Source organism: Hemiscyllium ocellatum, chromosome 4 (assembly GCF_020745735.1).
Source record: "Hemiscyllium ocellatum isolate sHemOce1 chromosome 4, sHemOce1.pat.X.cur, whole genome shotgun sequence".
In the NCBI taxonomy this organism is placed as follows: Eukaryota; Metazoa; Chordata; class Chondrichthyes; order Orectolobiformes; family Hemiscylliidae; genus Hemiscyllium; species Hemiscyllium ocellatum.
Genome location: NC_083404.1, coordinates 107,366,506 through 107,510,684, shown reverse-complemented (window position 1 = coordinate 107,510,684; position 144,179 = coordinate 107,366,506). Strand labels below are relative to the sequence as shown.

General features: G+C 40.5%; 1 protein-coding gene across 1 annotated transcript; it reads left to right on the top strand.

The window, feature by feature from the left end:
• Nucleotides 1-62,190: 62,190 nt before the first annotated feature.
• On the top strand, nucleotides 62,191-133,789 carry wnt3a (wingless-type MMTV integration site family, member 3A). The gene is made up of 4 exons (XM_060824449.1): nucleotides 62,191-62,396; nucleotides 129,074-129,315; nucleotides 131,269-131,534; nucleotides 132,549-133,789. The coding sequence occupies exons 1-4, from the start codon at nucleotides 62,326-62,328 to the stop codon at nucleotides 133,026-133,028; spliced, it is 1,059 nt and encodes a 352-aa protein (XP_060680432.1). The 5' UTR covers nucleotides 62,191-62,325; the 3' UTR covers nucleotides 133,029-133,789.
• The last annotated feature ends 10,390 nt before the right edge of the window (nucleotides 133,790-144,179 follow it).

The window sequence follows — 144,179 nt, the reverse complement described above, 5'->3', positions numbered from 1 at the left end:
CTGGAAATGCTATAACTCTAGAACATCAGATGGATCAGTTTTATCCAATGTGTGCAGGAGGGTTTCCTGATACAGTTTGTCAAAGGGTCAACAAGAGGGAAGGCTACACTGGATCTGGTGCTTGGTAATGAACCAGGCCAGGTGTTTGATTTAGTGGTAGGTGAGCACTTTGGAGAGAGTGACCGTAATTTGGTTACATTTAGTTTAGCGATGAAAAGGGATAGGTACATGCCACACAGCAAGAGTTAAAGATGGGACAAGGGCAATTATAATGCGATTAGGCAAGACTTAGAATGCATAGAATAGGGTAGCAAAATACAGGTGATAAGGGCAATCGAAATGTGGAGCTGGTTTAAGGAACAGATATTGCGTATCCTTGATAGATATGTCCTTGTCAGGCAGGGAGGAAGTGATAAGGTAAGGGAACCGTGGTTTACGATAGAAATTACATTTCTTGTTAAGCAGAAGAAGGAGGCTTATGTGACGATGAGACAAGATGGTTCAGATGAGGCGATGGAGAGTTACAGATTAGCTAGGAAGGATTTAAAGGGAGAGCAAGTAAGAAGAGCAAAGAGACAACGTGAATAGTCTTTAGCAGGTAGAATAAAGGAGAACCCTAAAGGTATATGAGGAATAAAAGGATGATTAGGGTAGGAATAGGGTCAGCTAAAGACAGAAGTGGGAAGCTGTATGTGGACCCTGTGGAGATTGGAGAGGTGCTAAACGAATGTTGTGTGTGTGTGCCGGTGTGAGACACAGTGAAAGGCACAAGATGCATGAACTTTTATTCAGTTTCCACCACCAGAAAGAAAGGAAACATCCACGTGGCCAGTGACAAGCAGTGCCCTTCACATCAAAGGGCAATGCTGTGTGATCAAACAGTGAAGTGGAGGGCAGGGCTTAAATCAAAATAGAGTTGGATGAGGAAATAATGCACTCCACTCCCTGCGGCGCCCACCTCTCCCTGAACAACTCCAGGGTGTTGGTGGACACCACGTGCTCCTTCTCCAGAGACACTTGGGCTCTAACTGCATTTTTTTTCTGCAGTAGTGCTTATTATTTTTATTCCCAGCACCCATGGTGTGTGTGTGCAGGTGTGAGACACAGTGAGAGACACAAAGTGCACAAATCTTTATTTAATTTCCACCACCAGGAAGAAAGGAAACACCCGAGTGGCCTGTGACAAGCAGTGCCCTTCACATCAAAAAAGGGCAATGCTGTGTGATCAAACAGTGAAGGGGAGGGCAGGGACTAAATCAAAATAGAGTTGGAGGGGGAAATAATGCACTCCACTCCCTGCGGCGCCCACCTCTCCCTAAACAACCCCAGGGTGTTGGTGGACACTACGTGCTCCTTCTCCAGAGACACCCGGACATGGACGTATCCCCTATTTATATTTTTTTTAACTGTTTTCTTTTTTTTTCCCCACACTACTGCCTAACTGCGGTAGTGCTTATTATTTTTATCCCCAGCACCCGTGGTGTGTGTGTGTGTGCAGGTGTGAGACCATTCCCTGATTATATTTTTTTTCTTTTTTTTTCTTTTTTTTCTTTTTTTACTCCTGTTTACTTTTTTTTTACCCCACACTACTGCCTAACTGCGGTAGTGCTTATTATTTTTATCCCCAGCACCCATGGTGTGTGTGTGCGCAGGTGTGAGACACAGTGAGAGACAAGGTGTACAAATCTTTATTCAATTTCCACCACCAGGAAAAGTAGGAAAACACCCGAGTGGCCTGTGACAAGCAGTGCCCTTCACGTCAAAGGGTAATGCTGTGTGAACAAACAGTGAAGGGGAGGGCAGGGACTAAATCAAAATAGAGTTGGAGGGGGAAATGATGCACTCCACTCCCTGCGGCGCCCACCTCTCCCTGAACAACTCCAGGGTGTTGGTGGACACCGCGTGCTCCTTCTCCAGAGACACCCGGACATGGACGTATCCCCTATTTATATATTTTTTTATATTAACCCCCACACTACCGCCTAACTGCGGTAGTGCTTATTATTTTTAACCCCAGCACCCATGGTGTGTGTGCACAGCTGTGAGACACAGTGAGAGACAAGGTGTACAAATCTTTATTCAATTTCCACCACCAGGAAAAGTAGGAAAACACCCGAGTGGCCTGTGACAAGCAGTGCCCTTCACGTCAAAGGGCAATGCTGTGTGAACAAACAGTGAAGGGGAGGGCAGGGACTAAATCAAAATAGAGTTGGAGGGGGAAATGATGCACTCCACTCCCTGCGGCGCCCACCTCTCCCTGAACAACTCCAGGGTGTTGGTGCTCCTTCTCCAGAGACACCCGGACATGGACGTATCCCCTATTTATATTTTTCTTTTTTTTTTCTTTTTAACCCCCACACTACCGCCTAACTGCGGTAGTGCTTATTATTTTTAACCCCAGCACCCATGGTGTGTGTGTGCAGGTGTGAGACACAGTGAGAGACAAGGTGTACAAATCTTTATTCAATTTCCACCACCAGGAAAAGTAGGAAAACACCCGAGTGGCCTGTGACAAGCAGTGCCCTTCACATCAAAGGGCAATGCTGTGTGATCAAAACAGTGAAGGGGAGGGCAGGGACTAAATCAAAATAGAGTTGGAGGGGGAAATGATGCACTCCACTCCCTGCGGCGCCCACCTCTCCCTGAACAACTCCAGGGTGTTGGTGCTCCTTCTCCAGAGACACCCGGACATGGACGTATCCCCTATTTATTTTTTTTTTTTCTTTTTTTTCTTTTTTTCTTTTCCCCAGCACCCATAGTGTGTGTGTGCAGGTGTGAGACACAGTGACAGACACAAAGTGTACAAATCTTTATTCAATATCCACCACCAGGAAAAATAGGAAAACACCCGAGTGGCCAGTGACAAAAGCAGTGCCCTTCACATCAAAGGGCAATTCTCCTGTTTATATATATTTTTAAAATCTTTATTTAATTTCCACCACCAAGAAGATAGGAAAACACCAGGGTGGCCTGTGACAGGCAGTGCCCTTCACATCAAAGGGCAATGCTGTGTGATCAAAACAGTGAAGGGGAGGGCAGGGACTAAATCAAAATAGAGTTGGAGGGGGAAATGATGCACTCCACTCCCTGCGGCGCCCACCTCTCCCTGAACAACTCCAGGGTGTTGGTGCTCCTTCTCCAGAGACACCCGGACATGGACGTATCCCCTATTTATATTAGTCATCCAGGGTTTCTTTGATTGGCCCAGGTTAACAACTCCAATAAGGATCTTGTAGTCAATAAGGTCTACCTGATTCCAATCACTACACAACCTTTCCCCAAGTCATCCCACCCATTTCTGGTATTAACCTATTAATCTATGAAAACATTCTCTGAAGTTTACATCCTTACAAGGATGCATTTACATCCTCCTGAAATAAAGTGATCAATATTGTTCACGATACTCTAGATGTGGTCTTACCAGTGACCTGTAGAATTGATGCATAATCTTTTTTTTCCCCCAATTACATCCTGAGCCTATACACTAACCTTTCATGATTGATGCATGAGGACACTTAGATTCCTCTATATCTCAGAAGCCTGCAATCTCACTGAGATCATCTGCTTCTTTTTTAATCCTTCACAGCAAAATGGACATTGTGCTTTTTTCCTACATTATGCTCCATTTGGCACAACTCTGCCCACTCACTATATCTTTTTATAATCTTATGTCCTCCTTAAGTGGACATTAATTCATGATTTTCCAGCTTCAGTTGGCCCATGGTAGGTAGTCTAGCTTCCATCAGTCCATCCCCTCTGGTAAAATATCAGTGGAGGCCTGAAAATGATGGTCATGATACCTTCATGAGTCCACCTGATTTTATGATAAAACCGCCACACCAGCCTGCCAGCCTGCACCCAGTGGATGTAGCAGCTGAGAGGACAAGATAAAAGCTCACCAAAGAAACAAGAACAAGAGGCCATACATTTAAAATGATCAAGCAAAAAGAAGCAAGGGTGATGTGAGAAAAAGCCTTATCACTCTGCAGGTAGGTAGGACATGGAATGCACAGCCTGAAAGTGTGGTGGAGGCAATTTCAGCTGAGGTATTCAAGAAGGCATTGGATGATAATTTGGATGAAAATAATGTGCAAGCATATGGAGAAAAAGCAGGAGATTGACACTCGGTAATAGTGCTTATCTAACATACTGGTTCAAGAGCAATGGGCCAAATGGCCTCCTTCTGCTTCTGTGATTTTAAGATGTACAATTCCAAGCAAACTGATATCCAGCTTTATCCAACTTGTTGACTCCATGGCCTTTATTGTTCTTATTCTGTACTGTCACCACGGATTCCACTCTACTTTTTAGTCGCTGTCGAAAAGCAAACCTGATCGTCCTAAATCTCAATTTTCTGTCGCTCTGATATAGAATGGTGCAAGGGTTTGATAGGAGGAGTGAGGAGTGCCTTAATCACCATCCACTATGATGACATTGTACAGTCTTGATGGCAGAACAGCTTCGGATCTTGAAGAATAATTGACACTAACAATCACCTTTGACGCTGTGGAGCTAGGAAACCTCACAGGCACAGGCAGTGCCCACCTAGTATTAAAGTATTAAAAATAGTACTTTGCTTGTAAAACAATATTCTGGGATTAAGAAAATGTGCCAAGGTTGGACACAGTCACAGAACAGCAAGAAGTCAAAGCCTCTCGAAGTGAATACTGTGAGATAGAACAGGCCCACAATGGAAGAGAAGCCAAAAGCATTCCTGGAGGAATAAATGATCCAGGACTAGCTTTTTGCAAGATGATATTTATGCCAATGGAATTTGGGTAATCCAAGATGTAGGATGGGAAAAATTTGTCACTGTGAGGGCTGCTCCTTTTTTTAATGTATTTTCAGTTTTGGAGCTGGTTTCCTTGAATTCTAAGAGCAGTTATTACTGTTTTATAAACCATTGTGTTATTTTGGAACTTTGGGGGGCAAAAAATCCAAACAATAGCACTTTTAAGAAGGAGGATGACAGACAAAGGCAGTAACCACATGGGAAGTGAATCAAACAGAGAAATAAGCCTGCACTGCTGTATGACCCAGCAGTGAATCTGCACAGCTGACTGCTCTGCTGTTTGATTTCAAGTACCTGCGGACATTGGAGACACCTAAGAAAAATTTAAAAATAGCGAAATTCACAGCTGTAATTAAGAAACCTTTCTGGGAGAGCTTACAGCAGCTAAGTACTTTTTTAAAGTGTAGCCCACTTTTTTTGTAAATCTACAATAGTGAGTAGAGTGGGTTCCTTTTTGCAGAGCGTGGTGCATGTAGGGAATGAGCTGCCAGAGGAAGTGATGGAGGCTGGTACAATTACAACATTTAAAAGTCATCCGGATGGGTTTATGAGTAGAAATGGTTTACAGGGATATGGGCGAGAAGCTGGTAAATGGGATTAGATTAATTTAAGATACCTGGTTGGCATGGGCGAATTGGACTGAAGGATCTGTTTCCATACTGTACACCCTTATGACATTATGACTTCTCACTACTGTTAGACTTGATACTTAGGTTCAAGTGGATGTCCCATGGTTGAAGAATTCCTGTTTAAAGCCAACAGCAGTGCAACTACAGTATCTCTGAGACACAGCACTGAAGATTAAAAATATGTTACGAGGTACCAAATAGTAACAAATTTATACTTACTTCACAATCAAGAATTCTCATTCTTGAGTGTGAATGCATGTCTTGACCTCAATTTCCTTCAGAGGGCAGAAGCAATCAACCTAATTAAAGTCAATAAAGCACTTGTTCAGAAACAGCCAATCATAGAACAACAGGTCATAGAACATAGAGTTCAGGAACAACTAATCTTGGAACAAGGCGAAAGACCTACTGGAAGGTTTCACAGGCCACCTAGAGTCATGATAGAATCCAAACAGAAGGCAGAGCGTATCAAGATTATTTATGCTGGCACAAGAAATTTTTTTCATATATCTGCAAGTTAGAAACCTGTGACTATACCAGATTGGCAGAAATGTTTTCCACTGCTATCAATAATGAGAATAAATCCAATTGCAAGAATCAGCAAGGTTTGTGAGAATTCATAAGCAATTAGGTAAGCAGCAAGCAGTATCTTCCACTTGAGTTAACTGACAAATGTTTAACCGATGTAACTCAGAGTGCAAGAAATCTTGGAGAACAGTGACGACAGATTTAAGCCTGATGTCAGGTACTGAGAAGATATAGATTCGACTGGATCATTCCATTTTCATATCTCGTCTGAAAGAATCCTCAATGACAGAGATTATGTCAAACAAGAAACAATCGTCAACGTCAGAACTGAGGAAATAAATGAAATAACTCCAAAGAGGCTGGTATCCTGTCACCAAGTCACCCTTTATTTACACGTGCATAGTTCAGGTTGTAAGTTTGCTCTCTGAGCTGGAAGGTTTGTTTTCAGATGTTTCATCACTATGCTGGGGAACATCATCAGTGAGTCTCCGGTGAAGGGCTGGTGTTCTATCCCACTTTCTATTTATGTGTCTTGGTCTCTTAAGGTTGGTGGTATCACATGCGAAGTAATTGACACTGGTCCAGCTTCATCAGAGCCAGCTCTGACACTCCTGTTTATATCTATCTGCCAGGACTCCCCGATTGAACCAGATTAACAGCCCCAATCAGGGAACTCATGTTTTACGAGGTCCACCTGGCTGACCTTGTTACAATCACTACAGTAAACACATCAGTTTTGGTGATGCAATCACTGCAGCAAATGAACAAGTTGAAGTACAGAAGCTTTTCAACACAGATTTACCAGCAGATTGATGATGCAGTGCATAAAACTCCGTGGGAACCACCACTGAGAAGGGATGAACAATGTCCATAGATTCAGGATACCATAAGAATGAAATTGCCTGGTTCAGAGATCCAAGCTACTGCCAAAAAGAGAAAATTGCCTGGTACAGTGATCCAGGATATCACAAAGGAGAGAGAGTATTGTTTCAACAGCTATCAGCTATCCTCCGTGAATGAAATTCATGAGCTTGAAGGTTCACTAGATATTATAAAGAAGCAATTACAAATTATTTGGTGATTATCTCATATCTATTTGTGGAACTTCCTTGTTCAAACATTTTGTGGTCCTTATAACAGCAACTACACTTGAAAAATACTTCGTTATTTTATTTGTTCATCACTTTGGGAGGTCCTGTAGTCATGAAAGGTGCTACAAAATTTACTTTTATTTACATTGGATCCAAGTCCTTTAACGTTTCAAGGTTTAAATTTTTATCCTTCTACTTAAATCTACAAAAGGCCTTGGTTTTGGTACTTTCTAAAAATATGTTCTTGGAATGGGTGTGCATAGTTGGCTGCAGGATTTAAGCATTATATTTTCATATTCTGTCATTTTACGTAAGATTTCCCTAACCCTAACCCGAACACTAACCCAGCTAGTTGTCAACAATGACCTGATGTGACCCCAGAGCCCATGTTGTCTCACCAAATGTCCTGGTCATAGTTTGAGTGATGTCACCTGTGATTGTTTTATTTTAAAGCAGGGGAAGAACAGCAGCCACATCGTGTGAGTGAGTCAGTGGGATGATGTCATTTCACCAGAAGGAGCTGGGGTAAGTGATATAATTTCAATCAGGGCTGCACTTGGGGCTTATAAATTGCAGCTGTAGTTGCGTGTGTGAGAGCGTATGTGTTTTTTTAATTCTTTCATGGGATGTGAGTGCCATTAGCAAGGCCAACATTTACTGCCCTATCCTAATTGTCCTTGATACAGTGGAACTAAGCTGCCTATTTGAACTGTTGCAACCTATGGGCTGTAGATGTAGCCAAGTGCTGATAGGAACTATTGTCAAAGGTGATAGTTCTACCAGAGGAAACATTGAAACCACGTTTAGCTCCACCCAATTTAATGAGGTCACACAGCCATTGGATAGAGAAGAGCAGTCTAGCATGAGGTGCCACTGGAGCTGAAAATGTGTTGCTGGAAAAGTGCAACAGGTCAGACAGCATCCAAGGAGCAGGAGAGTCGGCCTTTCGGGCATGAGCCCTTCTTCAGGAATGAGGTGCCACTGGAGGCAGATGTGTCATCTCTGGGCTCTGGTAGCCTTTTTTATAATTATGCCCAATTAGTCAATGTAACTTGTGCTTATCGCTATCATGTAATAAGCTACACCGTGTTAAAGAGCTGTGCCTTTCCTCATTGAGGCTCAATAGTAGTTTTACCTCGAATTTTGCTATTTATATAGGCCCTTAGATGTGACATAGGACATCTGTGGCACAGACTGTTCCCAAGTTCAACTCCCTCCTGCCCCTTTGATGTGTCAGTGCATGAATGAGTCACTTGATTTTAAAATACTTAAAGACTGTTATGATGTAGTGGCAGTGGCCCTGCCCCTGGACTAAAAGATCGAAGTTCAAGTCCCACCTGCCTTGGGGGTGTGTCATATCATGTCCAAATAGACTGATTCAGCATTTTGTTTTTTTTAGAAGGGAGGATTTGTGGCAAGATTCAACTCGAATCACGATGGTGATTGGTATTACAACTGAGTACGGTAAGTGAACTCCAGGCACCCAGTGACAATGATGGAACGGTGATACAAAGTCCAAGGGTGATGTGTGGCTTGGAGGAGAATTTGCAAGTGATGGTTTTGCCAAGCATTTACTGTCCTTGCCCTTCTAGGTAGTAGAGGTTGTGGTTTTAGAAAAGTCTTCTGAAAGAACTTTAGTAAGTTGTTACAGTGCACCTTGTATATGGTACACAATACTGACACTGCGTGTGGGTTAAGTAAGAAAGTGAACCTTAAAGGTGTTGGATTAGGTGAAAATCAAGTGGTTTGAACGATATTGAACTTTTTGAGTATTGTTGAAACTACATTCAGCCATCGCACTTCTGATTTGTGCTTTGTAAATGGTAGAGAGGAAAGTCAGGAGGTGGCATACTCCAACACATACTTGTTACCTTTGCTACTATTATTCATTGTGTGGGACCAGCAATGTCACTGGTGGAGAGGCTAGGCTTGAAGGACAATGCTGTTAGCTGTCTTCCTGAGAGGCAACAGTATGTTCATCCTCCAATAAGCATTTGCCACTCTCCCTGTGATAGTGCCTCAGAAATCCAATTAATCTGTGGAGCAAAGATTGTTGAACTGCTGTGGAACAGTGCAATCACTTTATAGTCTGTGATCCACAACCATGATGGCAGGAGTTTGAACTGGCAATGCTGTAAGCTGGCCTTCCATCAGCATTGTTTGGACCTCTGGTGCTGGATTCAGATATTAGGTGGATTCTACCAGTGCGGTAAAGGAAGCCGCTTCATGGCCAAATTTGCTAAGTGAGTTAGCAACCATTTCCACTTCGGAAAGGGTGGTTCCCAAGCTCTCTGTGAAGTCCTATGCCAGGTTATGCCAGACTCTACTCTGCTCCTGGACATTGCTCACAGGCTTGTGTAAGGTCTGCCAATACATTGGCATTAGTATATATATATACATATATATATAAATATATATATTAATTATCTTCTATCATCTACCTGATGGAAGTCCTCACCTGGACTCTCTGCAGCAGAACCCGTGTGTGATTTCACCTTCAGGTGAGTTGGTGTTACCCTTACTCCCAGCTTTCTCAGAGGGTCATTCTCCCATCTGGTGGCTCAGTCCTTGAAAATTTTGCTTCTAAATTATCCTCTAAATTGTTGCATGGAGTATTAGTATCTGAGCTGGGGGGTGTGAGTATTAAATCGAGTAATGATGCTACTTCATTGCCTTGCTGCTCTTCTACCACCATTTGGGCAAATAACATAAAGAATAAGGACATGAGTAGGGTTGTGGTGAGGGATAAGTGGAGCAAATCTTCATCAGCAACTCTTAAGGAATTGTAAAGGGTTGGGAAAGTGGGTAGCCAGATTTAGTATAAAGATAACTTTTTGACAGCGGTTTCAGCCTCACCACTGATCATAGCCTCATGATGGTGGGACCAACTGCCTTGATTATCCCTTGCCAGGTATATTTTGCTAAATCTATTGGATGACATCATCTCCTGAAAGTGGAAAGGACATGTGTTAAGTGTTATACAATCTGTTTGGATGATGTAGTAAGCTGCAAAATATGGGTATGAGGACTGTAGCTATGCAAAGAGTGCAAAAGTGAGGTAAAAATATGAATATAGTTTAAGTTCCCTACACTGGGGAAACAGGCCATTTCATCCAATAAGTCCATACTGACACTCCGAAGAGGAACCTATCCCCTACATTTACCCCTGACTAATGCACCTAACACTAGACAATTCACCTGATCTGCACATCTTTGGATTGTGGAAGGAAACCCACACAGACACAGGGAGAATGTGCAAACTCCACACAGACAGTGGCCCAAGGTGGGAATTGAATCCAGGTCCCTGGCGCTGTGAGGCAGCAGTGCTAACTCCTGAACCACCATGCCACCCGACATGTTAGGTATAAGTCCTGATTTACTCAGATTGTTGTTAGGTAGCTTTCAACAATGTGATGATTTGAGCAGTGCCTGACGCTACTGGTACAGTTGGTGGGGATATGTCATATGACGATACATTTAATTAATACATTTTCCAGCACATATATCCAGGTCCTTGGAGTTTGGCCCTTGTCTTTGACCACAATGTATCCACTCCGTTGGCCTCTTCAGTGTTTTTCTGGAGGCAACCTGTCCCCCTGTGGATACAATACTTCTCTACTACATTGTATCTTTCCCAACAAGGCCTCAATCCCATTTTTGTGCCCTTTTTCAACCTTTTACCATGTTAGAGTGACTTGACAAGGATTCCTAGAGCCCTATCATGTCGGTCATGGCTCAGTTGGAAGTATGCTCATCTCTGAGACCCAACACTATGGATTTAAGTCTCACTTCAGGAACTGAAAGTAACAATCAAGGCTGATGCTGTAATACTGAGGGGGTGCTGCACGGTTGGAGATACTCTCTTTATTGGTGTGGTGAATGTAAAAGATAGGCAAAAGTGAGGACTGTTGATGCTGGTGATTACAGTCAAGAATGTGGTGCTGGAAAAGCACAGCAGGGCAGGCAGCATCCAAGGAGCAGGAAAATTGATGTTTCAGACATAAATCCTTCATCAGGAATGTAAAAGATCCTACTTGACTATTTTAAAGAAGAGTGGGGGGGGGGCGGCAGTGTTATCCCAAATATCCTGTCAGTATTAATCCTTTCAATTGTCATCACAAAAATGCAGGAATAGATTGATTATCTGATCATTTCGACACTTCTGTTTGTGGGTGTTTGCTGTGTACAAATTTGTTGTTACAGTTCAAGGTTTGTGCGAAGATTTGTAGCTCGGGTGCTCGTTGTTGTGGTTCTGTTCGCCGAGCTGGAAGTTTTTGTTGCAAACGTTTCGTCCCCTGGCTAGGAGACATCATCAGTACTCTGGAGCCTCCTGCGAAGCACTTCTTTGATGTTTCTTCCGGTATTTATAGTGGTCTGTCCTTGCCGCTTCCGGGTGTCAGTTTCAGCTGTCCGCTGTAGTGATTGGTATATTGGGTCCAGGTCGATGTGTTTGTTGATGGAGTTTGTGGATGAATGCCATGCCTCTAGGAATTCCTAGAGGCATGGCATTCATCCACAAACTCCATCAACAAACACATCGACCTGGACCCAATATACCAACCACTACAACGGACAGCTGAAACTGACACCCGGAAGCGGCAAGGACAGACCACTATAAATACCGGAAGAAACATCAAAGAAGCGCTGCGCAGGAGGCTCCAGAGCACTGATGATGTCTCCTAGCCAGGGGACGAAACGTTTGCAACAAAACTTGTTGTTACAGTTCCTACATTCCAGCAGTGATGCACTTCAAAAGCACTATATTGACCGTAGAGTACTTTGCAATGTCCGCCAATCATGTAAAGTGTTATATGAATACAAGTCTTTATTTCTCTTCCACTCCAGCATAATGTATTTCCCCTCATTCTCATGCTGCTAGGGTAAGACTTGAATTTACATAATTACACTATTAGTCCAGGACCATAATTGCCACAACCTTACCTTTCCAGATCTCAGAGATAAAGTGGGCACCTCACTGCATGTGAAGCACTTGGTGATGTTTCTGAGGGATTGGACAATGCAATGCAAAAGCTTTGTTTTGTCTTCCACTGCTAAACAGTTTAAACTATACCTTTATGAGACCTGCCCACCCCTCCTCCACCACCCTCCCCCAACCCTTTCTCTTCTGCTCGGTTATCGTGTTTTCTGGCTGTTTTGCAAATGATTTACATAATGTTGTTGAAGATTTTTCTTTTACATGCTATTTCATCAGGTAAGATGGATTATTGTCTGAAGCTTGGGCTGTGAATTATGTGCCAACTTTTTTTTCCTAGATTCTAAGCCAAAAGCAATAGGATCAAGCGTATCAGAAGACTTGTTTCGTTTAACAGCACGCTTTTGAAGTTTTGAAAAATGCACTTCCTTTGTTCAGATCTCACCAGAGGCCAGCTTAAAACCCAATGATAAGTGTCTCTGCCAAGGCCTCAGCTACACGTGGTATTTCCACAGAACACTTGAGCCACCCCTGGGAGTTTGGTCGCCCTTCCTTGGGGCCATGGGGATGGGGCTGGTTCTTGGAAGAGCTCCGCAGTGTGTGAGGAACAATAGCCGGCCTTCTGGCGGTGCGTGGTGGATTATTGTGCTGACCTCGTTTGACAAGAGGACACATTGTCATGAGTACACTGTGGAAACCCGAGGAGAGGAGAATAGGGCTAAAAGCTCGGGTCAACACTGTTACAGAGCAGGTGGCTGTGTTCCTTCCTCGTAGATTTTTTTTCTCTGTTTCACAATGTAACTTTGCCCTAGTTTCAAGTTGATTCATTTCTTGTTTCTCATTGCTGCCCTATCTCATTCATTCCAAGCTTCCAGAAGTTGGCGTGCTAATGTCATTCAGTTCATAAGGCCTCCTCTTCCACTCTATTAGATCGTAATGATCTTCAGGTTCATCAACTTGTCTTTGCTTCATATTTCCTTTATAACCTTATCTTGTAAAAAGTGTTTATATTCATATTTCAGCTCAACTGACGTTTCAAAACGGAGCAATCTTCCTTAAACGTTAAGACGGATTTATAAGTGTATGTGAGATAAGCTAATATCTTTATGAACACAAACTTGGCCACATGGCAGAAATCAATCTCTCGCTAAATGCCAAGAGCACAATAGGAGAGACAACAGTTATTTGCAATTGTATGCTTTACGTATTCACACTCAATTGTGAAGATGATCCAGGTGATCTAGTGCAGAGTACTGTCAAATGCTGCACATGCTTCTTTAGGCTGACACAAGTGATCCAGCCTTTGAAAACTTGAGGACTTACCTCTCATCTTCTTGGCTAGTGTTCACCCCTCCAATGATTAACAGATTAAACCAGATGATCAAGACACTGTAACATGGGGGATTTGTTGTGTGCAAATTGGCTCTTGCAGTTCCTCCAGTAAAACAGGGATCAATCTTGCAAAATCTTTATTGACTGTGAATTTTAAATGTCCTGAGAATGTGTGAGAGAGGTGCAATATAAATGCAAGGCTTTTCTTCTTTATTCTTGCAATCAGCTTCAGCACAAAGTCAAGATCACTGCAAACAAGGTACTCTTGAAACTGTACAAGAAACAGTCTGAAACAGTCACAGCGATGTAATGTATACACCGCTATGTTTACAGTGGTATAATGTGTACATCGCCTTGTTTACAGTAGGACATTGTGCACATCGTTATGTTTACCATGGTGTAATGTGTACATCTCTATGTTTACAGTGGTATAATGTGTACATTGCCATGTTTACAGCAGGACAATGTGTACACTGCCATGTTTACAGTGGGACAATGTGTACACTGCCATGTTTACGGTGGGACAATGTGTACACCACCATGTTTACAGCAGGACAATGTGTACATCGCCATATTTACAGTGGAACAATGTGTACATCGCCATGTTTACTGTGTACATTGCCATGTTTACTGTGGTATAATGTGTACATCACCATGTTTACAGCGGGACAATATCGACATCGCCATGTTTGCAGCAGTATAATGTGTACATCACCATGCTCACTGAAGGACAATGTGTACATTGCCATGCTTACAGCAGTATACTCTGTACGTCACTATGCTTGCAGTGGGACAATGTGTACATCGCCATGTTTATATCGGTATAATGTGTACATCACCATGTTTACAGCGGTATAATGTGTACATCGCCATGCTTACAGCAGGACAATGTGTACATCGGCATGTTTACAATGGTATACTGTGTACATTGTCATGTTTACAAAGGGACAATGTGTACATCGCCATGTTTACAACAGTATAATGTGTATATTGATGTGTTTACAGCAAGACAATGTGTATATTGCCATGTTTTCAGCATTACAATGTGTACATCGCCAGGTTTACAGCAATATAATGTGTACATCATCATGTTTACAGCAGTACAATGCGTACATCACCATGTTTACAGCAGTATGTGTACATTGCCATGTTTACAGTAGGACAATGTGTACACTGCCATGTTTACTGCGGTATAATGTGTACATCGTCATGTTTACAGTTGGACAATGTGTACATTGCCATGTTTACAGCAGGACAATGTGAACATTGCCATGTTTACAGTGGGATAATGTGTGCATTGCCATGCTTACAGTGGGACAATGTGTAGTTCAGCAGGTGTGCAGTGGTATTCTGTTTACAGCGCGATGTTTATAGCAGTATAATGTGTATATCGCCATATTTACAGTGGTATAATGTGTACATCGCCATGTTTACAGTGGAACAATGTGTACGTCGCCATGTTTACAGCGGTATAATGTGTAAATCGCCATGTTTACAGTGGGACAATGTGTACATCACCATATTTACAGCGTTATACTGTATACTTTGCCATATTTACAACAAAGTAATGTGTGCATCGCCATGTTTTCATTGATATAATGTGTATGTTGCCATGTTTACAGTGGTATAATGTGTACATCACCATGTTTACAGTGGGACAATGTGTGCATCTCCATGCTTACAGCAGGACAATGTGTACATTGGCATGTTTACAGTGATATTCTGTGCACAGCGCCATGTTTACAGTGGTATAATGTGTATATCGTCATATTTACAGTGGTATAATGTGTACATCACCATGTTTACGGTGGGACAATGTGTACATCGTCATGTTTACAGCGGTATACTGCGCACTTCAGCATGTTTGCAGTGGTACCATGTGTACATAGCCATGTGTACAGCAGTACAATGTGTACATCGCGATGTTTACAGAGGTATAATGGGTACATCACAATGCTTACTGTGGTATACTGTGTACATTGCCATGTTTCCCTTGATATGTTGTGTACATTGCCATGGTTACAGTGGTATAATATGTACATTGCCTTGTTTACAGTGAGACAATGTGTACATCGTCTTGTTCATAGTGGGAAAATGTCTACATCGCAGTGATTACAGCGGTATAAGGTGTGCATTGTCATAAGTACAAGGGGAAAATGTGTGCATCGCCATGTGTACTGTGGGAAAATGCGTACGTCACCATGTTTACAGTGGGACAATGTATATACCGCCATGTTTACAGTGGGACAATATATACATCTCCATGTTTACAGCGGTATAATGTGTACATCACCATTTTTGCAGCAGTATAATGAGTGCATCTCCATGATTACAGTGGTATAATGTGTGAATCGCCATTTTTACAAGAGAACAATGTGTACATTGCCATGTTTAAAGTGGGAAAATGTGTACATCGCCATGTTTGTGGCAGTATAATATGTAGATTGTCATGTTTACAGCGGGACAATGTGTATGTCACAATGTTTACAGTGGGATAATGTGTACACCTCCATGTTTACAGCACTACAATGTGTATATTACCATGTTTACAATGGAACAATGTGTACATTGCATGTTTACAGCAGGACAATGTGTATATTGCCATGTTTACAGTGGTATAGTGTGTACATCGCCACGATTACAGTGGGACAATGTGTACATCGCCTTATTTACAGCAGGACAATGTATACATCAGCATGTTTACAGTGGGGCAATGTGTACATCGGCATGTTTACAGCGGTATAATGCGTACATCGCCATTTTTACAGCAGTATAATGTGTACATCGCCATGTTTACAGTGGGCAATGTGTACATCACCATGTTTACAGTGGTATAATGTGTACACCGCCATGTTTACTGCAGTATAATATGTACATCGTCATGTTTACAGTGGGACAATGTGTACATTGCCATGTTTACAGCAGCATAATGTATATATCACCTTTTTACAGTGGGACAATGTGTACAATACCATGTTTATACCAGTATAATGTGTGTATTGTCAGGTTTACAATGGGACAATGTGTTCAGCATCATGTTTATAACAGTATAATGCGTACATCACCATGTTTACAGTGAGACAATGTGTATATTGCCATGTTTACAGTGGGACAATGTATATATCACCATGTTTAAAGCGGTATAATGTGTACATCACCATATTTACAGCAGTATAATGTGTACATCATCATGTTTACCCTGGGACAATGTGTACATTGCCATATTTACAGTGGGACATTGTCCCGCTGTAAACACAGAGATGTACACAATGTCGCACTGTAAATATGGCAATGTACACATTGTCCCGCTGTAAACACGGAGATGTACACAATGTGTATATTGCCATGTTTACAATGGGACAGTGTGTACATTGCACGTTTACAGCAGGACAATGTGTACATCACCATGTTTACAGAGGGACAACGTGTACACCACCATGTTTACAGTGGTATAATGTGTACATCGCCATGTTTGCAGCGATATTCTGTGTACGTCGCCATGTTTACAGCGGGACCATGTCTACTTTGCCATGTTTATCGCGGTATAATGTTTACATCGCTATGTTTACAGCAGTACAATGTATACATCACCATGTTTAGACTGCGATATGTCCATGGTATATCGCCATGTTTACAGTGGGATAACGTGTACACCACCATGTTTACGGTGGGGCAATGTGTACATTGCCATGTTTACAGGGGTATGATGTGCACCGTCATGTTTACAACAGTATAATGTGTCCATCAACATGTTTACAGTGGCAAAATGTGTAAGTTGCCATGATTACAGTGGGACAATATGCACATTGCAATGTTTACAATGTTTTAGTGTGTGCATCACTATGTTTACAGTGGGACAATGTTTACATTGCCATGTTTACAGCAGTATGATGAGTACATCACCATTTTACAGTGGGAAAATATCTACATCGCCATGTTTACAGTGGTATAATATGTACCTCACCCTATTTACAAGGGGACAAGGTGTATATCATCATGTTTACAGCAGAACAATGTATACACCACCATGTTTACAGCGGTATAATATGTACATCGCCATATTATGTGTACATCGCCATGTTTAGAGCGGGACAATGTGAATATCGCCATATTTACAGTGGGAAAATGTCTACATTGCTATGTTTGCAGTGGGACAATGTGTACATCGCCATGTGTACAGCAGGACAATGTGTACATCGCCATGTTTACAGTGGGACAAAGTGTATATCGCATGTTTGTAGTAGGACGATGTGTACATCGCCATGTTTAGACTGGGACAAATTGTACATCGCCATGTTTGCATCGGTATAATGTGTTCATCGCCATGTTTAGAGTGGGACAATGTGTACATTGTCATGTTTACAATGGTATCATGTGTACGTCACCAGTTTACAGTGGTATAATGTGTACATTACAATGTTTACAGCGGGACAATGTGTACACCGCCATGTTTAGATTGGGACAATGTCCCACTGTAAACATGGCGATATACACATTGTCCCAATCTAAACATGGCGGTGTACACATTGTCCCACTGTTTAACATGGCGATATACACTTTGTCCCACTGTAAACATGGCGATGCACACATTGTCCCACTGTAAACATGGCGATATACACAATGTGTGCATCGCCATGTTTACAGTGGGACAAAGTGTATATCGCCATGTTAAACAGCGGGACAATGTGTACATCGCCATGTTTACAGCAGGACAATGTGTACAATACAATGTTCATAGTGGGACAATGTGTACATTGCCATGTTTGCAGCGGCATAATATCTACATTGCCATGTTTCCTGTGGGACAATGTGTACCTTGCTGAGTTTACAACAGTCCAATGTGTACATCACCATATTTACAGCAGTGTAATGTGTACATCGCCAGTTTACAGTGGTATCATGTGTACATCGTGATGTTTACAGCGGTATAATGTGTACGTCGCCAGTTTACAACAATGTAATGTGTTCATTGCCATGTTTACATTGGGAAAATGTGTACGTCACTATGTTTACAGTGGTACAATGTGCACATTGCCATGTTTACAGCGGGACAATGTGTATATCGCCATGTTAAACAGTGGGACAATGTGTACATTGCCATGTTTACAGTGGGACAATGTGTACATCGCAGTGTTTACAGCAGAACAATGTGCACACTGCCATATTTACAATGGGACAATGTATGTATTGCCATGTTTACAGCAGGACAATGTGTAAATTGCCATGTTCACAGTAGAGTAAAAAGTGAGGTCTGCAGATGCTGGAGATCAGAGCTGAAAATGTGTTGCTGGTTAAAGCACAGCAGGTTAGGCAGCATCCAAGGAACAGGAAATTTGATGTTTCGGGCCAGAGCCCTTCATCAGGAATGAGGAGAGGGTGCCAGGCAGGCTAAGATAAAAGGTAGGGAGGAGGGACTTGGGGGAGGGGCGATGGAGATGTGATAGGTGGAAGGAGGTCAAGGTGAGGGTGATAGGCCGGAGTGGGGTGGGGCGGAGAGGTCAGGAAGAGGATTGCAGGTTAGGAGGGCAGTGCTGAGTTCAAGGGAATCGAGTGAGACAAGGTGGGGGGAGGGGAAATGAGGAAACTGGAGAAATCTGAGGTCATCCCTTGTGGTTGGAGGGTTCCCAGGCGGAAGATGAGGCGCTCTTCCTCCAACCGTCGTGTTGTTATGTTCTGCCGGTGGAGGAGTCCAAGGACCTGCATGTCTTCGGTGGAGTGGGAGGGAGAGTTAAAGTGTTGAGCTACGGGGTGGTTGGGTTGGTTGGTCCGGGTGTCCCAGAGGTGTTCCCTGAAGCGTTCTGCAAGTAGGCGGCCCGTCTCCCCAATATAGAGGAGGCCACATCGGGGGCAGCAGATGCAATAGATGATGTGTGTGGAGGTGCAGGTGAATTTGTGGCGGATATGGAAGGATCCCTTGGGGCCTTGGAGAGAAGTAAGAGAGGAGGTGTGGGCGCAAGTTTTGCATTTCCTGCGGTTGCAGGGGAAGGTGCCGGGAGTGGAGGTTGGGTTGGTGGGGGGTGTGGACCTGACGAGGGAGTCATGAAGGGAGTGGTCTTTGTGGAACGCTGATAGGGGAGGGGAGGGAAATATATCCCTGGTAGTGGGGTTGGTTTGGAGTTGGCGGAAATGACGGCGGATGATACGCTGTATACGGAGGTTGGTGGGGTGGTAGGTGAGAACCAGTGGGGTTCTGTCTTGGTGGCAGTTTGAGGGGCGGGGCTCAAGGGCGGAGGAACGGGAAGTGGAGGAGATGCGGTGGAGGGCATCGTCGATCACGTCCGGGGGGAATCTGCGGTCCTTGAAGAAGGAGGCCATCTGGGCTGTATGGTATTGGAACTGGTCCTCCTGGGAGCAGATGCGGCGGAGACGAAGGAATTGGGAATATGGGATGGAGTTTTTACAGGGGGTAGGGTGGGAGGAGGTGTAGTCCAGGTAGCTGTGGGAGTCAGTCGGTTTATAGTAGATGTCTGTGTTGAGTCGGTCGCCCGAGATAGAAATGGAAAGGTCTAGGAAGGGGAGGGAGGAGTCTGAGACAGTCCAGGTGAATATGAGGTCGGGATGGAAGGTGTTAGTAAAGTTGATGAACTGTTCAACCTCCTCGTGGGAGCACAAGGCAGCGCCGATACAGTCATCGATGTAGCGGAGGAAAAGGTGGGGGGTGGTGCCAGTGTAGTTGCGGAAGATGGACTGTTCCACATATCCTACGAAGATACAGGCATAGCTGGGGCCCATGCGGGTGCCCATGGCAACTCCTTTAGTTTGGAGGAAGTGGGAGGATTGAAAAGAGAAGTTATTCAGGGTGAGGACCAGTTCAGTCAGTCGAAGGAGGGTGTCAGTGGAAGGGTACTGGTTGGTGCGGCGGGAACGGAAGAAGCGGAGGGCTTTGAGTCCTTCGTGATGGGGGATGGAGGTGTACAGGGACTGGATGTCCATCGTGAAGATAAGGCGTTGGGGACCGGGGAAGCGAAAATCATGGAGGAGGTGGAGGGCGTGGGTGGTGTCCCGAACGTAGGTGGGGAGTTCTTGGACTAAAGGGGACAGAACCGTGTCGAGGTACGCGGAGATGAGTTCGGTGGGGCAGGAGCAGGCTGAGACAATGGGTCGGCCGGGGCAGTCAGGTTTGTGGATTTTGGGCAGGAGGTAGAAACGGGCAGTGTGGGGTTGTGGGACTATGAGGTTGGAGGCGGTGGATGGGAGATCCCCTGAGGTGATGAGGTTGTGGATGGTCTCGGAGATGATGGTTTGGTGGTGGGAGGTGGGGTCATGGTCAAAGGGGCAATAGGAGGAGGCGTCCGCGAGCTGGCGTTTGGCCTCAGCGGTATAAAGGTCGGTGCGCCAAACTACTACCATGCCTCCCTTGTCTGCCGGTTTGATGGTGAGGTTGGGGTTGGAGCGGAGGGAGTGGAGGGCTGCACGTTCCAAGGGTGAGAGGTTGGAGTGGGTGAGAGGGGTGGACAGGTCAAGTTGGTTAATGTTGCGGCGGCAGTTGGCTATAAATAGATCGAGGGCGGGTAAGAGGCCATTACGAGGTGTCCAGGTGGATGGGGTGTGTTGGAGGCGGGAGAAGGGGTCGTCAGAGGGTGAGCAGGAGTCTTGGCTGGAAAAGTAGGCACGGAGGCGAAGGCGGCGGAAGAATTGTTCAATATCTCGCCGTGTGTTGAACTCATTAATCCGAGGGCGTAGGGCAATGAAAGTGAGGCCTCTGCTGAGGACTGATCTTTCATCCTCGGAGAGGGGGAGATCTGGAGGGATGGTGAAAATCCGGCAAGGCTGGGAGCTAGGACCTGGTGTGGGGCTGGTGCTGGGAGTAGGGGCGGGGTTAGGGGCGGGGGCAGAGATCGGCGTAGGGGCGGGGTTAGACGTGGTGACGAAGTTTGGTGTGGGGGCGGGGTTAAGCGTGGGGTCAGGGTTACACATGGTGACGACATTCGGCGTGGGGACGGGGTTACCTGTGGTGACGGAAGAGAGCGTAGGGGTGGGGTTACGCGTGGTGACAAAATTCGGCGTGGGGGCGGGGTTATGCGTGGTGGCGCAAGTCGGCGTGAGAGCGGGGTTACGCGTGATGACGAAAGTCGGCGTGGGGGCGGAGACACCTGAGGCTTTGCGGTCGTGCAGGTTAGTGATGTCAGTGGGGGCGGAAGTGGCTGCGGCGACAGCAACCGAAGGGGCGGAAATGGTTGTGGCGATGAAAAAGCCGTTGTCATTCCCGGTAGCCGCGGGGGTCGCGAGTCCGTCGGCGATCTTCCTGGCGATCGTGGAAGCGGTAGTCTGTGCGCTGGTCGTCGGGGCGGTTGTTTGGGCAGCGATCGCGGAGGCTGCGAGGTCGGTGGGGGCGGAAGTGACGTCACGGTCGTCGACCGTTGGTGTAGCGGGCGCTGTAGCGGCCGCGTATGTAATGGCGTCCGACAGGCTGATAGAAGATTCTGGAACAGTTGAGGAACCACGAGTGTGGGGGTAAGTACATGCATGTTTTTGGTACTTACTGTCTTTAATTTTTGATATGGCTAGGAAGAACTGTTTGTTTAGTGTGTAGATTCTTCTGTAGATGAAGAACAGTAGAGGTCCTTTGCAGGTCTGTGAGAGTGTGGTCCTGAGCTGGGGTAGGGCTGATTGCAGGGAATGTAGGTAGCGACGCATGGCTGCAAGTGTGGAGCGGAGGATCCGGAGGGAGGTCTGTTGCTGGAGGCTTCGGATTTGTTGTAGGTACAGGTTGTCCTGGTTGGGTCCAAATTTTGTTGGTTGAAATGTAGTTCGGAGTCCGTGCGGGATCAGTCGGTTCCGTAGGCAGGTGCTGAGGAAGGAGATGTGGCTGTGGTAACGAGTCTGTTTGAGAATGTGGCTGAAGAGCTTCTGTGCAGAGGAGATGACCTGGGGGGTGCAGTGAGAGAGAGACTCACTGAAATCCTTGTAGAGAGAGGAAGAGAGCTTCTTCAAGGAAAGGATCCTTGTAAGAGGATTCGTCTTCAAGGAAGGCATCCTTGTAATAGTAGGACAATAGTAGAACTAGGCATCCTTGTTCACAGTAGGACAATGTGTACATTGTCATGTTGACAATGGTATCATGTCTACATCACCAGTTTACAGTGGTATAATGTGTACATTACAATGTTTACAGCGGGACAATGTGTACACCGCCATGTTTACATTGGGACAATGTGTGTATTGCCACGTTTACATTTTGACAATGTGTATTTCGCCATGTTTACAGTGGGACAAAGTGTATATCGCCATGTTAAACAGCAGGTCAATGTGTACATCGCCATGTTTACAGCAGGACAATGTGTACAATACAATGTTCATAGTGGGACAATGTGTACATTGCCATGTTTGCAGCGGCATACCATCTACATTGCCATGTTTCCTGTGGGACAATGTGTACCTTGCCGTGTTTACAACAGTCCAATGTGTACATCACCATATTTACAGCAGTGTAATGTGTACGTCGCCAGTTTACAGTGGCATCATGTGTACATTGTGATGTTTTACAGCGGTATAATGTGTACGTCGCCAGTTTACAATAATGTAATGTGTTCATTGCCATGTTTACATTGGGAAAATGTGTGCATCGCCATGTTTACAGTAGGACAATGTGTACATTGCCATGTTTACGGTGGGACAAAGTGTATATCGCCATGTTAAACAGCGGGACAATGTGTACATCGGCATGTTTACAGCAGGACAATGTGTACAATACAATGTTCATAGTGGGACAATGTGTACATTGCCATGTTTACAGCGGGACAAAGTGTATATCGCCATGTTTACAGCAGGACAATGTGTACAATACAATGTTCGTAGTGGGACAATGTGTACATTGCCATGTTTACAGCAGCATAATGTCTACATTGCCATGTTTTCTGTGGGACAATGTGTACCTTGCCGTGTTTACAACAGTCCAATGTGTACATCACCATATTTACAGCAGTGTAATGTGTACGTCACCAGTTTACAGTGGTATCATGTGTACATCGTGATGTTTACAGCGGTATAATGTGTACGTCGCCAGTTTACATCAATGCCATGTGAACATTGGGAAAATATGTACATCGCCATGTTTACATCAGGACAATGTGTATGTCACTATGTTTACATTGAGACAATGTGTACGTCACTATGTTTACAGTGGTACAATGTGCACATTGCCATGTTTACAGCGGGACAATGTGTATATCGCCATGTTAAACAGTGGGACAATGTGTACATTGCCATGTTTACAGTAGGACAATGTGTTCATCGCAGTGTTTACAGCAGGACAATGTGTACATTGCCATGTTTACAATGGGACAATGTGTAAATTGCCACGTTTACAGTAAGACAATGTGTTCATCGCAGTGTTTACAGCAGGACAATTTGTACATTGCCATGTTTACAGTGGGACAATGTGTACGTCACTATGTTTACAGTGGTACAATGTGTACATTGCCATCTTTACAGCGGGACAATGTGTATATAGCCATGTTAAACAGTGGAACAATGTGTACATTGCCATGTTTACAGTGGGACAATGTGTACATCGGCATGTTTACAGTAGGCCAATGGGTACATCGCCATGTTTACGGTGGGACAATGTGTACATCGTCATGTTTACAGCAGGAGAATTGTCCATCGCCATGTTTACAGCAGGACAATGCGTACATCGGCACGTTTACAGTGGGACAAAGTGTATATTGCCATGTTTACAGCGGTATAATGCGTACATCGCCATGTTTACAACAATGTAATGTGTTCATTGCCATGTTTATCGTGGGATAATGTGTGCATCGCCATGTTTTCAACAGTATAATGTGTACGTCACCAGTTTACAGCAGTATCATGTGTACATTGCAATGTTTACAGTGGTATAATGTGTATACCGCCATGTTTACAGCGGTATAATGTGTACATCGCCACGTTCACAGCGGTATAACGTGCACATTGCCATGTTTGCAGTGGGACAATATGTATATCGCCATGTTTACAGCGGGACAATGTGTACATTGCCATGTTTACAGCAGGACAATGTGAACATTGCCATGTTTACAGCAGGACAATGTGTACATCGCCATGTTTACAGTGGGACAATGTGTACATCGCCATGTTTACAGTGGGACAAAGTGTATATCGCATGTTTGTAGTAGGACGATGTGTACATCGCCATGTTTAGACTGGGACAAATTGTACATCGCCATGTTTGCATCGGTATAATGTGTTCATCGCCATGTTTACAGTGGGACAATGTGTGCATTGTCATGTTTACAATGGTATCATGTGTACGTCACCAGTTTACAGTGGTATAATGTATACATTACAATGTTTACAGTGGGACAATGTGTACACCGCCATGTTTACATTGGGACAATGTGTATATCATCATGTTTACAGTGGGACAAAGTGTATATCGCCATGTTAAACAGCAGGACAATGTGTACAATACAATGTTCATAGTGGGACAATGCGTACATTGCCATGTTTGCAGCGGCATAATGTCTACATTGCCATGTTTCCTGTGGGAAAATGTGTACATCGCCCTGTTTACATCAGGACAATGTGTACGTCACTATGTTTACAGCGGTACAATGTGCACATTGCCATGTTTACAGCGGGACAATGTGTATAGCGCAGTGTTTACAGCAGAACAATGTGCACACTGCCATATTTACAATGGGACAATGTATGTATTGCCATGTTTACAGCAGGACAATGTGTAAATTACCATGTTTACAGTAGGACAATGTGTACATTGTCATGTTGACAATGGTATCATGTGTACGTCACCAGTTTACAGTGGTATAATGTGTACATTACAATGTTTACAGCGGGACAATGTGTACACCGCCATGTTTACATTGGGACAATGTGTGTATCGCCACATTTACATTTTGACAATGTGTATTTCGCCATGTTTACAGTGGGACAAAGTGTATATAGCCATGTTAAACAGCGGGACAATGTGTACATCGCCATGTTTAGAGCACGACAATGTGTACAATACAATGTTCATAGTGGGACAATGTGTATATTGCCATGTTTACAGCGGCATAATGTCTACATTGCCGTGTTTCCTGTGGGACAATGTGTACCTTGCCATGTTTACAACAGTCCAATGTGTACATCACCATATTTACAGCAGTGTAATGTGTACGTAGCCAGTTTACAGTGGTATCATGTGTACATCGTAATGTTTACAGCGGTATAATGTGTACGTCGCCAGTTTACATCAATGCCATGTTTACATTGGGAAAATATGTACATCGCCATGTTTACATCAGGACAATGTGTACGTCACTATGTTTACATTGAGACAATGTGTACGTCACTATGTTTACAGCGGTACAATGTGCACATTGCCATGTTTACAGCGGGACAATGTGTATATCGCCCTGTTAAACAGTGGGACAATGTGTACATTGCCATGTTTACAGTGGGACAACGTGTACACTGCTATGTTTACAGTGGGACAAAGCTATATCGCCATGTTTAGAGTGGCACAATGGGTACATCGTCATGTTTACAGCAGGAGAATTGTCCATCGCCATGTTTACAGCAGGACAATGTGTACATCGGTACGTTTACAGTGGGACAAAGTGTATATTGCCATGTTTAGAGTGGGACAATGTGAATATCGCCATGTTTACAGTGGTATAATGTGTGCATCGCCACATTTACAACAATGTAATGTGTTCATTGCCATGTTTACAGTGGGACTATATGTACATCTCCATGTTTACAGAGGTATAATGTGTACATCACCATGTTTACAACAATGTAATGTGTTCATTGTCATGTTTATCGTGGGACAATGTGTGCATCGCCATGTTTTCAACAGTATAATGTGTACGTCACCAATTTACAGAAGTATCATGTGTACATTGCAATGTTTACAGTGGTATAATGTGTACATCGCCACGTTCACAGTGGTATAATGTGCACATTGCCATGTTTTCAGTGGGAAAATATGTATATCGCCATGTTTACAGCGGAACAATGTGTACATTGCCATGTTTACACCAGGACAATGTGTACATCGCCATGTTTACAGTGGGACAATGTGTTCATCGCTATGTTTGTAGTGGGACAATGTGTACATCGCCATGTGTACAGCGGGACAATGTGTACATCACCATGTTCACAGCGGTATAATGTGCACATTGCCATGTTTGCAGTGGGACAATGTGTATATCGCCATGTTTACATTGGGACAATGCATGCATCACCATGTTTACAGCGGGACAATGTGTACTTTGCCATGTTTACAGCAGGAGAATGTGTACAATGCCATGTATACATTTGGACAATAAGTACATCGCCATGTTTACAATGGGACAATGTGTACATTGCCATGTTTAGAGCGGGACAATGTGTATATTGCCATGTTTATAGCGGTATAATGTGTACATCGCCATGTTTAAAGTGGGACAATGTGTACATCACCATGTTTACAGTGGGACAATGTGTACATCGCCATGTTTGCAGTGCTTTAATGTGTTCATCACCATGTTTACAGTGGGGCAATGTGTACATTGCTATGTTTACAACAGTGTAATGTGTACGTCAACAGTTTACAGCAGCATCATGTGTACATTGCAATGTTTACAGTGCGACAATATGTACACCGTCATGTTTAAAGCGCTATAATGTGAACATCATCATGTTTACATTGGGAAAATGTGTACATTGCCATGTTCACAGCGGTATAATGTGTACATCGTCATATTTACATATGGACAATGTGTACATCACTATGTTTACATTGGGACAATGTGTACATCACTATGTTTACAACGGTACAATGTGCACATTGCCATATTTGCAGTGGGACAATGTGTATGTATCGTCATGGTTACATACGGACAATGAGTGCATCGCCATGTTTACAGTAGGACAATGTGTACATCGCATTGTTTGCAGCGGTATAATGTGTCCATCGCCATGTTTACAGTCGACAATATGTACATTATCATGTTTACAACATTATAATGTGTACGTCACCAGTTTACAGCGGTATCATGTGTACCTTGCAATGTTTAAAGTGGGACAATGTGTACACCGCCATGTTTACAGCAGGTCAATTTGTGGAACGCCACGTTTACAGTGGGACAAGGTGTACACCGCCATGTTTATAGCAGCATGATGTGTACATTGCCATGTTTACATGGGGACAATATATACATCGCCATATTTACAGCATGACAATGTCCACATTGTCATCTGTACAGCGGTATAATGTATACATCACCATGTTTAAGTGGCATATCACGTATATCACTTTATTTACAGCTGTAGAATGTGTACATCTCCAAGTTTACAGCGGTATAATGTGTGCATCGCCATGTTTACAGCGGTATACTATGTACATTGCCATGTTTACAACAATATAATGTGTACATCGACATGTTTACACTGGGACAACGTCAACATTGCTATGTTTACAGCAGTATAATGTGTACATTTCCATGTTTACCGCGGTATAATGTGCACACCACCATGTGTACAGCAGGACAATGTCAACATTGCTGAGTTTACAGTGGTATAATGTATACATCACCATGTTTAAGTGGCATAACGTGTATATTGCCATATTTACAGCTATAGAATGTGTACATCACCATGTTTATAGTGGTATAGTGTGTGCACCGCCATGTTTACAGCAGTATACGATGTACATTGCCATGTTTACAGCGGGACAATGTGTACATCGTCAGTTTACTGCAGGGTAATGTGTACATTGCCGGTTTACAGTGGTATCATGAGTACATCACGGTGTTTACAGTGGGATAATGTGTAGATTGCCATGTTTACAGCGGTATAATATGTACACCGCCATGTTTAAAGTGGTATTATGTGTACAGCGTCATGTTTACAGTGGAACAATGTGTGCATTGCCATGGTTACATATTTGCAACAGGACAATGTGTACGTCGCCATGTTTACAGTGGGGCAATGAGTACATTGCCATGTTTACATCGGTGGAATGTGTACATTGTCATGTTTACAGTGGGACAGTGGGTATATCGCCATGTTTACATTGGGACAATGTGTACATCGCCATATTTGCAGTGGGACAATGTGTACATCGCTATGTTTACATCAGTATAATGTGTACATTGTCATGTATACAGCATTATAATGTGTGCATTGCCATGTTTACAGTGGGACTATGTGTATTTCGCCACTTTCACGGCGGTATAACATGCACATTGCCATGTTTGCAGTGGGACAATGTGTACATCGCCATATTTACAGTGGGAAAATGTCTACATCACATTGTTTGCAGCAGTATAATGTGTCCATCGCCATGTTTACAATCAACAATGTGTACATCGTCATGTTTACAACAGTATAGTGTGTACGTCACCAGTTTACAGTGGTATCATGTGTACCTTGCAATGTTTAAAGTGGGACAATGTGTACACCGCCATGTTTACAGCAGGTCAATTTGTGGAACGCCATGTTTACAGTGGGACAAGGTGTACATAGTCATGTTTATAGCAGCATGATGTGTACATCGCCATGTTTACATGGGGACAATATATACATCGCCATATTTACAGCATGACAATGTCTAGATTGCCATCTGTACAGCGGTATAATGTGTACATCACCATGTTTAAGTGGCATATCGTGTATATCGCTATATTTACAGCTGTAGAATGTGTACATCTCCAAGTTTACAGCAGTATAATGGGTGCACCACCATGTTTACAGCGGTATACTATGTACATTGCCATGTTTACAACAATATAATGTGTACATCAATATGTTTACAGTGGGACAACGTCAACATTGCTATGTTTACAGCAGTGTAATGTGTACATTTCCATGTTTACCACAGTATAATGTGTACACCACCATGTGTACAGCAGGACAATGTCAACATCGCTGAGTTTACAGTGGTATAATGTATACATCACCATGTTTAAGTGGCATAAAGTGTATATTACCATATTTACAGCTATAGAATGTATACATCACCATGTTTACAGCGGGACAATGTGTACATCGCCATGTTTACTGCAGGGTAATGTGTGCATTGTCGGTTTACAGTGGTATCATGTTTACATCACGGTGTTTACAGTGGGATAATGTGTAGATTGCCATGTTTACAGCGGTATAATATGTACACCGCCATGTTTACAGTGGAACAATGTGTGCATTGCCATGGTTACATATTTGCAACAGGACAATGTGTACGTCGCCATGTTTACAGTGGGGCAATGTGTACATTGCCATGTTTACATCGGTATAATGTGTACATTGTCATGTCTACAGTGGGACAATGCGTACATTGCCATATTTGCAGCGGGACAATGTGTATGTCGCTATGTTTACATCAGTATAATGTGTACATTGTCATGTATACAGCGGTATAATGTGTGCATTGCCATGTTTACAGTGGGCCAATGTGTATTTCGCCAATGTTTACAATGGTATAATGTGTACATCAGCATGTTTACCGTGGGACAAAACGTGCATCACCATATTTACAGCAGTGTAATGTGTACGTTGCCATGTTTACAGCGGAACAATGTGTACATTGCCATGATTACATCACTATAATGTGTACATTGCCATTTTTACAGCGGTATAATGTGTACATCGCCATGTTTACAGTGGGACAATGTGTATTTTGCCATGTTTACAGCGGTATAATGTGCACATCTCCATGTCTACCATGGGACAATGTGTACATCACCACACTTACAGCAGTGTAATGTGTATGTCGCCAGTTTACAGTGGTACCATGTGTACATCGTGATGTTTACAGTGGGGCAATGTATACATTGCCATGTTTACAGTGGGACAATGTGTACATCGCCATGTTTACAGCAGTATAATGTGTATGTCGCCATGTTTACAGTGGGAGAATGTGTACATCACCATGTTTACAGCGGTATAATGTGTACATCGCCATGTTAACAATGGGACAATGTGTACATTGCCATGTTTACAACAGTATAATGTGCACGTCACCAGTTTACAGTGGGACCATGTGTACATCGTGATGTTTACAGTGGGGCAATGTGTACATTGCCATGTTTACAGTGGTATAATGTGTACATCGTCATGTTTACAGTGGGACAATGTGTACATCGCCATGTTTACAGCAGTATAATGTGTAGGTTGCCATGTTTACAGTGGGACAATGTGTACATCACCATGTTTACAGCGGTATAAAGTGTACATCGCCATGTTAACAGTGGGACAGTGTGTACATTGCCATGTTTGCAACAGTATAATGTGCACGTCACCAGTTTACAGCGGTATAATGTGTACATCACAGTGTTTACAACAATGTAAAGTGTGCATCGCCATGTTTTCATTGGTATAATGTGTATATCGTCATGTTTTCAATGGGACAATGTGTACTTTGCCATGTTTACAACAGTATAATGTGTACATCACCATGTTTACAGCGGTATAATGTGTACATCGCCATGTTTATAGCGGTATAATGTGTACATTGCCATGTTTATAACAATGTAATGTGTGCATCGCCATGTTTACTGTGGGACAATATGCACATTGCAATGTTTACAGCATTATAGTGTGTACATCACTATGTTTACAGTGAGACAATGTGTATATTGCTGTGTTTACAGTGGGACAATGTTTACACCGCCATGTTTACAGCAGTATAATGTTTACATTGTCATGTTTACAGTGGTATCATGTGTACATTGCCATGTTTACAGTGGGACAATGTTTACACCGCCATGTTTACAACAGTATAATGCGTACATCGCCATGTTTACAGCAGGACAATGTGAACATCGCCATGTTTACAGCAGTATAATGTGTACATCAACATGTTTACAGTGGGACAATGTGTAAATCATCATGTTTACAGCGGGACAATGTGTACATTGCCATATTGACATTGGTGTAATGTGTACATCCTCATGTTTACAGCAGGACAATGTGTACATCACCTTGTTTTCAGTGGACAATGTGTACATCAGCACATGGCCCTTCAAAGTGATTTCTGCTATAGATTTCCATGGTAATGTTGAATATTTTATAGAAATTGATTGTCACTTTTCTGTTGCTGAGGAGTCATTACTAATGTCCTGAAATAACTTTATTGCAGATCATAAAAAAATGAGAGAACTGCAGATGTTGTAAATCAGAAAGAAACATAGAAATTGAACTGAACAGAACTGAGGAAGGGTCACCGGACCCGAAATGTTAACTTTGATTTCTCTTCGCAGATGCTGCCAGATTTGCTGAACTTTTCCAGCAATTTCAATGCAGCCACTTTGATATAATCCTTCTCAAGTGGCTAGTCTTACGTCACATCTATGTTTGTTCCTTGCAGATAAAAACATGATTAGCTCATTTTTCAGGTGCAAACAATCATGTTTTTTAGGTACTTGTCATGTAAGCAAACTCTCTATCCCCTACTCCTCACCTTTTTCAGTCTCTGTGTAACTAATCAACCTCAATTTTACACCCAACAAATTGATGTTTGAAATTCCTGATCCTGATAACTAAGCAGAAGGGACTGGGAAAGTGAATCAGGCTGAATGGGTGAAGATTAGATTCCCTACAGTATGGAAACAGGCCCTTCGGCCCAACAAAATTCACACCAACCCTCCGAAAAATAACCCACCCAGACCCATTCCCCTACCCTATGTTTACCACCAGCTAATGCACCTAACACTAGGCCAATTCACCTGACCTGCACATTTTTTGGATTGTGGGAGGAAAGTGGAGCACCCAGAGGCAACCCACACAGACATGGGGAGAAAGTGTAAACTCCACACAGACAGTGGCCCAAGGTAGGAATTGAACCCAGGTCTTTGGCGCTATGAGGCACCACTTATCCACCGTACCACCGTGAAGATGCATAGGAGTTTAGGATTCACATAGAGCATATCACAACTGGTGAGAGATGAAAACAAATGAGTTTTACAGCTAAACAAATGAAGTAAGAAGCTGGTTTGAAGCTAAAAATTGTAACATTTATTAACTCATTAAATAACCACTGCAGTAGTAGTAGTTGTTGTTTGTGAAAAATCGGTGCAGGATTGGAAGAGGGAATACAATCTAAAGAAGCTGCCCAAAATCAAATGTGGCATAAGATCAGCCACTTGAGAAGGATTATTTGAAAATGGCTCCGCAAAACTTATTAGCATGGTTACATCATCTCCAAAATTGCAATGCCATTTAGGTCGGCCAAATCCAACCCTGAATCCAACAAAGGTTTCAATCCAACGGTTAGTTGGTGTAACCAGTTTATGGAGAACCAAAGACCAAGATTGTTCATAAATTACTAAAGTACCTCAATGCCAACATTTTCAGCTTCCAGCAATTCATCATCAGTGGCAAAAAGGCAAGAACGCTCATGTCCGAAGATGAAAGGGTCATTAATTTTTATATCCCCTCCATTCCCCAATCCCTATCAAAGTAGCCGAACTGGGCCTGCTCTGAATTTAATTAGTTCAGAGTTGAAAGGTACGTCAACTCCAAATCCCTGCCTTTGATCAATTTGATTTCACTCATAGACCTAAGACAATCAATTATAGAATCATAGACTCACATAGCAAGGAAACAGACCCTTCAGTCCAACACACCCATGCCAATCATTTCCTAAACTAGTCCCAAATGCCTGCGTTTGGCCCATAATCCATTAAACCTTTTGTATTCATGTACATGTCCAAATATCTTTTGGATGTTGCAACTCTACCTGCATTTACCGCTTCATTTGGCAGTTCATTCCACATACGAACCACCCTCTGTATAAAACAGTAACCCCCCCAGGTCTCTTTTAAAACTTTTCCCTCTCACCTTAAAAATATGCCTCGTAATTTTGAACTCCCTACCCTGGGGAAATGATCTTGGCTATACACCTTATCTATGCCCCTCATGATTTTATGAACCTCTACAAGGTCACCCCTAATCCTCCAACACTTCAGTGAAGAAAGTCTCAGCTTGTCCAGCCTCTCCTTTTAGCTCAAAACATTAATCTTGTAACTTGCAATAGTCTCAGCATTCACAGCCTTTCAGAGAAAACTCCAAATTGTGTAATATAAGCTTGTTTTTCATGATCACACAGAAACACTTGACATCAAGTGAAGTACTTTTGAAATGTGGTCTCTGTTGCATTACAGAAAACCCAGAGGCTAAGTTGCACACAGCAAGGCCTCACAATGCAGTGTGACAGTAACCAGAGAAACTGATTGTTTTTTTAATTTACCTTGGTTGAAGGGCAAGGTATTAGTCAAGAAACAAGGGAAAATTCCCCTGCTCACCTTCAAATAGTGTCATTAGATATTTTTTACAACCACTTGTGAGAGAAGTCCAGTCCTCAATTAATGTGTCAATCAGAGATAACATATCTGACATTGCAACATAGGCTAAATTTTATATTCTGGAACAAAGATATAAGAAAATTAGAAATAGTAGCATGAATAAGCCATTCAGCCCTTCAAGCCTGCCCTGCCATTCAACAAGACCATGGCTAATCTGCCCAGACCTCAACTCAGCTTTCAGGCTATCTCACCATACTGCTCAACTCACCGATATTTCAAAAGTATGTCTATGACCTCTTTTAAAATGTTCAATGATCTAGCCTCCATAACATTTCATAGAATCCCTACAGTGTGGAAACAGGATCTTCGGCCCAACAACTCCACACTGACCCTCCAAAGGGTACCCACCTAGACCAATTCCCCTACATTTATCGCTGACTAATGCAGCTAACCTACACATCCCCGAACACTTTGGGAAATTTAGCATGGCCAATTCACCTAACTTGCACATCTTTGGACTGTGGGAGGAAACTGGAGCACCTGGAGAGAACCCACATAGACTCGGGGAGAATGTGCAAACTCCACACAGACAGTCGCCCGAGGCTGGAATGGAACCCAAGTCCCTAGCTCTGTGAGGCAGCAGTGTTAACCACCGAGCCACTGTGCCACCCCAATAACATGGAGAACTTCAGACATTCACTACCCTCTGGGAAAAGGAATTGCTTTGTGTCTTTAATTCCTTTAAATGAGTGTCACCTTATTGTATAACTATGTCCCTTAGTTTGAGACTTCCCCACTAGCGGAAACATCTTCCTAATATCTACCCTGTCAAGCCCTCTTAGATTCTTTGTACGTTTCAATGAGATCACCCTTCATTCTTCTAAACCTTAGTGAATAAAAGCCGAAGCTATCCTTGACAAGTCAATGCCTGCATCTCAGATTCAGTTCAATGAATCTCTTTTGAACTGCCTCTAATGCCAGTCCATCCTTTTTTGAATATGAGGACCCAAACTGAACACAGTAATCCTGATATGGCCTCACCAATAACCTGTGCAGTTGTGATGAGATTTCCCTATTTTCAAACTCCAAACTATCCTTTCATGCCTCCACCACAATAATGAAGATCAAAATTCTCATTTTCTTTTTAATTACTTATTGCACCTGCATGTTAACTTTTTATTTTTCATACACATTCCTCTGTTTTTGGGTCTCTCTGTTTTGGCACTTTGCTGGAGTCTCTCTCTATAATACAGGTAGTTCTCCGACTGTAGTTGCGTTCCCGTGCGACACTGTGATTTTAGAAAATCGGACAATAGAAATAATGGGGTTTATGGGAAAATTAGGGTTGGGGCAAACCACCAAAAATACCAGCAAAAATCGAAACAAAAATATTAATTAGCCTATCACAGACGCAAGCACAGTCTAAGTAAATTTTGACCTGTTATAACTGACCTGTTGTATGGTACTGTATAGCGCAATTCAGCAGGATCTTCAATTGATTACTCTCGGTTGGCTCTATATCTGCTGACTACACTACATTCTAGCCAGTCTCCTGATCCCACTCAATGGTAGTGAAGCACAAGTTAGATCCCAATGAAACCTGCCTTGATCGATCGAAGGCTGAATCTTAATTTCTTTCACTAAGTGTCAGTTTGTTAAGTTTTTCGGAGGGTTTCACATCATGATGCTTGGGGATGTCTATCACCTTACTTTACAAAGTCCGCCTTTATTTATTACCTACCTCACCCTTTGGTGCCCCTCTCACATAATCTAACACCATCATGCCATGTGCCATTTCCAAAACAGCTCACCACTTCCTGGATTTCCCAGAATTGACCAACATCCATGATGCAGCACCATCTTTAAAAAGATATCGTGAACCCAGACAGCACCCAGACTGTGCTGTCAGTCCGGAGCTCCACTGTATGGTTCCTGACAATAGCCCTGGGCATGGCAGACAATGGAAAATTGGTGCCTCTCTTTGTGGGCAGGGATGTAGAGATGCTGCCGCTGGGGATGGAGTGATGCAGAGGCAGGATGTCCTTTTCTCCCAGGTCAACAGAGGATACCATTTGACTGGAACCACACCATCCTGGACCAGGGTTACCATCCAGGGCAATGCATTCTCAACCATCTAAAGGAATGTACAGAATGTAGGAAGAAGATCAATCGCCTTCGCCATTCTGCCAATGCCACCATCTTCTCATTGATACCTCACACTCTCTCTATCTCTGCTACTGTACCCACTAATTCCTGCAACATCTTCCCCATTCGCCCTCATCATCGATTAACCCTGAATCTGTTCTGCACAGTTGAGAGTGAAGTGCTGATAAAGCACAGAAGATCAGGCAGCATCCGAGGTGCAGGAGAATCAATATTTCAGGCATAAGCTCTTCATCAGGAAGGGCTTATGCCCAAAACGTCGATTCTTCTGCTCCTCAGATGTTGCCTGACCTGCTGTGCTTTTCCAGCAGCATACTCCAGACTGATTTCCAGCATCTGCAGCCTTCACTTTCTCGTCTGTTTGCACAGCCTATTCACCCCCTCAGGACATCTCCAGTCATGCACTAAACATAACAGTGTACCACCCACCTTTCTCTCCCTCGCCAACTATGTTCAGAGTTTCCTGACTCTGACCACCCCGAGCAGCTGACCGACCATGCTCAAGCCCCTAGTATTGGTATTTTCTTGCAGTCAATTACCATAGTGATTAGCCACTGAAACCGATTCATATGAGTCTGCAGATATTCCTTAACATCTAAACATATTTTTTAAACAAAAAAAGAGAAAAGAGGCTCTCAATACAAACAACAAAGCCAAGTTTCAAACTTCTCCTCAACACTGTCCTTTTACAGTTAGTCAATTCCAATGAAATTTCACTCTTATCTCAACTCTATGAGTTTTTATATTAACAAATTGCTCCCAGCTTCAGGATGTAGAGACATTTTCACAATGTTTTTCCAAATCCACTGGCACAAACAATTCACTATAACTTTCACTAAATTCTTCATTAGAAAACACACAATTCACAATAACTTTCACTAAATTCTTCATTAGAAGATGCACAAGCCGACTAATCAAGTAATGCCAACACAGAGCGCAGTCCTCCGTGTACCATGACACCTGGTGCCAGGGATGAGAATTGCATAACAGTGAACAAGAGTTCGCTTTATTAAAAAAGGTCAGAAATTCACAAATTGCATTACAAACAAATCACATTTAATAGACACATGTTATAGTACAACTACCTGTAAATAATAGTTTACTTTTTGATTCTTCCTATAAAGAGACTTCACAGTTTCCTATATTAAAGTCCATCTGTCAAGATTTTGCCCACTTGCTCAAACTATCTATGGCCCCTTGCAAATTCACAATGGCCTCACCACAAAATACCTTCCAATCAGTTTTGGTACCATCAGCAGATTTGGGCAGAATACTCTCTGTTTTGTAATGTTTTTTTCTGGTGGGGGGGGGGCAGGAATATCAAAAGAGCTGTTGAAATAATTGCATATTATCATCAGATCACCTCAACAGGTGGTGTTTTCGCCTCCAAGTCAGGGGAAATGGGATCAAGCCTCAATCTAGCTTCTACTACAATGCTGAACTCAGGACTTACCTACCTGATGGGATGTTCAACTAGATGTTATGAATCAAAAGAACAGCAGAAAATTCCATCAGTGATCCTTCTTAAATCAATGTCAGAACATAATCAGTATAACTGACAGCATATTCCAAGGGTTGATTCTGTGTATAAAATGGATGGCACATTTTAGCTCTGAATCCAGAATGGAAATCACACCAGATGCGACTCTTTGCAGATGACGCTCCAGTTGCAGAAACATTGCTGAAGCATTAGATAAGGCTCGTCTCCAGGAAAATCTAAATAATATCAATAATGGGCTAATACTTGAGAATGAAATTCTACAATTGAGAAATCTAATATCATGCAAATCATTAATACTGTGCCTATCAGTACCCAAGTATACATGCATGTTACCCAACCCCCATCACTTGAAATAATTTAAAATGAAATGTACAAAGTGAACAAACAGCTTCCAAGGGAGCCAAGGCGCTTGGATTCAAAGAACAGAACTACCTTCACTCTTCAAATACAGTTTGAATATACCTTGTGATATAGCTCACAATCAGTGTGCCTCTATACCTTTGAGAATCATGTTAAGACCATAAGACATAGGAGTGGAAGTAAGGCCATTCGGCCCATCGAATCCACTCCGCCATTTAATCTTGGCTGATGGGCATTTCAACTCCACTTACCCACATTCTCCCCGTAGCCCTTAATTCCTTGTGACATCAAGAATTTAGCAGTCTCTGCCTTGAATGTATTTAGTGTCCTGGTCTCCACTGCACTCCGCGGCAATGAATTCCACAGGCCCACCACTCTCTGGCTGAAGAAATGTCTCCGCATTTCTGTTCTGAATTGACCCCCTCTAATTCTAAGGCTGTATCCACGGGTCTTAGTCTCCTCGCCTAACGGAAACAATTTCCTAGCGTCCATTCTTTCCAAGCCATGTATTATCTTGTAAATTTCTATTAGATCTCCCCTTAATCTTCTAAACTCCAATAAATACAATCCCAGGATCCTCAGCCGTTCCTCATATGTTAGACCTACTATTCCAGGGATCATCCGTGTGAATCTCCGCTGGACACGCTCCAGTGCCAGTATGTCCTTCCTGAGGTGTGGGGACCAAACTGGACACAGTACTCCAAATGGTGCCTAACCAGAGCTTTATAAAGTCTCAGTAGAACAACGGTGCTTTTATATTCCAACCCTCTTGAGATAAATGACAACATTGCATTCGCAATGTAGATAGTACACACTGCTGCTACTGAGTGTCGGTAGAGGAGCGATTGGATGTTTGTGAATGTGGGCTGCTTTGTCCTGGATGGTGTCAACTCTCTTGAGTGTTGTTGGAGCTTACTCATCCATACATTTGGGGAGTATCCCATCACATTCTTGACTTGTGTCTTGTAGATAGAAGGCAGGCTTTGGGGTGGATCCAGGAGGTGAGTTACCCACCACAGCATTCATTGCCTCGGACCTGCTCTTGTAGCCAGTGCTTATGTGGTCAACGGTAACCCCGAGGATGTTGATATCACAAAGCAAGATATTTGAATTTCATTGTCGCTTTTTCTACAACACCAATGGAGAAGGGATTGCTGTTCCAAGCACAGCTTATGGCTGAAAGGCAAGTGTGAACAACCTTGTTCAGAACCAAATAGTCTAACCATTCTTTTTCAAAGTTAGAGGGGAATCCAACAGATACAAAACAAGCAGGCGGATAGAGATCTACCAATACTCTGAACTGGACAGAGAATGTTATAAATCCAAATACCAATACTTGGGTACCTGCAAAGGTTTCTAGAGTCTGCAACCAGCCCAGATCGTAGATAATCATTGCTGATCATGCTGCTATATTGCTGGACCACAAGCCAGTTCAGAACCAATGTACAACAGCCAATCGTGCATGATCAGAAAACATTCGGAAGGTGATGGTTGTGCTGTGCCGTTGAGTGACAGCAACTGGCAGGAGAACAACATGGTGTCAAATAAGAAGCAAAAAAATGAGTGCATGATTATCAAATCTTCAAGGCATTACATTGAAGTTCCAAATGTTTGTATTGTAAACTGTTTTAGATTTTTTTTTAGATTACTCACAGTGTGGAAACGGGCCCTTCGGCTCAACAAGTCCACACCACCCGCCGAAACGCAACCCACCCAGACCCATTCCCCTACATTTACACCTTCACCTAACACTGCGGGCAATTCAGCATGGCCAATTCACCTGACCTTGCACATTTTTGGACTGTGGGAGGAAACCGGAGCACCCAGAGGAAACCCACGCTGACACGAGGAGAATGTGCAAACTTCACACAGAGAGTCACCTGAGGTGGGAATTGAACCAGGGTCTCTGGTGCTGTGAGGCAGCAGTGCTAACCACTGTGCTACCGTGCCGCCCACTACTTGTTTATATAATCATTGAATTGACAACATATGTCTATGTATCACCATGTATATTTGTTTGATGCATTTTCATCTTTTCAAAAATGGAGATATTGTGTTATAGCTCACAATCAGTATGTCAGTATAACTTTAGAGACATGCTCATTATATCATCTCAGCAGGAATAGGAAGGAACTCAATTGTATAAGGATCTCATTTTCCATCTTACCCCTGGATCATCTGAAGCATAATACCCTAAAAGAAACATATTCCTGCGTAATAAATAAATAGCTGAATATTTGCTAACGCACTCATATACCTGTGAATGTAATGTTTTTTTCAGAACAGTTAGCTGCAATATATGATTGTCAGTTTCTTTAATACCACAACACCTCCGTTCTGTTATGAGGGATAAAATGAACATTGCCAACTAGGTGGAAAACTTTGCTGGTGGAAAACTCACATCACATTTTACCCACTTGACACTCATATGCTGCTAAAAAAAAACCCTCTTTGAGAAAGCTCATTGCCATGTAGATCCCAAGGCAATTTCCTTTCTCTGGAGACCAATGTATGACCACCTGTGGTATTTCTGCATAGGTGGTGTCAAGTGCATACCCAGGATGGTACCTGGAACATTGTCCGTAAGATTTTATTCTCAAGATTGCTTAGTTTTTCAGCTTTCTGTAGGTAGCTCACCATTCTTTTTTATAGCCTCAGAGATATTGGTAAGGAGGACTTTGCAGGGTTCACAGGATTATGTTTGTAGTTGTTGTTTCTGATGTCCATCTGCTTTTATTCCTTTGTTCAGACTTCATCGTGGTCTGATTTTGAATGGCTTGGTGAGCCATGACAGAGAGGAGTAAAAAGACAAGTACATTGCTGTGGGTTTACAGTCTTTCATCCATCCATAGACCTCCCTTCATTTTAGCATTCAATTATTACTTAAATGAATCTAAGATTTTGCCACACTATTCTATCCAGAAACCCATTGCACACACTGATCCCTCTCTTGCAGGTGACGAAGAATTTGTGAGGTTAATACAAATTATTTTTTACTAGCTTGAAATTATGTCTTTGCTCCAACTCTACATGCTAACTAAATGTAAATTTCCAATTTTTAATACTTTCTATACTTTTAACAAAATTACAAATCTCTAAAAGTTCACCTGTCAGATGCCTTCAGCTTTTAAAAGTCCAAATCTCACCCACCTTTCCTCAGAACTCAGGCCCTTGACACAAGGGATCATTCTGCAACGTCCCTCTGCAATGTCTCTTGTACCTCAATATCTCCTTTACTTCTAAGTGACGAGGACTGGATTAAGAGTTCAAAGTGTGGTATTACCAGAGCCCACACAGTTTAATTATTGCCTTCTCCATGTTGTCTTCTGATATAATATGCAGGTCAATAGTCTGTTTACTTCATTGATCATCCACCTGGACCAGTTTGGAGTTGAGCTGACTCAGATTCCTATGTCTCTCAGCATCACTTCCAACTATTTCAGAGAATTTGGAAAAAAAGGATTGAATAGAACAGAAAAGGGGGAGTTAATATGCTGTTGTCCATTTTGCAGTACTGCTGAAGTGACATTTCTCCTCCTTTCATGTATGATATCTTCAGTTCCCTTCCTTTACATCTCTAAGGTTTGAAATTTATTTCCTGTTTCGAAGTCCACTTACTAACTTGTCCAACTCACTCTGTAGTGTTGAAGCTTCCTCTACAAATTGTTATGTCCCTTCTCATCGTGTTGACCACTTTACATTGGGGCCTAATGAGTTGGTTAGTTTGTTAGATAGGTAGCGTGTCGTTCAGAATAATACTAAACATTTGGGTTCCTTTCTGAGCTGGGTGAGGTAGACTTGGGTACTGTCTTCTTGCCCTCTCCCCAAGTGTGGAAGGCAATGGCAAGCTGCCAGTGACACAAGCTGCCAGAGAAAATGGTTTAGGCTGAAATAACCATGGGCAGTAAGCTAAAAACCTGCCTTTGGTAGAAAACTCATGATGTGGAATCTACACCCATCTATGTCAATGTGGTATATGCAGACTATTGTTTGCATGCCGTTATTCCTTGTGCAAAATTTAACATGAAATGCCTGTTAATTTTCAATACACAAAAGTCCATGATCTCAGCCTTGCCATCAGTGAGAGAAGCCTTCAGTTCCTTATTGCTACCTATAATCCAGAGTCATATTGTTAGGTGATATGCAGCAACAACAATTTGCATTGACATAGTGTCTTTACTGTTGAAACTTTACTATAGGAGCAGGATGTATTGCAACAAATCTCTGGGGTGTCAATGAGACCACACCTGCAGTACTGTGCACAGTTTTGCTCTCCTTACCTGATGAACGATGTTGTAGTTGTGGAGGGAGCGCAATGAAGGTTTACCAGACTGATTCCTGCGATGGCATGACTAATATATGAAGGGAGACAGGATAGATCAGGACTATACACACTGATATTTAGAAGAATGAGGGAGAGGTTGAATTAACTTTCTCATAGGAAAAGACAGGGTTAATGCAAGAATGGTATTGCCAATGACCAGGAAGTCCAGAACCAGAGGTTATAGTACAGGTATATGGAGTAGGCCATTTAAAACTGAGGTGCGGAGAAATGTCTTCACCCATACAGTGGTAAGCATTTGGAATTCTCTGCCACAGAAAGTGTTTGAGACCAAAACATTGACTGTTTTCAAGAAGAAATTGGATATAATTCTTAGGACTAACGGGATCAGGGATTCAGGGAGAAAGCAGGAGTTGGATACTGAGTTGGATCAGCCATGGTCGTGTTAAATGGTAGAGCAGGTTTGAACGGCTGAATAACGTGTTCCTACTTTCTAATCTATCTATGTTAAAAGTGCACTTTTAAACATATATTCATTTAATGTGTCAAGGTGTCTAAATGATAGCCTTCAAACTTTAATTTGTATAATATCATATTAATGGTTAAAGAGGGTCTGAAAGGAAGATAGCATGTATTAAAAACAAACATGCATTGATATAGCACCTTTCACAAAGCCATAGAATAGTATAACAATGAATGAAGCCATTCAACTTATAAACCCTATGACTTCTCTTTTGAAGAGCAATCAGTTAGTCCCCCCCCTCACTCTTTTCCATTGCCCGATAATTTTTTTCTGTTTCAAATATTTAAATCCCTTCTGAAAACTACTGTTGAGTCTGTATCTACTGGTACTCTACTCCAAACCCTCGTTACTACTGTAAGAAGGTGTTATGTCTTCAAGGTCTCACAAAGCACTTTACAATTATTAGGTATTACTGAAATGTAGTCACAAGTGATATTTGACAGCCAAACATTGGCTAGAACATAAGCATCAGGAGAACTTTGTTCCACATCTTCAAATAGTACTATGTGATCTTTGGCATACAGCTGAGAAGGTTGGGACAGCATTGATTTAATGTCTCATCTTCCAACAAAACAGCACTCCCTCAGTACTGCACTGAAGTAGCAGTGTGGATTATGTATTCAACTTTCTGCAGGGGGTGACAAATTTCTGACTCAGAGGCAGAATTGCTATCTATAGAGTCACAGTTAGCCTCAGGCAATTTTTTTTTAAAAACAACAATTGCCATAACGCAAATTTTCATTCGATCTATGCTGGCATTTGACGATGCAATTCCCAAAACACTTGGGTGTAAATTACTGTTCGCAAGATTGGAATAAAAACTAATGCAACTTTTGGCATCATTTGTGCATGAGTCAGATTCAGGAAATTATCTTTTAATTATGGTAAAGGGGGTTCTGGGCAAGATAGAATTTTTTATAATGAAATAACAATTTAGCGTAAAACTTTAAGCTAAGGTGATTCATGAAATATAGAAGCTTAGTGACCACTATCCGCACCCTCAGCCCCAACTGGTGTGTAATTTAACATAAATCTCAGATTTCAGATGTTTTCTATTGCTGATTCCCAGTCATTTGCATTTTCCTGAAACTAAATAATATCAAGTTGTATTTAGTCTGTTCATCTTAAAATGCTTCACGCAATTAATTACTTTGAAGTTATGACGGTATGGCATTCACCTCTGAAAGGATGATAGAAGCAGATTCAATAATAACTTTCAGAACAAAATTAGTTATGTGCTTGTGTAAGGAAACATTACTTGGCATGTGGGGAAATGACACTAAATGATTAGCTCTTTCAAAGAACTGGAATGGAACAATGGCCTGAATCTGGGCTGTAAGATTTTGTGTCTCTGAGCAAAGATGCTTGATAATCAATAAAATCTTGGTCTGCATATTTTTAATAGTGAATTTTCACAGAAGAGCACAATGAGTGCAGTGAATAGTTACATTCATTAAAGGTTCAGCAGATTTCCTTTTAAATGAGTCCCTGTAGGGCGTGGAAATTAAGGTTTGAAAATAGTTGTTCTAGTTTTTAATTGTTCTTGGTACAAGGAGTTTAACAAAGAAATCAAGTTTGGGTGTGTAAAAATTGATTATGAATTCTCCCAGTTTGATTACCATTGGGCTCGAAGTTCTGTTGCCAAATATTGAATTCAAAATTTTATAGAGGCATGCCATTTGTGAGTTTTTCTTTGGTTCTGGACTGTGCCAGTCTAGCATTATGACCAACTGGGAGATATTGGGACCTCACAAATATTTGGAATAAAGTCCATCACAAACAGTAACTCAGCAGCACTATGACTGGCTAAGCTGGCTAATTTCTATAGAACATAGCTCGAGACTGGGACTGTTAAAAGTGGCGAGGGTACCAACAAGAAGGTAAGTTTACTTGACCTCATACTCATTAATCCATCTGTCACAGGTCTATGACAGTATAGGGAGGAGTGAGCAACATATAGTCATTATGGAAATGACGTCCCATGTTTACATTGAGATGCTCTGTAATGTGATGTGCGGCATTATCACCACACAAAATGGGACAGATTTCAAACAGATCTAGCAAGTCAAACTTTGAATTTGTGAGTTGCTGTGAAATATTAACATCACTGAAACCTCTTCATTGCTTCCACCAAGGGACTTAGCATTGACCAGAAACTGAACGGGATCAGCCATGTTAAATACTGCGACTACAAGAATAGCAAGAAACCAGGAATGCTATAGCAAGTAAATACTTTCTTTCTCCCAATGCATGTTCACTATTTACAAGGCACCAAGTCAGGAGAGTAATGAAATATTCTCCACTTTCCAGGATGGGAGCAGCTTTGACAACACTCAAGAAACTCTGCACCATCCAGTACACAGCAGTCCACTTGATTGGCACCCCGTCCAACACTTTCAACATGGACTCGCTGCACCACTGACACAACTGTCTACAAAATCCACTGCAGCAATGCACCAAAAATCCTTAGAGAGCAAATTCTAAACCTGAGACTTTTACCACATAGAATGATAAGAGCAGCAGTTGCACAGAAACAATACAGCAGCAGGTTGCCATGCAACCTACATCCTGACTTCAATGTATTTTGCTGTTCCTTCATTGTCACAGGGTCAAAATCCTGGAATTCCCTTCCTAACATTAATGAGATTTCTCTAATCCACAGGACTGCAGCAGCTCAAAAAGGTACCTCACCAACACCTTCTCCAGGATATTTAGGGATGCTGGCCTAGCCAGCAATGCCCATACCCCATGTACAAATAAAACATGTTTTAAATCAATCAGAATACTGGCACGGCTAGCAAACCCACATCCCATGAATGAATGAAAAGAATCTCCGTCGGCCTGTCTGAAAGAATATTTTATTTTGCCCATGAGGGGGCATAGCAATTCCACTGAATCCATTCAGTCCAGAGGCTTAGAAAGAGTTTTCATGGGAGCAGAGATTAAAGATGGAGGGTGAAATTATTCTATGCTGATTCTGGGAGGAGGGAAGAGAGCTGATACTATTTAAATGAAGGTTTTATTTTGTTTTGGATATGATATTGATTGAGTGTCGAGTTAAAATTTTGCAACCACACCTTAATTACATATAAGGCTCAAAGTAATGAGTGTACAACTGTCTAACAGGCCTGTGTCAAGCTCTTCTCTTTATTAGTGCCAAATCAGTTTATTTAAATTTTAAATATGATGTAATATAATGACCACATTACTGACAGTAAATTCAGACTTACAATTTTCCAGGAAATGACAGCACTAAATGCAACCACCAACTAAAGCCAAGGACAACAATACGTGAGAAACTAATCTCTTTTATGCAAGTTTAATGTTTCATCCTCACCTGTTTATAACCAACTCTAACCTTATAACTTATCTCATTTCCCTACTTCTGCACCATTCTCTTACCTATACCTCAGTGCTTTCTCCAAGCACACCATTCTGAAACATCAAGACATATTGCCATATAAAAGACGCTCTCTCTCTTTTCAGGTATCATGCTTTAAAAGAACCTTAACCTTCGATTTTCGCATTGGTCCAAACATACTGGCAATATATTACATTAACTTCATTGCCATTTGCAAATGTAACAGAAGTAACTCCCATTGTTACTTGCCTACTATTAGCATTTGTTTGTAGAGTTCACAAGTTGATAGTCAAGCTGCTTGGCCTCCTCATTTGGCATGTGACAGGGTGGCTCAGTGGTTAGCACTGCTGCCTCATAGCACCAGGGGCTTGGGTTTGATTCCAGCCTTGGCCAACTATCTGTGTGGAGTTTGCACATTCTCCCTGTGTCTGTATGGGTTTCCTCTGGGTGCTCTGGATTCCTTCCATAATCCAACAATGTGCAGTTTAGGTGTATTGGCCATGCTAAAATGTCCGTAGTGTTTGGTGCTTTAGTCAGAGAAAATAGGGCACTGGTGGGTTACTCTTCAGAGGGTCGGTGTGGACTTGTTGGGCCGAAGGATCTGTTTCCACAATGTAGGGATTCTTAGTCCCTTGACCATCAAATCCTGGAGTTGGACTTAAACCTAGGGTTTCTAGCGTAGAGACCGGGACACTACCCAAAAACGACCCTTTTTATGTTAAAAGTGCAACAATTATTACTGTTTTATTACATTTATTTTATTACAATTATTACATTTATCACTGTTGCGAAATTGTTTATTCAATTAATTAAATAATTAATCTTTCATTCATTGTTCAATTAATTAAATAATTACTTCCTCAGTTTTCATTTAAATTCTATATGTATGTTGTAAGCTGTAAAAATAAGAATCTTTTGAAAATATTGATGAATTTCATCATCCCTGTAGCTACCCCAAAAAGCCTGTCTGATTATGAATCCTGTTTTAATTGTCTGAAATCATAATTTAGCAATAAGACAACAAATCCTAATCACGAGCAGAAAGAAATATAAAATTCAAAACACAAAACAGAGGCCTCAAAATTTGACAACACAATGTCTCTTTTTGTTACACGATTGACACTTCAGCTTGATATGGTGGAATGAGGATGAAGGTCAATATGTAGAGAAAATGTTCTTGGCATCATATTGGAACAGACTGCGCAGTAATTGTCCAGGGAAAGCACTAAGGCATTGAATGTAATATTTTATTTACACTTGGTGTAGGAAACCTTCATGAAACCAGTCTGGCCAGGACCTGATTGTACACTTTGATAAACTCACCCAGAAACTCACATTAATGAATAGTAAGACTGTTTCTTTTGTAGCAACTCTCTGGAACACAATGTTCTAGATTTCTATACTGCTCAAACCTTTGAATATAGGAGTTGGGCATCATTTGATAATGCACAGGACATTGGTGAGGCCTCTTCTGGAATACAGTGAGCAGTTCTGGTTGCTCATTGGAAGGATTGTATTATGTTGGACAGGGTTCAAAAATATTTACCAGGATATTGCTGGGAATGGCGGGCTTGAGTTATAAAGGTTGGTTGGATAGGTTGGGACTTTTTTCACTGGAGCATAGGAGGTTGAGTTGTAAGCTTTTAGAGCTTATTGAATCACAAGGGACATAGATAAAGCAAAGAGCAACGGTTTTTTTTCCTGTAGGGTGGGGGAATTCAAACCTGGGGGATGTATTTTTAAGGTGGGAGATGTTTTTAGAAAGAACATGAGAAGCAACCTTTTTACACAGAGAGTGGTTCATGTGTGAAATGAACTGCCAGAGGAAGTGGTTGTAGAGGTACAGTTACAACGATTAAATGACATTTGGATCAGTACATGAATAGGAAAGGTTTAGAAGGATATGAACCAAAGGAAGGCAAGTGGGACTAGTTTTGTTTGGGAACATGGTCAGCATGGACAAAGGGTTTGTTTCCATGCTATATGACTCTATGACAGTATACATTGCAGTGTCTTTGTTTATTGTCTTTTCTCCTCCTATACACTGGCTTTGTGACCCAGCTCAAGAGTTCACTGAAGCCTCCTGATTTATTTTTAAGTAAAGTTTAAAAAATCCTTTTAGCTTAAAAAAAATTGTATTTTGATCAAAAGGACATTAGATTTGTTTTCTTGGTGTTCAATGCCCTATCCAGAAATCCGTATATCTGTCTTTACTTACATAAATGGATGAAACTCTCACTGTGTCCAAAGCTGTTGCCTGGTTCATCTTTTCCAAATATTTTCCACCCAAGATACTGCAGTCTTTTATACATGGTCACCACTGTAACCATGTGTGAATGTGCCTCCAATAGGTTGTTTTAACAGATGTGCAATGCTCACCTTATTTCATATAACTCAAGAAACTTGGTTTTGAAGAATCCAACAGTTATTTATTACAGCAAACTCTTACATTCAAATATTACATTCTTCAGACACAGAAGTATCTCCACAAGCATTAAACTAGTACTTCACAGCATAGCAGAACAGAATGCTTCCAATAAAATGACATTCTTCAAGGATCTGAGGTTATACAGCATTTAAGATCTTTATACTTTCAAGTCACATGCTATGATAAAGTGATAATGTCATGGATATGTCTCGTAAAGATATTCTGACATGCTGACTATGAGATCTCACATACAATGCATGACCAAATTTGTGGATACAGGACAAGAAAAGAAACAAAGAAAGTAGAAGTGTGAACTGCAGAATCATGGAACAGCTTCCATTTAAACGATGAGAGACAAATAAGAGAGAAAAAGCAAAACCAGCAAAGAAATAAGCAACGCGATGGGGTTGGGGATTATGATCTGAAATTGTTGAACAGTGAAAAAGAATGAAGTAAAATTGCAAGTGTTAGATCTTTTTCAATTATATGGAATGTTGCCAAGGGAAGGGAAAGTGGTTTCAAAGTTGAACAGAGTATTGCAAAAGAGCCATCTGTTTTACAAGGTAATGGATTTGAAAGGGTTAATATGTGATCTAAGATAAATCTCTGCTCTGGTTATATATCACAGGCATTGGGTGGACCATCAAGCAGTTCAGGACAGTTAGAGTAAGTCGCTGTTGCATTCTGGCACAGTCTTAAGAAAATCTATTTTGCAATAGTTAATATGCCTAAGAGTTAATGTAATGTAATGGATATAGTTACTGAGATGTAATAAATTACATCCTGTTATCTAAGACAGGATCCTCTTATGCTCAGACTTATTAATGGTGTATCCTCCATTGCATTCTGTTGAACAGCTGTTCGGATTTGTATAGGAAGGAGGAATGGAGAATCACCAGTGCTTGGCATCACATCATATTATAATGCTAATAATATTGACTTGTGCATCACTATTATAATATGTTTGCATTCGGTTGGATCTGAGAAGGAGAAGAAACCCAGATGGACCTGAAGAGAAAGAGGAACATTTCATTTAAGAAAGACTCAGCTAGTTAGCCAGCAGCTGAGAGCATGTAAAGGGACATCAATTGACAAAGACTAGTGGAAATAGTAACATCTTACAGATGCACTGTGGGGTGAAAAGTCATCTAGACCTGGGGGAAAAGAAAGTGCAGAGAGAGCCAGTGTGCATGACAGATAATCATCTTTGGTAACAAGGGAGCAGATGTGAGCCAGGAATCTGCCAAAGTACAATCAAACATAGAAGCTTCAGCAGTAAATTAGACTTCTAAGGGGAAAATAAACTTACCTGAACAGGAAAAAAAAATTATTCAGGTGCATAATTCATTGAAGTTTGCGTACATACAGACAGGGTGGTTAAAAAGGCATTTAGCACCTTGCCTTCATTTCTCAGTCCTTGGAGTATAATTGGGAAGTCATGTTGAGGTTATACAGGACATTGTGAGGTCTCTTCTGGAATACTGTGTCCAGTTCTGGTCGCCAGTTATATAAAGGATATTATCAAGCTGGAGAGGGTGCAGAAGAGACTTTTCAGGACGTTGCCGGGTATAGGTTTGAGTTATAAAGAGAGGCTGTTTCGGCTGGGATTTTATTCACTGGAGCTTAGGAGAATGACAGGTGGCCTTACAGAAATTTATAAAATCAGGAGCGGTATAGATAGTGTTGATGGTAAGTCCTTTTCTCCTGGGTTGGGAGATTTCAAGACTAGAGAGCACATTTTTAAGATGAGAGGAGAGAGATTTTAAAAAGACACGAGGAGCAAATATTTTACACAGAATGTGGTTCACATGTGGAATGAACTTCCTGAGTAAGTAGTGGATGTAGGCAGAATTACGACATTTAAAAGACATTTGGATAAGGACATGAATGGGAAAGGTTGGAAGGATATGGGCCAGGAGCAGGTAGGTACAACTAGTTTTGGGAACATGTCAGTATGGACTAATTGGACTGAAGGGTCTGTTTCTGTGCTGTATGACTCTTTGACTCTATGCTGGGAGGAGGCACAGTGGCAAAATTTAAAATGGGGTAATTATTTTCAAAATTCTAATATAATTTAAGATTAGAATATTCAAAATATAATTTAAACATTGCAAGTCCTCAGCAGAAGTTTAAGACCACTAAAGCATTTCAGAGGCGAAGTTATTTATGACAAAATCAGAATATTTCCTTGCAGAAATGGTGCAAATGCAAATGCGCCATTTTGTTAGAGAAGAAAGGAATGAATCATCGCACAAAAAGGGAAGAGGGAATCTGTGATTTTGTTCAACAAAGGAGAGAATTTTCCAAGAAGAATCAGATAGAGGCTTGAATCCTCCATTTTGATTCCTAAAACAAAAAAGGTTATATTAACGCTGCAGTAAAGTATTTAACATAATTTATAAGGTTTGAACATAAGAACAGGAATAGGCCATTCAGCTCCTCGAGTCTGCCGGAATGTTTCAAAGAATTTTAAAAGTTTAATTAGTTGAATATTGCTGCATTAAAGAATTTCAATTTCTCCAAACAGTGGCTCATTGCAGAACCATCAGTAAATACAACTTAATTTTTTTTGGTGCAGTTCAGTGATACATAATTACCAGAGACTGTTAAATAAATAACTGAGAAGACACTAGCAAACTTTACACCACATAGTTTAAAATAAATTGTATACCTGAACATAAGAAGACAAACTTGCGGAACATCAGATTTAAAACAACATCACAAGTACACAGATTTAAAATACTTCCATATATTAGGTTTAAGGAAAATCAAAGAGAAATGGTAAAAAAAAAACTTCTGAGCAAATTCAATGATCTTAACAGGACACATCATGGAGAACATTGTTCCTAAGATACGGAAAGGCTTCATAATCAGAAGCAAAACAAATTAATACATCAATATGCTCAATAGATCCTACAGCTTATGATGTTACAAATCACCAGAAATTAAAATAATATGCAGACAGCTTTGTTAATGCTCTAAAAGCTCTCAACAATTACTTTAATGTAAAATTAAATGCTTCAATGATAGATAGTTTAACAGAAAGGTTCAAAGCCAGGAGAATCCATAAATGACTTCATTACTGATCAATACAAATTAGTTGAAACTTGTGACTATGGAGACTTGTAACCATAATTCAGAAGAATCAGAATTGATTAGATTAGATTACCTACAGTATAGAAACAGGCCCTTCGGCCCAAGTCCACACCGACCCTCCGAAGAGTAACCCACCAAGACCCATTCCCCATATTCATCCCTGACTATGGGCAATTTAGCATGACCAATTCACCTAACCTGCACATCTTTGGATTGTGGGAGGAAGCCGGAGCACCCAGAGGAAACCCGCACAGACACAGGGAGAACATCAAACTCCACACAGGCAGTCATCCAAGGCTGGAAATGAACCTGGAATCCTGGTGCTGGGAGGCAGCAGTGCTCACCACTGTACCACCCTGCCACCCCCAGTTGTTCTCTGAATTTTTGGTTTGTCTTTATCAGATCGTTTACAGTCTATGGATGGTTTGACTTTTAAAAAATCTATCCTAATTGTCTTAGAAGCACAGACAAGTAAAAATTACAGACAACCTCTGAGAGGGGAAAAACAACATTACAATAGAGAGTCTATTGACCTCATAAGGTATAAACACTCTGGACTTATGATAAGCCAACTCAAAAATATCAGATACTCCAGAGGCATTGTCAGCACTGAGAATCTAAAAAAGCCTCACAGGCAGATGGTGTCCAGCTATACCAAAAGTATGTTAATTCTGTGACAAAATGGGTCATCCCCAAAGGATACACATAAGTCAGAAACAGTAGAATCGCTAGTGGGTATGCACATCAAAGCACAGCACTGTAGGTCACGCACCTTCCATTGAAAAGTACTTTTGAAAATATATCTCCATTGGAAGAGCTGTGGAATTGTGAATCACACAACCTTGTGCTAATTAGCTAATCTTTATATCCTTAACTCTTGGATCTTGTGGTGGTATTGTTCCTATCTCTGAGTCAGGAGGTGTGGATTCAAGTCCCACCTGCTCCAGATCTGTGCAATAATCTCTCTGATTAAGTTGGTTAGAAAATGCTTAGATTCTCAATTCTAGTCTACCTGCAATTAAGTAGGCAGTTTAAAACATAGCTATTGATAAATCTTGTCATTTCTAACACTGTTAGACATTAAGGTGAGCAGGGAGAAAGTGAGGACTGCAGATGCTGGAAATCAGAGTCAAAGAGTGTGGTGCTGGAAAAGCACAGCAGGTCAGGCAGCATCTGAGGAGCAGGAGAATTGACATTTCAAGCAAAGGTCTTCATCAGGAATGAGTTTTGTGGTGAGCTGTCTATCAACAGTCAGCTGTTGACATTGTCCAAATGTGAGGACACCTTGCACTTTCTCAACATGTTTCTTTGATTGGAGCCTTCTGGTGCAATTGAATCACAGCAATTGAACCACTCAGGCTTGTTGTCAGGCAGAATTCACAGCAGGTCACTGATGGCGGTGGCAAAACTCCAGGTTTGGCCAGAAGTCAATTAAAATTAGTGTCTATCATTTAATGGCTATTAAAAGTAACCTGAGAGCTTTTGAAATGATATTCTAGCAAATGAATCAATAATATGAACCTAATTTGTACAGAAGTTGACCATTCATTGAAAATTGTAATCTGATTGCATGCTTTCTTTTCTCATGTTCCCTTAAAATCTGCTATGCTACATTGCCACTTTTGCATGACATCGCTTCTGCTGACTTTTCACAACATTACTTCTGCCAAAATCTCCTGGAATATATCCAGTCAGAGATGGCAATCTGAGATGACCCATTTCATTCCTCCATTTTACTGTAAAGACAGAGCCCCAAAACATGACAACCTTATTAGCTTTATATTTGTAAAAACCAGTATGGAAGAAGCGCTAAAGAAACATTTGGAACTAAAATTCAACAAATTCCCTGGATTTGATGGCCTACATCTCAGGGTTCTAAGACAGACAACTGCAGAGATAGTGAATACCTATTTATGTAACAGTACTAACAGATTGAAAGTTAGCAAATGTCAGAACACTATTCAAGAAAGGAAGATGAGAAAAATCCCAGAACAACAGTCAAGCCATTTGACATCAGTTGCTGAGATTTATTGTTAAGTCTTAACAATGTGCATAGAAAATCATAGAACAATCAGATACAGTCAACATGTTTAGACCAAAGGAACATCATGTTTTATAAATTTATGAGACTACTTTGAGAAAGTAACTAGTAGATTTTAGAAAGGGAATTGGTAGATGTCATGGTACTTGGATTTCCAAGAGGCTTTGATAAATTGCCACATGAATGATTAATATTTTATTCACTCATGGGACATGGATATCACTGGCTGGCCAGTATTAATTGCCTGTCTCCTTGTTAACTCTAAGAAAATGGTGGTGAGCTGCCTACCTGAAACGGTACAGTTCACATGCTCGAGGTTGACCCCAATGCCCTAATGGGAATTCCAGGATTTTGACCTAGCAACAGTGAAAGAGTGGTGATAAATTTCTAAGTCAGGATGATGAGTGCCTTGGAGGGGAGCTTATAGGTAGTGGTGTTCCCATGTATCTGCTGCCCTTATTTGTCCACATGGAAGTGGTCTTGGGTTTGGCAGGAGTTTTCTAAGGATCTTTTGTGAATTTCTGCAGTGCATCACATGGATGTTACACACTGCTGCTATTGAGCATCAGTGGTGGTGGAGGACAGTGTGGATGTTTGTTGACATGGTGCCAATCAAGCGGGCTGCTTTACCCTGGATAGTGTCAAGCTTCTTGAATGTCATTGAAGCTGCACCCATTCGGCAAGTGGGGAATATTCCATCACTCTTCTGATTTGTGCCTTGTAGATAATGGACAGGCTGTAGGGGGTTGGGAGGTGAGTTACTTGTCACAACGTTCCTAACCTCTAACCATCTCTTGTAGCCACCGTATTTATGTGGTAAGTCCAGTTGAGTTTCTGGTCAATGCTAACCCCAAGTTGTTGATAGTGGGGAATTCAGTAAGGTAACAAGGGATGATGGTTATATCATCTCTTATTGGAGGTGGTCACTGCCTGGCAATTGTGTGGCACAAATACGACTTGCTACTTTTCATCCAAAATCTGGATATTGTTCAGATATTGTTGCATTTGGACATGAACTGCTTCAATATCTGAGGAGTCACGAATGGTACTGAACGTTGTGCAATCATCGGCAAACATCCCCACTTCTGACCTTTGGATGGAGGGAAGGTCATTGATGAAGCAGCTGAAGATAGTTGAGCCAATGGCATTTACATTGAGGAACTCCTGCAGAGATGTCCTGGAGCTGAGATGATTGACATCCAACAATTGCAAGCATCTTCCTATGTTTCAGTATGCACCCTGCCAGTGGAAATACCCATCGATTCCAGTTTTGCTAGGGCTCCTTGATGCCATATTCAATCAAATGCAGCCTTGATGTTAAGGGCTGTCACTCTCACCTCACCTCTGGAATTCAGCTCTTTTGTCCATGTTTGAACCAAGGCTGTAATGAAATCAAGAGTGGAATGACCCTCGTGGCAGAGATTGAAGTTCCCCAATTAGAGTACATTTTGTGCGCTTGACACTTTCAAAGCTTCTTCCAAGTGTTGATCAACATGGAGGAGTACTGATTCATCAGCCAAGGGAGGACTGTATGCAATAATCAGCAGGAGTGTTTCTTGCCCATGTTTAACTTGAATCCATGAGATTTCATAGAGTCCAGACTCAATGTTGTGGACTTGCAGTGCGACTCTCTCCCAACTATACATCACTGTACCACCAGCTCTGCCAGTGGGACAGAACATATTCAGGAATATTGATAGTGGTCTGGGACATTGACTGTATGATATGATTGCTGTTGCTTAACTAGTCCATGAGACAGCTCTCCCAATTTTGGGACTAGTCCCAAATATTAGTAAGGAGGACTTTTCAGGGTTGACCGTACAGTTTCTGCCGTTGACTTTTCCAGTGCCTAGGTTGATGCCAGGTGGTCCATGAAGTTTTGTTTCTTTGTTGAGACTTCATAGTGATTGATACAATTGAGTGGCTTCCTAGATATTTCCAGAGGGCAGTTGAAAGCCAACCATATGTAGGCCAGAGAATGGGAGATTTCATTCTCTAAAGGACATTAGTGACCCAGATATTTTTTTTTCCCAATAATTGACATTGGCTTAATGCCAACAGTAGATTCTTAATTCCAGATTTTTTTGAATGAACTTAAATTTCACCATTATCATTGGTGGCATTTGACCCCAGGTCCCCAGAACATTAGCTGAGTTTCTGGATTAATAGTCTAGTGAAAATACCACTAGGTCTTCACCTCTACCCTACACAAAAGGAAGGTCCCTGGAACTGGGCATGATACATTAACAGGGACAGAGAATTGATTAGCAGACAGGAAGCAAATGGTAAGGCTAAATGAGGGATTCTCGAGTTGACAGTCTGTGACCACTGGAGTAGCACAAAGGTCAGTGCTGGAGATTCAATTAGCTATAATCTATATTAATAGACAAAATAGACATGAGGGAATAAAAAAGCCTCTTTCTGTGATTCTGTGAACTAAACTGAAATGGCGGAATAAAGTATTTAGTTCTGAAGGGTCATAGGACCCAAAATATAAATTCTGCTTTGGATCCACAGATGTTTCCAGAACTGCTGATCTTTTCCAGCAACTTCTGTTTTTGTTTCTGATTTCAGACATCTGTAGTTCTTTGTTTATTTTTAATAAAGTATCTAAGCTTTCTGACAATAACAATCTAAGTGGAAATGTAAAGAGAGTACAGACAGGCTGCAAAGTGGCATAGACAGGCTGACTGAGTGGGCAACAGGATTAGTCACAAGAATACAAAAATATGATACTTTTTAAGAGGTGTAAGATTTGTGAATGCTGGTGTTTGAAGACTTGAGTGTGCTTTGACAAGGTATACAGAAAGTTAGCACACAGAGGAATATTAGTGTTTGAAATTCTCTTTCACGAATGCAGTAAAGGGTGAGTCATTGATTGTATTTAAGACTGAGTTAGACGCATGTTTGATTGACAATTTAGCCAAGGGTTATGGTGGGCAGACAGGAAAATGGACTTGAGGCCACAATCAGACAACTATATCTTTGATTGGTGGAGTAGTATCAATGGAAAGAATAGACTATTCTAGGTCTTATTTCTTATGAATGATCCCATCAACTGTGCCTCACCACTCTTCCATTTTGAAGCAGAATGCAAAGTAATATGACACTCTGAAAGCCCTTGGCATGCCCCCAAAGCTATGGTGGCAGCTGCCTAAGCTTTGGTAGCAGGTACCTTGGCAGTTTTCAGCAGGGGTACAATCCTATTGGATACTACTGCCATCTTCATAAACTGGAGAATTGTGGAGAGAATGGTCTGCATGTTCCATGTTGGATGTAGACTTCTCCATACTTTGCCATGCTTTGGACAAGATTTCTGGCAGGTTGCCTAATATACTCCTTCAATTCCCATTACTGATTTTTTTCTAATCTGACAGCTCAATGTCAGTATCTGTGTCCTCTATAGCCAAACTATTATGCAATCTCAGTCTCTGGCAAAGTGGCAGGTATAACATCCAAGCATGATGCCTTAGTTCCTAGACTCAATCCATCCAATGAGTCACTGCGTAAAGACCTTTCCTCTAGTCTCTAGTTGAAAGTATGTGTGGCAATAGTCTCTCATCTGGTGCTGACTGGGGTTGGAATGCTTGCTACTGCATCTTCAGGAAGGCTGGTCTCTTCTACCTGAAGTTGTATGGGACTTCACTTTTATTAAGTTGAAATGAAACAGTAGAACAAGTACTCTAATTTAATATGAAGGGAGCAAAGAGAGAAGTGGATGGTCAAAACAGTTTCAGTTTATCGTACTAAGTATGTAGGGTGAAATAGAATTACGAAAGAGAAATAAAGATACATAGAGTCATAGAGTCACAGAGGTCTGCAGCACAGAAAGAGGCCCTGTGGCCCATCAATTCTGCACCAGGGAAAAATAACCACCTGACCATTCTTGTATCATTTTCCAGCCTTTGGCTCATAAACTTATATGCCTTGGCATTGCGAGTGTACATCTAAATGTTCCTTAAAAATTATGAGGGTTTCTGTTTCCATCATCCTTGCATGCAGTGAATTCCAAATTCCCACCACCCTCTAGGTGAAAACTTATTCCTCACATCTCCTCTAAACTTTGTGTCCCTTACCTTATATCCTATCCCCTTGTTCATTTGAACCTTCCACCGAGAGGAAAGGTTTCATCCTGTCAACCCTATTTATGCATTTTGTAACATGTGAGCTATGGTGAAGGGAGGGTAGTAATAGTGGTGAGTGGATGACTCTGAGGAGGAGGCAGTATAGTGAACCTTGTATAATGATTGTAGAAATGTGAAACAAAGTGGTGGAAGAGAATCGTAAGGTCATTGGTGTAGAATTGTGAGCAAAGTTTAAAGGAGAAAGATTCTTACCTTGAATGTTCTGGTGACATTAATGAATTCTTTCCAGGATTGTATCCATAAAGGGTCTTGTGACATAGTAATGGTATCCCTACCTCACCTGAAAAGTCAAGACACATCTGCTGCAGTTGTGTGCAGTAACATGTCTCACCAAAATCATCCCGGGAGAAATCTTATGCAATTGGCTCCCATTGGTAGGAAGATGTTGCCTAGAGGACTATCTAGGACAGAACAGATTTACTGACACCTTGTAGACCAATGCCTCCAACATGACACTGGACAGCATTTCCTTGATTCAGACCTTTCTAGTCATCTTTTTAAATATGAGCAGATTTTTGACCATTCAGAATGCACTTTGTACTTAAGAGTTCCTGCCTGCCTTCATGCTAGAAATGTAGTGTTAGAGATTCCTGATGTTCAACAGACAGCCTCTCCCCCATCTCAAAGATGTGATACTTGCAGCATTTGGATGTCATTCAGTTGAGGTTCCAGCACGATTTTTATGTAATGCCTGTGATTGTATTAAGATGTATGCAGCATGTGGCTTTCCCTCCCTTTGCACAAGCAGACTTCTAGGCCTGGAACTTGTAGTATTCCAGAATAAGAGGCAAGTCCAATGTGGACACTCTATTAGCACCTAAAGCCATCCAGTCTTTCTCTCAGAATCTTGTTAGTTATCAACTTTTTATGCATTTGTTGGATGTGGCCATTGCTAGCTGGCCAATATTTATTAGGAGAAAGTGAGGACTGCAGATGCTGGAGATCAGAGCTGAAAAATGTGTTGCTGGAAAAGCGCAGCAGGTCAGGCAGCATCCAAGGAGCAGGAGAATCGACATTTTGGGCATAAGCCCTTCTTCAGGATTCCTGAAGAGGGGCTTATGCCCGAAAAGTCAATTCTCCTGCTCCTTGGATGCTGCCTGACCTGCTGCGCTTTTCCAGTAACACATTTTTCGGCCAATATTTATTGTCTATTCCTAGTTGCCCTTGGGAAGGTGGTGCTGATTGAATGAAGTGGCTTGCTGGATCCATTCAAGATAATTAAGAACCGGCCTTATGGAACGGACCCATGGTCTAGTTCAAACCAATGAAGGGCAACCTTGCTGGTCTCATAAAGGTCAATAGAATAAAAAGACCAAAGTTGTCTAACCTTCTACAAAGTTGGTCATCACATGATATAATAGTATTGGAGTTGTTGACTAATTAGCACAGTCTCTAGCAGCTAATGTGAGCAACATAATGTGAGGAAAACCACAGTGGTGAAAGATTTTGAGCACCTTAGAAACAAAGTCATTTGGTCCTTCAAACATGTTACATTAATCACATGTCATGGCTCAGAGTACCTATATTGTACATCCCAAGATATTATTTCCTGAAAGTAATCTATCTAATTTACACTTCAATCTACCAACACTAACTGCTTCCAAGTCATGGTCAGGGTTTTTGTTGCTTTGCTGTCAACTTCCCAATTTTATCGAATTCACCGTCACAACGAGACCTGGTGGGATTTGAACTCCCTACCCTGAGGCTTTGACAGTGTCATGTTTTACAAACCATGATTAAGATGACAAAGGATGGAAACATTGGGCTGGGTCGTGCTTTGGAGTTGATAATCCTGATTGCAATCTCCAATTTTCTGATGACAATCTTGGTTCAGGGGCCTCATAACATGATGTCATGTCAAGGGTGTGGATCAGGCAGAAAATGAGAGAATCAGTTGAAAGGAAAAAGGAGACGATGTTATTCCTGAGTCAGCATCTGGATGGCACTCCAGCACAATACTGAGGCAGTGATGCACTGGTGGGGTTGCTGTCTTTTGGAGAGGTTGGGAAACTGATGTCCCGATTCCTGTGTCAGGTGGGTGTAAAAGATGCTATGATACTACTTAAAGTGAAGCAACATTATCTCCAGTGTCACAGCCAATACATATTCTCAATTACACCAAGAAAAATGATCATTTATGTTATTTCTGGATTCTTATCATACAGAGATTTGCTGTCATGTTTCTTGATTACTTAATTATGAAACACTTTGGGATGTCCTGAAGACAACAAAGTTGCTACATATATGTAAGCTATTTCATTCATTTAAAAATAGAGGGATCGAAGGATCTTTCATTGGTCAAAGGCTATTGGTATTAAGCAGATAATATCAGAGTTAAAGTTTGCAAAGCTGTGAATATGTTGTGTTTTAATCATAAGTCAAAGTTGATATTCTCAACAGTATTCTCACTTTGAGACAGTGGAGGCTGCTGTCTGCCCTATCAATAATCTGTGATGGGTCAAACCTTTAGAACTAGTCAATTCTCACTAATTGGGAGCAACCACTGCTAATTAGGCATCTCCCATAATATTTGGCCCAAGGACCCATTGCTACAAAGAATGGGCCGGAACCTGGAATTAGCCCTAGTGTTCAAAAATGTTCTGAAGTGAAGGAAGTTCTAGCCTGACATTTTCTCCATTGCCCTGCAAGCTTAATATGGTCAAGTATTTAGATCAAAAGACCATAAGGTATTGCAGCATAATTAGGCCATTCAGCCCTTCAAGTCTGCTACACCATTCGATTATGGCCGATATGTTTCTCAATCCCATATTCCTGCCTTCTCACTGTAACCCTTGACTTCCTTACTAATTGAGAACCTATCTAACTCGGTCTTAAATTCAACAACTTGGCCTCCACAGCCTTTTGCAGCAATGAGTCCCACAGATTCACCATTCTGTGGCTGAAGAAATTCCTCCTCATTTCAATCCCCTCATTCTAAGGCTGTCTCATCTGGTCCTAGTCTCTCCTGCGGGTGGAAACATCTTCTCTACCTCTGCTGTATCCAGCCTCTTACTATTTGTAATTTTCAGTTGGATACCCCTTCATCCTTCTAAACTCCATCAAGTACAGACACAATGTCCTCAACCACTCTTCCTATGACAAACCCTTCACCCCTGAAATCATTCTATGTAAACCTCCTCTGGATCCCCTCTAAGACCAGCACATCCTTCTTTAAATATGGGCCCAAAACTGCACACAATATTCCAAATGCAATCTGACCAGAGCCTTACACAGCCTCTGCAATAGATCACTGCTGTTGTACTCTGGCTCTCTTGAAATATTTGCTAACATTGCATTTGCCTTCCTAACTGCCAACTGAACCTGCATGTTAACCTTAAGAGAATCCTGAACTAGGACTCCTAAGCCCCTTTGTGCTTCAGATTTCTGAAGCCTTTCCTCATTTAGAAAATAGTCAACATCTCTATTCTTCTTACCAAAGTGCATGACTTCACACTTGCTGACATTCTATTCCATCTGCCTATTCTGTTAGCCTATCCAAGTGCTTTTGCAAATTCCCCACTGCCTCAACACTACCTGTCCCTCCACTTATCCAATTCTCTTTTGAAAAGTCACAATTGTGTTGAAACTGCCTCTATGAATCTTTGAGGCATTCTACTGAAGATCATAATTTGCTGAGTAAAATCATTTTTCAGATCTCACCCCAGTTCTTTTTCTGATTATCTCAAAATAAGAACTTTTTAGACCTTTTTTTAGCACATTTGCTGTACGTTTGCTGTAGATATAATGGATGAGGGGGAGGTTCCTTCACAAGATCCATAGTCAAACATTGCAATTAAATATTTGATGAGAACTTTAAGAATTCCTACATCCACATTTCTCGTGGTAACTGCCTTTGTAAACCTGTGACACTATGTGCTTCATTGTGCCGTTGGAAGCAGAGCAGTGCCTTCACTCACAAATAGGGCAATAGAAGAGGCTTCCTAGGCACTACCTATTATTGTGCACAAAATAAAATAAAAGTATATATTTGATGCCACAACATCAAAAAGACTTTAAAATATGTAGCTTTTTTAAAATCAACGGCTCAGTCATGTTATTACACACCATTGGAACAGATGGGACTTAAACCCTGGCTTCCTGGCCCAAAGTTATGGGTATACCATCACACCACAATGCCCTCATTTGGTGACCCTACTACTTTGACACCATTTAATATGAAGACTACACTTTGATCAGGCTCACTCACTGCGTGTTTTGCCTGCATGGAGATCAACAAATATTAAATGGATATATTTGATTGTTCAAGGTACTTGATATTATGACGTTATGAGAGATCAATTTTCCCACAATCTACAATTTAAGAGGCATATAGACACGTAGACACATATAAGAGTGTGTGTCTACATGAAATGCAGAAAAGTGAAATGTGTAGGATACAAATAAGTACAAAAGGATATAAAGCACAGGAGACCTCTCCTTTACCCGAAACCAAAGATACACTTCTCTGCTCACTCCCCTTTCCCACTCGGGTAAAGCTCGCCAATTTCACCACTGCAGGTCAAGCCGGTGGTGGCCCAGGACGGGCTGGAATGAATTTGAAGATATTTCTTTCTGGTTAGTCGGTCTAGTGACGAGCATTCTTCTGATTGACAGTTGCTCACTGTATAATCATCCTGCTCCCTGTGGCAATGGATCCTGATTGGACACCTTTCGTCAACTCTCCTTTTTTTGGGTTACAATTTTGCTCTGGTATAATTTAGTTTCTATTGTTGTATTCTGGGCTTTGCGAATCACTGGCCACCGAGAGTGTTTTATTTCAACTTTGAATGGGATTTACTACACGCTCACGAAAAGAAACAAGATTAGCTCCGGTTCAAAGAGTTTCTTTTTATCTAAAAGAAGATTCAAATCGCTGACTAGTTCTGGAAATGCTTCTGTTTGGGTATTACCTGGTTCTACTGAACGTGAAACAAGTCATGGCAGGTTACCCAGTTTGGTGGTAAGTTGGGAAAAGTTTCTCAACGTCTTTCTTTAAGCTGCTTTTACTTGGGGTTAATCATTCACTATGTTTTTCCTTGTAGATTTTCTGCTCAGCAATGTGCTGTGTACTTAGAGAGAGGGCTTGTTCTTTAATTCTCAGCATCTTCCAGTTGTATTGGTTACAGGAACAGTATCAGGTGTTTAAACTGCACTCGGCACTTTTTATTGGGAACTAGAGAAGAAAGAGCGGAGGAGGCGACAGACACTGACACTCGGTGCTTCCGAGTCGTTTTGTCTAACGTGTGTATCCGTATGTGTGTATGTATCTGCATATGTATATATCTGTATTTCTGTGTGTGTACGTATATGTATATGTGTCTGTATCTGTACGTCTATGTATATGTGTGCATCTATGTGTGTATGTATCCATAAGCATGTATCTGTATGTAAGCGTGTGTATGTCTAAATGTAGGTATGAATGTGTATGTAGATGTATATGTCACTATGTTTGTCAGTTCTTCGAATTATTTGCTTGGAGCGAGAAAAAATGTATAGGTAAGCTCAGATTTGACGCCCAAGCAAGCTGTGAGCAAGTAAAAGGGAGGAGGAAGAGAACTGCGATTGGCCAGTAAACTCAGCAATGGGGTCTGTGAAACCGACTTGACTCTCTCCAAAATTATCGATTAATAATTAGACTATATCATTGCATTCGTCCAGAAGTACAATGTGGAATGATCCTGGGATCTTTCTGTATCGAGAGGTCGCTGTGAAACATAGCAAAACGCGCCTGTTGGAAAAGAGGGGGCTTCGGGGTTGATTTTGGGTTTCAGGGGGATAGAGTAGGAGCGGGTGGTGTGAGCGGACGCTGTGTGTGTGTGTGTCTACCTTTTAGTCTCATACAAAGGCACTCAGGTTTCTTTCATTCCTTTTCGTTCTACATTTTTTTACACTAGATTTTTTTTCTCTCGCTCTTCCTGTCCGGTTGGGGAGAGTGTGTATATGGGACTGTGTGTGGGGAGTGTGTATAGGGTGTGTGTGTGAGGGAGAGTGTGTATGTGGGACTGTGTGTGGGGAGTGTGTATGGGGTGTGTGTGTGAGGGAGAGTGTGTATGGGATTTGTGAGGGAGAGTGTGTATGTGTGTGTGAGGGAGAGTGTGTATGGGGAGTTTTGTGTGAGGGGGCGTGTGTGTGGGACTGTGTGTGGGGAGTATGTGTGTGTGAGGGAGAGTGTGTATGTGGGACTGTATATGGGGAGTGTGTGTGTGTGAGGGGGAGTGTGTATGTGGGGCTATGTGGGGAGTGTGTTTGGGGAGTGTGTGTTTGGGGAGTGTGTGTGTGTGGGACTGTGTGTGGGGAATGTGTATGTGAGGGGGAGTGTGTGTGTGAGGGAGAGTGTGCTGGGTGAGTGTATGTTGGGGGATTGTGTGTGGGGAAGGAGTGGGAATGTGGGACAGGGTGTGGGGAAAGCTGTGTGTGTGAGGGGTTGGGAGTGTGGGAGGGGATATGAGGGAGTTGTGAGTGGGAGTGTGGGGAAGTTCTGTGTGTGAGAGGTTGGGAGTGTGGGAGGGAATATGAGGGAGTTGTGAGTGGGAGTGTGGGGAAGTTCTGTGTGTGAGGGGGTGGGAGTGTGGGAGGGGATATGAGGGAGTTGTGAGTGGGAGTGTGGGGAAGTTCTGTGTGTGAGGGGTTGGGAGTGTTGGAGGGGTTATGGGGAAGTTCGGTGTGTCAGGAGGTGGGAGTGTGGGAGGGAGTATGAGGGAGTCGTAAGTGGGAGTGTGGGGAAAGCTCTGTGTGTGAGAGGTTGGGTGTGTGGGAGGGGGTATGAGGGAGTTGTGAATGGGGGTGTGGGGAAGCTCTGTGTGTGAGGATGTGGGAGTGTGGGAGGGGGTATGAGGGAGTTGTGAGTGGGAGTGTGGGGAAGTTCTGTGTGTGAGGGGGTGGGAGTGTGGGAGGGAGTATGAGGGAGTTGTAAGTGGGGGTGTGGGGAAAGCTCTGTGTGTGAGAGGTTGGGTGTGTGGGAGGGGGTATGAGGGAGTTGTGAATGGGGGTGTGGGGAAAGCTGTGTGTGAGAGGGTGTGGGAGTGTGGGAAGGCATGTGAGGGAGTTGTGAGTGGAGGTGTGGGGGAAGCTCTGTTTTTGGGGGAGCTGTGTGTGTTGGTGTTGGGTGTGGTAGGGGTGTGTGGGAGTTAGATGTGTGTATGTGGGAAGTGGTTTTTGTGTGCGAGTGGGTGTGTTGTGCTGTAAGAAGGGGTTTCTTTGTGTGGGAGGGTGTGCAGTATGCTTGTGGTGAGGGGAGGTCTATCCATTGCCTCTACCTCCACTCCATCCCCCTTCTTGTTTTCCATTTGGCTTCTTTTTAGGTAATTTTTTATTACTTTTCTTTGGTGACTTTCTTTTCAATTATCTATTACTGTATTGATTTCACTGACAGTAATGTTGTGCTCACTGCTGTCCTGGATCTATGTCCATCCCTCATTTCACTTTTTTCCATCTGGTCGTGTCTGAACATTTTGTTTCTATAATCTGGCTTGGACTGAGGTTTTGATTTTCAATGTAAGGGACAGTGTAAGTTTGAAGGAGGAGCTGATCTCAGCAAATTGGAAATGAGTTTGTCCTTCCTGAGGGAGTAAAGAGGGATGGCAGTGAACGATGAAGAAAAAGGCTAGATGAAACGGAGACAAGGAGAGAGGGTAAGAGACAGACAGTGACAGAGAGAGGGAGAGAGAGAGAGAGAGAGAGAGAGAGATGCACACAGGAATACAGGGAGAAAGGGAGAAATACCCAGATATCAAGAGACAGAAGGCGAGAGAGAGGCTGAAAGGTAGAGAGAGTAATAGACTGAGAGAGTGGGTGAGGTTAAGATAAAGAGATGCATGCAGATGTGGAGAGTCACAGGGCTGAAAATGTGTTGCTGGTTAAAGCGCAGCAGGTCAGGCAGCATCCAAGGAACAGGAAATTCGACATTTCGGGCATAAGCCCTCCCTGTATTCCTGTGTGCATCTCCTGATGAAGGGCTTATGCCCGAAATGTCGAATTTCCTGTTCCTTGGATGCTGCCTGACCTGCTGCGCTTTAACCAGCAACACATTTTCAGCTCTGATCTCCAGCATCTGCAGACCTCACTTTTTACTCGGAGAGTCACAGGGAGAAAGGCAGAAATACACAGATGTGGAGAGACAGTAGGAGAGAGAGAGGTACCAAAGATGGCAAGAAAGAGATACATGGAGTTATTGAGGAGCACAGGGAGAAAGGATGACACATTTACTGAAATCAGGTCACACAGATACAAAAATGTATTGAGACAGATATTCATTCAGAGGCATGTTTCATACCCCTGACTAAACTCCATATCTTTGCAGATAGTTTTATTTCTGTGCAGACATAAAATGCTACATATTATATAAGAGTAAAGTCATCATAATCCTATCTCTTACTAGAGGAAAATGGCTGGTAGTAGTTTAACTCGAGGGTCACCACACATTCGAGAAGGGAAGAGGTTGAGAAGGATAGACCTCCCACTGCTGTTGTGGGAATTGAGCCCATGCTATTGGAATCACTTTATATCAGAAACCAGTAACTCGGCCAACTGAGTTAACCAATCCCAACAGTACATATCTACGTATACATAGACATGAATGACTCTGCACTCGGGCCAATGTGCAAAAACACATGCTGTCCATAATTTCACCGGAGCGTATGTATAATACTTCTATTTTACAGCTGGGAACAGATGCCCATGTGGAGTACTGCTTTCATTATTTTTATTAAATCATGGGATGTGGGTTTCATTTCCTCACAAACTGATTGATTTATTGGGCCATTTCAGAGGGTGGTTAAGAGTCAACCAAATTGCTGAGTCACATGGAGTCTTAAGGATTTCCTTCTTCAAGGACAGCATGAACCAGATGGGGGTTTATAGAATAATCAACAGTGGTTACAAGATCAGTATTAGATCAGATTTTAATTCCATTTTTTTTTCCTGCAGCATACAAATTTAACCATCTATGATGGTAGGACGCAAATCCATTTTGGTATAGTTTTAGTCCAGACTCTGGATCTCTAGTCTAGTGACATTATCACTACTATCCTAGGTACTAGACCCCAGAAATGGTATCAGGCTTTACTGCTACAGTGCAGTGAGCAGAGTTTGCGTTTCGAAACACACAGAGTGCGGGAGAATCCGAGTTCTGGAGAAGTTATACCAGACACAAAATATTATCTTTGTTTCTCTCTCCATGCATGCTATCAGACCTGCTGAGTTTTCTCAACATTTTGTGTGTTTATTTCAGATTTCCAGCATCAGCAATATTTTGCTTTTATTTACATGCATACATTCTTTAAATCCCAGAGTATTCTTTTGAATTTAGATGACAGAGATGTGACGTAATTGAGTTGCTTGAAACAATACCAGGTTCAGTAAACTAGATACAGGGAAGCTCTTCTGAGGGGAATCCAGGACAAAGTGAACAGAACTTCAACATTATAAGTAGGCTATTTAGCACAGATGGGTCAGAGGAAAACAGTTGGATATCTGAGAACAATAAACTATTGCTGGGAATGAGTACCGAGGTATATGGAGCAAAAATAAATGTGTTGAGTTCAAGCACAGATCAACCATAGTCAGACTGGATTAAAGTGGTGCTGGAAAAGCACAGCAGGTCAGGCAACATCCCAGGAGCAGGAAAATTGATGTCTCAGGCAGGAGCCCTTCATCAGTAATCCCCGAAACGTTGATTTTCCTGCTCCTCGGATGCTGCCAGACCTGGTGTGCTTTTCCAGCACCTGTCTCATCCTGACTGTGATCTTCAGAATCTGCAGTCCCCACTTTCATATGGTCAGACTGGTCCAGGCACAAGAAGCTGAATGGCCTAGTCTTGCCTTTATGCAACACATAATAATCAAAATGCAATATGTATTTGAGAAAATTGTAGATGACCTCCTATTGTGCTGCTCACGCGCGTACAACAGTATGCTGCCTTACAACTGCAGGATTGTTGAAATATAATGACTGTATAAATCACCTATCACTCACATCACAACATAACTTTGCAATGTAAATAACATCATTTAAAAAATCTGTTCTTCATTGGTGATACCATTCTGAAGAGGTTTACAGGGCACACAGCAAGTAATCATGGGTTCACAGGGAGGCAAATTATAAATTGTACACATTCTAGCTTTCACAATCTGTATTTCTGGAAAAGTTCTCTTTAATTATTTTGGAACTTGAGAAGGAGCCTTCAGACATAAGAGAGAAGTATGAAAAGGTCTGTAAAAGGTTAATATTGCAACAGTACTTGTTGGTTTCCTATGGTATATTTTCCAGGCCATTTGTGTAAAACGAACTCTAGGATTATTCAAAATAATTGAGAATGTACAATTGCTAATCAGTTTAGTTCAAGTACTGACTTGAACTTAAAATCAAGAAAGAGGAGTAAATTGTATAGATAAATCAAAATTAATTAAGTGTAATTGAAAATTCAGATGAAATTGTACATTAGATTTTCTCTCAATTCAAAGGAAATGGAATAGGACACAATAAAAGCATGTGAAATCCATACCATTGCACATTCCAATACATTTATGCATATATACTGAAAGATCTTAATGACTTATGTTGAGTCAGAGGATACACTACTTTACAATAGGATGAATTATCACAGTGACTGAATGTCAAATCAAATTTTTACTGGCTTATGATATGGAGATACTTCCTGGAACTTTAGTCATCAATTTCCATGACTCAGGTCAATATGGAAACCATAAATGAGTAACTTTTTTTCACATATATTCCTTTATGTATGTATAATGTTTGTTCTAATTCGAAAGCGAAGGGCGTGTAACAAGGTTATAGGAAAAACATGTCAGATTGGAGATAACTACCGTAGAGTAGTTGTACAAAGGCACGGTGGGGCTAGCAACTTTGAAATTTGGTATAACAGATGGAGAGATCTTGGAGTTTGAACTTATAGAGGTAGAGTCCTTGACTTTGATATTACTGATGATAAAGTGGTCTGGCTCGGCAAAATGGAGAGTAATCCTTGAAGTTCACATAATAGTGTAGGGTTTGGCAGGACCAGGACAGGAGTTTAGGTTTGATTGACTGCTGGATCTTGGCTTTTCCCAACAGTTGAGAGGAGCAGTGTATGGATCTGACATTATGACTTTGCAAAATTCAATCATATTTCTGTCACCAGCGACTGAAATGTTTTGGTTTATGGAAAATAAGTAATTACTGTTTTCCTGCAAAAACAAAGTTTCTGACTGTGTAAGTGAATAAGAATCTGTGTTTGTGACCCTGAAATAGTAAATAATCGCAGGACCATAGCATCATCAATTCCTAGAACTTTTCAACATAGAAAACCCATTTGGTCTACCACCCTTTTGCTAGTTCGCTGATGAGCTGCACATTTAGCTTTGTTCCTCTCCTCATTATTCACACTTTTTTATGCATTTATTTTACAAATAACTGTTCACGTCTCTTTTGAAAGCAACTTGTCAATCATGCATCATTTTGCACATGATCATATTGAATGGTGGAACAGGCCCAAAGGACCTACTCTTAGTTTCTATGATTGCTTAGCAGTATTATCTCCTTGCACTGCTTCCCATTTTCGCTCTTAGAATCATAGAATGCCTAGAGTGTGGAAGCAGGCCATTTGGCCCATGGAGTTCACACCGATCCTCTGAAGAGCATCCCACTCCTTTTGCCCTATCCCTGAAACCCTGCATTTACATAGCTAATCCGTATCGCCTGCGCATTCCTGGACACTATGGACAATATAGCGTGGCCAATCCATTTAACCTGCACATCTTTGGACCGTGGGAAGAAACCGGAACACCCAAGAGAAATCCACGCAGGCACAGGGAGAATGTGCAAACTCGACACAGACACTCATCTGAGGCTGGAGTTGAACCAGGATCCCTGGTGCAGTGAGGCAGCAATGCTAACTACTGAGCCACCATGCCACCCACTTCTCACATTTATGTCTCACTCTTCTGCAATTCTTGCTTCCACTTTTCTGTTTCCACCTTGGTGACTTTCTCTGCAGATGTAATCTGGCAGGAAAAGGAGCTACCAAATGGTTGCTGGTGCTGCATTTTTGGGAATAGTTATAAGGAGAATTCCTTTTCAATTGCCCAATCACTCTTTCGTCACCAGCTCTCACTTCTTTGAAGAGTACCGTATTTTTTTCATTTTCTGTTGCTATTTACTCGGTGTAGCACTGCCATTACTCTTATTACTATCCCATTTCTATGTGGAAGGTGTAGTGATCGTGATACTGGACAAAATTCAAAGAAAGCAAGCTCAAATTTCTCCAAACAGTTTCAAAATTTGAATCATTAGGCTGGTTTCTGTAAAAGTGAACATGACATTATTAGATTCTCATGAAAACTTAAATCATTTAGAGAAACTGTCGCCCCTACACTGATTTTGACTTATACTGGACTCCAGTTCCATATCAACCTATTTGATTCTTGCCTGCCTTCTTGCTGTGTAGTATTCTCCGCAATTGCCAAGATGTGGTCCTGCACTGGGCTGGTTGGGATGCTTTGTAGCCACTAATTCTTCCTTATCTATACCATATGCAGGGTCTGTCTAGTTATTACTAATAGACCATTTGTGATCATCAACAGAAGAGGCACGAGTTTTAGTTAACAAGATGGTTTCTTGCAAGTTTGTAATAATACAACTTCCATTATTAAATACTGTCAGAAATTGTAATAAATGTACTGCTCCCAACAAAGGCTATTGTCAAACACACTCTGTCCATTCAAAGACTGCGTGACAGTGCAAGTAATCTAATGACATGATTGTCAGATTCAAGATGGCACTGACACAGGGCGACTCTTTCAAGCAGATCTTATTCTCACATTTATTACAATTTTTCTGCACTTTTTCACCTCCTTTGCAGCCGTAACTTCATATTCCTCTCTCTGGTCTATCACCATGTGATCTTTGTATAGTATGCTCTGCCTATTCTGCATGTGAAAAAAAAACTTTGCACTGTACCTAAGTACATGTGACAATAATAACTCAAATCAAAATATGGATTCGGTGAAGTCCTTGTATCATGAACATGAACTCCTTCAGATGAACCATAACATTATATGACACACACATTTGCATGCACTAATTGAAGATCATCATCATCTCAAGGCAACTAGATAATAAATGCCAAGCTTGCCATTGAGACACAATTCTTCACAATAAATTTAGAATAAAGCCATCAGAGTAAACATCCAGTTAGAAAACAGTTTAACTTCCTCTCAATTTATCTTTGCCTCTCCCTCCATCACCACAGGCAGAGAACATGAGTAATGATGATCCCCTCACTCAGCATGAAAGATCTCTTTAAAAATAAGCAAATATTCAGGTGGAAGTTGCGATTTAGGCTGCAGATATTGATGAAGAATCCTGAGTGGTACAGGCCCAGAGCTTATTCCCTTCATCAGAATCTAACTTATTAGATTGGGGAAAAATAATTGTCAGAATTTTCCTCAACAAACATGAGAAGCCTACCATTTGTTTCAGTATGTTACTTCCTCATGGTGTCAATGAACTGCACATCACTGAATATAAACAGCAGTGTGGACAGAGTTAGATCATTCCAAACAAGCTCGGCAAGACACTAGTCTCAATGATAAGTGCAAATGAACATATGTACATGAAGACATAAAGAAGGTAGGTTATTCCTTCTCTAATATACCAATAAGATTGGAATCTGGTATACCTCGGATTACCAGATGTAAAATTATTGAGTAATAATGTATAATAAAATGTGTGAACAAAGGTCTTGACTTTTCCTTCTCTTCAATCAGTCTGCCTTCTACCCAAATATATAATGTAGCATTAACCTGCGTGATGAAAGAACCCCCCCACCCCAAAAGAAGCAAATGAGAACAATCTCATTTTTCGATACTCTGAAGAATAGGCCACGACCTTTAGGACATAGACAGGGAGGAAATAGAGGAATACAGACCATGCACAGGCAGAGGGATTAATTTCGAATGGCAGCATGGTCAGCGCAGACATGGTGGGCAGAAGGGCCTGTTCATGTGCTGTTCAATGTTCTATCTTCTGTGTAATATACCACTAGTTTCCTCATAACTCTTCAGTTATGAGAATAGATTTAAGATGTGGGGATGGTTCTCCTTGGAGAGAAGAATGCTGAGAGGAGATTGAGGTTTTCAAACTAATGATCAGGCTGAACAGAGTAAATAGGACAAATCTATTTGTGTTTATAATAGAAAAAAGAACAAGAAGGTATAGATATAAAGTGATGTGTAAATGAAGCAAGGGGAATGTGAGAATCTTTTTTTCACACAGCGAGTAGTTAGGGGATGAAGTGCACTGCATGGGAAATGTGTTGGAGACAGTTCAATTGAGGCATTCAAGAAAGGGAGACAGGACGGCAACTCGTGGAACGTTTCAGGGAACATCTCTGAGACACACATACCAAACAACCCCACCACTTTGTGGCCGACCACTTCAACTCCCCCTCCCACTCTGCCAAGGACATGCAAGTCCTGGTCCTCCTCCACTACCAAATCCAAGCAACCCAATTCCTGGAGGAAGAATGCCTCATATTCTGCCTTGGGACCCTTCAACCACACACCATTAATGTTAACCTCACCAGTTTCCTCATCTCCCCTCCCTCCACCTTATCCCAGATCCAACCATCTACCTCGGCACTGCCCTCTTGACCTGTCCTACCTGTCCATTTGCCTTCCCACCTATCCGTTCCACCCTCCCCACCAAGCTATCTCCATCACCCCCCACTGCACTTACCTATTGCTTTCCCAGCTACCTTCCCCCCACCTCCACCTCCTATTTATCTCTCTGCCCCCTTCCCCCCACATCCCCCCCAATATTCCTGACGAAGTATGCCCGAAACACCGACTCTCTTGCTCCTCGAATGCCGCCTGACCTGCTGTGCTCTTCCAGCACCACAATGTTTGACTCTGACCTCTAGCATTTGCAGTCCTCACTTTCTGGCATTCAAGAAGGCACTGGATGATTATTTAAAGTGAAGTTGTGTGCAGGGATATAGGAAAAGGAAGAAAATTAGTCTAAGATAATAAAACTGATGCAAGGATAGAGTCATAGAGCTGTACAGCACGGAAACAGACCCTTGGTCCAACTCGTCCATGCCGACCAGATATCCCAACCCAACCTAGTCCCACCTGCCAGTACCCAGCCCATATGCCTCCAAATCCTTCCTATTCATATACCCATCCAGATGTCTTTTAAACATTGCAATCGTACTAGCCTCCACCACTTTCCCTGGCAGCCCATTCCATGCACGAACCACTCTATGTGTGAAAAAGTTGCCCCTTAGGTCTCTTTTATATCTTTCTCCTCTCACCCTAAACCTATGTCCTCTAGTTCTGGACCCCCCCACTCCAGGGAAAAGACATTGTCTATTTATCCTATCCATGCCCCTCATGATTTTATAAACCTCTATAAGGTCACCCCTCAGCCTCCGACACTCAGTGGAAAAAGCCCCAGCCTGTTCAAACTCTTTCTATAGCTCAAATCCTTCAACCCTGGCACCATCCTTGTAAATATTTTCAAGTTTCACAACATCTTTCCGATAGAAAGGAGACCAGAATTGCACTCAATATTCCAAAAGTGGCCTAACCAATGTCCTATACAGCCACAAAATGACCTCACAGCTTCTGTACTCAATACTCTGACCAACAAAGGAAAGCATACCAAACGCCTTCTTCACTATCCTATCTACCTGTGACTCCACTTTCAAGCAGCTTTGAATATGCACTCCAAGGTCTCTTTGTTCAGCAACACTCCCTAGGACCTTACCATTAAGTGTATAAGTCCTGCTTTCCCAAAATGCAGCACCTCGCATTTAGCTAAATTAAACTCCATCTGCCACTTCTCAGCCCATTGGCCCAGCTAATCAAGATCTCATTATAGTGTGAGGTAGCCTCCTTCACTGTCCACAACACCTCCATTTTGGTGTCATCTGCAAACTTACTAACTACACCTCTTATGCTCACATCCGAATCAATTACATAAATGACGAAAAGTCAGACCCAGCACCGATCCTTGTGCACTCCACTGGTCACAGGCCTCCAGGCTGAAAAACAACCCTCCAGCACCACCCTCTGTCTTCTACCTTTCAGCCAGTTCTGTATCCAAATGCCAGTTTTCCATGAAATCTAACCTTGCTAACCAGTATTCCATGGGGAACCTTGTTGAACGCCTTACTGAAGTCCATATACATCACATTAAGCACTCTGTCCTCATCAATGCTCTTTATTACTTCTTCAAAAAGCTCAATCAAGTTTGTGAGACATGATTTCCCCCACACAAAGTCATGTTAACTTATAGCTAATCAGTCCTTGCCTTTCCAAATACATGTACATTCTGTCCCTCGGGATTCCATCCAACAACTTGCCCACCACCGATATCAGGCTCACTGGTCTATAGTTCCCTGACTTGTCCTTACCACCTTTTTTAAATAGTGGCACCACGTTAGCCAACTTCCAGTCTTCTGGCACCTCACCTGTGACTATCGATGATACGAATATCTCATCAAGGGGCCCAGCAATCACTTCTCTAGCTTCCCACAGAGTTCTAGGGTACACCTGATCAGGTCCTCGGGTTTATTCACTTTTATGCGTTTCAAGACATCCAGCACTTCCTCCTCTGTAATATGGACATTTTTCAAGATGTCACCATATATTTCCCTACAATCTATGTCCTTTTCCACAGTAAACACTAATGCAAAATACTTGTTTAGTATCTCCCCATCTCCTGTGGCTCCACACAAAGGCCGCCTTTCTGATCTTTGGGGGGCCCTATTCTCTCACTTGTTTCCCTTTTGTCCTTAATGTATTTCTAAAACCCTTTGGATTCTCTTTAACTCTATTTGCCAAAGCTATCTCATGTCCCCTTTTTGCCCTCCTGATTTCCCTCTTAAGTATACTCCTACTGCCTTTGTACTCTTCTAAGGATTCATTTGATCTATCTTATCTATACCAGACAAGTGCTTCCTTCTTTTCTTAATCAAACTCTCAATTTCTTTAGTCATCCAGCATTCCCTACACCTACCAGCCTTCCCTTTCACCCTGACAGGAATATACTGTCTCTGGACTCTTGGTATCTCATTTCTGAAGGCTTCCCATTTTCCAGCCTTCCCTTTACCTGCGATCATCTGCCTCCAATCAGCTTTTGAAAGTTCTTGTCTAATACCATCAAAATTGTTCTTTCTCCAGTTGAGAACTTCAACTTTTAGATCTGGTCGATCCTTTTCCATCACTATTTTAAAACTAATAGAATCATGGTCGCTGACCCCAAAGTGCCCCCCCTCCCCACTGACACCTCAGTCACCTACCCGGCCATACTTCCCAAGAGGAGGACAGGTTTTGCATCTTCTCTAGTAGGTACATCCACATACTGAATCAGAAAATTTTCCTGTGCGCATTAACAAATTCCTCTCCATCTAAACCCTTAACACTATGGCAGTCCCAGTCTATGTTTGGAAAGTTAAAATCCCCTACCATAAACACCCTATTATTCTTACAGATAACTGAGATTTCCTTACAAATCTGTTTCTCAATTTCCCTCTGACTATTAGGGGGTCTATAATACAATCCCAATAAGGTGATCATCCCTTTCATATTTCTCAGTTCCACCCAAATAACTTCCCTGGATGATGAGCCAAATGGCACTCCACTGCAGAACAATTCTATAAATCTGTGACTGTTTCCATAAGATAAACTCATCATCTCAGAGATTAATCTGGTGAACCTCCATTGCATTCCCTTTATGGCAAGGATATCCTTCCTTACATTAGGGGATCAAATCTCAATACTGCAGATGAGGCTTCACCAAGACCCTATATAATTGCTGCATGACACTGTTACCCTCTGAACTTAAACCTCTTGAAATTAATGGCAACATTAAGGCTTCTAGATGGTGGAAGAAAGGACGATTGGGGGAAATTAGCAGTTACTTGGTGCTGAGGTCCCAGGAAAAAATGTTTTCACCTAAGATTGTGTTTCTTGAAATTCAGCTGTTTGAAGCCTTAATTTGCTTGCAGGTAACTGTATTGACAACATTTAGAGTCATAGCATCATAGAGATACACAGTATGAAAACACCTTCGGGCCAACTCATCCCTGCCGACCAGAATCCTAAATAAATCTACTTCCATTTGCCAGCATTTGGCTCATATCCCTCTAAACCATTCCTATTCATATACCCATCCAGATGCCTTTTAAATGTTGGAACTTAACCAGCCTCCACCACTTCTCTGGCAGCTCATTCCATATGCACACCACTCTCTGCGTGAAAAAGTTGCCCCTTAGGTCCATATTAAATCTTTTCCTTCACACCTGAAACAGATGCCCTCAAGTTTTGGACTCAAGTGTCTATTTACTCTATCCATGCCCCTCATGATTTTATATACTTCTATAAGGTCACCCCTCAGCCTCCTACGCTCCAGAGAAAGTAATCTCAGCCTATTCAGACTCTCCCTTGAGCTGAAATCCTCCAACCCTGGCAATATCCTTGTAAATCTTTTCTGAACCCTTTGAAGTTTCATAACACCCTGTATACGGCAGGGAGACCAAAACTGCACAGTATTCTATTACTGTCCTAAACAATATCCGGTACAGCTGCAACATGACCTCCCAACTCATAAACTCAATACACTGACCAATAAAGACAAGCATACTAAATGCCTTCTTCACTATCCTATCCACCTGTGACTCCACTTGCACAGAACTATGAACCTGCACTCCAAGGTCACTTTGTTCAGCAACACTCCCCACGACCTTACCATTAAGTGTGTGAGTGCTGCCCTGATTTGCCTTTCCAAAATGCAACATCTCATATTTATCTAAATTAAACTCTACCTGCCACTCCTCAGCCCATTGGCCCAATTGATTAAGATCCTGCTGTACTCTGAGGTAACCTTTTTTACTGCCCTCTACACCTCCAATTTTGGTGTCATCAGCAAACTTACTAACCATACCACCTTGTTCACATCCAAATCACTTTACAGAAATGACAAAAAGCAGTGGATCCAGCACCGATCGTTGTGGTACTTCACTGGTCGCACACTTCCAGTCTAAAAAACAACCCTTTATCACCACACTCTGTCTTCTATGTTTGAGCCAATTCTGTATCCAAATGGCTAGTTTTCCTCCCATTCTGTATGATCTAACCTTGCTAACCAGTCTACCATGAGGAACCTTGTCGAATGCCTTACTGAAATCCATGTAGATCATGTCTACCCTAATCTGCCCTCATCAATCCTCTTTGATACTTCTTCAAAAAGCCCAATCAAGTTTGTGGGACACAATTTTCCATGCACAAGGCCATGTTGAGTATTCCTAATCAGCCCTTACCCTTTCAAGTACATGCAAATACTGTCCCTCAGGATTCCCTTCAACAACTTGCCCACCACCAATGTCAGGCTCACCAGTCTAAAGTTCTCTGGCTTTTCCTTACCACCCTTCATAAATAATGGTACTATAATTAGCCAAGCTCGTCTTCTGGCACATCACCTATGGCTATAGATGATACAAATATCTTAGCAACACGCCCAGCAATCTATTCCCTACCTTCCCACAGAGGTCTAGGCAATAGATCAAAATGTACTTGAGTGATTATAGTTGTGTTTCACTGGAGTAGAAACATTGTAACATAATAAGGTAATTGCATATTGTGTAACAGAGAGTAAGAACAAGTAAGGAAAACTTGCAAGCATCTTTCATTACCTCAGGACATCTGAAGCATGCTATAGCCAATGATGTATTCCTGAAGTGAAACCACTTTTGCAATGTAGAAGATTGAGTGGCCAAATTGCACATAACAATGTCCCACAACAGCAATAGAATAAATGGCTAGGTATTCCTACTTTTACTGACGTTAGTTGCAAGATTGATGTTCACCAGGTCATTCAGGTAAACTCCCTTCGTCTTCTTCGAATAGTACTGTTGAATATTTTCTATCCATCTGAGAGAGAAGGCCTGAACTTTGTTTAACAGTTCTCAGAGAAACAACACCTCTGAAGATCAGCTCTCCCTCAGTTTGACATTGTTTTGGTTTGGTTTGCCTTCAGTTGGACTTGAATTTAAAATCACCTGTTTCAGAGGCACAAAACCTATCCTTGAGCTGAGGCTGACATGGTTAACTTTGACAAAATTAATCTATCAGGTTTATTTCTTAAAACTGACTGCAAAATTAATATTAAGCAGAAGTGTGAAATTTAGTGAATTGGCCAATTTTGTTCTCCATCAAAGTCAATGACTATGCTGTAAATTGAGTCGATGATTTGCTATTGTCCATTACATGTTTTCATCAAAGGTCAATACCACACTCTGCTTTAACATATGATTGACAGTTTTCAGTTTATGGAACTTTAGGCTGGGGAAAAGAACATTTCCTATGCCAAATATCCAGCATCAGCACCAAACACAGGAGCAAACACCACATTCAAGTTAGACACAGCGTTATCTGTTTTATCAAGTCTTTCTACTCCAGGTAAATAGTGTGAAGTGCACAGTACATTTCTGCTATACAATGAACGGTTTACACCAGGGCAAATCGATAAAGAGAGCCTGCTACCGCACTAGTATGACACTTCTATCTTCAATGCTAGCCACATTCTCTCTCTCTATCTCTATCTCTCTCCTCCCTCCCTTTGTCTCAATGAAATTATCAAATGCCAGTTTTATCAATGAAGATTTAGGATGCATTGAGCCAAAAATGCCCAAACTCATTTCACATTGGATCGTCACAGCAAAGACAAACTTTCATCTATTACCCTGAGCTGGATGTAAGTCCAAATCCCTGTTTGGAAAGTTAGTGCTTAAAGCACTTTACTGTCCAATCATTTCTACAGACTGCAGTTATATCCAGTTTACCCTCCAAACTCTTTGAAAGATTCTCATTTAATCATATTTCTACATATACAACATTTAAGACTTTTGCTTGAATTTCAGCTTCTAATTTTTTACTTTCTATTGTTTTGTAAACGTTTAATAACAGTTAACTCGTGGTGCTCTGTTACAGTGTTGCTATAATCTGTATTTTCTAAACTGAGTCACTGGATTGAGTTTACATTCCTGTAAATGGGGTGCGTACAGGTTAGAGAGAATTGATTAGTTAACTGTTTGGACATCTGCCCTAAATAAAGTACTGTCAAGTCTTAGGTGTTGTCTGTAAATTTGAAGGAAACATCTTAAAAATAATTCTGCATGCACCTGCATATTTGTGATCACTCGCACATGCATAGAAAATATGCAGAGTATATCTGCATTATTACCATCCGTATACTTATTAGTAATGGAGGAACTTGAAGAGAGGCCAAGATGTATAAATTTGATTTGCTGGGAGATGGAACCAGTCGACTAAAAATGAACCTAGAATTCTCCTCATCAGCCCATCTTGCAGTTTCACTTTTAATGATCCCATGGTTCTTGTCTGCTCTATCATAACATACTTTGACATATAGCTGCTTGACACAAGTCCTCCATTAACTTTAAATTTGGCCTGAGCATGCCTTCCCTCATGTTCAGTTTGAGGTACCTGAGCACTGTACAGTTTAAGGATGTTTACTCCGAGGTGGTTGTGATGAATTATAAAGCTTTAATTTCATTCAAATCTGAGTAACATAAAAGTGGTGGATGTGGTCATCCAAGGTCACAGCATTGACCCAGAAGCAGGTAAGAAGCACTTAAGTGAAAACCTTGGAAATCTTAGATTATGGTGGAGATAGTTTTTAATGACAGAGTGAAAAAATGGAGATAAAAATACAAAGAAAAATTACACTTGTCGAGACTGAACTATGTAGCTTCCCCTTCGTAGCTTAATGATATGATAATGGAAAGGCTGGATTAATCAGGACTAAACATCATACACAATTGTGAATGTCTATTAAAAGAGATTAAGTGTAAAAGGAAATGGTTCATAGTCAATTACTGTTATAATTCAGAGAGATGGCCAATTTATATGTAGTAAGGGCCCAGAAAGACCAATGAAATAAATGGTAATATCATCTGTTTATTATTCGTAGTGTTATCTGGGGAATAAACTCTGAACAGGAGCGCAAGATTCATATACTTCAAATTCTGCAGTGGGTTTTTTTTATATTCACTGGATAAGGCAGAAAAGGTCGAATTGTAATATCTCATCTAAAAGACTGCAAATTGCAATATTCTTTCAGTATTGCCCAAAACGTCAGAAACTCAGAAACTCTGAGTTGAAATGAAGTGGATAATGTGTATTAAAGATGATTAAAATACAGCCTCACTGCACTGATGTTCAAAGTGGAATGTCTGATTACATGTGCAAATAGAAGTTCCCCCACATCATCAGTAACGCTTTAGTGGCATGGTGGGAGAAGGTATGATGAAATCTAGGAATACAGTTTGTAGAATTGATTAAAATAATCTCCATTAATAGATATTCCTACTTAGTGTTACACACTTTGTTCCATTCCCTTAGAACCCTTCCACATCATTAAATGCCCATTCTCCCTTTCTTTCAAAAGTTCACTAAAATGTCTTGGGGAATAAAGCCAGAAGTGGCCATTGCTGCTTATTGATTGCCATTGGATGTATTTTATCTAATGATAAATAGAGAATAGCAATTAAATTATCTTTTTGGCAGAAATTAACCAAGAATCTCAGAATTCTGGGCAAGAGTGCTACCCCCTGAACACTGTTCAACCAGTCTGTTGATTATATTCAAACTTTACAACAGTTTAATTATGTAGGTGGGGCAAAATCACGCAAAACCAAAGGTGATGCTTCAAGCAATGATACAACACAACACAGTGCAATGTAATCCCTGGGATTTTTTTTTCTGCACTGTAAGTGATCTTCTCAATCTTTGGGGATTGATTTTGCAAAATATTGGACTCTTGCCAAACCATTAAGAGGCTTGTCTGACTCAGAAAAGTTTAAATACAGCTGCAAGATGAGAAAGAGTTTTCTTCAATCAAGTTACTTCAAAATTTGTTGAGAGTGCATTGTTCAGCTGATTAAAACAAACAGTAGCTGAGTCTTAGAATCCAAGAAGATTCCAATTTTGACCGCAGATATGTGGTGAGTTTCTTGAATTTTGCAACAATTGACCTAAGCAGCAACAAATAAAAATGAGGAAAAACATTAACATTCCCACTGATGATCACAACAGGAAAAGCTTGTATTTATAATCACACTTTTAATATAATAACTTATCACATGACACTTTACAGGAGTGTAATCAGGCCAAAATTGACACTGAGTCAAAGAGGCAATATTAGGTCTGGTGGCCAACATGTCGGTCAATGGATTAAATTTTGAAAAGCATCTTTAAAAAGAGGGAGAACAGTTTAAAGGTTTAATGAGAGAGGTTTAAAGAGATATTTCCAGACTTCACTGCCCAAGGCCTCTAATTGTGAGGCAAAGGAAAAGGGGGATGAACAAGTAATTGATAAATACTTCACAGCATTAGGTTACAATGTTCCTCGAACCAAAAACCTTACTGGGAATATCAACGGAACGTCTTTTTACTGATCAATGGAAGATGAAATATAATTGGAGACACTCATTGAGAGTCAGAGTGTTTAAACAACAATCTGCTAGGGTGAGGCTATCAGAACACAAAAGTGTAGAATGCAGAATATATTTCAGTTACATTCTCTCAGTAATACGAAGATGACATGAACAAATATGGCTCATTCAATGGTTTATATTATTATCAAAGGGAAGGTACATTGACTGACTAAATGAGTTCATTCTACACTGTGATTCTATATGTCCACTTGTTTTTAAGTTAAACAAATTATTTGTATATATCTGACCTAATTTTACTGAGTATTATCTCAGCCTACCCTCGAAAATGCAAACAGTAGTGATAGTTAAATAGATGCAGAAAGTGATGGAGAAACTCAGTAGGTCTGACAACATCTGTGGAGAGAGAAACAGAGTTAACATTTTGAGTCTGATATAATTCATTCCAAGGAGAGTCATACTGGACTTGAATTGCTAATTCTATTTCTCTCTCTACAGATGATGTTATGCCTCCAGCACTTCGTGTTTTATTTCAGATTTCAAGCATCTGCAATATTTTGCTTTTAGTGGGGGTATCAAATTGGAACATGTGCAAAATTTACAAATATTTAGGTCAGAGCACTTTAATCTTCTCACCTCCTTGCCCCCACCAATCCCTAGGAACTCCCCTCCAATACCTGGTTATGCAACATATGTTAGATATTAAGCATTTAGGCAGCAGAGAGACACAGCCTTGAAACTAAAATACTCAGACTTATGAGAGTGATGGGTAACTGGCACTGTTCATACTCCTGAAAAGACTGTATAGAAGATTTACCAGAAAGATACCATAGACAAAGAGATTTCAATTATGTGCTGAGACTAGAATTCCTGTGATTGTCCTTCTTGGAACAGAATTGAAAATTAAGGGAAAGTTTAATAGAGATATTTAGAATTGTGAATGATTTTGAAGAATTAAGGTCATCCGTTCCAACTATTTGGTAAATAGAGGACACAGATAAAGTAGCCAGAATGGAAAAGAAGAGTTCTTAATCTAGTCAGAAAGTTATTATGATCCAGAATGCACTGCCTGAAAAGGGGTGGAAGCAGATTCAACAGCAATATGGGTATTTGGTGTAAACATTTCTAGGAAAAGATTTCTAGACTAAAGGATAGACTGGGTTGTGGAATAACATGGATAGCTCCAACATGATGTACCAAGTGGACTCCTTCTTTCCCATAAGTTTCAGCATGTGTGATGGTGATATGTTACAGTTCATTCAGGGAATATGAGTTGCTGTGGCAATTTGCACTTAGTCACACATTTATAGTCTGGAAATGTGTCTAGTGATGGTAAAGACTCCATATTCCATTCCACCACACTGGCTGACCGAATATCTCTCTTATCCTTCCAATCACCATTGATGTTTAGTAAAAGTAATTAAGTTCTGCCGCATTGTGAATGTTCCTCCTTTAATGTTAAGTCCTGGGGTGGAATTTGAACTCCAGGTTTCTAACTCAGAGGCAGGGATGCTATCCACAGCCCGACAAGATCTCCCTCCCATATGATGTATTACAAGAATATCTAAGGCAAGATTAAGGCATATATTACAGATAAATATTATGCTTGCTGATGTATGTTGACAGTAAATGTTATTGTTTAACTTGTGAAGCTGAGGTCTACAATACTTAATGACTTAATTGTATGTGAGTGCCACCTATGGACTTAATACCAAAGCAATGTAACTGATACTCAGTATCCTTGATATATAACTGATAGATTGCATTTAAGATGAATCATGAGCAGCAGGAAGAACGGGAATTCAAAACAAATGTTGCATGCAGAATAATGGTAAGATGTTGATTCATTAAAAGTAGAAAGAGAGATGGAAAAGGAAATTAATCATGATCAGGAATAAGACCCCAAATGAAATTTGAGAATGGCAAAATGAAAATTAAGACAGGTTAAACCTCATATAGACTTCATATCTGCCTTTCTATCATTTATCTATCTAGCTATCTATCAACATCTCTCTCTCTCTCTATCTATCTACAGGAAAAGTTTACACAAAGAAAATAAATCTTTATAATTGAAACATGTATGAATTTGAAATTCTCAATAGGCTGCAAAGATGTCAGAATTAGCAGGTATACTGAGATAAACCTGAAAGGTTGTATTATAGTCATTGTTCCATCAATAGACAAAAATATTTTGCTCTCGTTAACTGTAACAAGTTAGAGTAAGGTATTGAAGCAGTAGTTAACCAATGTTACAGAGATGTTGTTATAAGTTACAAATACATTGCTGTTACACATACAAATGCAAAGTTGGTGCAATTAAATGCCTCTCGGATAGTCTATTTATTACCCACGTATTGCTGTTATATTTTGTCAAGGTGTTCCTAATGTAGTTTCATGCTGGTTTATTATATTATGACATATTGTCATATGTTTATCATTATCTTAGAGATAGTGTATTTTTGTATATTTGTGCTGTTGCTCAGTGTATTGCTATTTGATCTTAATATTGGTATCTTGCTGCAATATGCAAGCATTGGTATGTCACTGACATAATAGAATTCGAGCATTATTTCAGAAATGCTTTAATATTCAATATTTGTACATGATATTAATAATGCCATTTCAATGTAGAAGAAGCTTGGGCCTCGAACTTACAGCTTCATCGTCACGACTAAGGCATGCTTGCCACCTGCAATAAATTCAAAAGCAACTCCAAAGAATCCAGATTTACATTCAAGTGTGATGGGGTCAGAGGTATTTGGACCATGTTGTGCTGCAAGTTAAACCCATGCAGCCCAGACCTACTACCATATTTCCATCATAAATTCTTAAGTAAACCTGCTGCTTTGTAGCAGACCACTTCACCAGCTCTTGTGATTTGAAATATTGAGAGGCAAAGAACATAAATGTAAAATTTGTAATGTATTCTAGATACATTTGCTGATATATCTTAATGCTATCATGTTTTTGGTGTATTACATTATTGATATGTAACTAGTGTAATTTAGAATTCTGGTGTTGCAAGTTTCAGATTTACATTTTGGATGTGGTAGTTGCCACTGCTAAATGTAATCGTCAAATTTATGTTGAGGAATACTGCTGAATATCTGATTGTACAGTGGTGTAATCAAGAAGTAAAGGCTTTACCTATCCTGTCTCCCACCCTGTGATACAGGATGCATGTCAGTTCTGTCTTATGTATCTCTTTCATGTAACTCATCAATTTTTCCAAAGGTAAGAAGAAACACTTAGTAAGATACAATTATGAATTGTTAAAGTGTTTTATGTCATGGCATGATCACATCCAGAGTAATAAATCTGATTGTGAGTCAAGGAACCTTAGAAACTTTCTTGAGAAGAAGAAACATCACAATGAAGTATGTAAGACAATTCCTATGAGTGACTGCATTGATATTAACATTTCTGTTTTGGGATAGGCTTGTTTCTGCATTTAGTCGGTTGACTGAGTGCCTGTGTATACTAGTCCTTTTGATTCATTTCATCATCAGTAATTCAATTGTTGGTGTGTATCAATTCAGCCGAAGAGGGAACTTAGCCTTGAGTTGCAATTGAATAAGTTTATTTCCCTAATTAATTTTAGTATGATGTAAATAAACAGAGTTAGATTCTTATAAACATTTGAAGCTATTGAGCATTCAGGTGAAACTATTTGACTTGCACAGAAAATAACAATATGCTTGGAAAATGAGTATGGTAATGGATCCTTAATGAATCAAGAGAAGTAAATACACTTGAATCCCAATCTATGCTGACACCTCAGTGCGACAATGTGAGCGTTTTGTAGTATCAGAAGTGCCAATTTACAGATATGATGTAAACTGAAGGTAGACTGACGTAAACTGATGTAAACTGACGGGTTGACTGGTAGTTCCGTTCATCAGTAAATCTATCATGTGTTCAGCCGGTTGTCCATCCATCAATTCATCCTTTATAGTTCCATCCTTTTTTCCACTCTTTGGAGCACTGTAGAGAGGAATGGATAAACTTCCACAAAGGCAACAGAGGGAATCAGGACACATAGAAGCAGAGCATCTCAAAGCTGCTGGATCTGTACATCATATAGATAAATGTATGATGAGGAGAGACATCGGGCAGAATTTTCTCCTCCCTGGTGTGACATGAGTAATGGTGAGAGAGGTGAGAATATATGGAGATAATGAAAAATATTACAGTCTCAATGTCAAGAAAACATTTTCTGAATTTCCCCTCAAGCATGAAGTGGTAACTCCAGAATCTCTCCATCGAACAGCATGAATTTGCATCTCATTAAAATGCAAGTTCTCTATTTATCTGGCATTTACAATTCTCTCCTACTCCTTTAGAGAAGCTAAATAATGCAACATGTTCCCAACATGAAAATCAGCGCAGGTAACTCTGGCTACAGATGACTGAATACTTGTCCCATTTACAACCATTATGTAACTGCTTATTCATAACAACATCCCTGCATGCTCCCTGGCACCATCTTTCTTAAGCCTTCATCTAGGCAAGTTGGTATTGGCAAACCTTTAGTATCATTGTATTCTGCTCGCGACCAAACTCTCATTCTACTTCAGCACTTCAAAAGTTTTTTTCTGGAGCTCAGGACACCAATGACTTGCATGTTTCTGTCAGGTTACTTCATGCAGAGGGTCACATGTACATCCCATACATCTACACAGGATGAAGCTTATGGTTCTCAGGTTGCTTTCTTTGTTTTTACTCAGTTTCCACTTACTTGGAGACTACCAGATACATGAAAGTTCACTTGTTTTCTTAGCATATGTGAACCAACTTTATCACTGATTTATGGGCTAGCAGCCTCTATGTGCCACTGGGTCTTTAGTGTATTTCAAATTGTCCATATACTTCCAGACGTTTCTGCGACCAGCAGCAAAAAATCAGAATGGTGTGTGCCTCCTTGATGCCAGGATCAAGGATGTCTCAGAGAGGGTGCAGAATATTCTCAAGGGGGAGAGGAACCAGCAGGAGGTCATTGTACACATTGGAACCAACAAAATAGGAAGGGAAAAGGATAAGATTCTGAAGGGACAATATAGAGAGTTTGGCAGGAACTTAAAAATTGGGTCCTCAAGAGTAGTAATATCTGGATTACACCCGGTGCTACGAGCCAGTGAAGGCAGGAATAGGAGGATAGAGCAGATGAATGCATGGCTGAGGAGCTGGTGTATGGGAGAAGGATTCACATTTTTGGATCATTGGAATCTCTTCTGGGGAAGAAGTGACCCAGACAAGAAGGATGGATTGCACCTGAATTGGAAGGGGGCTAATATATAGACAGAGAGATTTGCTAGAGCTGCTCAGGAGGACTTAAACTAGTAAGGAGTGGGTGTGAAACCCAGGGAGATAGTGAGGAAAGAGATCAATCTGAGACTGGTACAGTTAAGTAAAGAAGCAAGTTGAACAGCCAGGGCAAGCAGGAATAAAAAAGAGAACAAGGTAGGACTGATAAATAAAACTGCATTTATTTCAATGCAAGGGGCCTAACAGGGAAGGCAGATGAACTCAGGGCATGGTTAGGAACATGGGACTGCGATATCATCGCAATTACAGAAACGTGGCTCAGGGATGGACAGGACTGGCAGCTTAATGTTCCAGGATACAAATGTTACAGGAAGGATAGAAAGGGAGGTAAGAAACGAGGAGGTGTGGCATGTTTGATAAGGGATAGCATTACAGCTATGCTGAGGGAGGATATTCCCGGAAATACATCCAGGGAAGTTATTTGGGTTGAACTGAGAAATAAGAAAGAGATGATCACCTTATTGGGATTGTATTATAGACCCTCTAACAGTCAGAGGGAAAATGAGAAACAGATTTGTAAGGAGATCACAGCTACGTGTAAGAATAATAGGATGGTTATGGTAGTTTCTGATTCAATATGTGGATGTACCATTAGAGAAGATGCAAAACCTATCCTCCTCTTGGGAAGTAATGCAGGGTAGGTGACTGAGGTGTCAATGGGCGAGCACTTTGGGGCCAGCGACCGTGATTCTATTAGTTTCAAAATAGTGATGGAAAAGGATAGACTGGATCTAAAAGTTGAAGTTCTCAATTGGAGGAAGGCTATTTTTGACGATATTAGCCAAGAACTTTCAAAAGCTGATTGGAGGCAGATGTTTGCAGGTAAAGAGATGGCTGGAAAATGGGAAGCCTTCAGAAATAAGAAAACAAGAGTCCAGAGACAGTATATTCCTGTTTGGGTGAAAGGAAAGGCTCGTAGGTGCACGGAATGCTGGATGACAAAAGAAATTGAGAGTTTGATTAAGAAAAGAAGGAAGCATATGTCCGGTATAGACAAGATAGATCAAATGAATCCTTAGAAGAGTATAAAGGCAGTAGGAGTATACTTAAGAGGGAAATCAGGAGGGCAAAAAAGGGAACATGAGATAGCTTTGGCAAATAGAGTTAAAGAGAATCCAAAGGGTTTTTACAAATACATTAAGGACAAAAGGGAAACGAGGGAGAGAATAGGGGTCCCCAAAGATCAGAAAGGCAGCCTTTGTGTGGAGCCACAGGAAATGGGGGAGATACTAAATGAGTGTTTTGATCAATGTTTACTGTGTAAAAGGACATGGAAGATATAGATTGTAGGGAAATATATGGTGACACCTTGAAAACTGCCCATTTTGTAGAGAAGGAAGTGTTGAATGTTTTGAAACACATAAAAATGGATAAATCCCCAGGACCTGATCAGGTGTACCCCAGATCTCTGTGGGAAGCCAGGGAAGTGATTGCTGGGCCCCTTGCTGAGGTATTTGTATCAACGATAGTCACAGGCGAGCTGCCGGAAGACTGGAGGTTGGCTAACGTGGTGCCACTATTTAAAAAGGGTGATAAAGACAAGCCAGGGAACTATAGACCAGTGACCCTGACATTGGTAGTGGGCAAGTTGTTGGAGGGCATCCTGAGGGACAGGATGTACATGGATTTGGAAAAGCAAGGACTAATTAGGGATAGTCAACATGGCTTTGTGCGTGGGAAATCATGTCTCACAAACTTGATTGAGCTTTTTGAAGAAGTAACAAAGAGGATTGATGAGGACAGAGTGGTGGATGTGATCTATATGGACTTCAGTAAGACATTCAACAAGGTTCCCCATGGGATACTGGTTAGCAAGGTTAGATCTCATGAAATACAGGGAGAACTAGCCATTTGGATACAGAACTGGCTCAAAGGTAGAGGACAGAGGGTGATGGTGGAGGGTTGTTTTTCAGACTGGAGGCCTGTGACCAGTGGAGTGCCACAAGGTCCACTACTTTTTATCATTTATATAAATTATTTGGATGGTGAGCATAAGAGGTATAGTTAGTAAGTTTGCAGATGACACCAAAATTGGAGGTGTAGTGGACAGCGAAGGAGGTTACTTCAGATTATGATGAGATCTTGATCAGGTGGCCAATGGACTGAGAAGTGACAAATGGAGTTTACAGGGAAACCTCGATTATCTGAACATGATGGGCAGGCACTATTTCATTCGGATAATCGATTATTCGGTTAATCGATTAAATAACTTGCCTCTGGTGCTCGGAATTTTTAAGGAGACTGCGTTCAGGAGACTGCAGCAGCACACAGCATGCAAGGCCCCGCCCCCCAACACCACCCCCTACCCGGACGCCTTCTGACACCTCTCCCCACCCCCCAAAACCCGTGCAACACCTTCCTCCGCCCCATGACCTCCACCCATCCCAACTCCATGCAACATCTCCCCCAACCCTATGCAACACCTCACCCGCCTCATCACCTCCCCCAACCCAAATTCCATCATAAAGAGAGAGAAATCAGACAACGTGACCTGAAGCAAAAAATAGGCAAAGAAATAAGAAGCAGTAGCTGAGAGGATGTTTCTGATTTCAGTGAGGGATTTGATCTCACTAGAAATCCATATTTAGTGGATAAATGAGGGTGGGGTTGAAAGACATTTCCACTAATTTGAAAAGGTAGCTGGGCCAGGGAGATTGACAAAAGATGTTTACACTATCATGTTGGAGTGTTTTCACAAGTACAGCTGTAACTTTGCCAGTTTGTCAGAAGAACAATCTGCAAACATGAAATTGCTAAAACAAAAATACCCAACAATGTTTATGAGCTTGGCCTAAAGCTTGTTAACTAAAATTTAAGACGTTAAGAAATAAACAATATATTTAGAATGTGCAAGGGAACAAGAAATGGCATGGGATCAGTGGCTTTAATCACTTAAAGCAAGATTTCGAGAACGAGAGCAATAATGATTATGGAAGAATTCTGAAGTAGTATTACAGTAAACCTTAATTTCGGTAAATGTTCAGTATCAAAGATCCAAGAAGTAGCAGTTCTGGGCAAATACCTGTGATAACACACACAGAGACAATTCCATGTCAGCAGACAGTCCAATGGGAATCCACAGAGAAATTAGAGGAATAGAAAATCTGGGGATGGAGAAGATATTCATATAATGGAATGAACAGTAGTATACAACTTGATCCAAGATCACGGCAGAGTAGAGCGTATGAGCCAGAGCTCATCCACTTCAACTGCTTTTCTTTTATTTGTATTCTCTTTTCCTGTTTTGTCTTTCCCTATTTTCCTTTACATACCTGAGCTCGGATGGCTTTGGTGGTAGTGAGAGTCCAGCGTGGACCTTGAATCGTTCCAGCACAGACCTTGGGCGAGCCCAGGGAAGACCTCTAGTGAACCCAGCATGGAGGAAACTGGGCCTTTACTTACTTTCCAGGGTGAGCACAGGGCCTGGTATTGCAGTTGGTGGCTGCTATATTGATGGGGGTAACGTCAGCAAGGTAGGCTCAGTGATGAAAGATGGCACCTGAGAATCGGTGGTTGGGTCTGGTGTAGACAAAGATGAGGCAGTGAGGGAGGGTTGGCAGCACAGGCATCATTGATGATGATGAGCTGGCTCAGGACTGAAGGACTCTCCTTGAGCTTTACTTTTCTGTTCTTTTCCGTTATTCTTAGATTATTCAAAATAGTGCCAGATTGTGTTGAAGTGTGGTCAGTGCAGTATCCACAATCCAGAAAAATGCTGATAGTATCGGAAGAAGGGCAACGACTCCTCAGCTCCACGAGATTAAGTGTCACCATCTTCTCACACTCACTCTGTCTCTGTTATTGTACTCATCCCCCCACTGAGGCCCATCCTCTGTATTGCTCCTTCCTATCCACCCAACACCACTACACCCTGCATTGACCTCTGCAATGCTTGCTCACTGACTTCGGAAACTTCAACAGTCTTCTCCCACCCACACTAGTCCTAACAGTTGTGTCACCCACTTTCACCTCACTCAATTCCCCCCTTTCTCTCATTACAGGAGAGAACATAACAGGGCAGAGAGGGCCAGGATGGGTGATGGGATCCCTTATAAAGAGAGGGTCTTGGCCTTCACTGCAGGAGATCAGGAGTACTGCTGGGACACTCATGTCTTAGCAAACAAATGGGAAGCATTGTCCCATTTCAGTGCTACTTTCCCTTTATTACTTAATTTTAACGTTCCATAATTTCTACCCTTGGTTACCACATCCTCTCTCTTGTTTCTTGCAGGTACAAACAGGGTGTCTGCATTGGCCATAGTCAAGAGGGCTGTCCTGCAAGACATGACCTCCCCTGCTCTGAGGAAGACAGCATGGCTCCCTCAGAGGAACACTGACATGGCTGCCTCCTGCACCACTCCTCCTTCCCCCCCCACCCCCCACCCACCCACAACCACCTACCCTCCCACCACCCTCCAGCTCAGAAAATGACACCTTCATGGGAAGGTTAGCTAGGTTGGAGTTGGGAACCCCTCCTAGCCAGCAGATCATTATCGATAGAGGGAGAAATGCTCCAGGTCCCTGACACTTTGAGGACAGCTCAATACCAGGTATTTGCTCAGCCCCAGACAAGGAGGAGAGGACTCCAGGGTGTCGGCGTTTAACAATGTGATTAAAATGCAGCAACAGACATGGGAGGAATAGACAGATTTCTTAGGGCAATGGGCAAGCTGACACAAAGGCTGCAGGACCACATCATCACTGTTTGACCCTGCTGCCTCAGTCACGCGAGTGTCTGGTTTCATCCACTCCGAGTACGGTCACTGCCATTTTCATTTACAGTCCACACTTTTGATTGACAGAATAATAGAGGGTAACAGCAGGCAGTCCTTGGACAGTGATTTCCAGTCTCTGCCTGTCTGTGTAAGTAAACCCCAGAACATAAGCATCCTCTTCCACATAGTCCTCACCATTGACCCTAAAGACCTCACACATCCCCAACTCCTCATTCAACCATCTATATCAATCAGCATCTATCCATTTTACACCTCTATCTCTGGCTTTATCAGGTAGACACACAAGGTCTGGTAGTGCACTGTCTCTCCCTAAAAGCTAAGGTGCTTCTTAATGCTGACAACCCACCTACTGCCTCCTGCATGGCCCCTTTTCCTTCCATGATCTACCATATTCCCCCATCATGACCTATTAAGTTGCCCCCTTCAAAGCTCTAATCTCTTTTGCATGCCACCATTCTGACTCCAATTCCCATAGTTAAGTTCCCCAGCCTTTGTTGTGCAACACTGGCCCTAATCACCACCAACCCCCCCCCCCCCCCAAACTTTTAATGGATAGACCCCAGGATTAGCTGTGTACCCAACCCTCCTTTGAGTGAATTAGCCAGACAGTCCTGAACAATAAGTGATCAAACCTCCAACCGAATCTGACTGTGTTCACTGAAACTAAATGGTGTCCTCGGCCCACTCACCAGACTACAAAGATCCGGACCCCTTAGCCGTGACCACCCTCACTAGGTGCCTGAATATCCTGAACCCCTGAGATAATAACAGAAGCTGACTTTCACTTACTGTGCCAGGATCTCCTGACCAAAGATTGTCTCCTGGTTTTCAGTGTGGCTACTTCCCTTATGCCTTGAAACAATGTTATTTGCTTGTGAAATATGCAATGTGTTTGCAGTGTGTGCTGATGGCCTATCATGCGGGTGTGAGATTGAATATGGCAAGAAGCCATATAGCAACATGTCCACCCTTTTGACTGAGGTCTGCTGACCAGCACTATCAACTGCCTGACTTTATATCTGAGCTAAGAGACCAGGTAAGGCAGGGTTGCTATGAGTATCCAGGTATCACTAAATTAATGAGTGGTCAGAATGCAAATGTGCAAGCAGCCCAGAGATACAGATGGTTAAATCTGTGAGCTAAGTGCCTATCTCTGCAGCATTGCAATGAAAGTAGCTAGTGCAGCATTATAGTGCAGATGTATGCTCGTAAGTGGATAGGAGATGCTGAAGAGAGGCTGGCATATGCTGTGCCAGCAACCATGGAAATGGGGTATATGCAGCCACTGCCCGTTGAGTGTTCCCTGAGATATTCTGCTAGTCCAAGATGATATTTTAGGCCAGCAAGTGGCAAGCTTGGGTTAACAAGTATCCGTCGTAACTTCTCAGCATTTAATTTCTGTCCAGCATACGGGAGAATGGAGGCTACTTATTAATGAGGCAATATTTGGTGCTGATGAGGGTTGCTAATGAACAATAATATTATAATAGCCATTTCATCATTCCCTAGCAAGAATCTTGACTTGACATCTGGAATGTGTTGGAAAATGTGACAATTTTCTCTGACATCAAGAAAGCCTCACTAGACTTCTCACATGATTCTTCCAAATTTCTTGTATCCCAAAACATTTGGATCTCTAAAAGATTCTGCCCTGAGGCTTGTTTGCCTTTACAAAAAATAGAATTGACATTGGAGGAGGTATTGGATAAACTTAGAGAATCTAGAATTGCCAAAGTACCAGTACCAGATGAAATATATCCAAGGATATTGAAGGAGGTGCTAATGGAAATTACAGAAGCTCTGGCCATAACTTTTCAGTTTTCCATGATCTCAGGGATGATGCCAGAGGACTGGACAATTTGAAACAATATGCTCCTGTTCAAAAAAATGTTTAAGGATGTGCCCAGGAATCACAGAGTAATCAGTTTAACTTCGGGAGTAGGAAAACATATAGAAACAATGATTTGGGTTAGTCACACAGACAAATGTGGATTCTTTGGTGACACAGGAATATTCCAACTGGACAATATAATGTTCAAAAAAGGATACCGGAATTAGGGTTACAATACAAAAACTCAATAGTTGGAATTGATGCAGACTGAGGCCATAATCTTCTGAAAATGGGAACAGTATTCAGATTGAAGAAGATTGAATGTGAAATACACAGGGAATAACAGAGTTTATAGGAGCTAAAATGGATAAATGAAGAATCTATAAATGAAGCAAACAAATTACCAGCTGGAAAATATATGGATACCATTAACGTGAAAGAACAATGAGAGCAGCTAACAGAATTTGTCAAGGAAGAAGGGACAAGCAGCATAAGGTTTTTTAAAGAGGAGAATAAATCAAGAAACTGTGGATAACAACAATAAGGTTCATACATTCGGAAAAACAGAGAAAAGGAAAGAATATAAATTCTGAAGAAAGCAAGGTGAAGTATTGACACTTGAACAATGAGACAAACAGATAAGGCACAGAACAATGATTAAAAGGTATAATTGAAATTGGATAGGCTGGAAAGCTTAGACCTTATGTGTCCAAAAGAAATGGAGATTAATGACACTCAGGATAAAAGACTGAAAATAACAATAGAGATTAAGGATGGCATTTTATAAGCAAACCCTGATAATAAAAAATATCAAAGGATTTAAAGAAATGTTTGAGCGATGTTGACATTGATTTCATTAGAAACGCCGCAGAGTACAATAACAGCAACAATCAAAGATATAAGAACTGGAAAAAAATGGTTGGAATAGAAAGTAATGCAGAGTTGATTAAAAACATAGGAAAAAATAACATCAAAAGTGTGCAAAATTATTCAGTTATCAGAAGAATGGCCAGAGGACTTCATGCAAACAAAAATGATGACCCTAAGGAAGAAGCCAAATCCATGCTGATATTCTGAACTTTGTACAATTGCCCAATTGTTCATGAATTGAAGACTTTTGTTAAGAATTATTGCAAAAATACGAATGTGCAGAACTCCATTGGAGATGACCAGGTTGGATTCCAGGGTGGAAGATGGACAAAATAAGCATGTAGCATTGCAAGATTGATGCATCAATGGAGTTTAGGTTTTGACAGGAAATATATATTAGTTGTATAGATTTGAAAAAAAGGAAGAGATTGGCTAACAAGATTAAGCTCTTGACCCTTCTGAAAGAGACAACGTATAAGAAATCTGTATATGGAACAACAGCATAAGTGAGAGCAGGCAACAGGGAGTTGAAATCACGTGTAGTTGAAGGAGGCGTTTGAAAGGGTGGTCGTTATGACTGGCCCTGTTCAATGTCTATGAAGAATCAGTGAAAAAGGAAGCGGTCACTGAGCTGTATAGAACTAGAGCATTGCTGAAAAGAAAGACATATTGCCATAACTTTTCATATTGCACTCATTTGAACAAACCAAGACTGCCAAATTTCAAATCACAGTGACTTATATCTTGGTCAAAAAATAAAGTGCTGATTGGTTTGCAACTTTACTGACTGATTGGCTCAGGAATTGCCACAGAGAAAGTATTATGGAGTTATTGACTCCCAAACACCCAAGTAAATCGACAAAGTTGCAAGGGGTTTGTAGATAATCTATTTGTTTGCAAAGAACTCGTCCTTGTATTTCTTGTTTCCAACTAGTGTAAATGAGCCATGTCACAAGTTTGACTGCTCATTTTAATTCTGTTGTTAAAGTAGCCATTAATACAATCAAGATTGTTCAGCAAATGCTGCCCTATTACATCTAACAGTAAACATTTTGGGTTTTTCAAGTGCTGGCCAATTGAACATGGCCCATACTGTAGCTATTATGAAAAACCAAAGGAACATGTTACATGACTCAAATTGCCAATCACTAGGATTTTACAGTCTACGTACCTGGCATTGAACTGGTTCTAAAATTCATACTTGATGCTGCTTAATTGTGTGGGAGGATGAATGCCTTTTTTTGATTGATGAAAGAACCCTATTAGTGAGAAATAAACTTTTGTAGCCACTGCCTGACAGGAGCATGAAATGGTTTGCTGTCATTCATATTTTGAGACACTTTGCCCATCCATGGGAATTTAGGGTAGAACAGGCACTTTTTAGATCCAGATATGATGATGTTTCTCCCATTTGCAAGTTTGCATAGTACATAGTAAATAATGATCTGTTATGTAGACCTTCTGTTTGCAATCTTTAAATCTACAGCCTATTTTACTACCTTACATGTGCTTATTTTAGTATGTATTTCCCTGGTTTATTCTCGCATGTTTTTATTTTTAATTTTTTTCACAAAATTTTGTTATCTTATGTCAATGTATTGCTGACAAATTTTGTTACTAATATGCTTGTTTATGCATTTTGACATCTCAATGGTGCTGTACATTTGATATCAGTGGCATTTCGATCTGCTTGTTATATTTTAAGATTTGAATGGCACGTTTTAGTACTCAATGTTGAATTAATATTGAAGCATTCACTATGAAATTTAGATAATGGTATTTAATAATAATTTTAGGAATGTATCATCTATTTTAATATGGAAGGAGAATGCACAACATTTTTTAAAGTCAGCCGATATTCTTTGTGCTTGTTATGGTTAATATGTATTAATATTTATATTAGCAGGATATTTTAATAGTATTTGACTAATATATTTTCAGCATTATGAGTTTGAAAATATAAAGCATCATTTACACCACTAAAAGAGGCTGTTTGGCCCATTGCATATTTTAATATTGCCATGCTTTTTTCTTTACTCTTGCATGGGATGTGGGCATCATTGGAAAGGTTGCTGAAAATGTGTTGCTGGAAAAGCGCAGCAGGTCAGGCAGCATCCAAGGAACAGGAGATTCGACGTTTCGGGCATAAGCCCTCTTCAGGAATGAGGAAAGTGTGTCCAGCAGGCTAAGATAAAAGGTAGCCTGCTGGACTCACTTTCCTCATTCCTGAAGAAGGGCTTATGCCCGAAACGTCGAATCTCCTGTTCCTTGGATGCTGCCTGACCTGCTGCGCTTTTCCAGCAATACATTTTCAGCTCTGATCTCCAGCATCTGCAGACCTCACTTTCTCATCATTGGAAAGGTTCCCATTCTTTCTCCATCCCTAATTATCCTTGAACCGATTGGCTTGATAAACCATTTCAAAATTCACCACATTATTACGTGGGGGTCTGGAATCCAATGTAGTTACACCAGATACAGATGACATGGAGACCAGATTCCTAAAAGACATTCATAAACCAGAAGGGTTTTTACAACAATGGTCAACGGTTACATGGTTGCCAAGTTACCAGCTTTATTTTTAAGTCTAGATTTTGTTTACTGAATTCAAATGTTAATACCTACCATGGAGAGATTTCAACCCACATCTCCAGAAGGTTAGTCTGAGACTCTGTGATATTGCCTCAATGCCTCCACTATGTTATGGTCAGTTTTAGCATTGCTATGTTGCAAATATGTTTAAAGTGTTACATAGTATATGCGAGGATTGCCGTGCTGCTAATTTATGTTATCATTGGTATCTTGGTGGTAGTTTCCTTCATTCATTCATGAGATATGAGCATTGCTGGCAAGACCACCATTTGTTGCCCATTTCTAATTGTATTGGAGAAGCTGGCAGTGAGTCATCATGTTGAAATCATCTTGAAACACTACAATCTATCCAGTGTAGCCACACTAAATTGCAATCAAGGAGAGTTCCAGGTTTTTGATCCAGTGACAATGAAGGAATGACAGTATAATTCCACTTGGGATAGTAGGTGATAGTATTTACATTCATCTGTTGCCACCAATCAGCTATGTGTTAGAGGCAATGTGTTTGGAAGTGGCAGTCAAAGGAAGATTGGTGAGTTGTTACACTACAAGTTATAGATGGTGCATAATGATGCCATTTTGTGCTGATGATGGAGGCAGTGACTGTTTAAAATGGTGGGTGGAGTAATCAATACAAAATTGGACCAAGCTTAGTACTCAAAAATATTGCTGAATTTACAGAATGGTCATGTAATTAGCAAATGAGCATATATAGTCACATACTTTGGTAGCAAGCATAAGGATACCACACAGTCCTTGGAAAATATGTACTTAAATGGTGTAGAGACACAGATCTGGGTTACAGATACATTAAATGTAGCAATGCAGGTCAGTACAGATTTAAAAACAAAGTCCTGGGAATAATTTCCAGCAGGATGATATTTAAGAATAGAGAAATTATAGTATATGTAATAACCTTGCTTACACCAAACTGGAAGTTTGCAGTCCCTGTTGATGAGTGTGAAGGCAAGACGTCTCATAAAGTCACAGAATCAGACCAGAAGGAGGTCATTCAGTCAATCATGTCTGCACCAACTCTCCAGACAAACAACATGACTTAATACCAATCTTCTGCCTTTTAAACCTTGCATTTCTTTTCTGTTTAAATAATGATGCCTTAATGGAACAATCTTATATCATACTCCCAGACAATGCATTCCAAACTCAAGTTACGCATTCTGTGAATCACTTTAAATCTGAGCCCTTTCGTTCCTGATCCTTTTATGAGCAGGAAGCATTTGTCCCTGTCTATTCTATCCAGAACTCTCATTGTTTTTAAAATGTCTATCCGATCACCTCTTAGCCTTCTTCTCTCCAAGCAGAACAGTCCCAACTTCTTCAATTGGGTTCTTAATGGATGTTCCTCAATCCTGGAACTATTCTTTGAAATATCTTCTGCACTCTTTCCAATGCATTCACAACCTTCCAGTGTTGCACCCAAAATTGTACACCATACTCCATCTGAAGCCCAACAAGTATCTGGCATAACTTCTTTGCTATTGTACCATATGCCACTGTTGGTCAAGCGCAGGATACAGTGTGCATTATTAATTGCTCTCTCCACCTGTTTTGCCACTTCTTATGATCTGCGTACATATACCTTCAGGACCCTTTGATCCTGTAGAATTGTACTCCAATGTTATATTGTTTTTCAATATTCTTTCTACCAATGTGTATTGAAACCCACATCTCTGCATTGAAACCCATCTGCCATCTATCTGCAAACTCCACCAACTTGTCTATGTCCTTTTGGAGTTCTGCACTGTTCTTACAGTTTACAAAGTTTCCAAGTTTGGCAGACTTTGAAATTGCCTCCCGAACATCACAATTTAGATGATTAACATATTTCAGAAAAAAGAGGGTGCTTCAAAATCAATCCTTGGGCAGGTCTGTCAGAAAATGTATACCAGTCTCAAAACAATTCATTGACCATTACACTTTGTTTCTTACTACTCACCTAATTTTGCATCCATGCTGCTATTGTCTTTTATTCCATAAGCTATAACTTTGTCCACAAGTCTGTTATGTGGCACTGTAGCAAATTTCTTTTGAAAGTTCATGTACACCACATGAACAGTATTGCTCTCATCTACTTTTTCTGTTACCTTTTCAATAAACTCCAACAAGCTAGTTAAAAATGATTTTCTATTTAGAAATCTATGGTGACTCCTCATAATCAACCCAACCTTTCAAGGCCATCACTAATTATAGTCTGAATATTTGTTTCTAGAAGCTACCCAGGCTCTGAAGATTTGGAACAAGGGCTTGATGTTTGTAATTCTCCAATCTGACAAAATATACAAAGACACAAAAAATTATAGGCAGTGCCCTTGATATTGCCACACTCTCTTTTTTTCAATGTCTTTGGATGCATCTTATCCAGTCCTGGTACCTTGTCAATGTTAAATTCTGGCAGACTGTCCAACACTCATCGAGTGTTGTTAGTATAGTTAGTACTCTGTTGTTGTGTTTTATTGATCTGTTGAAGGCATTTTAATGGAAAAATGACTGGCTGATGTATTTTCCTATTACCATTATATTGCTATATGTGAGAATTGATATATTGCTCGTATATATTTTGTCCATGTGGACTTTTATAATTGATATTCTTCTCATTGAGTTTGAACCCTTCTAGAGGCAGAGTTACCTCCTCTTTCACCATGGCTTGGGTAGCACCAATCTCCTTGTTGAACATTTGATTGGCTGGCAGCTATGCAAGGTGGGACTTCCCCTTCCAATGAGGAAAGAGACTCACCCTTGACCAATGAATGACTCACTCAATATTAAATGGATGTGGGGAAGCCAATATTGAGGGTCCATGCTTTTTTTGGTTGGTGAGGCATAGTAAACACCTACCCTAGGTGTCCTATGAGCAATTCTACTCTTCAGATTACAAAAAGGATACAATACCACTGAAGAAGATAGATTTACTGGATTAATATAAGAACTGAAAGACTATATCTATTTTGAACAGCCTAGGTTTCTTTTCTTGAAAGCAGAAGGCTGAGATTCTGAAAGGATTTAGTAAAATGGCCATGAGAAAATATTACATATATGTAACAAAATTACTCTAAATTCAAGAGGAACTTCAGGAGAAACTTGTTTACTGAAGGAATGCATACAAATGTGGAACTCACTATCACAAGGAAATGACAGTAGGAAGCAGCTCAGAGGAACAAAAGGATTTTGGCGTACTTGTTCATAGACAGCAGGACATGTTAATAGGGTAGTTAATAAAGCATATGGGCCTTTATCAGTCATGGCAATAGATTATAAGAGCAGGGAGGTCATGCTGAAGCTGTAGTAAGGATTATAGGAAGGATTTGATGGAACTAGAAGAGGTACAAAACAGATTCACCAGGATATTGCCTACAATGGAGCATGAAGAGAGGCAGGATAAGCTCAGGTTATTTTCTGTAGCATAGAGAAGGCTGATAGGGGACTTTAATAAAGATGTATAAGATTATGAGGAACACGCACAAGGTAAAAATCAGTAGGAACGGTCAATAACAAAGATTTTAAAGTGGAAGGCAGGATGCTTAGAAGAGATTTTAGGAAACAAATTCTCCCAGAGTGTGGTGGGAATGTGGAATGCACTGCTTGGGAGGGAGGTTGAGGCAGGAAACTTCACAACCTTTAAAAAGTATTTGGATGAGCACTTGAAGTGTCGCAACTTTCAAAGCTATGGACTTGTGTGAGAAAGTGGGACCAGTGTAGGTAGCAGTATGTTTTTGATGGTAAAGACTCGATAGGCCAAAAAGCTTCTTCTATATGTAAGATTCTGTGATTGAGGTAAATATTATAGCTGGATTAGGAGAAACTAGATAAATACATGTGTGAGAAAAGAAGGATATGTTGGTAGGATTCAATGAAGAAAGAGTAGGAAGAACAATGGGCATTTTGGCTTGAATGACTTGCTTCTTGGATATAACGATGATATATTGCAGTGTATATTTCAGTGCTGGCATATTTCTGACATGTTTAGTGCTGAGATATCTTTGAGATATTACTGGTATATTTCATAATGGAGTGTTCCACTTAATATATGAGTACTGGGTTGCAATGTTGTTATATTCTGATGAAGTGTGATTTGTATAATTACACTTTGTTATGTTTTATTGATCTGCTGATGGCATTTTAATGGAAAAATGATTGATTGATGGATTTTCCTATTACTATTATATTCCTATATGTGAGAATTGATATATTGCTGATATGTATTTTGTTCACATGGACTTTTATCATTGATATTTTGCTGGATATCTCTTTGATGGTGTGGATATAACATTGGTACATCGTTAGAGTTCTTCATATTGTTTGTTACAAGAGTCACAAGGGAGAAAAGATATTTTAGCTTGCCCCCTCTGATTTGTGTGAGGATATTCTGCGTTATACTTTTGTGGTGCTTTAACCTCCCTATCTTCTTTCTCTCATTTAGCTACAGAATTCAATCCAGTATAATTTGAAACAGGTTTTATGTACCATCAATGTGATTTCCTTGAGTGGATGTAATGTTAAAAATTGTCAATTTGTAAAATTTCAAGAAAATAAAATAGTGGCCAAAGGAAAAATTAATGCATTAAAAATAATCAGATAGCTGTTTCAAATAGATGGGGACAACTAGTGAATGATGTTCCCCCCCATATTTATTACTATTAGGAATGTCTCAGCAAATGCATTCCCCAAACTATGTTTCCATGATTCTCAAGTTATCGATCTACAAATACAAAGTTCTAAAAAAGTACAAGATCTGAAGCCTTTGAGAGACAGAATTTAATTCAGGACTTATCTATAATGTTCAAAAAACCATACTACTTGCTCAATTGAAGAAGGTAGATGTTTTAGCACAGCTTCCACACTATTTTTGCAAATATCTGAGTCCTTAAATGTACTGTAGCACTCTCATCTCTGAGATAAATAGGTTCAAGTCCAGCTCCAGAACGTGAGCACAATGTTAATGCCAACGTTTTATACAACACTGAAGGGATGCTATGTTGTTAATTTTCAGCTGAGACTTTCAACTCCATCTGTTCTTTCAACATGACAAAAAAATTCCCTTGATTCTGATTGAAGAGGAGCAATGATGTCCTGGCCAATATTTATCCCTCAAACAATATCACTGAGCAGATTATTTGATCAATACTGCATTCCTATATGTGGAACCTTGCAACTATTGCAAATGTCTATAATACAACAGTGACTGCATTTTTTAAAAAAAATGCCTTCATTTCCATTACATATAAAATGTTCTAGGAAATCCTGACATCAGGAAAGAATGCAATTTATTTATTTGTTTATTTATTTCCATAATGTTTGCCCTTATACTTGATACTTAAGCTCAGATTTCCCCTACTTGTACAAAGAATAGTTCAGTCCTTCCATGATTTTTCTCCTGTGAAATAATGCATTCTATGCTATTATTGTTATTTACATTCTCACTCAGAACCTGTTAAAAAATAAATTGTCCTAAACCTTGAAGAATACACTTCAAAATAACCAGTAGAAAACTTCAAATGCATATTTTACTTTCTCATATTGATACATCACAGTCCTGCTGGTATATTTTATATTAGAGACATTAGGATGTTTAAATTACAGTGTGTTGCTTTTATAACATTGACTTGGCGCTGCTTTATTGTTATATTGGTGTTTTGATAATATATTGTGTTATTAACTGGTAGATCTCTTGAAGTATTGCTTGCAGCTAAGCCTGAAGCTGGTTTGATTTTCCTTCTGTTTAGCACAGCTCCGTAACAGGTTGATCACAGACTTGCTGTACCATAAATAAACATTATTCATACACTTGACATACTAAAATATGTTTTAACAGCTAAGAGGTACAAGTCTAATTGATATAATATTTATGCACAATTTACAGAACCCTTTACAAAACTTTATTCTATTTTCTCCAAAATCTGTCTCAATTATATTTACTGTATTTGTATTCCTGTTTTACCTATTAGTTTATAGAACTTACTACAGTTACAGCTATTTTATTCATTTTATTTATCCATTTCCCTCTCTCCAATATTTTCTCTCTTAAAGATTGTATTTCACTGTTCTTTGATCAATAGTTATTGCTAAAACTGTCCTTGTCATATTATTTAAAAAGGAAGAATGGGAGTCCTCTTGCCGTGCAGTGGTAGTGTCCCTACTCTTGGACTGAGGGATCCAAGTTCATGCCCCACCTGCTCCATAAGTGTGTAACAACATCTCTGAACAGGTTGATAGGAAAATAGGATAAAAATGGAAGATATTTGTCTGTGCAAAAGCCAGATTCTTGAACTTTGTGATGAAAACGTAGGTAATTAAGTCAAATGAACCACAGAGACATAAGTCAACATTAAGCTAACTCATAAACATGCTTTTCAGATTCTATACTGCATTGGTGAGACTGTACATGCAGAACTGTGTACAATTTAGGGTCTTTAATTAAGCTGTGGTATACTTACATGAACAGCAGTTCAGAGAAGGTTTACTTCATTGATCCTGAGAGTAAAGGGGAATGATTGAGCAGCACTCAATGAAATTAGAAGAATGAAAGGTGAACTTACAAAAAGATGAAGGATTCTAAGGAGGCTTGCTAGGGCAAATGCTGAGAAGATCTTTCCTGTCGAACCTGGGTGGACAGCTTCAAAATAATGCATATCACTCTTCAGGCAGCAATGCGGAGGATTTTCTTTTCTCTCAGAGACAATCATATTCTTTAGAATTCTCTTCCCTAGACAACTGTTGAATATATTCAAGTCTAAGTTACACAGATTTTTGAACTTCAAGGGATTCAAAGGTTATTGGGGACGGGTAGGAAAGCGGAGCAAAGGACCCAATCAAATCAATCACAAACTTATTAAATGGCTGAGTAAGCTCAAATGCCTATTAATGATAATTATAACTAATGATTCTATTTCTCATGACCTATTCTTATTAAACCATCGTCTTTCTCAACAACATCAATCAACACTTTAGTTAAGAATTGTTATTTTAAACTCTAGAAAGCAGTTTTTAAAAAAACATGGCCAATACTTTCACATTTGGCCATTATTTGTGAACTTTCTCTTGTGACACCATTTTCTGGTGTACTCTGGGTATTGTCGTTCCACATGAGCAGGGTAAAAAACAACTCCCATGATGCATCTCTCTCTCACATACAGAATTTATCCACAGAAGCTTGAATTCCCCAGCACCCAAGGATCGGGTGAAATTTCCGACTCTGGGACTGAAGCAGAACTCAAGCCCTAGGCCACAGAAAAAGGGGCAGGCCTCTGTGGAGGGATTTCTAACATTAAGTGATTAATTTTATTGGTAAGTTTAATTATTTTAGTGTGAATTATTCAATCTTATCTTTAACTAAATATTATGCTACAGATGTTAAATTATAGAACAAAATACTCAGCTGGGTTAGCGATCCTAAGTAACAGTGAAATCATTCTGCCAGAACAAATTGAATAATGTGGTTTCTATTGTTTAACGTTTTTTAAACGTGTAGGCTTGATGTGAGACTTTTATTTCAAAGAATTGTTCTGTTCAAGTTTTCCATTTTATCAGAAAGGTATATCCCTCAATTTTTAATCTTTAACATTATTTCAATGCACAAACCCTAATTATGCCTAATTCAAACTTGAGTTCCAAGTGTACTTCAAGGTTGGCAAACTACTGATATAATTTAATATTAGCGTGATGCTGGTAAATTTTAATCAAGGTTGAAGTGTCCCTAGAATGTTTCAGTGTTGACTTAGATCTACTTAAAGCTGGAATGAAATTGAAGTGAATTAAGGAAAAATGTAAGACTGATGTGTTGTAGATATACTTTACTGCTGATGCATTGAAAGAATGGTTAGGTTTGGTGCATCACTATAGTTCAGTGTTCGTACAAGAGTGGTATATTTGATTATTGGTACATTTTTATTTTGCTTTGTTTTCTGCACATTTTATCTTTGGTCCTTATTGGCATATTATAATGTTGACAATTTTGAAAATATATATCAGCATTATAAGTGGCTGGGAAAGTTCTTAGCCATTTTTCAATGGTGATTTTAGCCAACATGCTTGCAAGTATTTAATCTTGTCTTTTGCACTTATAACAGCATAACTTGCAGTGCATGCGTGGAGTTTAACTCCAGCATACTTGCAAACAACTTTAGTGAAAAATATGATGCTCATTATCTTACTTTACCATAGTTAAAAATCACTCAACAACCAGGTTATAGTCCAACAGGTTTATTTGGAAGCACTAGCTTTCAGACCGCAACTCCTTTACCAGGTGGTTGCTCATATCTTGAGTACCCCTTAATTTTGGATGACTAATTAATATTATGACCAAGTACGGAGAGGCGAATAAATTCCACTTTTTACTACTGAGGTCTGTTATGATATTGTCTGAATTTTAAAATATGTGATTTTTCAATTCAGTACTTAGTTGACTATGTGAAGAAATAACCATCCGGATATTTTCAGTTAACAAAACTAATGGCAGAATCTTCACAGTTTCTGAATAACATGGGCTATAGTGAGAAATTTGGGAAAATCAAGTGAGATGTCGAGTGAGTTAATGTTAGATGTGAAGATTAAAATGTTACATTTTCTAACCAAGTGTAGGTTATGAGATGAGATTCTCTCTAGTAAACGAATCATTGACAGTAAGCCACATCCTGGCTATGATATAGGGGTGTGCAAGGGGATACTTGAATGGGCAAGTTTACTCAATATCCTGGAGTTAAGGTTGTAAAGTGGACAGACACAGATTTAGATAAATGGGATGCATGGGGACTTGATCGTTCACAACATATGCATTTGATGGGGAGGGCTACCAAGAAGGGAATGTTACATTTGGAATTTCTCAATACTAAGACGTTGAGCCTGAAATTTTCTGTTTGAGAAGTAACTGGTGGTGTCCCCCATCATGGTGGAAATAACAAATCCAAATAAAGAGGAAACTGGCTGCAACTACACATTCTGTGAGAGAGGGGACATCAATTTCAAGTGGTGTGAGGTCCTTCAAAAAACAGCAACATTGCACAGACGTGCGTACACTAAAGCTGACACTTACTTATGAACAGCACATGCTGTCTGTAAATGTCAGATATTAACCTCCTGTCAGCAGTCCATATACTGGCCCCAAGTCCTCCCTACCACATCATGCAACATAACAAGTCAATCTCACCAATAGCTATGATGCAACAGCAATAGTCAGTTACTTGGAAAGATTGACCCAAGTCACTGAAATAGCAGATGCCTTGGTTTTCCCATAGTCTGCACATGGTACAGGAGCTGCTCAATTCACACCTTCTATCAATCATCTTGTAGTGCTAAACATGGCTGGGCTCTGTACTGCTGTAACTTTGGTTAAACAGACATTCACATACACAGATGAAGAAGAAAAGTGAACATATATTTATGTTACAAATCAAATCAGACTCCCTATCCCTGTATTTACAACACAGTAAAACTAAAATATTCAATGACACAAAATTGACCCCAATTATTCCTAACCAGACATTTTGAATAATCATTACCAGACTTTGCGAAAACCAAAATCACACATCAGGTTTAGAGCTTAATCAAAATAATTAACATCCTCTTGATCATAATGTAGCATAAGCACAGAAAAATTAAAACACAAAGTGACCGACTTAACATCTATGATTCAAACCAAATCTTCATCGATTTTAGCCTCCCCACTCTCTCAAAGTTGAACAGACAAACAGACATACTTAAGAGATAAATCAAAAGAGAAACTAAAAGAGGTGTAACAGGCCAGTTCACTTAAGCAGAATCCAAAATCTGTAATATTAGAGGCAGATGGGATTGTGTATTGCTTGGATTTTGAAGGCAGCGATGCGTGTAAGTAGTTTGCAGTGGACTCTGAAGGATATTCACTTAATTCTTCAGAAATTCTATTCTCTGCACTTATAATAAGGATAGTGGGAGGACATCTTGAAAAATGTCCATATTACAGAGGAGTAAGTGCTGGATGCCTTGAAACACATAAAATTGGATAAATCCCCAAGACCTGTTCAGGTGTACCCTAGAACTCTGTGGGAAGCTAGGGAAGTGAGCCCCTTGCTGAGATAGTTGTATCATCAATAGTCACAGGCGAGGTGCCGGAAGACTGGAGGTTGACTAACGTAGTGCCAGTATTTAAGGAAGGTAGTAAGGACAAGCCAGGGAACTATAGACCAGTGAGCCTGATGTCATTGGTGGGCAAATTGTTGGAGGGAATCATGAGGGAGAGAATGTACATGTATTTGGAAAGGCAAGGACTGATTAGAGATAGTCAACATGGTTTTGTGCTTGGGAAATCATGTCTCATAAACTTGATTGCATTTTTTGAAGAAGTGACAAAGAGGATTGATTAGGGCAGAGTGGTGGACGTAATCTATGTGGACTTCAGTGAGGCGTTCAACAAGGTTCCCCATGGGAGACTGGTTAGCAAGGTTAGATCTCATGGTATACAGGGAGAACTAGCCATTTGGATAGAGAACTCGCTCAAAGGTAGAAGACAGAGGATGGTGGTGGTGGGTTGTTTTTCAGACTGGAGGCTTGTGACCAGTGGAGTGCACAAGGATTGGTGCTGGGTCCACTACTTTTCATATTTACATAAATGATTTGGATGTGAGCATAAGAGGTATAGTCAGTAAGTTTGCAGATGACACCAAAATTGGAGTAGACAGTGAAGAAGATTGCCTTGGATTACAATGGGATCTTGAACAGATGGGTCATTGGGCTGAGAAGTGGCAGATGGAGTTTAATTTAGATAAATGTGAGGTGCTGCATTTTGGAAAAGTAAATCTTAGCAGGACTTATACACCTAATGGTAAGGTCCGAGGTAATGTTGCAGCTGTACAGGACATTGGTTAAACCACGTTTGGAAGGATTGCATGCAATTCTGGTCTCCCTCCTATCAGAAGGATGTTGTGAAATTTTAAAGGGTTCAGAAAAAATTTACACGGATGTTGCCAGGGTTGGAGGATTTGAGCTATAGGGAGAGGTTGAATAGGCTGGCGCAATTTCCCTTGGAGTGTCGGAGGCTGAGGGGTGACCTTATAGAGGTTTATAAAATCATGAGAAACGTGGATAGGGTAAATAGACAAAGTCTTTTCCCTGGAGTGGGGGAGTCCAGAACTAGAGCATAGAGAGCATAGGATGAGAGGGGCAAGATATAAAAGAGACCTTAAAATCACGTTTTCACGCAGAGGGTGGTACGTGTATGAAATGAGTTGTCAGAGGAAGTGGTGGAGGCTAGTACAATTTGTAACATTTAAAAGACTTCTGGATGGGTATATGAATAGTAAATGAATAGGAAGGGTTCGGAGAGGAATGGGCCGGGTGCTGGCTAGATTGAGTTCGGATATCTGATCGTCATGGACAAGTTGGACCGAAGGTTCTGTTTCCGTGTTGTATATCTCTCTGACTCTAGGACAACCCGGAAGCAATCAAATCTCTGTCCACTAGCTTTTGCAGGCACCACTCTCCTGACTTAAAAACAGTTCAAACTTTGGTTTCTCTTTGAATGGCTTGTTATTTCCCTGTGAGGGCCCAGTTAACAGTTATTTGCTATCTGTTTGAGCACAATGCATCTCCAAAACTGAAACATCCATTATATTCTTTGAACAAGGATCAGCCTACAATTAAATTACAAGTCTGGCTTCATAAGTAAATATTTGTTTCTTTGCTACTCACAGTCTAAAAGGTAACTTTCAGCTCTCAGCTCACAGTTCACAGCTCCAAAAGCAAAATGATAAAACATTTGATTCAAATAACGAAGGTCTCAACATTTCAAAATAATTAAGAATGTGCAATTTTATGTTGTAATGGATAGCTTGCAAACAAAAATCCATTCTTATAATTAATCCAAAAAACATTTATTCCTTTCTTTTCAAATTTGATGGTAATTAGTTGTCCTCCAGAAATAAATATTTTAATTATGGCATCCACTTGAAACTTGATGTGCAGGTTCAATCCAATCAGCATATCTCGGTTTAACATGGACGTACACTACTCCTATTGCAAATAATTTGTGGATTTGGAGCAAATATAAATTTGCTTTGCTTAAGATTTGTGTGTTCCATATTATCACCTTGCGTAGAAAGCAACAAATTAGATGTGGCATCTTTATGCTTCTGGTGCACTCTCCTAACCAACAGCAGTATCAGATAGGTTAGAGTGTCTGATGCTCCAAAATTGAAGCTCCTTGCATCGTCCAGAATTGGTGACTTGTCCTCACAAAAAGCATTGCTAAGCTTAGTCTTCCATGCTAAGAAACATTTGCTGAAGCCCAGCATTCTAATAGGTTGGTGGTAAATGTCTGAGAAGTTCCCTGATGGACTTGTCTAGCATGCTATCCTCAGCCATATGAAGTGACCATCTGTGGACAAATGTGCTGCCTAAAATTCATGTAGATTACATTTTTTTAAAATATAAAATCCCTACAATGTGGAAACAGCCATTTACAGTGACGTGGCACCCAGGCTACCTATGTGACCTCATGAGGTCTGCTTATTTCTTTCCATTCCAGTATATCGCAGTACAGTCTCACGTTCCACAGCTAGGGTGGAGGAGGTTTGGTCAGGTGACCCTGGTGTCATTTTTGTCCCGAGGCTGAGTGTGTTCTTCCCAGAGGCAGATGCACCATCCTTGGCTTGGACTGCCACTGGTTTGAGGGTGGCAGCCAGAGTGGAGATGGAGGAGCCAGCCACCTCTATAATACTCTGAGCAAAGCTTGTATGTGGTTCCTCCTCCAGCTTGGTACTTACTAGCACTATTCTGTTTCATTGTAATGAAGGGAAACTTGGGGTAAGCTGAAGTTCCCTCATTACCTTGTAGCTGAAGTATTGGAGTACAGGACCATGGATAACTCAAGCAGACCTCTGAGACAGCTAGATCTGGTGCTCCTGGAGGCAGCCAGACACATGCATACCAGAGACAGCAGGGTTCAAACAACACTGCTGCAGTCCTGCAGCCTTTGTCAGGTTGTGCAGTGCACCCAACAGACCTGCCTACTGCTCCTGTGTCTGTTCATGCAGGTCAATGCATTGCTGACACCATGGGGGTTCGTTTGTGCCTTGAGCTGAGTTAGTGCCTGGTCTAGGACAGACCTCTGAGTGCCAGCTGCCTGGGGCATTTCTCCCTTGACCAGCTGCGGAGACATGGCAGTGAAGTGCTCACTAACAGGTTCTCCTGACTCTAATCTAGCCAACGTTCCTACCAAGCTGTCAGTTTCTGTATTGGTTGAGGGTGCAGGAGGCAGCCTTACTGGCATCTCCTCTGATGGAGCCATTCTGTCTTCCTCAGAGGTGAAAAGTGTATATATTGCAGGACAAGACTCTTAACAGCAGTCATGCTGAACATCCCATTTGGGTCTGCAAGAGACAAAAGAGAGAATGCATTGTGACAAAGGGTAGAAGTTGTGGCATGTTAACAATACATTCCAGGTGAGGTTAATCAGAATGAACAATGTATCATACTTGGTGTCAGAGGCCTGGATATTTCAGAATCTGCAACAGGACCCATTCCAGGCATTGCTGAGATCTAAAATCTCAAGAGGGGGTGAGGATCTGAACACAATGCACTCACTAGTCAAGCTGGCTCTCAATCCTATTATGGTTGTTTTCTTCTTGAATGCGAAAAAAGGAGAGATTGAGTGGGATGGAAGTGGGAGCTGTTAGTGCTGATGCAGGTGAGGGAAATGTGGTGACATGTCCCAAGAGAGTAGGTAGGTTGCACTGTCATGAGTACCAATGACACTTAGCTGATTTCTGGTAAAAAAAAATCCAGCATGATGAATTAGTTTTATTGTGAAACCTTCTCAGCTACCATGTAAAACTAATTTAAAAATTAAAATCCATTTTTAATTCAATGCTGTATACATACTAGCATGCAAAATAAAACAGAACAAATTGTGGGTGAAGGATGGTGAAGGTGAAAAAAGTTAATGTTCATAAGAGAAAAAGAAATGTACACTCTTTAGGTAGTCTTGAAACTCTTATCGTGCTGTGGTTGATGCCAGCCGTCTGTTTTTCTGGGGAATATCATTTAAACTGTGATGAAGATTTCCTGATAAAGGATTTTTGCCCAAAACATCGATTTTCCTGCTGCCTGACCTGCTGTGCTTTTCCAACACCACTCTAATCTTAACTGTAATTCATCATTTGCAGAGTGAGTTTTGTGGCATTCAAAATTCCTTTCGGTTCTAGTTATAATATAATCATTTGCAGTCACAAAGCTAGTGTGTGAACTTGGGAATTAGCGAGTGACAACTGATGCTATATTTAGCAAGGAGATTGGATATTATTTTTACATTGTGTACATTCTTCCCAATGATGCAAGCGGATAAGCTTTTAATGTTAGGTCCTCTGATATGAGGTTTCAATTGTGGAAAAACTGGGTATTGGCAGGCAATGAAGACAATTTTTTTTAAGAGGCTTTGATTGCTCAATGTCAAAACTATCGGGATTCTATTGAAAGGGAGTCCTCCTTGCATAATGAGTTTCAGTAGACCTTCTTTGTTCCTGGCAGTTAAGATGGTTCATAGCTTACTGTCCTTAGATTTTTATTAAAGTGTTCAATAAATGACAGGTGTGAAGTTCTGCAGGGAAGCTATCCAGGCATGTCACCTGGTAATTCAATTTCAGAGGGTTTGAGAAACTTGCCAACCCATTGCACAAGTGATTTCAGCCATTTTAAGTGTCTTTGCAGCTCAAGTTACTTCTTTCCCTTCTTAACTCAAAGCCATTAAATCAACAGATGGAATTAAAGATTAGTATTCCATATTACATTTGCGATTAATCAAATTAGTTTATTCTTTGTGATGAGAAACAACTGATTACATTGGGTATGGTATAGAGAAATTCTAGGCTACAGTATTGAACATCTTCATGTCAGAGCTAATCATTAATTTAGTCAAACTCTTCTAATGCAACTGTCACACAAGGATGTGCATCTCACAATTTGTTCATGGGATGTTGTTAGCTAGAAGCCAGGAAAAAACAGCGAAAGGATCGTGCTGCTACACCAATACCCCACCCACCCCCTCCTGTGACTACCTTCTGCCCCAAATGTAACAGCACCTGCGATATCTGCATCAGTCAGTACAGCCATCTGGACTCACCCTGAGGGTAGAAGAGACTCACCTTGTCTGCAAGGTGCTGCCGTGATGATGATGTATTGCCCGTCTCTAAATATTCAGGCCAGCTATGAATCAAACACATTGGTTTGAGTCTGGAGTCAAATGCAGACCAGACAATGTGAGGATGGCAGAAACAGAAAATATGCCAATGGTCATCTTCCAGTATTCTATATCCTGGTCTGGTTCCTATGGATTGGAGGGTAGGTAATGTAGCGCCGCTATTTAAGAAGGAAAGCAGAAAGAAAGCCACAAATTATGGTTAACTTGACATCAGTGGTGGAAAAATACTAGAGTTCCTTGTAAAAGATGTAATAGTAGGGTATTTGGAACATACTGGCAGGATCGAACAAAGTCAGCATGGATTTACAAAGGGGAAGTCATGCTTTATAAACCTGTTGGAATTTTCTGAGAATATAACTAGTTACATGGTTAAGGGGAAGCCAGTAGATGTGCATTACTTGGATTTTTAGAAAGCTGTCAATAAGGTTCCACATAAGAGATTAGCATGCAAAACTAAAGCACATGGGAGTGGTGTGCGTTGGAAAGAATTTAGAACTGGTGGGCAGATCGGAGACAAAGAGTAGGAAAAAATGGGACATTTTCCAAGTGGCAGGCAATGACTATTTGGGCAGCCCAGGAATCCGTGTTTGGACCTCAACTCTTCACAATGTATATTAATCATTTAGATGAGGAAAACATGTATCACATCTCACAGTTTGCAGATGACATAAAGTTGGGTGAGATGGTGAATTGTGAGGGGAATGTAGAGATGCTTCAATGTGATTTGGACAAGTTAATACTGAATGGTGATAAATCGGAGAAGGAGATGGCGCAGTGAGATCAGGGTTCACTGAAGGTAAGCAGGTGCAGCAGAAGAAGGCAAATAGCATTTTGGCCATCAAAGTGAGAAGATTTGAGTACAGAAGCAGAGATGTCTTGCTGAAATTGTGCAGGTTCTCAGTGAGACCACGCCTGGAGTATTGCATGAAGTTTTGGTATCCTTATCTGAAGAAGGATATTCTTGTTATTAGAGCTGAAAATGTGTTGCTGGAAAAGGATTCCTGAAGAAGGGCTCATGCCCGAAATGTTGATTCTCCTCCTCCTTGGATGCTGCCTGACCTGCTGCATTTTTCCAGCAACACATTTTCAGCTCTGATCTCCAGCATCTGCAGTCCTCACTTTCTCCTATTCTTGTTAGTAAGGGAATATTAAGAAGGTTTATCAGACTAATTACTGGGGTGGCAGGACTGATGTAGAGTGAAGGCATTGGATCAAAATTCATTAGAGTTTAGAGGAATGAGAGGCATTCTCATATAAACTAATAAAATTCTAACAGGATTAACAAGGTAGATATAGGAAAGATGTTCCCAGTGTCCAGACAGTCCAGAACTAGGGATCACAGTCTCAGGATAAGGGGGTAGGCTTTTAGGACAGGGATGACTGGACTTCTCTTCACATAGACAGTAATGAGCCAGTGGAATTCTCTGTCACACGAAATTAAGGCCAAAACATTGAAGACTTTCAAGAAAGATGTACATATAGTTCTTAGGACTAAAGGGATCAAAAGATATGGGAAGGAAACGGGAACATGATATTGAGTTCAGCCATAGCAGAACAGGCTTAAAGGCTTGCTCTTATATTCTATGTATTTATGTTCTGCGAGCTTTGGCCTAAGGTTCTAAACCCAGTGGCATTACCACTAAATCACCAGCTATTCACAGAATTAAATAACTTGGGCAATTATTTATATAATTTTGATCCCAGTGTTTTCACCATGGCATAATGGAATGTGCCACATTCTCTGGAACTACCAGAGATGCTTTGTGTACACTCACTGACACCATTCCTTCTTCGTAATATCTGTCTAGTTTACTCATACCAAATAGAGAAGAATGCCTATGGTAAATGTTTGTACACATACATTAACAGCTAGTTACATTATGTCTGCAGTACATTTTGTTCATCAGGCTCAACTTAAAAGTAAGTACACATTACTTGTGCTGAAACATTGTGGTGTTCACAGCGAGGCTACTCTGGGCACTGGTACAGCACAATGGTCAGCTCTTCGCAGAACTAGCCCTTTATATCCTGATGGACAGAGCTAATGACATAATGTCAGTTTTAGTCCTGACTGTCTTTTATAACCCCAGCCAGCACTTTCCCACCCTTTGCAATTGCCAGCCCATTGCCTTTTTCTGTATATTAAATGCTGGACTCAATTATTTCAAATAAGTAAAGCAGGTTTATTGCTACTCCATCTCCTTCTAAGATTCTGACGAGACAAATGGCTGACAAGTGGATCAGGTTGAAAGTCTACTGCTCAAAGACAAGACAATCAGGGCAGTTTATTGCTATCCTGGAAAGGTGGTAGAGATTTGATTTCCATTTTGCAGAAGATGTTCGTGAGCATCCATGACACTGCTGAACATTTGCTTCTCTTGGAGGATCCTTAGTTTTCTCAAATCATGTCAGAGAACATAGTTATGTTTCAGAGAGAAGCAATCTTTTCCTTTTGGTTTTTTTACTCAGGTAGACTCTATCCTTCCACTTCAATGCAAGTGCAATTGGACAGTAGTGTCATTTTTCATGTTCAATCATTAGTACATCAGAATTAGGAACGGAAATAGGCCATTCAATTCTACTCTGCCATTCAGCAGGATTATGGTTGATCTAGTCCAGGCCTCAGTGCTTGTTTTGTACTGGTTCATGCTAGTCTTCAATTCCCAGATATTTCAAAAATCTGTCTTCCTTCTTTTTGAATACTTTATTATTTAGCTTCCACAACTCTCTCGGGTAGAAAATTCCACATCTTCATTTCTTCACATTTCAGTTTTAAATGAGTGTTCCCCTTATTCTACACTATCATAAATAGTCAAGCTGACTGAGCTGTTTTGGTACTGCCTGGAACATCTGAATTGGCTGTATCAAGCTTCTAGTATTAACTCCTGATGGTTGTGGTGTCAAGAAAGTCTGATGATCAGATTCCAAAATTTACTTTAGATAGGAAGACATTTGGATAATTCCTCCAAACCTGTGAATTTAGTCGTATCTTCTGATCTTCAGATGAATAATTGTTGGATACCAATATAATTAATCTTCAGTGGTGTATGTTTTTCTCTTATGACCAGTAAACATTCTTTTGAAACCTATGAAGTCTTCATCCTGTTAAGTGAAGTTATATTGATCAACCGCATTTGGCTTCTAAGGTGGTTGAGGTATTTCCAAATACTGTGGAATTTTAAAAGCAAAGCATGCTTTTCTGCTGAGAAGTGAGAAGTGTTAGTTTCTGATGAGATGCACTTATTCTAAATTGTATTGATTTCTGTATTTTAAGAATGTTTTCTTTTGATTTTGAGCCCTGTCCTACTTGTGCCATGGCATTCTCTGTCAGGGTTGCTATAGCCTCTCTCTCTTTAACCAAGTGATTTGTTCAGGTAAAATAGGAACACTTGCCACACAAAGTTTACATTTATTTGGATGACTGTTAACCTGTACAATCTTTGACATATCTAGTTCGCATGAGTCACCTGTTACCCAAAGCAATAGTTGATTCACATCTTCCAAAGGTGGCATTTCATCATGTTCCGATGAAGCTATGTTTTGGTAGTCTGGGTTTTCTTCCAAAGACACTTGCTGTAAGGTGTTAACCTCTCTGTGTAAGTAATCACTATAAATTCAGAGGTGCTATGATTGTTTTGGATGTTTGGTGTTTTATCCTTTTTTTTAATTGAGATAAAGCTGGACTTTGTTTCTGGTTATGAGTTTATTTTAATTCCAAACCTAGAACAGTAACTTCTAACATTAAAAGGCTTTAAAAAGACTAACCTACAGTGTTTTGATGTATTTGTGCCTTAGAGAGTTGACGGTATCTGATGAGCTTCTAAAGGAAGGATGGCTTTCGGTTTCCATCATTCTTCTATGCTAGTTTTGAAGTTCAGCTTCTCCCACTATCTGAATAGATCGTTCCAATATGTGATAATCTGTGATGGTCATATATCTAAAATAAATGAACAAACATTCCGACAGTAATTCTGACTTGAATTAGTTCGGCTTGTGAATCACCAAAGTCACAAAATTCTAATAATGCATAACGGTAATTAATAAAGTTTTCAACAGGTTCTTCAGGAAGCCATATTCTTCTATTAAATCTTGCTCTTCTGATTTATAACATTGGTACAGATGAAGAGTAATTGTCAAAAGCTCTTATAATAATATACATTAAAAGGAATCTGGATGGATACATGAATAGGAAGGACTTAGAGGGATATTGGCCAAATGCTGGCAAATGGGACTAGATTAATTTAGGATATCTGGTTGGCATGGATGAGTTAGATGGAAGAGTCTGTTTCCGTGCTGTACAACTCTGACTCTGACTCTAACATTAACAAAGGTTTCTGTCTCTCCTTTTGTATTCTGAAATTTTAACACATGATCTGCTAGGGATAAAGAATAAAAAAAATGTTCACTTGCTCTATCTGGACTGCTTCAATCCTGAAGCAATTCTATATTGTATGAATGGTCTCTTCATCCAGTTCAGTTTAATTCTGTCCAAAGGACATGAGATTTTATATTTGCTTAGAAGTGTCTGTCTACACAAACTTTTCAATATTTTTCACTGTTTCTAGTTGTTTATGTGTCCAGAGATGTCTTATTATTGCTGTTCTTTTTTAACTGCTGCCTGTTGCAATCAGAGATTGACTGGCTCTGTGTTCTTTCAACTGCTGAATATTTAAAAACACGCAGCTTTCTGAATGGATTTTTTTTCTTCTTTCTTATTCTTAGACAGCTAGAACTTTTTTGTAAATCTGAATATTTCTTCAGAAGATGAGCAGTGTTAACATATTACATGAGACTGTAATGGTCACCTGTGCTCCTGTGGTATAATTTCAGATGCCTACACTGCATGTAGAGTGTAATGCTGTGCAGTCATGTTCTCTGGAATCACCTAAGATGTTTCTTAGCCTTGTATAAATTCACTGCCACCAAATCTTTTTCTTGGTATTAGTTAATAGCAAATGGGGAATGATGCTCACAAATGGGGAATGATGCTTCTTTTGCAGAAGCAAGGTCCAATCATGATGAAAAGTGTAGAGGTATTACATATTACTTAATGCTTCACTGTGTGACACCCCATGGTATATGATTTCTCTCCTGAGATATCAGGCTTAAGTTAAAAGTAAGCACATGTTACTGCTAATGAAACATTTGGTATTGACACACTGCAATGAAAGAAGCACTACACAACTGTTGGCTCCTCTCAAAAACAGTCCTAATACATATGATTATCACACAATGTCAAGTGCTTCAAGGTACTAACTGCCTTGTATAACAATTACCACCTTTGAATAATCTACAATGATAAATGCTCTAGACCAATGAACAGAACACAAATTGTGGCTCAATGTTTAGCATCCATATTACAGGATGAAATTAATTTTCACTGTGAAGGTATGAACCTATTAGGACAGTGAACATAAACAATTAAAAGGCAAATTATGCCTGGCATATTAACAGAGTTCTTTGAAATAATACCTGTATGAATAAAAGGAATTCAGTAGATGTCTGCTTACATTTTTTAAGGTCTTTGGATGTCATTTGGGAGGCTTAATCATGTAATCATCTAATATTTTAAAAGGGACCATTGAAGCAGTGGGTAGTATTTAAAAGAGGTGATAGGAGTCTTATCCTGCAGCTGGCAAGTAACCGCACATTACCCCTTTTCAGATGGTCTGTCAAATCAAATACCAGTCAGCACTTGACTGGGCAGTGGTGTGCATTCCTCAAGATCAAGGACCTGAGGCAAAGATTCCATCTCTAATAACTGCAGGCAAATCAAACAGCTCTTCACTGTTTGGCAGTGCTACTGCTGGGTTGATGTTTGCTGCCAGTACTCTACCCAGCCACCCTTTGGTCACCATGGACTCAGGCCACAGGTGTGTGATGGCATGATGTGGCCTTGGGTTAGGATGGGAGTAGAGTTATTGGTGGGGTTGTCAGCACACCATACCTTCCCACTGCAGGGTCATTTGACTAGGTACTGACTGTCTTTGAGTGAAGGACTTCACATATTGTTCACACCCTGAAGTTCACAAGGAACCACAAGAAGGTTTTCCAACATAGCACATCCATTCCCTGATGCTGAGTGAATACCAACACTAGTACAATTAGGCCTCAAGTGGGATTGAAGTTGCCAACTTGATTGTAATTGTTCGGTGAGAAGGCCACCCATTAACATTGGCACCATGAATCTAATCAGGATAGAGATGAGAAGGCAACCATACCCTCCTCCCCATCTGTCACTCTCCCACCCAACTAAATGTCCTAACACCACCAAACTTGCCATGTGGGAGGGTATGAAATTCCACCCATTAAATTATTATGAATACACTGCCTAAAAGGGTAATGGAAGCCAATTCAATAACTTGCAAAGGGAATTAGATAATTACTTAAACATAACAAAATTGCAGAGCAAAGAGAAAAGGCCAGGAAATGGCTTTACTAATTGGATGACATACAGAACCAGTAAGGCATAATGGGGCAAATGGCCTCCTTATGGGATATATCGTCCTATGAATCCATGTACAAGAAAATTTAAACCCCAGAGGCAATTGTTTGTATTGTTATTCTCCTTCAAATATATCATTCGACAGTAGATTATTTATGATATCAATATTTGTAAATTACATAAAAATTATGAACAATGAAAACCATGAAGAGTTCAGGAAACAGTTTCAGTATAACACAGATAAGTAGATGAGGCAGATAAGGTAAATTGTGAAATTTATTGCAGGAAAATGCAAGGGAGTAAAGCTATTGAGAAAAAAGTCAGAAGGCTTAGGTGTTCAGAAACATCGATCTTTAAAAGAGTATGTAAGGACAAAGTAAGTAATAAAGTTTTATGAGTTATACACTTCACATTTGGTGTACTGAGTATAAGAGAAAATATGCTAAATTTATAGTGATCTTACGTCAGACAGTAGTTAGTATTGTTCTGATTTCAGACACCATTTAGAAAGAATGGCAAAAGATCAACAGATGGCACATTGCTACACTGACAGGAGAGTTTAAAATTGATGTGTCACTGGTACATTTTAGTATTTATTTTGCTTATGCATATAATGTAAATTATTGAGAGGTTGGTTATGTAGTTTTGTAGACTCATGTTTGAAGTAAAGATTATGGTTCAGATTAGCATTTAAACTAACATTATGGTACTGGTATAATATTGCTATCTTTTCTTGAATGTTGAACAAGATTTGACTACTCTTGTTTACTTTCAGAATATGGGCAAAACAAAAAAAAGATATCTAACTGCCTCAAGATCTTCACCTTGAACCCGTTATTTCATTGGTGGTGTTGTGCAGGAAAATTCATTAATAAAAATTGTTGATAGAATATTAACCCTTATTTCAAGTAAATTGGATTGCAATGCAACCTTGTTAGAAGCAATTCAGAGAATGATCACTTGACTCATTCCTGGGATGAAGGTATTATCCTATAAGAAAATGTTTAGGCTGTATCTACATACATTGGTGTTTAGAAGAATAAGCAATGATTTTATTAATGGCAGATGGAGTTTAATTTGGATAAATGTGAGGTATTGCATTTTAATAAAGTGAACAAGGGCAGGACTGAAAACAACAAATGTGAGAGATCACAGCGGGTCAGGTAACATCCATGGAGAGACAGCAGGACTTCTACAATTAGTGGTAGTGCCCTGGGTAATGTTGTAGATCAGAGAAACCTAAGGGTTCAGGTACATAGTTCTTTAAAAGTTGCAGCACAGGTAGAAAGGGTGCTTAAGAAGGTCTTTAACATGCTTGCCTTCATTGCTTAGTATAAGAGTTGAGACATCATGATGAGGTTGTACAGGACATTGGTGAGGCCACTTTTGGACTACTGTGTGCAATTCTGGTGGTCCTGCTATAGGAAGGATATTGTTAAATTGGAGAAGGTTCAGAAAAGATTTACAAGGACTGAAGGGCTATGCTCCAGTGGAAAAAAAAGTCTCAGCTTATCCAGCTTATCTTTATGACTCAAGCCTTCCATTCCTGGCAATATCCTGGTAAACGTTTTCTGAACTCTTTCCAATTTAATAATATCTTCCTGTAATAGGATGAGCAGAACTGCCCAGAACCGGTCTCACCAACATCCTGTACAACCTCAACATGATGTCCCAACTTCTATACTTAAAAATCTAGGTAATAAAGGCAAGCATGTTAAATGCCTTCTCAACCACCTTGTCTACATGTGACACAAATTTCAATGAATTATGCAGCTGAACCCCTAGGTCTCTCTGTTGAACAACACTACACAGGTCCCTACCATTAACTTTATACATCCTGTCCTTGTGAGTTTTACGAAAATGCAATATCTCACATATCAAAATTAAACTCTATTTTGCAACTCCTCAGTGCATTGACCCAATTGGTGAAGATCTCTATGTAATCTTAGATAATTTTTTTTATTGACTACTATACCATCAATTTTGATGTCATCTGCAAACTTACTAACCACGTCTCCTAAATTCTCATACAAATAATTCATATAAATGACAATTAATAAAGTGCTAACTCATTTAATTCACCACTGATTAAATTGTACACAGTGAACAATATGTGCTGTTATCACAGTTTGGTCAAACTTTTTATGCTGTCCTAAGATGGAGGGGATGATGAGGGTGAGTTTAGGGCATGTTAGTACTGTTGGTGTGTGTATGTGTGTAAGCTTTTTCAAACAAACAAGGAGGGATTGATAATAAATAGAAGAGTTAATCTGGATAGGGTAAATAGGCAAAGTCTTTTCCCTGGCGTCGGGGAGTCCAGGACTAGAGGACATAGGTTTAGAGTGAGAGGGGAAAGATATAAAAGAGACCTAAGGGGCAACTTTTTCACGCAGAGGGTGGTACGTGTATGGAATGAGCTGCCAGAGGAAGTGGTGGAGGCTGGTATAATTGCAACATTTAAGAGGCATTTGGATGGGTGTATGAATAGGAAGGGTTTGGGGGGACATGGGCCGGGTGCTGGCAGGTGGGACTAGATTGGGTTGGGATATCTGGTCGGCATGGACGGGTTGGACCGAAGGGTCTGTTTCCATGCTGTACATCTCTACGACTCTATAAGTCATTAAGAATGAAGGTAATGTGTGAATACAGTGCCAATAATTATACATGAGATTTGCAGAGTGATTGAAAGTGAAGACAGAGACTTAGAAATTGAGTAACTCCTAAACAGAAAAAGGACAGATATTTCTTCATGACGTATTCTTCTCCTCTAAGTCTGAAACCACTAGTAACATTTTTATCCACCTCTCAGCCAATCCACAGATCATTAAATGATGGTGTGCCATTATCCTAACCACAAATGAGTACTAAGAACCTGATGTAGCAGGTGTCCGTATGTAATGTGGGTTGGATGTGTGTAACCTGACCCTTTGTGGAATCCGTCACCTTCACAGGAACCTGGATCAAAGAAATCAGAAAAAATAATATGCAGCAGAAAGAAACAAGTGAAGCTGTCTGGTTGTGTGATGTCTGAAAGATTTCTGATTTCTGTATTTTATATAAACAATGGAGTGAAACGGAAGGCACGGACATTGAAGACAGGCAAATCAGTTACAGGTCAGAAGAGAAATTGTCTTTCAAATACCAACAATTCAAATACAGCACAGTTTAAATCCAGAGTAAACCTCATTTTAGGTTGTTCTATAAAACCTACTAACAGATACAGCACAGATTAAATACAATGAACTGTCTACCCTGAATTGACTTTAACTCATAGCAGAGACTGTTGAGAATACCAAACACACTCGGTGAAAATGTGTGAAGTCCAGGATATCTTGCCTCTTCAGCCTCATAGTATGAATCATGCTAGAAGAGTAGGGACAGAAACAACCTTTTAACAGGAGGATCAAAGAAGGAAAGGATAGGGAGAAGGTGAGAATATTTGGCTGAATTAATGAAAGAGAGCTGCCAGGATACTTAACATATGGCAAATCTATGTGTGTTGCCTGCCCTTCGGTTGCAAAAGGTACATAATACATAAGTGTTTAGAAAAATCTCAAACAATTATGCAAAACAAAGTTTTCAATCTATTTTTCAATGCCATCAATGCCTGAGAAATTACTTCTTCCCCCCCCCCCCCAATATAAAGTGTTTAAATGCAACTTAACTGACTTTCCCCAGTTGCTGTCCTGTCGAGTCAACTTATATAAATACTGTCAAAACTGAGAACTTTTAACCATTCAATCCTGGTTTAGATGTCATACAAACATTAACTTTTCTACTGAGGTGACTGCTTCTCCTGATCTCTTTTGGAGAGAACTAAAATTGTTTCTGATCGTAGTCAGATCTCCTCTGAAATGCCATAAAAGCTTTCAGTCTTTGGGTTTTCTGAACGAAAATCAGTCTTTGATTATTATAAGTGAAGACAAGCTAATGGTTTTCACTGTTTAGCCACCTTGTCATAAACCTTCATAAGTTAGTTAATTTTCCATTAACACACAAAATCGTCTACAGTCACTTCCTTTCTAAGCAATGCTTAGGACACTGTTCTGGAAGGACTTTCTGATCTTTAGTTTTGTTTAAAAGAAAACCTTAAAAAAAATTCATGTCAATTTGTCATTATTTGGAAACCAGATGCTGAAAGTGATTTTAATATATTTAAATTGTGGCATTGTGAATCTACCTGCATCAAATGGACTACAGCAGTTCAGGAGGGTAATTAGGGATGAGTAATAAATTCTGGGCCAGCCAGCAGCATCCACATCCTATGAATAAACAAAAGAAAAATTATGCACATTTTATCACGACTTCCTTGACTATCAAGCCCTGTTGTTAGATTTGAACTCTATAGAAAGGACCCGTTCCTATACTACTTGTTTCAGGAGTTTCCTCTGGATATTGAAATGGCACAACCGATAAATACTCTCTTTATACTATTACTTGGTGATTTTTAATATATGCTTACAATGTCCCAGGTTGCTTGGGATTCCTATGGGTGAGGGTCAGACTCAGTTAGTCAGCCTTTGACAACACTCCTAATGTGTCTTTGGAGTCATGACGTGGAGGTGCTGATGTTGGACTGGGGTGGACAAGGTCAGAAATCACACAACACCAGATTCTTGTCCAGCAGGTTTATTTGAAATCACAAGCTTTCAGAGTGCTGCTTCTTCATCAGATGCAGTGAAGAGAAGCACACAGGCACAGAATTTATAGGCAGAGAGATCAAAAGATCATACAAATGTTGTGAATAAAGTGTTTACAAGCTGAATAAAAAGTTTCTGCAGGTGATCAAAAGTGTCACATGGTGTGAATAGTAGTTGACCAAACTTTGTCCCCTCTGTAGAGGAAACCTGACTAGCAAAACTGACCTGTTTGACATCTTTCTTTATTCTGCCTCCTGACCCTGGCTCTTAGCATATAAGAGTAAAAAGTGAGGTCTGCAGATGCTGGAGATCAGAGCTGAAAATGTGTTGCTGGTTAAAGCACAGCAGGTTAGGCAGCATCCAAGGATGTTTTACCAAGTTTATCCCTTTGATTTTTCGATTTCCATTTTAATCCCCTTAGTTTTTGTGTTTTCCTCTAATTCAAATGCATAAATGTCATGCATATTTGTCTTGGTCTTTCTTCAGCTTCCAATTTGTTTAAAGTACTGTCAGTATGTGATAGTTTTCTCGGTTGATATGTAAAGGTGTTGAATAACAGGCTACAGTAATGTTAAATTAAGGATAGCAGAGACCTTCCTGTGCATTATTTATTGCAGATGTTGGTATGTATTACAGTGCTGGTCAGCCAGCAGCCTATAGTCAATTCCTGATGAAGGGCTCTGGCCCGAAACGTCGAATTTCCTGTTCCTTGGATGCTGCCTAACCTGCTGTGCTTTAACCAGCAACACATTTTCAGCTCTTAGCATATAAGGCAATATCTTCAACTGGATTATATGTTTAAGTTATTAACCTCACCCTGGCCATCCAGGACCACCCTCACATTGTCACATCCTGCTCTCAGCAGGGATTCTCTACAGAATTCTTGCAGTGCGAATTAGCTTTCATGTTTTCAGAAGTATGACTGTGCATGTCAAGTCAACTTTTCTGGCTGTAAGCACTTTAGGACATCTTGAGTTTGTTATCTAAGTTCTTTCCCTTCCTTGTCTTTGAAAATTGTCCAGAGTAACATACCCCTAAAATGTTTTACCAAGTTTATCCCTTTGATTTTTTGATTTCCATTTTAATCCCCTTAGTTTTTGTGTTTTCCTCTAATTCAAATGCATAAATGTCATGCATATTTGTCTTGGTCGTTCTTCAGCTTCCAATTGTTTAAAGTACTGTCAGTTTGTGATAGTTTTCTCGGTTGATATGTAAAGGTGTTGAATAACAGGCTACAGTAATGTTAAATTAAGGATAGCAGAGACCTTCCTGTGCATTATTTATTGCAGATGTTGGTATGTATTACAGTGCTGGTCAGCCAGCAGCCTATAGTCAATCCATTTGCTTTTGCAAATATGTGCATAAATATTAACTTCTTGTATAAAATGTACAAAAGTTTAGAAAAGAGGAAGCTACATTTAGTACTACCCTCAGATCTCCGAAACATCCGAAAAGCCTATTTACAATGAATTAGTCAAAGTGTATTTACAGTGTTTTAGGCAATGTGGCAGCCTTCAGTTTTACGGAATATGATTACAAAGAAACAACACTAATGAATTTTCAAAGAACGTGGTTTGTTTTTGGTGGTGATGATTGACGATTGAGCATTGGTCAGAACATAGGCCCTACAACTAGTGCTACTGTTGGAGAAACAGTGCAAGAAAATAGGAATTAGGAAAGGAGAATAGATGAAAATAGGAAAGACAGAAGAGAATAAATATCAATAGGTTACTTATGTTACCTACCAATAATAACAGATGTTTTTGCCTCATCACTTACGATTAAATGTACCTTTACAGCCTCCGTAACACAGACCAAAACGTTGCTGACATTTTGAAAAAGTGCTATTGTTATATGAAGCTCCACCTATCTCAGACAGTAGGCCTTTATTTTTCAGTTGAAAAATTGGGCTCCTGGAACCCAAATTGCCATTGCTGTTCAGAGTGGTACAGAATATGCCCTGGGGACATTGGACCAGCTCATAAATGCTGACAGCATCCCTACCTTGTGTTGTCTGTCTTGCCATTTTGTGCTTTGCCCTCTCAGCCAGACTTGCCAGGTGCATATTACCTCAAAGTCAGAAGTCATACAACACCAGGTTATAGTCCAACAGGTTTATTTGAAATCTCAAGCTTTTGGAGTGCCACTCCTTTGTCGGGTATTTGTTTTAAGAAGCCCTCACTGTCCATTTTTTGTATTTCTTGCTAGTTTATTTTCTCTCTCATAATTATGTTTGGCTCATCTTTTGTTGGCTTTCACAAAATTCCCATTTCTCTGGCTTACCTCTAATATTTGCCTCATTTTTGTTTTTAATTATCATTTCATGCTATCCTCAACTTTCTTGGTTAACCATAGTTGGTTTATTCTGGATCAGTGGTGCTGGAAGAGCACAGCAGTTCAGGCTGCCTGAACTGCTGTGCTCTTCCAGCACCACTGATCCAGAATCTGGTTTCCAGAATGTGCAGTCATTGTTTTTACCTCATAGTTGGTTTATTCCCTACCTACAATCCTTCTTCCTCAATGGAAAACATTTTTGTTGTGAGTCGTAAACTATTTCTTAAACCTCTGCTTTGTTCATCGGCTTTCTTTTCTGCTAAACCCATTTCCTAGTCCACTCCACCCAACTCCTTCCTCACTCCTTTTTAATTACCCTTATTTGCGTTTAGACAATTCTGACCCAAGCTTCTTACTCTCACTCTCGATGTTTAGTTCTACCATGTTATAGTCAGTATTTCTTGGGAGCCTTTTTACTCTGAGACCATCTATTAAACGCACCTCACACATTACTAAATCAAAATAACCTGATCTTTGTTTGGACTCACAACACATTACTCTAGGAAACTGTCCACAATATGCTCTAATCTTCATTGTAGATTGGGAAAATCAATTTGGTAGGGACAACAAGGTCAGAATTCATAAAGTAAGCCGTTATTAATGTATTGCCTTTTTATATGCTCTGATTAGTCTCTGTCCTACAATACAGCTACTGTTAGAGGGAGTAGTCAAAAAACTACTCCCACAGTATAGTTTTCATCTTGCTATTTCTGCCCATGTAGATTCTACATCCTCCAATCTAAGATCATTTCTTGCTACCTTACTTATCCCATCTTGTAGGAGCCACCATCATTTACTTCCTGCCTGCCCTTTCAAAAGTCACATCCATTTGAATATATAGTTCCCTGATTGCTTTGATTTTTTTGTAGGCATGTCTCCATAATGGCCAAAAGATTATACCCATTACCCACATCCATCTGTGCCTTAACCTAATTTGTCAGTTCACTTCCTGCTTTCATGCCCTCATAATTTCCCTTATTTAAGTTCAAAATGCTAGTTTGGATTCATTTCTCTCTCCCTCAAACTGAATATAACATTCAATCATATTATGAATGGAGCTATCTAGGGATACCTTCACAAAGTGACCAATAATTAACTCTCTTATTGTTCAGTACTATATCATGTATAGCATGGTTAAAAATCACACAACACCAGGTTATAGTCCAACAGGTTTAATTGGAAGCACTAGCTTTCAGAGTGCCGCTCCGAAACCACCTGATGATGTGTGATTTTTAACTTTGTATACCTCAGTCCAACACCAGCATCTCCAAACTATTCTAAGAAGCTAGCCTAAAAACATTCAATGAATTCCTCTTAAAGGCTACTTTTGCTCATCAGATTTTTTAGTCTATACATAAATTAAAAGTCCTCATGACTATTGCCATATGTTTCTGACAAGCTCCCATTATTTATTCCTCTAAAACCCACCCTACTGTGTAGTTACTGTTCGGGGGCCTGTATACTACTCCCACTGTGACTTTTTGCCTTCATCATTTCTCATCCAAACTCAATCTGTTTCTGTTTCCTGGTTTTCTAAACATGGGTATTCTCTCCCTATCCTGCTAAAAATTGATTAATGGAGCTACTCTTCTATTTTTTCCTAGCTGCCTTGTACTCCTCAATATTTGGGTCCCAATCTATATCATCCTGTAGTCTTACTTCTGCGATAACTATTAGATCATATTTATTCATTTCTAGTGGAGCTATCAATCTGTTTGTTTTGTTCTGAATATTACATAGATTCAATCACAGAATGTTTAGTTTTGTACTTTTATTATTTTTGTAACTGCTATTCTTATCAGTGATTTACTGTTAGGTATGTACTCTTCTATTCTTACTGCCCGGGCCTGTTTACTATTTCCTATAATAAGACCTATCTCTCTTGCCTTCTGTTCACTCTTTGAGTTACCACATCTTCCCAAATTTGATCCATTGCCCCTATAATTTAGTTTCAAGCCCTCTCTATCTCCCTAGTTATGTGGCTCATGAGGACATCAGCTCTAGCACAGTCACATGTAGATTTCCCCAATGGTACAGATTCCATTTTCCCCAGGTCTGCTGCCAGTGTCCCATGAGCTAGAACCCATTTCTGTTGTACCAATGTTTGAGCCATTCATTGCTTCCTTGAATTCTATTTGTCCAATTCCAGTTTGCTCCATGGTTATTTATTACTCCAGAGGTTATAATCTTTTAAATTGTATCTTGCTCCTCATACTATATATGTAGAACGTCTTTCCTTGTCCTGCCTCTGTTTTTGCATCGACATTGATCATGATGTTTGGATTCTCCCCTCTCCCAATGCAAAGTCCTCTGCAGTTCTGAAACTATGTTGTCTAAGTGTTCCACCTCCCATATATGTTGAAGGAGAGATTTCAGAATATATTGCAATTTGCAATTTGCAGCCACCTCTCTCAAGAAAGGCTACTATTGACATATAGCTTCAACACCAGACCAGCTGATCCAGCTTAGCCTTTGACAAACTACAGCAGTGCGTGCTTGACAAAAAAAAAATTCCTTAAGCCAACAAAGTTCCAGTATACAGTTGACATCACTGCACACCTGTCCTACAGTGGGGTCTGAACTATGTATCGATGACTCAGAGGAGAGCGGGATAAAATCCATCAACAATAAGTCTACTGCATTCCACAATATATGATGAATTTTTGATATCCTTAGGGCATCTAGTGAAGGGCAATGAATGTTGCCTTGTTTGTGTAGCCCACATCGCAGAAGCCCAGCCTTGAATGATTGCAAGCTGCTCAATTAAATCAAGTTACCACAGCAAGCCTAATTCTATAGCCCTCAACATACTGGTGCATTCACATTTTATGGCATAGGAGCAGTAGAAAGTGACTGAAGTTTGCCTCTTTTTTTTCTTAAACCAGCTAGAGTAACAGGTTCTGAGACTAGATTTTGAACTGACCTTAGATCAGCTTTACAAGATGAGAAATTAAGTGGCAAAAATCGAAGGAAGGTGGAAAAAGAGTTAAATGATTATTCATTGTCATTCATTTTTGTTACATTTTTAAGTTCTTGGAGTCAGTCCCAAATACATTGAATTAAACGCGAACAAAGGATTGGAGCAGAGAATGAGATACTTGCATGGTAACAATGGGCAGTATTCAGTTCAGGTGACTAGGCAAAGATGATACAACTGTCAGTGTCACAGGTAAAGAATAGAGGTATGTAAAGCAATGCTAAAGAATCCTACTTAAGCATCAAAGAGCATGGGTGTGTAAGGCAAGATGTCAAGTGCAGTGTAATTTGGAGAGCCAGTATAAAGTGTTGATGGGGAAAGTACAGAATGATGCTGATTCTGTTTTATACACCTGTCAGCACCTGTGTGTAAATGTTCAGGCAGCAGAACATTATGGACAATTTATGGACCAAAGGGAGTCTGGATTTTTAATGTGACTTAAAAATGGCAGACTGAGTAAATTTTCCATGATATTTTGTTTTGTTGTGTGTACAAGGTGACTAATGGAATATGAGATTGAAAGAAACTTTACTTCACACTGTGACCTAGTGGTTAGATTCCATACCTATTTTGTGACAATTGGCATAGCAAACGTTCAAATGGTTAGTGTTAACCTTTTGCCATTGGAAACTGATCAGAAAGATATGTATAAGTGAAAAGGTTGGCAATAGAGAGTATAAGTTCATGTTCAGGAGAGTATGCACAAGCTCATGTGACCTTTTCCCTGCTCATTCTGTATGGGGAGTAGATTCAGAGCTGGGGTAAAAGCAACCTTTATTGGACCAATGCCACCATAATCTTGGTACTACATTGTTTAACAGATGAGGCATTATACATACTATCCTGGCCAACACTGATTCACAACTATGGTCACTTCCTTAAAAGAAAATTATAAGTTATCATGTTGCTGCTTGTGGAAGCTTGCTGTGTACATTTTGGGTGCTATGAGTTCTGTATTATAATAATGACTTAACATTAAAATTTCTTTGACCATAACTTACTTCGGGATATCCCAAAAGTCATGAAAGATACTCTACAAATGCATGTTCTTTGATTTAGTTTATCGGTGCCAAAATTAACGCTGCTGATTTTCCCCCTTAAGATGTCAACCTGTGCTCACCCATTCTCACCATTACATTAAACCTCAAAAGAATCCATGGAAATAAATGATAGTTACTTCCTCTGACCTCTGACTTCTGATTAAAAGTGCCTTCTCTTTTCTTGCAGGTCATTGGCAGTTGGTCATCAGTACTCAACGTTGGCAACTCAGCCAATCCTGTGCGGAAGTATTCCTGGGCTTGTCCCAAAGCAGTTGCGGTTTTGCCGGAATTACATGGAAATTATGCCAAGTGTGGCAGAAGGAGTGAAAATTGGGATTCAGGAATGCCAGCATCAGTTTCGAGGGAGGAGATGGAATTGCACAACAGTTGAGGATAATTTGGCAATTTTTGGACCTGTTTTGGATAAAGGTAATTAAGTTATGTCACTATTCGAGGAAAGTATACCTCCTCTGTGACAAAGAGACAGTGGATACCAATTTGACCAATCTATCTTATTGCTGAAAGTAATAAGAGGTCACTCTCTGACTGTGCATGCTGGGAGCCTCATCTACTGGGAGCCCAGATCAGAAATTTAAGGGCACGCTGCAAATGATTTTCAAAAGTATGGTCCACAAAAATGAGGCTTCCTTGAATGAGCACAAATTGAAATCTTGTCTGTATTGCCAAACTGTATTTTGACTGTTGTTTCTCACACTACACAACACATCTGCATTTTGGGTTTGCAGTTACTTTGATTAGGGACCATGCGCGGTTTTCATTGGGGATCTGGTCTTCAACCTCAACATTCACCATATTTATCAAATACTTGTATGAAGATATGGAGAATTATATATCCAGATTTCCAGATTACCCAAGGAGGAACAATAAGAAATGAAGGTGCACAGGTTTTTAGATAGAATCAGGAAGCAGTCAACATTGGGAAGGGCAATTTTTAAAACAGGCATTAGCAAGTTTTTTTTTACACAGTGCAATCAATTGTTAGAATGGATTGGAAGAATTTAAAGTAATTGTTAAAGTAATAGTGAGGAAGGCATTTGGTGTGCTTTACTTTATTGGTTAGAGTATAGAGTACAGGACATTGGTTGGCCACTTTTGGAATATTGTGTGCAATTCTGGTCTCCGTCCTATTGGAAAGATGTTGTGAAACTTGCAAGGGTTCAGAAAAGATTTACAAGGATGTTGCCAGGGTTGGAGGATTTCACCTACTGGGTGAGGTTGAATAGACTAGGACCTTTTTCTCTGGAGCATCGGAGGCTGAGGGGTGACCTTATAGAGGTTTATAAAATCATGAGGGGCATGAATAGGATAAATTGACAAAGTTTTTTTCCCTGGGGTGGAGGAGTCCAGAACTAAAAGGTATATGTTTAGGGTGAGAGGGGAAAGATATAAAAGAGACCTAAGGGGCAATGTTTTCACGCATAGGGTGGTACGTGTATGGAATGAGCTGCCAGAGGAAGTGGTGGAGGCTAGTGCAATTGCAACATCTGGATGATTTATGAATAGAAAAGTTTTGGAGGGATATGGGCTGGGTGCTGGCAGGTGGGAGTAGATTGGGTTGGGATATCTGGTTGGCATGGGCAAGTTGGACCAAAGGATTTGTTTCCATGCTGTACATCTCTATGACTCTATGACTCTTATCCCCATTATATGGGGATTGAGAAAGTCATGGTAGGTTCTCTTGATCAGTTGGGAATTGTGCTACACTGGAATCTTCAGAGGGCAGTTAAGAGTCAACCACATTGAAGTGGGACTTGCATTCAATATAGGCCAAACTGGGTACTGACAATCAATTAATAAGTCTTGTCATAATTGCCAGGTTACTAATCTGGCAGCTTCACAGTTACTTACTTCACCTTCTTTTCAGGTTCCTTATTGTACTTCGTTTGAATGAGAAAGAGAAAAGATCATATCACATGTGACATTTTTAATTTTGACTACAATCAGCATAATGTTATCTATAGGTGTAATATAGTAGAATCTCCATAGTTACAGAGGACCATAGAGAAAGAGAGAGAGAAAACAAGATGACTGTTGGTGGATAACTTGAAGATCACAATGTCTCAGCTAAGACAGTGGTTGAAAAGGAAGAACCTTCATGGTAACTTCAGCACATGCGAGAATTGAACCCATGCTGCTGGCTTCAATCTAGATCATAAACCAGCCATTCAGCTGGCAAACTCCCTACAGGAGTTGTAAATGCTCCAAGTACCCATACTGAGTTTACAGTGATGTCTGTGCATCACAACAAGTTAAATACAATATGGAATACTTTTCTGCCATATCCATCCAATTCTGGTGTTGCCATGAATTATAGGATTTTGAACTTATAAATAAATTATCCTTGTGTATTTCTTATTGCAGCAACAAGGGAATCTGCTTTTGTTCACGCCATCGCCTCGGCAGGTGTCGCCTTTGCCATTACTCGCTCATGCGCTGAGGGCACTGCAAACATCTGCGGCTGTGATAACCGGCACAAGGGCAAGCCGGGCGAAGGCTGGAAATGGGGTGGATGCAGTGAGGATGTGGAGTTCGGGAGCATGGTGTCACGAGAGTTTGCAGATGCCCGAGAGAACAGGCCAGATGCCCGTTCCGCCATGAACCGGCACAACAATGAGGCCGGCCGCATGGTTAGTATTCAATAAGTTTGGGAGTGTGAAATCTCAGCAAGTTTGGGATAAACAAGCACCATCCATGACGTGATTGAAAAGGTGCATGCAATTGAGAACACCCAACAATCACTCTCTTTCAAAGAATAGTTGCTTTGTGACAAATGCATCCTGTGAGGTGGTAGTAAACTATACACAGCAGCTAAATCTGAGCTTGTATCCCTAAACTCTGAAGAATAGGTTGTTCTTATTCCGATGCTCTGACTTATGTTGATCCCTGGTTAAGAAATACTTCAAGCTCTACTTCTGAGCTATCTGGTCTCTTGTAATTCTGGCTTCTTCAGCATTTCTATTTCAGTTCTCCTGGATTGGTTTTTCCATCAGCTGCATGGGGCATGAGCTGTGGACTTCCTACAGTAAATCACACACACACACGTGACACTTTGTTCCAAAAAAGCTACACTAGCTCTTTTTTTTGTTTATTGCCCAAGTTTACTTGACCAAAAGGGATTGTGAATTGCAGCCCTAGATCCAAGTACGTTTCCTTCCCTGAAGGTCATGAATAAATCAGCTGAGTTCCTGTGGTGGATTCTATCTGCTATTGCCCGTCAAACACTCATTTAATAAATTCAGTTTTCCAACTTTCCATGGTTTGTTAGGAGATAGGTTACCAATGAACATTCTGAGTGAAAACATAGATCGTTATAACAAGGCCCATTGGGCAGATTGTGGACCTATTAAAGATTTTGAATAAATTCTAACCAATACTATCGAATCAATATAGATTGTTACTGGTAGCCCGATGGGACCTGTGGGATTCTATCACCATAGTGAGTGCTTTCAGAAGTGGGAGAGAAATTGCTCATGGAATTACTTTCCTTCCTCCATTCAGAAGGGATAGTGTCAGAATTTGAAATGTATCATGTGCTCTGTCAGGTCATTGTTTCCTAAGTCAATCTGAATTGACTGCAATGTTTTGCTTGGTTATGAGGGATGGCCCGAATAATGAAAATAACTGTCCTATTTCCTTCTCAGGCCATTTTGGACCACATGCACTTGAAGTGCAAGTGTCATGGACTATCAGGGAGCTGTGAGGTGAAGACATGCTGGTGGTCACAGCCTGACTTCCGTGTGATTGGAGATTACTTAAAAGATAAGTATGACAGTGCCTCTGAGATGATCGTGGAGAAACATCGAGAGTCCAGAGGTTGGGTGGAGACCCTTCGTCCCAAGTACACTTTGTTCAAAGCTCCAACAGAGAGAGATTTGGTCTACTATGATACATCGCCAAATTTCTGCAACCCAAATCCTTCAACTGGCTCATTTGGCACGCGACACCGAAAGTGCAACATCACATCACATGGAATTGATGGATGTGAGTTGCTATGCTGTGGCCGCGGACATGACACAAGGACTGAGAAACGTAGGGAGAAGTGTCACTGTGTCTTCCACTGGTGTTGTCATGTGAGCTGCCAAGAATGCACACGCATCCACAATGTTCATACTTGCAAATAGAGGAAGGAAGAGGCTTTCTGGGAAAATGGTGATGGTCCTGAATTGAAGCATCTTGCTACATGTAGAAGATCAAGATCCTAAGCCAAGGCTCATCTTTGTGCTCATGGATTGATGTTATTTTGCAAACAATGCCTTTTACATACTCTTATAGAAAAAACAGTGTTGACCAAATCTTCACACAGTGAAACCTTGCAGCCTGATCACAAAGAATGACAGAATTAGGGTTGTAATCTTTATAGCATTGGAAAACCTTCAGACCATCTGATACAAATAAGCTGTGTCTGAAAGAACAAGGGTGGATCCTACGCTCTGCTGTCTAACATTTACATCAAAGAAGTAGTAAAACTATTTTCTCAAGGTCTGAAAGGGAATTCTAGAAGTGGGAGACAGGCTACCAATGAACATTCTGAGTGAAAACATAGATCAGAATGACAAGGCCCATTGGGCAGATATGGTAGTATGATTATTGTGGACCTATTTAAGTTTTTGAATAAATTCTAGCCTAGTAAACTATCTAAGAAATTCAGTTTTACAACTGTCTATTTACTCATGTTTCCTGATGGGTTTGTTCACTTCACTCATCTTCAAGAGCAAATTGTCTGCAGATTTACTAATATCGCTCATTACCTAAACCATTTATTCAGTCAAATAAGTTACTTTGTTATAAAATGTTTTCATTTATTAAGTCTGACCAGTTTACAATGAGAACATCCATGAAAGGTATCCTACAGTTGATGTGACTTCTAACTATCTGGTAATACAAGAGCTTTCATTTTATATTTGCAAACAAAACAAGCCTCTCTCATCTTTGATATTCTAACTAGACATTTTTTAATGGCAATGTTTTTTTTCAGGTCTTGATAAATCATCAGGTTACCAAGTTATCAAGGCAATGCCTTGATCAATCACAGTCAAACTGCTTGATTTAAAATTTAAAGCCTGTCAGCTAAGTGTCAATCATCATTAACTAGTGCAATCTCCATGATAATACATCTACCAATCAGAAACCACCTGCCAACCATTCAGTGCACACACTTCTTGCAAAATGGTTTTCTTTCAAAATGGTATTTTTGTGGATTATCCAAATGAGTAGAAGATGGAAAGCTTTGACAAAATGTATCTTTTTCTGCAATACAGAAGTAAGTTACTGTAATAAAACAACTATCCAAAAATGGAAAACAAAGTTGAGTTTTAGAGAATAATGAGTTCCACAAAGTGGGCAGCCTGTCAATATGTTAGACCATTGATCAAAAAGGAATAGTGGACATAAGTAAAACTCAAGTACCATTAATTTATTATTTTTTCACTACGTTGATGCCATGGCCTGAATTTTACCATAGGCTTTGAAACCCTGATGTCATTGAACTCCAAGTTTGCACTTATTGCCTTTGCAGTTTTACCACAGGTATATCTCTAGTCCACACATATGATGGCTAATGCCTGAAAGCCTGGTGTCCTGTTGAGAATGGGAGACACCTGACACTGCAGGCCCAGTTACCCTTTTAAGGAGCTAATTGCAGCCAAGAGAGCTCCTTTCCTGCTCATGGCCCCCTCTTTAGGCCATCAAGCCAATGGTACCAATGCTGCAGGCTATCTTATGGAGGCTACATCCATTCACCTCTTCAGGGAAAAGGACTCATGCCACCATTGGCAAATGCTGTTGACCCTGTAAAATACTCCAAGTAAGGTCATTAATTATGCTAATAACTGTCCACTTCCTGGAGTCTCCATCAAGCTCTGCTGTGGGTAAAACTCTCCAGTGGGGATCTACATCAGGACCCCATGATTGTACAGGTGCCCAACTATCAAGGGTCATCAAAACTCTTGCCCATGAACTCAATATTAGAAATATTCAGTGTGGATATCACCAGTGTTCTTTCACCCTTTTCAGTATTCTGGCTTCAAAGGGGACTGCAGGAATAAAGTTATAGGCAGCGATTTATTGTTTTTTTTAAAAAAAAGAGGCAACAGTGAGCTTCAGTTTGGCACATGTTTTCAAAAAAGAGCCTTGCTGAGTTACTGTGGTGCATTCTGCAAATAGTACACACTCCCACCATGGTGCTTCTGTGGTGAAGGGATTCAGTCATTAAGGTAGTAGACAACCTGCTAATCAAGCTTTTTCCTGGCTGGAATTGAGCTGCTTAAGTTGTTTTCCTAACATCTAGGCAGTCTCATCATAAATTAAAACTGAACTGGTGGCTAATCATATTAATTCACCTCTCTGTTACTGTGATCTTCACTGCCTGGCTTCTTGCCCAGCAGTATGAGTTGGAGGAGGAAGGGACAAACCCTGATCTGGCGTTCCCTGCTACTTTCTAACTGCCTGCTCATCAGAGCAGTAAAAACTGTGTCCAAAATTTTAGTGCACAAGTGATCAATCTCCTGATAAGCACCTGATATTGATCCAGTTAGATACATGGCAGTTATTTTCTAAAAGAAATGTAACATTGTCATACAGTTATATAAATAATTACATCATACACTGAAAATTAAAGCATACTTTAAAGGAACAGCTGTCTTAGAACTATCATTTCCAAATGTTTCCACTAATGATGGTTTCCTACTGTCTGCTGTGAACACACTGCTAAAATTTGCACAAATTCCAATACTATTATATTAAGTAACAAGGTTCTCATCATTCTGCTTTCTGCACTGTTTCTGATTGGACATTCCACATCATAAAACTTTCTCTGTAAACGTTGTCTCAGCATCTTTTGTTGTTGAGTGCAAATTTGATTGCTGGCAGATTGTCCAGCTGAATATGCTCTTCTAGTTCAATGCATTGGCAAGCTTCTCATAGTTTTGAAGCTTTACCCTCTTCATTTGAAAAGGAGTTTGCAGTTTTTCCAGTATTTTCTGATTTTGAAGCATTAGACATGCTTTGGAAATAGCCAGATGAAATGATACAAGTTCAGTCCAATTATAGCTCTTACTTCAAATACTCGACCACCTCTGGTCTAACAACCTTCCAAAAACCTAGTTCTTCCATGCCTGATCTCTTCTCCAGACCCCATTTTCTTCATTCCTAGTTCAGTGGCTGCAACTTCAGTCACCTAGGCCTCACGTTCTCAGATCTCCTGCAAGAACCTGTCCACCTCTCTTACCATCTCTCCCCCTCCAATTTCCTCAATCAAACCTACCTCTTTCATCAAGGTTTTAATTGTCTGTTCTAATATCATCTTTGGTTTGGTGTCAATTTTTGTTTGATAACACTCCTGTAAAGTTTCTTGAGATATTTTCCTATGTTAATGTGTTGTGCAGTATAAATGCAAATTATTGATGAATGGCTTTTTGGGTGGTTATTGCCAACAACAATGCAACTATACCCAATACGAGTCAGAATTTTCAGTAAAACCGGGGAAGAGCAGCTCGGGCCCTTTACCCATTCAATTCCCAAATTTTGTACAAAGTACTTTTGAATTTCTTAAGATCAATTTTTTAATAATTTATTTCAAGAAAAAAAATTGTATATATTAGTAATTATGAATATATATTTTGTTGGGACATTGCATTTTTTGCTTTGTGACTGTAGAGGTGACTTCAGACAATTGGTAATACTTTCCACTGATGATTTCTGGATGTGTTCTCAGTGACAGTGTTACACTGCTCAATGTAAACACAACACTTATGAATAAAAACAGTTATTTCTCAACTGAAAGTGTTGGTTCATTGCCTAGATCTGGGTTTTAAATCTGTGGATGTGTCTATATATCTCATTGTGTGTGGGTGTGAGTGCTCAGTGGAATTCATAGAATCCAAATTGCTATGGTGCAATGGTGTCTTCGGCTCATCCAGTCTGCACTGACACAAAGCTACTCTAAGACTATGCTAATCCCTCTTTCCTACATTCAGCTCCTAACCTTGAATGCTATGACATTGCAAGTGCTTTTAAAAGTTGAAGTTTCCTGCCTCAATTACACTCCCAGGCAGTGCATTCAGATTCCATCACTCTTCTTGGTGGAAAAAAAATCCAGATCCCCTCTAAACATTCTGTCCTTCACCTTAGAAGTGTGCCCCTTGTTGATGGCACTTTAGCTAAAGGGACAGCTGCTTTCCATCTACCCTGTACATGCCCCTCATAATTTTATGCACCTTAATTAAATTCCCCCTCAGTCTTCTCTGTTCTAAAGAAAATAACCTGAGCTCATCCAATCTGTTTTCTTGGCTAATATGTTCTATCCTAGGCAACATCCTTGTAAATCTCCTCTACACTCCCTCCAGTGTAATAATATTCTTCCTATAGTGTAATGACCAGAACTACACATCAGACTCCAACAGTGGCCCGACCAAAATCCTATGCAGCTCTCATGTAACTTCTCTGCTCTTATAACGTATGCCATATCTGAGAAAGGTATGTTCCATATGCCGCCTTAACTACCATATTAATCTCTCCTGCTACCTTCAGGGGTTTGTGGATAAGCACCCCACGACATCTTCATTCCTCTGAGCTTCCTAGTGTCCTTCCATTCTATTTATTGTCCCTCATCTTGTTGCTTCTTCCAAAGTGGATCATCTCATACTTTTCAGCGTTCAATTCCATTTGTCATTGATCTCATACATCCTGCTTCTTCTCACTGTTAACCAACCTAGCCAATCTTTGGGTCATCTGCACACCTTGCTACCATCCCTCCCACATTCACATCTATATCATTTATATATCACAAACAATAAAGCAGAGATGAAGGCCTAATGGGATAATCACTGAGCTATTAATCCAGGGACCAGGGTTCAAATCCCTCCATGGCAGATGCTGGATATTGAAGTATTTAAAAAGTTAGAATCAAGAGTCTGTTGATGATCAGGAAACCATTACCAATTGGTAGTGGGAAAAAAAATCATCTGTTCACTAATATCCTTTTAGGGAAGGAAACTTCTGTCTTTACCTGGTCTGGCTTACATGTGACTCTAGACTCACAGCAATGTGGTTGACTCTTGACAGCTCTCTGGGCAATTAGGGATGGGCAATCAATGATGGCCTAGCCAGCGACACCTACATTCTGCAAACGAATAAAAAATAAGGGAGCAAATATTGTTTCAGTCACACAAACAACCTTCTACTGCCTCCCTCTGTTGCCTACCACTAAGTTAATTTTTTAGATCCAATTTGCAAAGTTACCCTGGATCACCTGAACTTCTACCTTCTTTAGCAGGACCCCATGTAGGATATTGTCAAAGACTTTGCTGAAATCCTTACAAAGTATATAAACTAAACTACAGAGATGGAGCAAGAGCTGAGCATGAAGGCCATGTCCTGCAGTGGCGAGCATGGGCTGAGTCGTGGACTAAATCACAGAGGGATGGCAGCAGAACGAGCAGGGAATGGGCTGAATCTTAGAGCAACAAGCGGTCTGAGACCCAGAGCAACAGGTGAGTTGAATCCTGAGCAACGGCAGCAGGGGAATCCCAAGTCCCAGAGTGATGGCAGCAAGACAATCCCAAATTCTGGAGCAGCAGATGGGGATCTCGAGTCCCAGAGCAGCATGAGGTGAAGCAAATCCCAGTACAGCATGATTTACCTTATTGATGCTGAGTACTGGTGAGGAGCAGACTGGAGGCTGGAGCAATGTGGGACAATTGTTGGACTGGGGCCTGGCACCACATGCTGAGCTGCTGCTGTTGGAATTCTTACCAGACTGCAATGTTATAATGTTACAATGTTATAACTACCTCATTTCTAACTCATTCTCAGTAATAATGCTACTATTTTCCTTTTAATTCTCATTGGTATAACAACACTTTTCTTTTACTCTGTACCTAGATTAGGACGTAGGTATTTGTACCTAAGATGGCACCATTAAAGGGCAGCCATTGTAAAAAAGAATTTAATCAAACTGGTTAGCTGTGACCTTCCTTTGATGAATCCATGCTGACTATCCCTGATCATACCTTGTCTCTCCTTCAGAACTTTCTTCAATACCTTCCCTACCACTAATGGGATACTCATTGGTCTATAATTGCCTGGTTTATTTCCGCCACCCTTCTTGACAAGTTAATTCACGTTAGCTGTCCTCTGGTCATCTGGCACTACCACTGCCCCCAATCGCTAACACCCCATCCCTCCCAACACCCTATGGCTAAGCAGGAGTTAAAACCTTGGGTCAGAGTCCCTGCAAATTCCTCACTCATCTCCCACAGCAGCTTGGGATACAACTCATCTGGACTTCAGGATTTGTTTACCTTTAAACCCGCCAAAATCTCCAATACCTCTTCACTTCCCATGGCAATCTACTCAAGAACCTCACTGTCCCTCTGCCCAAGTTCTGAACCTATGTCCTCCTTTTCTCAAGTGAAGACCAATATGAAGTTTTAACATAAATCCCTACCAATGTCCTCTAGCTCCATGCGTAGATTGATCTTTGCTTCTTAATGGGCCTTACTTTTTCCCTACTCATCCTCTTAAGGTTGTATACTTAAGAACGTGATTAGGAGAACAAAGAGCAGGGCCTGAGAAAACATTAGCATGTAAGAGTAGGAAGCCATGAAAGGCTTTCCTGGATACTTTTCAAGAAATTAATGCCCTTCCAACACAATGACTATCCCATGTACAGCAGGTAATAAGAACGGCAAATGGAATTTTTGCATTTAATGCAAAAGGAATAGACTATTGAAGCAGGGAAATGTTGCTGCAACTGTAAAAAACATGTGAGACTGCAGCTGAAGTATTGTGTAGTTTTGGTCCTCTTACTTGAGAAGGGGTGTGGTTACTTTGGAGACAGTTTGAAGAGATTCACGAGATTAATTCCAGAAATGAGGGATTTGTTTTATGAAGAGAGATCGAGTCATTTAGACTTATGATCGCTGGAGTTTATAAGTACGAAAAGCAAACTAATGCAGTATATAAGAGGATTGACAAAGTATATGTAAAGAACATACTTCCTATTGTGGGACAATCTAGAATAAGAGATCATAGTTTTAGGATTAGGGGTAACAGGTTTAAAACAGAGATGAGGAGAAATCCCTCAAAGGTTTGTGAATCTGGGAATTAAAGTCACAGAGTCATAGAGATGTATAGCACAGGAACAAATCCTCAGTCCAACTCGTCCATGCCAACCAAATATCCTAAATTAATCTAGTCCCATTTGCCAGTGTTTGGCCCAAATCCTTCTAAACCCTTCCTATTCATCTACCCATCTAAATGCCTTTTAAATGCTGCAATTGTACCAGCCTCCACTAGCAACTACGGCAGTTCATTCCATACACACACCACCTTGTGCATGAAAAGTTGGCCCTCGGGTCCCTTTTAAGTTCTTCCCCTCTCACCTTGAACCAATGTCCTCTAGGTTTGAACTCCCCTTTCCTGGGGAAAAGATTATTGACTATTCACACAATCCCCTCCCCTCATGATTTTATAAAATTCTATGAGGTCACCCCTCAGAGTGGCACACCAGGGAAAATAGCCCCTGCCTACTCAGCCTCTCCCTATAGCTCAAACCCTTCAACCCTGGCAACATCTTTATAAATCTTTTCTGAACCCTTTCAAGTTTCACAACATCCTTCCTATGGCAGGGAGCCCGGAACTGAATGCAGTATTCTGAAAGTGGCCTAACCAATATCCCGTACAGCCGCAGCATGACCTCCCAACTTCTACACTCAATGCACTGACTAATACAGGCGCACATACCAAATGTTCTCTTCATGACTCTGTCTACCTTCAACTCTATTTTCAAGGAACTATGCACCACAAGGTCTCTTTGCTCAGTAACATTCCCCAGGACCTTACCATTAAGTGTGTAAATCCTGCCCTAATTTGCCCTACCAAAACGTAGCACCTCACATTTATCTAAATTAAACTCTGTCTGCCAATCCTTGGGCCATTGACCCATCTGATCAAGGTCCCATTGTACTTTGAGGTAACCTTTTTCACTGTCCACAGCAATGGTGTCATCTGCTAACTTACTAACCATAACTCCTATATTCACATCCAAATTGTTCACATAAATGACAAAAAGCAGTGGACTCTTGCAGCACACCACTGATCACAGATCTCCAATTTGAAAAGCAACCCTCCACCATGACACTCTTTCTCCTAGTTTCTAGCTAATTTTGTATCCAACTGGCTAGCTCTCCTTGTATTCCATATGATCTAACCTTGCTAACCAGTGTACTATGTGGAACCTTGTCGAGGGCCTTGCTGACATCCATGTAGACAATGCCCACCACTCTGCCTTCATCAATCTTCTTTGACACTCCTTCAAAAATTCAATTAAGTTAGTGAGACATGATTTCCCATGCACAAAGTCATGTTGACTATCCCTAGTCAGTCTAGGCATTTCCAATCACATGTAAATTCTGTCCCTTAGAAACCCCTCCAACAACATCAGGCTCACCAGTCTATAGTTTCCTGGCTTTTCCTTACCACCTTTCTTAACATAATGGTCACGTTAACCAAATTTCACTTACCCAGAGTAAAGTCGATGACAGGGCATTGAACAAATTTAAGGAGGAGATAGGCAGATGTTTAATTTGTAATGGGTTTCAGTGTTATGGAGAGTGGGCAGGAAAGATATGTTGAGGCCAGGATAAGATCAGCCATGATTATATTGAATGGTGGAGCAGGCTCGAGAGGCTGAATTGTCTACTCTTACTTTTAGTTCTTGTGTTCTGATGAAATCCCCGAATGTATTTACCCTAGTATTACTTTTACATAGCTCAGTGAATTATCTATATGTGTGCTCTTTGATTTGTGTTTGGGTATCTATTGTACACTTCTGGCAATGTAGTGTCTTTTTGTACTCTTCTTCCCCCTTTTTATTCCTGAGCTCTACCCACAAAGGCTCATTTGAAGACGTTTCCAAGATATCAACCCTCCTCACTGCAGTAATTGACTTCTTAACTAATATGCAGCAACTTACTCTCTTGTACCCACTCCTTTCATATACCCCAAAATATAGAGTTGCCAGTCCTACCTCTCACTCACCCATATCTCTGTGATGGCGACAACATCGCATTTCCATGTCTCAATTCATGTGTCTTACCTATAATACTCCCAGCATTAAAGTAGTGGCCATCCAGCCTGACTTTACTCCCATGAAACTCATCATGGCTGAACTCCCTTTTCTTTGGTTCCTTTACTAAAATTTGCTGTGTCCCTATTCATAGGATCTCTGCAGTGTAGAAGCAAACTTTTGACCCATCAAGCCTACACCATCCCTCCAAAAACTTTAATTATACCTTTCCTCCTAAGTCCATTGTGTGGCACTGTATCAAAGATCTTCTGGAAATCTATGTATTCCACATCAACAATCTCCAGCAAATAAGGTAAATATGATTCCACCTTTAAAAGTCAGTCCTGACTTTTCCTAATCGACCCACGTTTTTCTATGTGACCATTAATTCTATCCCAGATAATTATTTCTAGAAAGTTATCCACCACTGAATGAACTGGTCTGTCACCCAATTGTAAAAAACTTTTACATTTAATTTTATTTCTCTTTATTAGAAGATTGTGAGCTCACAATGATCTAAGCTAATACTTATGCAGTACTGATGGAGTGCTGCACTATCAGAGGTGAAGACTCGTTCCATCCAGTGTGAAGCTGAGGCCCCAACTTCTGTTTCATCTTGAAGTAAATGATTTCATGACTCACACAAGATCAGTGGAATTCTCCTAATGTCGCTCCCAATACTCTGACCCAGAATCAAAACATAAATAGATGATTCTATCATTAATTTATTTCTGTTTGTGGAAGCTTTCTCTTTGCAAATTGCTTTTTGTGATTCGTACATTTCAAAAATGACACGATTCAACAGTATTTTATTGAATTGATGTCCTTTGGGACATTCAGATGTTGAGAACTGTAAAACTCAGCTCTTGCTTTCCAAAATATTTGGGTCTGGGTTTGATTTGCACAATACCTTGCTGCCAACCCTTTTCTGACCTCTTGAAGTCCATTACAGCATACTCCAAGATAGCTAGAAGAAATTTAGCTCATGGAGTTAATTGATAGCACCTCCCCCCCCCCCCCCCGCCCCCCCCCAAAAGAAAGGAGAAATGTTTGTTGTTTCATAATACAAATAGATCGGGGGAATGTTTTCCAGGGATGAGGGAGAGGGATATACATTCCTTACCTAGCTCCCTACCTGCCCCTGCCACTGCCTGAGCATTACATGAAGTTTTAATCTCGCAGCCTCACATTGATTGTACGCTGGGGAAACTGGGCCTCAGCAAGGAGAGAATGGGATTTCCACCCCTAAAGAACAGAAATTCCCAATCTTGAGTACTGCCAACTGCTCTTGAAGCAGCATCGGAACATATTGGCGGTCGCTACTGGTATGGCAAGGAATCTTGAGAATAAGTAAGAATGGATATATAGACCAAAAGAACTGTGGATGCAGTAAATCAGAAATAAAAACAGAAACTGCTGGAAAAGCTTAGCAGGTCTGCCTGCCCCTCTGTGGAGAGAAATCAGAGTTAATGTTCCAAATCAAGTGATCTTTCCTCTAGATATGGTTACTTCAGGTAGGCTTGGCCATTTTGATTGACCACATTAATTCTAATTTCCCTCCATAGATACTGCCAGACCTGTTGGGTTTCTCCAGCAATTTATATTTTTGTTGTAGATGCAAAGCTATGCTGTTGATTGGTTTATCCTTGAGCTGGACAGAGATGGCAAAATTAATTGGCTTGGATACCTCCTCTGTATGAACATTCTGGAGAAGCAGTTGGAGTTCTCACCTTTTAATAAACTCTTCAATTTGGGGGCAGAAGTGCTTCATTCAGCCAAACAAGTCTGCTCTGTCAGTCAATGAAATCATGTCCTGATAATCCTCAACTTCACTTTCCTACCTTTTCCAAATAACCTTGAATCTCAGCCTTGAATACACTTAACAAACCCACCTCAACAGTCCTCTGTGCTTAAGTATTCCAACTAGTGCCTTGTATCATTTTAGCAAAATATCCTGATATTTATACTCCATTCTCTTTTACTTCCCTGTTACTCACTTAACTTTGATTCATGAAAGTGGACCCCAAATCTATCCATACTGCAGTTTTCTACAGTCTACACCAATTTAGTTAAAATTCAGCTATTCTATTTTTCTTGTCGTATTTTCCACATTTTATTTCAAGCGCCAAGTTTCCACCCACTCACTCAACCTGCCTACATCCCTTGGCAGGCTATTTGTCTCATTCTTACCAATTCCCTTTCCACC

Coding starts and splice junctions, on each gene's coding strand:
- wnt3a (XM_060824449.1), top strand. CDS start 62,326: ATGCTTCTGTTTGGGTATTACCTGGTTCTACTGAACGTGAAACAAGTC. Junction 62,397..129,073: donor GCAGGTTACCCAGTTTGGTG/GTAAGTTGGGAA, acceptor CTTTTCTTGCAG/GTCATTGGCAGTTGGTCATC. Junction 129,316..131,268: donor TGGACCTGTTTTGGATAAAG/GTAATTAAGTTA, acceptor TTCTTATTGCAG/CAACAAGGGAATCTGCTTTT.